At 47.6% G+C, this 135396-nt stretch overlaps 1 protein-coding gene across 2 annotated transcripts; it reads right to left on the bottom strand.

Annotated features, from left to right (window-relative positions):
* Positions 1-21146: 21146 nt before the first annotated feature.
* On the bottom strand, positions 21147-130153 carry LOC147117420 (D-ribitol-5-phosphate cytidylyltransferase-like). 2 transcript variants are annotated; one of them, XR_015078448.1, is made up of 5 exons: positions 129940-130153; positions 52345-52449; positions 38132-38177; positions 36325-36474; positions 21156-21274 (listed from the first exon to the last, which is right to left on the bottom strand). XR_015078448.1 is itself a non-coding variant. In XM_085988396.1 (4 exons), the coding sequence occupies exons 1-4, from the start codon at positions 129985-129987 to the stop codon at positions 21162-21164; spliced, it is 312 nt and encodes a 103-aa protein (XP_085844522.1). In that variant the 5' UTR covers positions 129988-130110; the 3' UTR covers positions 21147-21161. The 2 variants fall into 2 exon arrangements, 1 of the variants encoding a protein (XP_085844522.1); XM_085988396.1 differs by lacking the exon at positions 36325-36474 and having other exon boundaries at positions 21147-21274; positions 129940-130110.
* Between the last annotated feature and the right edge of the window lie 5243 nt (positions 130154-135396).

Raw genomic sequence — 135396 nt, 5'->3', positions numbered from 1 at the left:
GGGAGAGCGAGCGACTGGGGGGGAGAGAGAGAGACCGAGCGACTGGGGGGGAGAGAGAGAGAGCAAGCGACTGGGGGGCAGAGAGAGAGAGAGAGCGACTGGGGGAAGAGAGAGAGCGACTGGGGAAGAGAGAGAGCGACTGGGGGGAGGGGGTGGGGGAGGGGGTGGCGGAGGGGGAGGGGGTGGGGGAGGGGGGGAATGGGGGGAGGGGAGGGGGCGGGGGGAATGGGGGGGAGGGGGAGGGGGAGGGGGGAATGGGGGGAGGGGAGGGGAGGGGGGTGTGGGGAGGGAGGGGGGTGTGGGGGGTGTGGGTGGAGAGGGGGGAGGGGAGGGGGGAGAGGGGGAGGGGAGGGGGAGGGGAGGGGGGAGGAAGGGGAGAGGGGAGGGGAGGGGGGCTGTGGGGGGAGAAAAGGAGGGGGGGAGCTAGCAGGCCCGATGGCTACGCGGAGCTCCGTGCCGCCCCACGCACTGACATGGCTCAGCCCGAGCCCCACCCGCCCCTCCCGAGCACCGGCCTCCCGAACCCCGTCCTCCCACACTCCGGAGCCCCGCCCTCCCGCTCTCCGGAGCCCCGCCCTCCCGCTCTCCGGAGCCCCGCCATCCTGCTCTCCCGAGCCACGCCCTCCCGAGCCCACACTGACGCTCTCCCGAGCCCCGCCCCCCCAAGCCCCGCGCTCGGGCTCTCCCGAGCCCCGAGCGCGCCCTCCCGATCTCCGCCTTCCTGAGCCCCGCCCCCCGCCCGAGCCGGCTTCAAGACCAGAGAGACACCGCCGCGCAACCTGCCGCGTGAGGCCCGGCCGGACTCAAGTCGCGCTCCGGGCAGAAGATGACGCGGACGCTGACTCCCGCCCCGCCCGCCTTTACTAAGATGGCGGCGGTGGCGACGCTCGGCTCAGGCCCGCCCCCTCCAGCCTTCACAAAGATGGCGGCGATCGCTGGCCTTTTGTCGATCGCGACGGGAGGCACTTAGCTCGGGCGTGGCTGGTCAACAAATGCCCAGGCTTTGAGGCATGGAAAAACGGTGAAAGGTAGGAAAATTATAGAGGTTAGACAAAATATTTACAAATTAATTAACTTTTTTTAAAAACAATTTGTCTTTTAAAAGCAACTTCTTGCTGGAAATGTAGATTTGAAAAGAAACACGCAGAAAGCGGGAAAAAGAAATGAAAAGTTTGGAATCAAGATGGCAGCGACTCACCTCGGTTCAGAACGATAAGGCCCGCCCACACACGCACCGATTGGTGGACCGTCAGGTCACCGAAGCGTAGCATTCGTCAATCGTCCCGTCACTCGACTCTAGGAAAGCCCGCCCGCACGCGCCAGGAACCCGCCCCCGCCACGCAGCGATTGGTCGACCGTTGGGTCGCTCGACCGTACGATTGGTCGACCTCAACGTCACTCGATGCTAATGAGCGGATAATGAGCGGAATGTTGAACGTTTTTTGGATACCGCGGGCGCAATTTTTGTCTTGCCGAAACGTAAATACGCTTATGAAGGTTCTGGAATCGTAAGCTTTCTTTCGATGTAACACACGTGTAGGTACGCTCTATAACTTTTGAGTTTATACAATACAGACAGACAGAATGACAGACAGATGTATCCTTTTATATATATACTAGCTGAAGTGCCCGGCGGTGCCGAGGCTTTTTTGAGGGAATGTTGTTGTTGGAAGAGAGAGAGAGAGCGACTGGGGGGAAGAGAGAGAGCGACTGGGGGGAAGAGAGAGAGCGACTGGGGGGAAGAGAGAGAGCGACTGGGGGGAAGAGAGGGAGGGGAGGGGAGGGGGGAGGGCGGGGAAGGGAGGGCGGGGGGGAGGGGAGGGCAGGGCGGGGGGGAAGGGAGGGCGGGGGGGAAGGGAGGGCGGGGGAAGGGGGGGAAGGGAGGGGAGAAGGGAGGGGGGAGGGCGGGGGGGGAAAGGGAGGGCGGGGGCCCCCCCCGCCCGAGGGTTGCGCCCCCCCTCCGAGGGTCGCGCCCCCCCCCCGAGGTGAAGACCGCAGATTGCGCGCGCAGCAGGAGCTGAGACGCGGCGTCTCTCTCTGGCTCGGCCGGCGGGCCCGGTTGCCAGGGTAACCGTGACGCTGACCAAGCCCCGCCCCCCGGCCGAGCCAGAGAGAGAGACGCCGTGTCTCAGCTGCTCCTGCTGCGCGCGCGGCCCCCCCCCGAGGGTCGCGGCCCCCCCCGAGGGTCGCGGCCCCCCCCCCCCGAGGGTCGCGGCCCCCCCCCGAGGTGAAGACCGCCGATTGCGGCTGTGCGAGACGTCCGGCGGGCCCGGTTGCCAGGGTAACGCTGGACGCTCAGCAAGCCCCGCCCCCCGGCCGAGCCAGAGAGAGACGCCGCGTCTCAGCTCCTGCTGCGCGCGCACCCTAGCGACGCTGGGCTGAGGCTCGGCCCTCCAGCCTTCGAGTGGGGCTGGGAGGTGCCTAGCTCGGGCGTGGGTGCAGAGGAGACGGCGAGGCTTCTAGGCCTACCTGGAAAAACAGGGAAAGGTAGGAAAATTAATGAGATTAGATAAGTTAATTACTTTCTAAATCATTTTTTTTTAAAACAATATGTGTTTTAAAAGCAACGTTTTTTTTAAAGACGCAGACAGCGGGAAAAAGAAAGGAAAAGTTTGGAATCAAGTTGGCGGCGACTCACCTCGGTTCAGAAGGATAAGGCCCAGCCACACACGCACCGATTGGCCCGGCGGCACACGCGAGCAACCCGGCGTACGATTGGTCAAGCTCGAGGTCACTCTGTCGCTAATGAGCGGATAATGAGATGCTAATGAGCGGAATGTTAAGGTTTTTGGGATACCGCGGGCGCGATTTTAGCCCGGCCGAAACGTAAATACGCTTAAAACCGTCTCGGAAGCGTAAGCTTTTTTTGGAGGTAACGCGCGCGTAGGTACGCCCTGTAACTTTCGAGCGCATACCCGACAGACGCACACGCGATGACAGACAGACAGACAGACAGAAGTACCGACTTATATATATAGATACTAGCTGGGGGAGCCCGGCTTTGCCAGGGCTGTTTTGGGCCGGGCGCTTTAAATCGAGTCCCAGGCTTTGGGGCCTGTCTGTCTGTCCCTGTGTGAATCTGCTGCCGGGCAACATTTTAAATCGAATCCCAGGCTTTCGGGCCTGTCTGTGTCCCTCTGTGAATCGGCTGCCGGGCAACATTTCTACTTTTCAATAGCTTCAAAGATGGAAGTGAAAGTACTTATAAAACGTTTTTGATAAATGTTATGTAATTTTTAAAAGAGATACTAACTTTCTCGAAGCTGGATTAGCAGATTTTGAGCTGGAAGTAGTGAAGCAATGGCTGCCCGATGCCTGAGTTGAGAAGCATTAGTGCCGCCCACAGACGCAGCGATTGGCCAACCATCAGGCGACTGAACTGTAGGATTGGTCAATCGTGCCGGCACAGGATTGGTCGACCTTGACGTCAGTCAATCAATGCTACTAGCAGATAATGAGTTCAATTTTGAAGGTATTTTTGCATAACGCGCAAACAATTTTTGTCCGACCGATAAGTAAATACGCTTATGACAGTTCTGGAATCGTAAGCTTTCTTTCGATGTAACACACGTGTAGGTACGCTCTATAACCTTCGAGTTTATTGAAGACAGACAGACAGATGGAATGACAGACAGAAGTATCCTTTTATATATATAGATAGATAGATACTAGCTGGAGTGCCCAGTGGTGCCGAGGCTTTTTTGAGGGCATGTTGTTGTTGGAAGAGAGAGAGAGAGAGCAACTGGGGGGAAGAGAGAGAGCGACTGGGGGAAGAGAGAGAGCGACTGGGGGGAAGAGAGAGAGCGACTGGGGGGAAGAGAGAGAGCGACTGGGGGAAGAGAGAGAGCGACTGGGGGGAAGAGAGAGAGCAACTGGGGGGGAAGAGAGAGCGACTGGGGGGGAAGAGAGAGAGCGACTGGGGGGAAGAGAGAGAGCGACTGGGGGGAAGAGAGAGAGCGACTGGGGGGAAGAGAGAGAGCGACTGGGGGAAAGAGAGAGAGCGACTGGGGGGACAGAGAGAGAGCGACTGGGGGGAAGAGAGAGCGCGACTGGGGGGAAGAGAGAGAGCGACGGGGGAAGAGAGACAGCGACTGGGGGGAAGAGAGAGAGCGACTGGGGGGAAGAGAGAGAGCGACTGGGGGAAGAGAGAGAGCGACTGGGGGAAGAGAGAGAGCGACTGGGGGAAGAGAGAGAGCGACTGGGGGGAAGAGAGAGAGCGACTGGGGGGAAGAGAGAGAGCGACTGGGGGGAAGAGAGAGAGCGACGGGGGGAAGAGAGAGAGCGACTGGGGAAGAGAGGGAGCGACTGGGGGGAAGAGAGAGCGCGACTGGGGGGAAGAGAGAGAGCGACTGGGGGGAAGAGAGAGAGCGACTGGGGGGAAGAGAGAGAGTGACTGGGGGGAAGAGAGAGAGCGACTGGGGGGAGGGGGAGGGGAGGGGGAGGGAGGGGAAGGGGGGAGGGAGGGGAAGGGGGGAGGGGGTGTGGGGAAGGGGTTTGGGTGGGGGTGGGGGGGTGGGGAAGGGGGAGTGGAGGGGGGTGGGGAAGGGGGAGTGGAGGGGGAGGGGTTGGAGCGAGGGAGGGGGGGTTGGAGGGGAGGGGCGCGATGGGAGGGAGGGGGTGTGTGGGGGGGAAAGGGGGGGTGGGAAGGGTGTGGGGGGAAGGGTGGGGGGAGGGGGGGAAGGGAGAAAGGGGGGGGGGAGAAAGGGAGTGGGGGAGCCAGCAGACCCTCTCCCCTCTGCCGGCGATGGCTCCGCGGAGCTCCGTGCTGCCCCACGCACTGACATGGCCCAGCCGAGCGCAGCGCCCCGGTCAGCCCGAGCCCCGCCTCCCAAACCCCGCCCCACGCCCTCCCGAGCCCCGTTGCCGGGGTTACCCTTCCCCCCCCTTCCTGCTCTCCCGAGCACCGGCCTCCCGAGCCCCGCCCTCCCGAGCACGGCCCCCCGCCCGAGCCACGGGGGCGAAGGAGAGAGAGAGCCGCTGCTGCTCCGGTCGATGTGTTGCGGGCCAATCCCTGATGAGCGCCCGATCAGCTGAGCCTGAGCCCCGTGGTGACCGCAACTCACCTCCCGCTAGGCTCCCTCCCGCCCCGCCAGCCTTTACCAAAATGGCGACGATGGCTACACTCGGCCCAGTCCCGCGCCGCCAGCCTTTACCAAGATGGCGGCAACCGCGGGGCGGGCCCAGCGGGAGGGGCGGTGCCTAGCTCAGGCGTGGCTGGGCAACAGAGGCCCAGGCTTCCAGGCCTGCAAAAACGGTGAAAGGTAGGAAAATTATAGAGGTTAGAGAAAAGATGTACAAATTAATTAACTTTTTTTAAAAACAATGTGTGTTTTAAAAGCAACTTTTTTTTTGCTGGAAATTTAGATTTGAAAAGAAACACGCAGAAAGCGTGAAAAAGAAACGAAGAGTTTGGAATCAAGATGGCGGCCACTCGCCTCGGTTCAGAATGATTAGGCCCGCCCACACACGCACCGATTGGTCAACCGTCAGATAACTGAAGTGTAGGATTGGCCAATCGTCCTGTCGCTCGACTCTAGGACGGCCCGCACGCACGTGCGACGAACCCGCCCCCCGCGACGCAGCGATTGGTCGACTGTCGGGTCGCTCGCCTGTACGATTGGTCGACCTTCACGTCACTCGATGCTAATGAGCGGAATTTTGAATAATGAGCGGATAATGAGCGGAATTTTGAACGTTTTTTGGATACCGTGGGGGGGGAGGGGGGAGAGAAGGGGGGGAGAGAAGGTGGGGAGGGAGGAGGAGAGAGAGACACAGAGGGAAGGAGAGAGAGAGGGCGAGTGGCCCGCGGGCGGAAATGGAGCCAAGCCTCGGGAACAGGCGTGAGCCGGCTTGAGGCTGTGACAGATGGCCAGGCCCGGTTGCCGGGGTAACCCTTCCCCCACTTCCGAGCCCCCGCCCTCCCGAGCCCCGGCCGCCCCGCCCCGCACTCCCGAGCCCCCCCGCCCCGCACTCCCGAGCCCCGCCCCCCGCTCTCCCAAGAGCCCCGCCCCCCCGCCCGAACCGGCTTCAAGACCGCTGAGCGGGGAAGAGAGAGAGACGCCGCATCTCACCTGCTGGCTTCCCGCGCTCTGTGCCTCGGACTTGTGTGTGTCGCCTGCTGCGCGCGCACCCTGTGCCTGTCCCGTGTCCCTCGCGGCCGACGCCGTTGCCCCGGGTAACGTGACGGGGGAGACTGTGGGGGGGGAAGAGGAGCTTACCACAAGCCGTGGGACAATTACCTAGCTCGGGCGTGGCTGGGCAGGAGAGGCCCAGGCTTTGAGGCCTTACAAAAACGGAGAAAGGTAAGAAAAAGAATCAGGTTAGAGAAAATATTTACAAATGAATTAACTTTTTTTTAAAACAATTTAATAAAAGCAATTTTTTTTTGCTGGAAATGTAGATTTGAAAAGAAACACGCAGAAAGTGGGAAAAAGAAATGAACAGTTTGGAATCAAGATGGCGGCCACGCACCTCGGTTCAGAAGGATAAGGCCCGCCCACACACGCACCGATTGGTCAACCGTCATGTCACTGAAGCGTAGGATTGGTCAATCGTCCTGTCAATCGACTGTAGGAGGGCCCGCCCGCACCCGCGACGCAGCGATTGGTCGACCGTCGGGTCGCGCGACCATACGATTGGTCGACCTCAACGTCACTCGATGCTAATGAGCGGGTAATGAGCGGAATTTTGAACGTTTTTTGGATACCACGGGCGCAATTTTTGTCTCACCGAAACGTAAATACGCTTATGACCGTTCTGGAATCGTAAGCTTTCTTTTGATATGACGCACGTGTAGGTACGCTCTATAACTTGAGAGTGTATAGCCAGACAGACAGACAGACAGACAGACAGACGGACAGAAGTACCGCTTTATTTATAGATATATAGAGATATAGCTGGGGGGAGCCCGGCTTTGCCAGGGCTGTTTTGGGCCGGGCGGTTTAAATCGAGTGCCAGGCTTTGGGGTAAGCTTTCTTCGGAGGTAACGCGCGCATAGGTACGCTCTATAACTTTCGAGCGCATAGCCGGACAGACGCACACGTGAGGACAGACAGACAGAAGGACAGACAGAAGGACAGACAGATAGACAGACAGATCGATTCCTTTATATATATAGATATAGATAGATGCATCCAATATTATGTCAAGAAATCAACTAATCATTCTTGTGCATTCCCTTAGTGACTGTCTTGCATGTGCCTATCCTATTCTAGTGATGTCACAGAGTGCTGCCCCAGTGGCTACAGCAGAGCTGGTGGAAGGCTGCTGACTTTCAGTTGGGGACACTGCAAATGACCTTGCAGGGCGACCTTGAGGAACTGGTGGCTGGGAATGTCAAATCGAGTAACTGTGTTTGTTCTTCTTCTTCACTCTCCTGTCTCCCTTCTTGGTTAACCACTGGCTGGGCAGGTTAGGAATATGAGATGTGCCTCATGTTTGGTAGAGATTGGTGGTAGGTGAGTAAAGCAGGGGTGAGGTCTTGCATTGAGCAGCGTGTGGGGTTAGTGGTGCAGTTGGTAGGAGATGGCTTTTGAAGATGCATTCACTGACCTTGACCACTGGTCTGAGGTCGTGAAACTTCTTTGGGCATTGGAGCCAGGTCCTGAGGGCGACACTGCTGGCATTGACAGCCTCGGCTATCTGGTCCCACATCGTTCTTTCTGGAGGGCTTCTTGGGCCCCTGTGGGTAGAGGACCTCTCTTCCAGTGTTGACCCCCTGCACAAAGCTGGAGTGCTGCATGCGAGACCCTGGGTACCCTATCCCTGGCCTGTTGAGTCATTTGTGTCAGTGCTGGAGCATTTTTACCATTTTTTATGTGCAGAAGGCAGTTCAGCTTTAAGAGCTGCAGACTGCCTGGTTTGGAATGACTTTTAAAGTGTTTTTTTCAGAAAGCAGTTGAGCTTTAAGGGCTAGAGACCAATGTTCCCATTTAGCTGCATGGCCGCACAGCGACCTGCAGATCCCGTGCAGCCGACTCCATGGCGTTCTAATGTCAAAAACAGCGCCTGCACAGTAATTTGAATGGGCCGCACAACCCCTTAAAGGGGGATGCAAAAAAAATTACAGGGAACATTGCTATAGACTGCCTATTTTGAATGATGTTTTTTTCCAGAAGGCAGTGCACCTTTAAGGACTCAAGACTGCTTTCAACAATGACAACCTTGCTTTAAGAGAATGCAGCCTCACTCCAGGGGCTCTACAGCAACACAACATTGGACCTCCTGCTGAGCGCACAGCCTGAAGCAGCGCGTTCCTCACTGGGCTGTGTGTTAAAATCGTTAAAACCAGCAGGCAGCACCAAAATAACGTGCTGGCTGCGCTTTCTAAATGGGTGCAAGCAAATCTCGCCCAGCGGTGAAACCGCCCGTTTTCAGCCATATTGTAGGAATGGCTAGATTCCTAACTAAAGGACTGAGGTCGAGTCAGTCTATCAAACAAACAATGTTTAATACTAATCAACAGAGTTTAAAACGAAAACACAGGAGAACTACATTACAGGTCTGTACTCTTTGCTGGCTCCACGATGACTGACTAGGGCAGCTCCCCAGCCTGACGTCATGACGTCATCACATTTTCCCGCCGCTGGAGGATCACGTGATCAACGTGATGACGTCATCGCGTTTGGTCTCATTCTTAAAGGGACCGCGCTATGTACATGCAATGATATGAACAAAGATACAGATTCATTCTGTAGCTAATAATTTGTTAAAGATAATTATGTACATAGATCAGAGTCCCCCTCATGGCTCCGCCACATGCGCCCCCCCAGAATTGTCTTTAACAGTAAAAGTCAATCGACTAGGAGGTCTGACAAGCCTGTCAGAGCGACTCCTGTATTCTTGGAGTGGACGTTGTTGAACAGCGGGCGGGCTGGCGGATGGAAGCCTTCGGTCTGGTGTGGATGCAGCGGGAGGTCGACCACGTCGTGGTGGCTGTGCAGTCTCTACTGGCCGGTCGATGTCCAGGTGTGCCGGTTTGAGATGTTCATTGGATATGTGGTCGGGTTTACCACCGATGTCTACAGAGAAACTCTTGTCGCCTGTCTCCAGTACGTGAAAAGGGCCTGTGTAAGGGGCCTTGAGCGGATCCCTATGAGCATCATGACGAATGAATACAAATTCAGCATTCTTTAGCTCCGCTGGTACGTGTGAAGATGGAAGGCCGTGATGCGAAGTTGGGATAGGCGCAAAAGCCCTAGCTGTTTCCTGGTGACTGCTGAGTTGTTCGGCTGCGGACCATGGCTCAGTTGGAAGCGGCAGGGAATCTCCCGGTACGCGGAGTGGCTGGCCATACACGAGCTCCGCGGCGGACGATTGCAGGTCCTCTTTGGGTGCCGTGCGGAGACCCAACATGACCCACGGAAGCTTATCCACCCATCTGGCGCCTTGGGCTGGCCCTCAGCGATGCCTTTAACGATCTGTGGAAAAGTTCGCACAAACCGTTTGCTTGCGGGTGATAGGCCGTGGTGCAGTGAAGCTTGGTGCCGAGACCCTGGGCCACAGCGTTCCAGAGCTCGGAAGAGAACTGTGGACCGCGGTCTGAAGAAATGTCCACCAGAACGCCGAAACATGCGACCCACGAGGAGAGGAATGCTCTGGCGACATCAGCGGATGTAGTAGACGCCAGAGGAACTGCCTCTGGCCATCTAGTAGTACGATCGACCATGGTGAGGATGTGTGTGAACCTCTGCGACAGTGGAAGCGGCCCGACGAGGTCCACGCTGACATGGTCGAATCGACGTTCTGGTACTGCGAGCGTGGCCAATGGGGCCTTAACGTGACGTTGCACCTTAGACGTTTGACAGACGACGCAGGTGTTAGCCCAGTCGCGGATATCCTTACACATTCCTCTCCAGACGAACTTAGCCGACATTAATTTTTGAGATGCCTTCACGCCAGGATGCGAAAGCCCATGTATGGCGTCGAAAACTTTGCGGCGCCAGGCGACTGGAACGATCGGGCGGGGATCTCCCATGGAGACATCGCAGAGTAACGAGGTGCCTGCTGCGTGGAATTGTACATCGGTCGGTTGGAGGCTAGAGGTGTCGGTGCGATACGCCTGCGTTTCAGGGTCAGATGCCTGATCGGTAACCATGAGGGCATAATCGATGCTCAGCTGGACCGCCCGTACGGTCGCACGAGAAAGGCAATCAGCTACCAAGTTGTCCTTGCCAGCTACATGTTGGACGTCTGTCGTGAATTCTGAAATGAAAGTTAGCTGTCGCTGCTGTCGAGCCGACCACGGTTCGGCGGTCTTGGCCATGGCAAAGGTCAGTGGTTTGTGATCTACAAACGCAGTGAAGGGACGTCCTTCTAACAAAAAATGGAAATGGTGGATAGCCAGGAACAGCGCCAGCAACTCCCGGTCGAAAGTGCTATATTTGCATTTGTTGCGCCGGAGTTGGTGGCTGAAAAATGCCAGTGGTTGCCACGTCCCATTGACCCACTGTTCCTGCACAGCGCCTATGGCATAGTTGGAAGCGTCGGTGGTAAGGGCGATGGTGGCACCTGGCAGAGGGTGCGCCAACATAGCTGCATTAGCTAGAGCGGTTTTTGTGTTGTCGAAAGCGTTGTCCATTTCGACCGTCCAGGCTATTGTATCCTTTCCGGCCTTGCCTTTGAGGGCCTCATAGAGGGGCTGCATGAGTCGTGCTGCCTTGGGCACAAAGTGGTGGTAGAAATTCACCATGCCCAGGAATTCTTGAAGAGCCTTGGTGGACTGCGGCCTTGGGAATGCCGTAATTGCTTCGACCTTTGACTGCAGCGGAATTGCGCCCTCCGAAGTAATGCGGTCGCCCAAAAAGTCACTCTGTTGTAGGCCGAACTGACACTTGGCCGGGTTGATTATGAGGCCATGTTGGCTGAGGCGCCGAAAGAGGGTGCAGAGATGGCAGACGTGTTCCTCTTTGGTAGAGCTGGCTATCAGGATGTCGTCAAGGTAGACAAATAAAAAGGGAAGATCCCGCAGGACCGAGTCCATTAGTCGTTGAAAAGCCTGTGCGGCGTTCTTGAGCCCAAATGGCATCCGTAGAAACTCGAACAGTCCAAAGGGAGCGATGACAGCCATTTTCAGGATGTCCTGCGGGTGTACAAGAACTTGGTGGTAGCCACGGACGAGGTCGACCTTAGAGAAGATTGAGTTTCCCGCCAAATGGGCGGAGAAATCCTGTATATGCGGGATCGGGTACCGATCGGGAGTAGTGGCGTCATTAAGGCGTCGGTAGTCCCCGCATGGCCGCCAGCCACCGCCGGGCTTCGGGACGATGTGGAGAGGTGAGGACTAGGGACTATTCGACCGGCGAATAATCCCCAGCCGTTACATCGTGGCAAACTCTGCCTTCGCAGCCGCGAGCTTGCCGGGTTCCACGCGCCGAGCTCACGCGTAAACCGGAGAGCCAGTCGTAGTAATGTGGTGTTCGACACCATGCTTAGTGGCCGAGGAGGAGAAAGTGGGCTTGGTCAGCTCCGGGAATTCACCTAATAGGTGAGTGAACTCGTCCGGCGAGGACAACGCGCAGGAGACAGTGTGCGACGTTGCGGAACTGCGGAAGCAAGGGATGGAGTGGAAGGTGGCCGTGTTGACCAATCGACGATTTCTTATATCCAACAAGAAGCTGTTGGCGCATAAGAAATCCGCGCCGAGGATGGCTTGCGAAACCTTGGCTGTAATAAATTCCCACTGAAACCGTTGCCCGCCGAAGCACACCTGGACCCGCCGTTTGCCAAAGGAACGAATGGCCCCGCCATTAGCTGCCACGAGGGAGAGGCCGTGCATCCCAGACTGAATATCGAGTGCTGAGGCAGGAAGGATGCTACACTGCGCCCCGGTGTCGCTTAAAAAGCGCCGGCCTGAGAAGGAATCTGTAATGTAGAGGAGCTTCCCGGTATTTCCAATTGCCATCGCGGCCACGGAACGTCCCTCAGACTCGGTCCTCCTTTTCTGGAGTTGCTGCTGGTGTTGATGTCGGTTTTTTTTTAGGCACGAAACTGCAGTGAGGGCGGCAGCCTCTGGCTTTCGCGCCGAAACGGGCGTGGTAAAAACACAAGCCGGGGGATGGAGGCGTCGGGGCGGCGTTCGCGGGGGAGGGGTGCCTCGTGGCAGCGCAGGATTGCTGCGTGACCGCATAAATCGTATCTGCTTCTGCAGCAAGTGACGCGCAATCTGTGGCTTCCGATCTGGCGAGGGCAGCCTGAACCTGCTCGGGTAGTTGACTCAGGAATAACTCCTGAAAGAGGAAACATTGTGGTTCTGAGCCAAGGAGCGTGAGCATCTGGCTCATTAACTCAGATGGCTTGGAATTGCCAAGCCCGGGCAAAGCGAGTAGCCGGCGAGCACGCTCCGCCTTCGTGAGCCCGAAGACCTCTATTAACCGCGCTTTGAGAGTATTGTACTTGCTGTCAACCGGGGGGTTTTCGAGCAGGCTGATGATCCGTGAGGCCGTGGAGCTGTCGAGTGCGGAGACCACATAAAGGTAATGGGTCTGGTCCACAACGATGTTTCGGAGATCGAATTGTGCTTCTGCTTGGACGAACCAGGAGGCCGCCTGTTGTTCCCAAAACTGTGGGAGCTTCAAAGCCACGGAGTTCGCTTCCATGTTTCATCGCGCTTCGCTTCTTCCGCAAAAACTGTTCACGATAATTCGGGGTCACCACTGTAGGAATGGCTAGATTCCTAACTAAAGGACTGAGGTCGAGTCAGTGTGTCAAACAAACGATGTTTAATACTAATCAACAGAGTTTAAAACGAAAACACAGGAGAACTACATTACAGGTCTGTACTCTTTGCTGGCTCCACGAGGACTGACTAGGGCAGCTCCCCAGCCTGACGTCATGACGTCATCACGTTTTCCCGCCGCTGGAGGATCACGTGATCAACGTGATGACGTCATCGTGTTTGGTCTCATTCTTAAAGGGACCGCGCTATGTACATGCAATGATATGAACAAAGATACAGATTCATTCTGTAGCTAATAATTTGTTAAAGATAATTATGTATATTAGATCAGAGTCTCCCTGGTGGCTCCGCCACAATATCAAATTTCTAGGCCAATATTTTTTAAATGGTGAGAAACTATTAAATGTTGTTGTTCAGAGAAATTTAGGTGTACTCTTGCAGGAAACACAGAGGCCTAGAAATTCGGTATAGCCGCGTTTGGGGCGCTAGTGCTGGCGATGCGCAAAGTTTAGCACTAGGCGCAATTTAGCGCCACCTAGCGCGATATTGGGTTGCAGCGCCCCTAAAGGCTAAATCAGGCGCTGCACGCTACTCTCAAGGCGCTAACCCGGCGGCGCAACCCAATTTCGCGGCGGCGGGGCGCAGCGAGGGTGCTGTCAATAATCACTTTCCCTCAGACACAGTGGCGCCGGCCAGCTCTTAAAGGGGCAGGTCAATTGGCATCACCAGACACACTCACTGCCTTGTAGGCCTTCAAAGTGGTGGGAGCCTACCTGTGGCACACCAGCCTAGCAAGACATGGAAAGGGTGAGGCAGAGGGCGGAACGCCTCACTGATGGGGCATTGGATGCTTTGGTTGGCGCAGTGGAATCAAGGCCAAGGAAGATGGTCGGAATGTGATTTATGTTTTGGACAGTCTCCCGGGTGTGAGAAACAGTTATGTGTCAGTGTATTAGTTTTGCTTTCTGTTGCCATAGCTTTCTCATGTTTGAAGGAACCACATTTTGTGTAATGAAACACTTTCTTCATTTACAATGGCCATGCCTGCTATTTACATGCATCTTGCCCTTCACAGGCTTGGGGGTATCAGACCGGTTCCATTCCTGTTCTTGGAATGGCAGCAAGCATTCCGTGAGAGGGGCCTAGAAGCTACTTCTGATCAGCCTCTGACATGCAGCCTGAGAAGAGCCGCTCGCATAGAAGTTCAGGCCAGCAGCCATCTTCTCAGCCGCCGACAGAGATGTCCTGCACCTTATCTGAGGCTGCAGATCTGGCTGAAGCAGCTGGCACAGCTCAGTCACCACCTCCTTTCTAAATCGCAGCCTTCTGACACGCTGCTCCTCCGGCATGTTCATGTAGGAAAACTGCTGTCGGATAACCCTGCCAGCGTAAGGTCTGCTGTGGCGACATCCGTTGGCCCTCCTCCGTCTGGCCATGCCCGTCCCCCCTCTCCCTGTGTCTCAGTGCCCTTTCCAAATGATTCAGCAGCAGGACGTTCCCCTCCAATGCAGCCCCCATAATAAGTGCCCACAGGAAGGTTCCCCGTTGTCAAGGCTCACCAACAGCAAGGTGATGGTCAGAAGGCTGAAGATCGTCTGCCTGCGCTGGCTCAGTGGTCAAATGGCTCTCAGTGTGCAGCTCAGCAACTCTTTGTAGCTCTCGAAGAAGTTGTGATCCAAAAATGGCTGCCGCTTTTAAACCACACCAGTCCCCTTTAAATAACGCTCCTCCAGCCCGAGAGCGACTTGGTAAGGCCCAGGTAAGCTGTCACTATTAGCGCCAGGCGCTACGGAGGGGGGCGCCACTGAATTTCCGGTCCGGGGCGCCCAAAAGGCGTTGCACACTCAAATGGCGTCATAATCAGCCTGCGCCCATGAGCGGGCGCTAAGATTTAGCGCTGGCGCTAAATGCATGCTCAATATGGGGCGAGGCGCTAGGCGTCTTGCGCCCGCCCGGAAATTGGCTAGCACCCCACTTCTCAGCCTCTTTAGGCGTTAATCGGTGGCGCTATCAACCGAATTTCTCCCCCAGAGAGTTAGCATGCAGGTACAGCAAGCAGTTCGGAAGGCAAACAGCATGTTGGCCTCCATTGCAAGGAGGTTGGACTACAAGAGTAAGGAGATATTTCTACAATTGTATAGGGCTTTGGTGAGACCACACCTGTAGTACTGTGCACAATTTTGGTCTCCTTATCTGAGGAAGGATATACTTGCCTTAGAGATAGTGCAAAGAAGGTTCACTAGATTGATTCCTGGGATGAGAGGGTTGTGCTATGAGGAGAGATTGAGTAGATTGGGCCTATGTTCTCTGGAGTTTAGAAGAATGAGAGGTGATCTCATTGAAACATATAAGATCCTTAAGGGGATTGACAGGGTAGATGCTGAGATGTTGTTTCCCCTGCTGGAGATTCTGGAACTAGGGGGCATAGAATCAGGATAAGGGGGCGGCCATTTAAGACTGAGATAAGGAGGAATTTCTTCATGCAGAAGGTTGTGAATCTTTGGAATTCTCTACCCCAAAGGGCTGTGGATGCTCAGTCGTTGAGTACATTCAAGGCTGAGATAGATAGATTTTTGGACTCTAGGGGAATCCTGGGATATGGAGATAGGGTGGGAAAAGTGCAGTTGAGGTCAAAGGTCAGCCATGATCTTATTGAATGGCGGAGCAGGCTCGAGGGGCCGTATGGCCAACTCCTGCTCCTAATTCTTACAATCATATGTAACACAAAAAGTATAAATATAGCAAAATGAAGCATAAAGTCTATATCCAAAATTCAAGTTGAAACTCAAACAACTGATTATATGAAAATCACCCTTAATGGATCTCATGGGGGCCCCCTCAAAACAATGCTCAGTATTTTTGCCTTCAAGTGTTTTGTCCTAGTAAAACTAAATTATACATTATTATTCAATATAAAATGTTACCAAAGCAAATGCAAACTATGTGGCTTCAAAGATGTTGAATAATGGATGCTCAGGGGTGAATTTGTCAGACGTGCCTGCAGTCCCAGTCGGATTTGAAGACAAGTATGTGCATGAGTGATGTAGTCACTCAAGCACACCAGCCCTAGAACCAATTAGAGGGCCTCCATATATGCCTGTAATTCACTTCCTGACCATCCATTATTTTTTCCAATGTTTCGTGCATTGCTACATTGATCTATGCACAAATGAGCATGATTTGAGTCAGGGCTGCGAAGCGATTTGCCAAGATGCAAAACAAGTACAGAAATGTGGTCCAGATCAGTCAATAGTTGTGTCAAACTGTCAAAGCTTCATCAGCAATGACTGAGTGGTTTTTACATTTTGCTTCCACTTACATTCTTCTTTTTCCAGATGTTGACAGTTTTAACTCTACATTTCAAGATGATTTATTGGAAAAATGCATGTGTAACTTGGGGATTCGGTGGCTTTTTTTGGAATTTAAAAATAATGTTAAAGTCAGGGGAAAGCCTTCAATTCCTCCAACATAAAGCTGTCAAATTGGCTTTAATCTCAAGGATACCCACCCTTTCCCTGGCTACACTGAATGGCATTCAACCTGTCTCCCTGCCAAAGTCTTCTGCCAATTCTTCTCTCTATTTCTACCTCTCAGAATAATTTTAAATATAATGATTGCATTTTGAGCTGAAAGGCATATGCAAACGACATTATTGTCTATCAGAAATATTTTTACTGGCAGATGCTTTATGATGTTGCTCACTTTCCCTCACTTCCCATCCGACTAATTTCTCCTTCAAAAGGAAGATACCAACGATTAAGCCAAATGCCTTTTGCAGGGTTTACCAAATTACGCAGTTTGTTTATGCCAGCTCTGAAATCAACTTATAGCTAATGTGGGCAGGCCGTTTTACTGTTTGAAAGCTGCAACAGGATTATAATTAATTAGATACAACCACCTATTAGAATTAATTGATATTTTCAGAAAACCACTGCTTCTGTCATAAATTCACTTATGGAAACTAAGAACCACCACACCATAAGAACATAAGAAATAGGAGCAGGAGTAGGTCATTCAGCCCTTCAAGCAATAAGATCATGGCTGATCTTCTACTTCAACTCCACTTTCCTGCATTATCCCCATATCCCAGGATTCCCTTAATATTCAAAAATCTATCGATCTCTGTCTTGAATATACTCAACCACTGAGCATCCATAGCCCTCTGGGGTAGAGAATTCCCAAGATTCACGACCCTCTGAATGAAGAAATTTCTCCTCATCTCAGTCCTAAATGGCCGACCCCTTATTCTGAGACTGCGAACCCTGGTTCTAGACTCCTCAGCCAGGGGTAACATCCTCCCTGCATCTACCTGTCAAGCCCTGTAAGAATTTTGTATTTTTCAATGAGATCACCTCTCATTTTTCTAAACTCTAGAGACTATGGGGGAAATATTCAGTATCGCCCCGTTTGGGGCGCCATTATTGGCCGTGTGCAAAGTTTAGCGCCTGGCGCTAATTATCGTCTCCGACAGCAAACTTGGCTTTTATCGCCACTGGAGGTGATTGGAGCGCTAAATCAGGCACTTCACACCTGTCTTAAGGCGCAAAGGCCGAGGAGCGAGGTGCTACCTCAGAGCACTGGCGAAGCAAGGAAGGGCAAATCAAAATAAACCTGCAAAGTGCTGCTCAGCATTCAAAACTCCTCCACACAGCGTTGAATCTCTCCAGAAGTCTCTCTCTCTCTCTCTCAGAATGTGTGGTGCAAAAATGTCACCGATAAAAAAAGGCAGGAAGCGGTCGCCTTTAAATAGGGCTCCCCTAGTCCCTTTCTGACAGCATAACGCTCCCCTGAACCTGTCGTTGCTAGCGGCAGGCGGTAAGGGAGGGGGCGCCACTCAATGTCCGGTCCGGGGCGCTAACGGGGCGTTGCGCGCTCAACTGACGTCACGATCTGCCGGCGCAGGAGATCGTGGTGGTAGTGTTTAACGCCGCCGCAAAGTGTCTAGTTAATTTCCCGCCCGGGCGCTAGTTGCTTTGCGCCCCAATTGGCGCCCTCTTAAGGCGCTAACGGGAGGCGCAAACAACTGAATTCTTCCCCTTATAGGCCTAGTCTACTCAATCTCTCCTCATAAGACAATCCCCCCATCCCAGGAACCAGTCTGGTGAACCTTTGTTGCACTCCCTCTATAGCAAGTATATCCTTCCTTAGGTAAGGAGACCAAAACTGAACACAATACTCCAGGTGTGGTCTCACCAAGGCCCTGTATAATTGCAGTAAGACGTCTTTACTCTTATGCTCAAATCCTTTTGTAATAAAGGCCAACATGCCATTTGCTTTCCTAATTGCTTGCTGTACCTGCATATTAGCTTCCAGGTCCCTCTGAACACCAACATTTCCAAATCTCTAACCATTTAAAAAACTCTGCTTTTCTATTTTTCCTACCAAAACTTCACATTTCTCCAAATTATATTCCATTTGCCATCTTCTTGCCCACTTGCTTAACCTGTCTAGATCCCCTTGTAGCCTCTTTGCATCCTCCTCACAACTTACATTCCCACCTAGCTTTGTATCATCAGCAAACTTGGATATATTACATTTGGTCCCCTCATCCAAGTCATTGATATAGATTGTGAATAACTGTGGCCCAAGCACTGATCCTTGCGGTACCAATCCTCTATCCATGTTAGTATATTATCCCCAATCCCATAAGCCCTAATTTTGTTTAACAACCTCTTGTGTGGCACCTTATCGAATGTCCATTTTACATCTCTCAATTTTTGTTTGCATCTGACTTCAATGGAAATAAAAATCGTGAGAGATATAAAATGAGCTGCCAACTCACTTTTATCTGTTTTACACTATCGCACAATATCAAGATCTACCCCCATGATGTTTAACGCAATATATATCGGACATGGTGGGCGCCAACAATATAATCTACATACTCAGATTCAATTCTGTCGATAAGTGTATTACAAAATGCAGATTCACAGAAAATTATGACAAACTGAGAGAATTAATCTTACATCTGCTTTTGCAAGTAATTTCTCAGACAAGGATGGCATGCAGTTTGCAAAATCAACATAATTCATCCTAAATGAAGGAATGTGTGGTTTGGTAGCAAGTGAATTTATTTGCTATTAAATAGCTTCTGGATTTAAGCACAATTTAAATGAAACTACAAAAACTGATCGCAAATGAGCCATCTAAATTCCCGGATGCAAACTAAACTCCAGGCTACTAGGAACTTATTCTCCAGAACGCACTTATAAGTATAATGTACAGTCCTTCGAAACTGACAGCATATGGAAACAATTACCAGGAAGTTCTTCAGGATGTCTGCCGCTTCGCATCAGGGTTTACTGCTGAATTTCTGCCAAAGTTATGGTGGCAGAGCGGGAGAAGATCCGAAGAAATTCCTGGCGAATGTGTGGTTCTAAACTCAGCGCACACTGGCTAGGTTGCTGATGCAGAAAACATAATATATATATCTATTTAAAAAAAAAAAAATATTGAAGCTATATTGCTTTCCGGAAGCTGAAATGTAAACTACGGCTAAGCGTGACAATTTCTGTCGTGCTGTCAACCATGACTATCAATGGTCACTACTGAAGTGAGCATTCTTAGTCAAGCCTCAGTAAGTATTAGCCCACGGGACAAAGAGCTCCTAGAATACAGCTCAAATAGTCAACTAGTGAACCTTAGTCATTAGCAAAAAGAGACTGTTAATATTGTCTTGAAATTACAAATATTAACATAGGACTGTTAACCTGCCTAGTAAAAATGGATTAGCATCTCCATCAAAATAAGAAACAAGGAATGCCATAAGAACGCATTAAATGTCTGCTCAATGGAGTACTGCATTCAGTTCTGGGCACCAAACTTCAGGAAAGATATACTGGCCTTGGAAGGGATGCAGCGCAGATTCACCAAAATTATAACAGGGCTTAAAGGATTAAATTATGACAATCGGTTGCATAAATTTGGCTTATATTGCCTTGAGGTTAGACGGTTGAGGGGCGATCTAATCAAAGTATTTTAAATGATAAATAGATTCAATAGGGTATACAGAAAAACTATTTTCTCCGGTGGGGGAAATCCAGAACAAGGGGGCAAAATCGTAAAATTAGAGCTAGATCATTTTGGAATGAAGTAAGGAAGCACTTTTTCACACAAAGGGTAGTAGAAATCTGGATTTCTCGCCCCAAAAGGCTAAGGGTTATGCGTCAATTTAAATTTCAAAACTGAGATCAACAGAGTTTTGTTGGGTAAGTGTATCGGGGGATGTGGATCAAAGGTGGGTCAATGGAGCTGAGGTACAGGTACGCCATGATCTAATTGAATGTCGGAATAGGCATGAGGGGCTGAATGTCCTACTCCTGTTCCTATGTCCCACTAGTATTCACAGAATATAATTTCAGTCTCTATGTGTAGTTTTAATGGTGTGTTTAAATATTAAATTATATGTTCTGCTTTATTAACAGCACTAATGCAAATTGATAACTGTGAGCTAATCTTTGAAAATTCAAGCAAAAAATTGGAGGGATGTGCATAAAGCTGGCTATTTTTGCTCTGAAACTATATGTATATTATAAAAAGTTGGTGTCTTTTCATAAATCAGTTTCTTTACCAATATGATTTTGGCATAATAATTAGGCAATTAGCACTGCGAATATATCCCACTACATGAAGATGTACTTTCAAAATGTCCAAAACTTGTCATGGCCAACTATAACACTGCCCGCCTGACAGGAATGAGTGGTTAAAATGGCAGTGCCATGCTTCCCTCTCCGTTACCAGTGTGATCCCGCCTGCTGCCATTTTAACTGCTGGGCCTACGAGGAAGCGACGAAGAAGAATATTTGCCTACTTTTTCCTCTTCAGCCAGACCAACCTGTGGCTCTCTCTGTCTCTCAAAGTGACAAGGTGCCGTTCTGAGATTCTGGCACTTATGCTGGGTGGATGCCTCTGTAGCGCCACTACAGGCGCAGGTGCCAACGCGCAGAATGGCAATAGCCCCGCCCCCAGGATTTAGGACAGGATCATAGTAGGATCAAAGCAGCAGGACCTCCTGCAGCACAATGGCGTCACCAGGCTTTCTACCCTCGTATGTGTAACAATGTGGTACTCGATGCACAACATTTAACAAGTGACCAGTCAACAATAAGAGCATAGTCATCAAAGAGTTACAACTGTCAACTCACAAACTAGATACATCTTAATTAAATACTCTGCCGTCACATATATTCCATTTATACACTAGGCATGCGTTTATTATTATTTAGCAGTGTTTTGACAAAGAAGAAACTTGCTTTCATGCTACAATGTATTTCTACAATGGTGGAGCAATACAAGACTATGCTTAATGATGTACATACAGCTGGCCCATTCATGTGAAATAGGGTGAGATTCAGTGGCTCATGGTGTGGCTGTGACATTCAATGGATCATGGGACCATTTTGATGCTATAAGCCGTACTACAGTGTGACAAGCAATTCAGTATGTAAAGAATGAATACATAACATGTCACAATGTTTCACAAACACTAAATTTGACTGACCTTCATCACCAGTTGCAAAGCCTCTTGTAGTAAGTAGCCCAATTGAATTAGTTCTTCCTGCATTCCAGTGATGATACAAACATTCTTAGAAAGACTTTCTATGGGGAAAAAGACAAATTAATATAAGTTTTTTTTTACTACTTTCTCAGTGAAAAATGTTTTATTCTCCTCCTTTTAATGAACATTTCCCCTTCATTTTCTCCTAGATACCCCCTATGCCCAAGAAAGTATGTAGGCCAGAAACATGCTCCCAGGAATGTGTTTTTGGTCATCTTTTCTCCCTTCTTCTCTTGAAGGCAGTGATTCTTGCTGCAGTACAGTTCCACAGTTGTCCGCACCCCTCTGGTACCTCACCCTAGTGGCCATGTGTGACTGATGCGATGGAATTACGAGACTCCACTCCCCATACAGTCTTATTTGAACGGAGTGTAAATTGGGGAATCTAACAGAGCTGTCAAAATTTACTGCACCTGCTGATACTGAACCTGTATGACATAATTGAACTAGACTTTTTCATACAATGCATGTATTCAAATTGGGAACTCAAAAAGGAATAACAACAGAAAATGCTGGAGAAACTCAGCAGGCCAGGCAACATCCGTGGAGAGAAAAATAGAGTCAACGTTTCAGGTCGAAACCCTTCGTCAGGACTGAAAAAACACAAGAAATGAAACAGATTAAAAGGCCAGTTTGGGGGCTGGGAAATGGGGATGAAAGAACAAAAGAGAAGTGAAGAGACATTAAGAGGTATTCAAAACAAGACGAGATGGTGATAGGACTAGTGGAGAGACAAAAGACGGCTCTAGATGAGGTGTGAAATTGCCTGGCAGAATGAGAGACAGCTGCCATGTGGGAGAGGAAAAAAGGGGGCAGGGCACAAAACAAAGGTGTGGATAAAAAATTTCCATAAAAATGTAATAGGGGCTGAGGTTATGATCTGAAATTGTTGAACTCGATATTGAGTCCGGAAGGCTGTAAAGTGCCTAATCGGAAGATGAGATGCTGTTCCTCGAGCTTACGCTGGGTTTCCATGGAACAATGCAAGAGCCCGAGGACGGTGAGGTCTGAATGGGAATGGGGCGGTGAATTAAAATGACAGGCGACCGGAAGCTCAGGGTCACCCTTACGGACTGAACGGAGGTGTTCCGCAAAGCGGTCACCCAATCTGCGTTTGGTCTCCCCAATGTAGAGGCGACCACATCGTGAGCAGCGAATACAGTATACTAGATTGCAAGAAGTACAAGTAAATCGCTGTTTCACCTGGAAGGGGTGTTTGGGGCCCTGGACAGTGGGGAGGGGGGAGGTATAAGGGCAGGTGTTGCATCTCCTGCACTTGCATGGGAAGGTGCCGGGCAAAGGGGAAGGGGTGCTGGGGGTGATAGAGGAGTGGACTAGGGTGTCGGAGGGAACGGTCCCTACGGAATGCTGAAAGGGGAGGGGAGGGGAAGTTGCGTTTGGTGGTTGGATCATGTTGGAGGTGGCGGAAATGGTGAAGAATGATCCGTTGAATGTGGAGGCTGGTGGGGTGAAAGGTGGTGACAAGGGGAACCCTATCGTGGTTCCGGGAGTGAGGGGCAGGGGTGAGGGCAGAAGTGCGGGAGATAGAACGGACACGGTCGAGGGCCGTGTCAACCACGGTAGAGGGGAATCCTCGGTTGAGGAAAAAGGAAGACATGTCGTTAGCACTGGTGTGTAAGGTGGCATCGTCAGAGCAGATGCAGCGGAGACGGAGAAACTGCAAGAATGGAATAGAGTCCTTACAGGAGGCGGGGTGGGAGGAAGTGTAGTCCAGGTAGCTGTGGGAGTCAATGGGGTTGTACTGAATGTTGGTCAATAACCTATCCCCAGAGATGGAGATGGAGAAGTCAAGGAAGGGAAGGGAAGAGTTGGAGATGGACCATGTGAAGGTGAGGGAAGGGTGGAAATTGGAGGCAAAGTGAATGAAATTGTCTAGTTCAGGGCGAGAGCAGGAAACGGCACCAATACAATCATCAATGTACTGGAAAAAGAGGTGAGGGAGGGGGCCCGAGTAGGACTGGAACAAAGAATGTTCCACATATCCCACAAAAAGGCAGGCATAGCTAGGACCCATGCGGGTACCAATAGCAACACCTTTGATTTGGAGGAAATGAGTGGAGTCAAAGGAGAAGTTGTTCAATGTGAGAACAAGTTCAGCCAGGCGGAGGAGGGTGGTGGTGGATGGGGACTGGTTGGGCCTCTGTTCAACAAAGAAGCGGAACGCCCTCAGGCCATCCTGGTGGGGGATGGAGGTGTAGAGGGATTGTACGTCCATGGTGAAAAGGAGGCGGTTGGGGCCAGGAAACTGGAAACTGTTAAAGTGGCGGAGGGCATCGGAAGAGTCAAAAAGGAAGCCTGAGCATGAGATGTATTAATAAATTATTATGTGTCGAAGAGCCTTTTCCCAACTGAGCACTGGAATTGGTTAATGTTGTTAGTTCAGGAATACTTCCATACTTTGTTACTTTTTATTTATTTCCAGTACAACATAGTAATAAGTCTATAAATATCATGAAACTATGTACCCAAACTTGTAAGACAGCTTCCATATGATAAGCCCTATTTAATTCCAGTGAAAATAAATGCAGAAAATGTTGGAAACACAACAGGTCAAACAGCAACTGAAAAGACTCTTTACTACTTCAGCGAGGCCCATCATCAACAACCCATTTTCTTTATTTCAGATGCTGTGTATTTCCATTTTTTATTTCAGATGGCTATCATTTGCAGATTTTTCCTTTTAAACATTTCATTACATTTCCTATGTAAGATGGGGTAAATATTTGGGGCGCTAACTTTTAACTTTTTGAAAAGTTAGCGCCTGTCAAAATCCATTGAAAAATGTTGCAAAATTGGGCGTTTTCACCCCAGGAATGGAGCGGGGCGGTAATGGTCTGAGTGGAGCGCTGCAGGGGCGCTATTGTCAGAGCACTACCCAATTTCAGATGACTTGCGTTCAGCAATCAGCCTTCAAGCCTTGACTCGAGCTTATTCCAGCTCTTAATGGGGAGGTAATTTCAAGCTGCAGCTAACGGGGTGCTGCACACGTTGACAACATCATCATCGCCGGGCACGGCTGAGCGAGGCATTACCTACAGGAGCGGGGTGCTAACTCTTAGCGCCGTCGCAAAAACCCAGCCCAATTTAGCAAGGGACGCTAATATCACCGCGCCTGGGCGAAAACCCATTTGCACCCCATGGAGGCACTAACGGCAGTCGCAAAGCAGCCGAATTTTGCGCCCTTTCACTCCTAACATGCACATTTTATTGAGGTGCTCCCTCATGCTCAGCATGGAGGCATGCATAAGGCTACCTTACCGCTGACCTGTCCTCCATTCAAGCCTGCACTTGGGGGAAAAATAAATGAGAAAAAAATAAATTTTCATTTCATGCACTCTCAGTGCAGTAAGAGGAAATTAACTCCCCTGTCCTTCTGCTATCTTACAATTACACAACTGCAGTGCATCTTTGTAATTTTACCCTCCTTGTATTGCTTATTTCTGCTGAGGCTGAAATCTCAATAATCTTGTTGATGTTGAATGATTTTCTGATGGTTTGGAACATTTCCCCAAGTTGTACATAACCTGTGTATGCTGTTACCCACTCATTTGTTGGTGGACAATGTCTTTTGTTGAATCTTTATTGTAAGACAGGTGAGGAGGGTTCAATTTACTGGCCTTTTACCACAACTGAAGGACCAGATTGTGTCTTGTTTGTCTCTACGTATGTAATTTAAAACTGTATATTAGCTGGTGTATTGCCTGAAGCTATAGAGATTGCAGTGGCAGACTGAGATTGAAGAGCTGGTGCTCTTTCATCATGAGAGGCGAGAGGCCATCCTATCCTCGACAGTAATAGAACATAGCTGTTATTCTCGGATCCAACTACAGTGCTGTTTCTTGTGAAAAAGTGTAACATCTTTCTCTGTCTCACTTAAAAAATAAATAACCCTGCTTTATGATGATAGATTTGTAATGGGTAATCATGGTTTTCTTAAAAGAACCAACCCGTTCCAATGGCTCAATTGGTAAATGCACTACCAAGTGTGCAACTGAGCCACACAACAGCATGTTTCTGTTTTTATAACAGCATGAAGATTCCTGGTTCAATTCTAGATTTGTTAGGAACTAGCTGATTTCAGATGCAGGAGCAGTGGAGTTGCTACAACTGGCCCCTGGTCTGGGAAGGGAAAAATAAACAGCAAAGGCTCCTAGTCCTGATCACTATGCAATTGCTCCAGATTTCACATGTGGACACTGAGTGAAGGTGGATGCCCCACTCCTGATGAATAACCTGATGACACGTACCAGAAGAATTGGTTCAGTCATGAAAAATGAGCACTTGGACTAGAGTAGTCAACGCTCACGGAATCAAATATGTGCTCCTGCCACACTATACAATGAGTGAGGAGAGTTGACCCCACCTGAAATTGCAAGTTCAACTCATTAAAAGAAACTAGATTTGCTCCCTGTGCACATCAGCCCAGATGCAAGGAACACGACTGATGCGTGGGTTGGAATATCCAGAGTGATCCACCAACTTCATTCATTGCTGCACTGCTGCTTGTGAAATTTGGCAGATATCTCCTACTGCTGCTTGGAAGGAACTAGTTGTATAGTCAAGGCAGTGTTCACATAGACTGCTACTGGCAGAACTCTATCTTATCCTTGAACTTGTCTGAAGACCTGGTTCCAGGAGACAGCATACTTCTGTGACTGCCTTCACAGTGAATCAAAGACAGCAAAGACAGATCTCCTCAGACGTGAAAGGTGGCTGCTTTGTTGCTTGGAAAGATGCTCAAGAGTGAGATGGTTGGGTTAGTTACATGTCGTAGTATACTTTTCATGTGGTGCCATCCATTAAGTCCTTCAAAAATCTGTTAAGGACTGGCTGTGAAAATCATTTTCCATTGAAGTCAAGGAAAAATTTAGTAGGACGTTTTCAATGAAAGGATTGGACCACAGTCTCATCTTTAAACCTATATGTGGTCAATGTCCTTGTACAAGGAACAGAGGTTTTTATTGCATAAAGGGCAAAGAAAACTTAATGACTCCTCTGTATTTGTATATAGATTATAGTTATTGCTAATATTAAATATGATAGAAGAAAGATATGAGGCACCTTTAGGTCAATGACAGTGTATAGTAGCCTAGTGATTATGGTACTGGTCTAGCAACCCAGAGGCTATTAGTTCAAAATCCTAACATGACAGCTTGTGAAATTGAATTCACTACATCTGTTGATCCGTGGGCTAGTACAAGGAAAAGATAACCAAGAAAGTGGTCCAATTGTCAAACCAAACTGGTATGTCCTCAGGGAAGGGAACCTGCCACCTCGACCCAATCTGACCTGCATGTGACTCCAGTTGCACACTATGTGGTTGACTCCAAATGCCCTCAGGGTTACTAGGGATGGGCACTAAATGCTTCCTTTCCCGTGTTGCTTACGTTCCAAGAACAAATTATTAAAATTATTTTGTCCTGAAAGAACGATGCTAAAATGGAGATCTGTGACATCCACACACTGTTTTCCCCATTTTGTATTGTAAGCACTGCTCCTCTAAGGTGCGCGGCTGCGCACACGCCCCTCAGCTGCCACGCAGTTCAACTGAAATGCAGCGCAGAGCTGGAAAACCAGACAGCTAGAGAGCGGGGGAAGGGCCCAATACACAATCGCCCGGAATGCAGTCAGAGTAGTTTGCGCGTTATGCGACCTCAGAGCCAATTGGAAATTAACAAAAGAGTTGGAGCAGCGGCCACATGATAAGGGAGACGGGTGATGTGTTGGTCGTGTCGCCCTGTGAGAAGTTCCACGTGCTGCAGGCAGAAGCTGTAGAGGAGCCACACTCAGCCGGTTGTCATGGTGATGAGGACAGCATGTCCCTCCTTCTCCTTTGGCGCAATGGTTCCGGGGGCCTGTGTTACAGAAACTCTGCGGTCCCGGTGGGGCAAGTCTGAGCGGGGCCATTTCGGAGTGGGGTTATTTCGGAGTGGGGCAAGTCTCAGTACACCAGCCACCGCTATGGGGCCGGACAAAGCTTTAAAAATCGGTGGGAGAGATCGGTAGACAACCACATGTACGTCATCTTATTAAACCTGTTACAAGTGAATGAGTCGCCGAGTTTTACCTGCAACAGGTGAGCAAGAAAGTACTTTGTTGCTGTCAGATGGCAGTGACATATTTCAGGAGAGGAAATGAGAAATTAGGTTGTGTGAATTTTGAGCTGTACGTGAATCCGCTTTTTAAAATAAAATGACCCGACTGCAGATGGGCTGTAAGATCAGGCTTTCAATCATTAGGTGAAGCAAGGAAGCATTTCAGCAGAGGGAAGAAGAGTATTTAACACAAGTTTAACTTACTTTTATTAGCAAATACAATGTTGCACCAGGGGTGGATTTATGGTTTTAGTCTTGTTGCTGATGAAAGTTAATAAAAACCTTAATAATATAAAAAGTGGGGAAAATTGGAGCTTACTTTTGAAAATCAGAATTCTGGCGTCAGTTTTATATTTTTAGAAATGTTGAGGCACCTCTCTTTCTACAGGCCAATGCCAATTAGCACATCTGTCTGCTGAAGAATTCAAACCGCCTGGGGCAACAAAGGTTGCCTCTTGTATTGGATGGTGGAGTGAGTGTGGCTAGCTGGAGGCACGGCTGTCAATGGTGGAGCAGTACAGGGATCGCAGTGCGCGATTAACCCATGGCTGTTGCTTCCGATGCAGGCTGCCCGTCAACTTCGCGCTTCCTGCTAATTTTCATGATTGCTACGTGCAGCCAGGGCTAACCGTGCTGTTGAGTGGCTGTGCGCCTCAGCAGGGGGCCCAAGATTGTGAGAGGCAAGTACCACTTAAAGCCAGCCTGCACCTCTTAAAGGGAAATGCATTCTGGGTAGAGCAGGTGCTGGAACTGTCTGAGCAGGGAGAAGAGTGAATTATGGCGCAACAGGGGACAGCGCATTCTCCAAGGTTTCTGATGCTGCACTGGAGGCACACACAGCCAGCTATTCAACCATGACAGGCACATCACCCAAACAGATTGCAGCACACACACTTACACACTTCACTCTCTCGCAGGACATGTTGGCACATAACTGGAGGCAGCAGGAGCTAACCGGCAGGGGGCAGGCACGGCTGCATGTCCTTACCCTGATGGTGGAGACGGTGCAGGCCATTATCGCAAGGGCCATCGCTGAGGCTGTGGGCAGTGGCGGGGCTCAAACCATTGAAGATGATGATATCCTCTTACCTAATTCTTCTTCTCACATCCCACTTCCCCCTCATCCCATAATGCCTTTGATTTAAAAGCTGCAGATAGTGTAAGCATGCACATCTTACTTTACCCACTCCCTGCACCACAACCCTACCCTGTGCCTTTCTCCTTTCAGATACCAAAGAACTGCAACCTGGCCAGGCAGTGGTGGAAGAGCAACACGTGGAAGAGAAAAATGACAGTGATGATGAAGAAACAACATCACTCAATTTCACACTTGCAGCCACCAGCTCAGATCCTGACACTCTGTGTAATTAAGAGGATAGCTTAGAGGTGGGATCTGCATGTGGTGAGACACCGGGCACAAATGGCATGCAGCCAGGGCAGCAGGCAAGGGTAGCACAGGTGTCAGCTCACGAGTTCTGCTGCAGAGGACTCAGATGAGCACTTTGACCGGGCAGGCTACAGAAGAACACTGATGGATATGTACAATGAAATGCTTGGTGCATTGGCAGGCCTGCCAGAAAGTCTGAGTGCAATGTCAAGGAGCACGGAGGAGTCCAGCACCAACTTGGTACAGGCTTTGCGCAGAGTTTTGAGCCTATCCTTTCCGCATGGAAGTGGTGGCCAACTCCATTCGCACACTTCTGGCCCCAACTATGATGCAGCATCTGATGGCCGATGTTTCAGCTTCTTTTGTAGCACAAGCCAACATCTGAGTGCTGCAGTAGAAGCTCAGACTTCTGTCATACAAAGTCAGCTTGCTGCCATGCAAGCTCAGACTGCTGCCATCATGGCTGCAGATACCAGGGTGTCCTCTAACAGATTGCTGAGGCTCCACCCCGGGCAGTGGCAGTGGCTCCGTGGAGCACGAACCTGCTGTCCTCTCTCAGGATGACAGCATTCGTCCTCCCACCACTGCCACTTCGCCAGTGCCCTTGTTGTTGCCCGTCAGCCAGCCAGCCCAGACTGCTGCCGCCCATACCGAGATGGTGCAGTCCAAAGCCAGGCCTTCTAGGCCCAGAGCTGCTCGAGGGAGTCCTCCAAGGCCATCTGCAGTCTCCCCCAGTGAAAGTCAGCAGCCTTACATCAGCCATGCTATAGCCATTGGGTTAGCATTGCATAGGATCACCAGGACATGCAAAGGCACAAGAAGACGGGCAATAAGGGAATGCACTAGGGTGATTAGTTGACGTTTTGTATGCAATATGGCATGCGTTGATTTATAAATTTAGTTTGGAATATTTATTTTGTGTTGCCTTTTATTTTTGCATTGTGGCCAATTGGACACTGTGATGGTCATAACAGAGTGAAGGTAAGGTGTGCGACTGTTGGTGAATGTGGAATTGGGGTTGCATTTACTGGTATTGCAGTCGGATGAGTCTTTCACGGACAGCCCGGGCAGAAAGGGGCTGTCTAGTTGCTTCCTCTTCCTCCTCCTTAGCTGCTCACAAGAGCTGTGCCCTCATGCTGGCAAGGTTGTGCAGCTTGCAGCAGGCCACCACGAATCTTGATGCTCGCTCTGCTGAGAACTGCAGGGCTCCTCCACAGCAGTCCATGCAGCGCAAGTATTGTTTCAGCACGCCAATCGTGCTATCTTATGACATTTCATGTGGCAGCATGGCTTTCGTTGTATGCATGCTGCCCATGTGCATGGATTATGCACCGGAGTCATGAGCCATGTCGTCAGCGGATAGCCCTTGTCGTCCAGTAGCCACCCTTTGGTTTGTCGTGGTGGCTCAAATGCAGATGGCAGAGCGGACTGCCGCAGAATGAAGGCATCATGACTGCTGCCAGGATATCGGGCATTGACCTATACGATATGCTTTGTATGGTCGTACACCAGCTGGATGTTGAGGGAGTGGAATTTCTGTCGGTTGCGGTACATCTCTGAGTTGACATGTGGCGCCTGCAAAGCAAGGTGTGTGCAATCAATGGCACCCTGTTGCATGGAAGCCTGCAATTCTTGTGAAGCCGCGTGCTCACTCCGCCTGTTGCTCTCTGGCCAGAATAAATGAAATGTAGGCAGCACTCTTGGAATAGAGTCTCAGTGACCTCCCTTATCCAACAGTAGATGGCAAACTCCGAGATATTACCAATATCTCCAGCTCCAGCCTGGAAGGAGCCAAACACATAAAAGTTCATGGCCACGGTCACCTTCACAGCCACCGGCAATATGGTCCTCGCATGAGTTTGCAGTTGTGGCTGCAGCAACAACGCCCCGGCTGTCGTGCTGAAGATTTGTGCTCCAGAACTAGCCGCGCCTCTAGCCAAGCTGTTCCAGTACAGCTACAACACTGGCATCTATCAGACAATGTGGAAAACTGCCCAGGTATGTCCTGTCCACAAAAAGCAGGACAAATCCAATCCGGCCAATTACCATCCCATCAGTCTACTCTCAATCATCAAACATCAAGGTGTCATTGACAGTGCTATCAAGCAGCACTTACTCACCAATAACCTGTTCACTGTTGCCCAGTTTGGGTTCCGCCAGGACCACTAGGCTCCCGATCTCATTACAGCCTTGGTCCAAATATGGACAAAAGAGCTGAATTCCAAAGGTGAGGTGAGAGTGACTGCCCTTGACATTAAGGTAGCATTTGACCGAGTGTGGCATCAAGGAGCCCTTCAGTAAAACTGAAGTCAATGGGAATCGGGGGGAAAATTCTCCACTGGCTGGAGTCATACCTAGCACAAAGGAACATGGTTGTGGTGGTTGGAGGTCAATAATTACAGCCCCAGGGCATCGCTGTAGGAGTTCCTCAGGGCAGTGTCCTAGGACCAACTATCTTCATCAGCTTCATCAATGACCTTCCCTCCATTATAAGGTCAGAAGTGGGGATGTTCACTGATGACTGCACAGTGTTCAGTGCCACTCGCAACTCCTCAGATAATGAAGCAGTCCATGCCCGCATGCAGCAGACCTGTGCGACTTTCAGGCTTGGGCTGATAAGTGGCAGGTAACATTTGCGCCACACAAGTGCCAGGCAATGACTATCTCCACCAAGCGAGCGTCTAACCACTGCCCGTTGACATTCAACGGCATTGCCATCATCAAATCCCCCACCATCAATATCCTGGGAGTCACCATTGACCAGAAACCTAACTGGACCAGCCACATAAATACTGTGGCAACAAGAGCAGGTCAGAGGCTGGGTATTCTGCGGCGAGTGTCTCACCTCCTGACTCCCCAAAGTCTTTCCACCATCTACAAGCAACAAGTCAGGAGTGTGATGGAATACTCTCCACTTGCCTGGTTGAGCACAGCTCCAACAACACTCAAGAAGCTCGACACCATCCAGGGCAAAGCAGCCCGCTTGATTGGCACCCCATCCACCACCTTAAACATTCACTCCCTCCACCACCGGCGTACCGTGGCTGCAGTGTGTACCATCTACAAGATGCACTGCAGCAACTCGCCAAGGCATCTTCGGCAGCACCTCCCAAGCCTGCAACCTCTACCACCTAGAAGGACAAGGGCAGCAGGCACATGGGAACACCACCACCTCCAAGTTCCCCTTCAAGTCATGCACCATCCTGACTTAGAAGTATATCGCCGATCCTTCATCGTCGCTGGGTCAAAATCCTGGAACTCCCTACCTAACAGCACTGTGGGAGTACTTTCACCACACAGACTGCAGTGGTTCCAGAAGACAACGCACCACCATCTTCTTAATGGCAACTAGAGATGGGCAATAAATGCTGGCCTTGCCAGCGATGCCCACATCCCATGAACGAATATGAAAAAAGCAAATGGCAGATTTCAGTGAGGACGTCCTTACTGAAGTGCAGACGTCTCACACACTTCCTCGCTGAGATTCAGGGCAGGTGAATTGCTGTGAACACCCTGGGCGGATATGGCCTCCTGCGGAGAGCCCACCTCCCCCTCCCCCCTCTACCAGCAGCTTGTCCTAATCTGCCTGCCCTCTGTTCATTCTCCAGATCATGCTGTATTCCAAGGGGAATTCCTACTAGTACACCCATGTGTGGGAGCAACTGGTTTCTGCAGAAGTCTTGACGTCAGGACAAAGTCTTTCAGCACCTCCCACATCACTCCCTGTGGACTTTAGCAACTTTAAAAGAACTTGAGAAAGCAGCAAACACTTGTTCATTTATAGCAACAGCCAGTAGAAATCAATTAGCAATCAGAAAGTAGTTGATGATCCCTTTAAATAGTGCTAGTGGGGTTGGGGGGGGGGAAGGGGGAAAGCGGGGGTGGTGGACGGTCCTGCTACTCAATGTGTGTTCAGCTGTGCGAGTTTAAGAGAGAGCATTAGCTGGAGGGTTGAGCTCCAAAATGGCAGCGCGGAGTTAAATCAGCGTTGCACGCTGATTGACATCACGATCTGCCTTCTCTGCGTACTTCCAGCAGACACTCCCTGTGTGCTCACTATCACACTCACCGAGGTGGCATCCGACGCGGCTCACACCAGAAGTGTGCACATGCCGCGGATGCCATTTTGGAACCTAAACAGCACTTATAAAGCCCAAATAACGGGCACTATGGAGCCAATTATGTGGCCATAATAGTTTAGGGTTTCAATAGTATAGGACTTTTGTTTACTTATAATCTATCACACCTGTTGCTGTCTTTATCACCCATTGTCTTTTTGTTCCCCTCTTTTTAGTAATTCTATAACCAGCAGTAAGTATTCCATTTTGATGAGCGTTTCCCTTTGGAATACAGCATGATCTGGAGAATGAACAGAGGGCAGGCAGAGCAGGACAAGCTGCTGGTAGAGGAAGGAGGGGGAGGTGGGCTCTCCACAGGAGGCCCTATCCGCCCAGGGTGTTCACTGAGCAATTCACCTGCCCTGAATCTCAGCGCAGAACAGTGTGTGAGACGTCTGCACTTCAGTAAGGATGTCCTCACTGAAATCTGCCACTTGCTTTTTTTATATTCGTTCATGGAATGTGGGCATCGCTGGCAGGGATCAATAGACCATGTGGTATTGTACCACATGATATGAACGGCAGTGATACTAGGATTTATTTCACTAAAAATTAAGAAAATATTATTGCTTGTATATAGTATTGTACAATGTATCTAATGAGTATAATGCTAGCAAGTTGCTTTGAAACTCATAAAAGACACTTCTATTTTTTCTGAAGAAAATTTAGTTGTACTGTTAAAGTATGTACTACCTGTAGCAGTACATTGTATATATTATATGTATATTGCACTGTTGAGGGATTAAAAACAAATAAGGCTGTCATTATCTGATAATGGAATTGAAAATAATTAAAGTAAACAAAGAACTGCTGTGCTTGCACTGCAAAGACCTAAGGCCACCTAAAAGCATGCCCAGACGTCTACAGAAATTGCTGACTGCCAAAAGTTGTACAACCATATGTAATTTACATATATGGTTCTGATGAAACATATATGGCCCAGAAATTCCGATCGCAGGTCTCCCGCGGGCGGAGGGCTGCGTATTGGAAAAATCTGCGCTTGGACCGGAAGGCTCCCGGGAGGCGCAGAGTTCCGTTGCTGGGCCTCTCCAAACTGCCGGTGCGCAGGGCCCACGTATCCCAGAGACGCAGGTAGTTCGCAGCGTCCCTGGGATCACGTGGGCCATGGGGAGCCAATCAGAGAAGGGAATCTTCCTTCATACATTTGACTGGAAGACCTGTCAAATATATGAATAGAGATCACCCCCAAAACATAGTAAAACTTTAAATAAATTTTTATTTAAAAAATCACATTTTTAAAATGACTTTAAATTACAATAAATTAAGTATTTTAAACAAAAATTTTATTTTTTGAAAAAAATAATTAAAGTTTTTAATGGAGCCAAAAATAAACTTACCTTTCTTTAAAATATTTTTAAATGATAAATCAGTGGAAAAGATTTTTTTTTACTTTTTTTCAACTCTTATCCTGGTAAAAGCAGGCCTTACCAGGTGCAAGAATTGTAAGTGTTTTCTGCGGGTGGAGGGTCTCCAAAAAGCGGAAACCTCCACCCGCAGAGGCCCTGTTCCAGGGCAGCCGGAGGATCTGTCAAGAGTTTTCTTGACAGATCGGAAATGCCAGTTTCCAGCGCGTACACACCCGTAGGCATCGGAATTTCGTTAACTTTGTTTCTTTTTCCACAGATACTGTCTGACTTGCTGAGTTATTCCAGCATTTTCTGTTTTTATTTGTGATTTACACAAGTTGTGCAGACAATCTAAAACTGCAGCTCTCCCTGTTGTACAGGTCTGCACACCAAACGAAAATTCAAGCCCAGCCTTAATTTTAATTCATTGAAAACAGGGACATTTTATTTATTTAATTGTCATTAAACCTGCTGACAAGGGTGGCGCTGTTGTTGTTTGGCGCACCGACCTCTACCTCTCCGCCACTTTAACAGTTTTCAGTTTCCTGGCCCCAACCGCCTCCTTTTCACCATGGACGTCCAATCCCTCTACAATTCCATCCCCCACCAGGATGGCCTGAGGGTGCTCCGCTTGTACTTGAACAGAGGCCCAACCAGTCCCCATCCACCACCACCCTCCTCCGCCTGGCTGAACTTGTTCTCACATTGAACAACTTCTCCTTTGACTCCACTCACTTCCTCCAAATTAAAGGTGTTGCTATGGGAATCCGCATGGGTCCTATCTATGCCTGACTTTTCGTGGGATATGTGGAACATTCTTTGTTCCAGTCCTACTCGGGTCCCCTCCCTCACCTCTTTTTCCGGTACATTGATGACTGTATTGATGCCGTTTCCTGCTCTCACCCTGAACTGGAAAATTTCATTCACTTTGATTCCAATTTCCACCTTTCCCTCACCTTCACATGGTCCATCTCCGACTCTTCTCTTCCCTTCCTTGACTTCTCCATCTCCATTTCTGACGATAGGCTATCGACAAACATCCACTACAAGCCTACTAACTCCCACAGCTACCTGGACTACACTTCCTCCCACCATGCTTCCTGTAATGACTCTATTCCATTCTCCCAGTTTCTCAGTCTCCGTCGCATCTGTTCTGACGATGCCACCTTCCATACCAGTGCTTCCGATATGTCTTCCTTTTTCCTCAACCGAGGATTCCCCTATACCATGGTTGACACGGCCCTCGACCGTGTCCGTTCCATTTCCTGCACTTCTGCTCTCACCCCTTCTCTCTCCCCGAACCACGATAAGGTTCCCCTTGTCGTCACCTTTCACCCGTCCAGCCGCCACATTCAACGGATCATCCTCCGCCATTTCCAACGTGATCCCACCACCAAACGCATCTTTTCCTCACCTCCCCTTTCAGCATTCCGAAGGGACCGCTCCCTCCACAACACCCTGGTCCACTCCTCAATCACCCCCAACAGCCCCATCCCTCCCCACGGCACCCTCCCGTGCAAGAGCAGGAGATGCAACACCTGCCCTTTTACCTCCTCCCTTCCCACTGTCCAGGGCCCCAAATACCCCTTCCAGGTGAAACAGCGATTTACTTGTACTTCTTGCAATTTAGCATACTGTATTCGCTGCTTATGATGCGGTCTCCTCTACATTGGGGAAGATGAAATGCAGATTGGGTGACCACTTTGCGGAACACCTCTGTTCAGTCTGTAAGGGTGACCCCGAGCTTCCGGTCGCTTGTCACTTTAATTCTCCCCTCCACTCCCACTCTGACCTCGGCCTCTTACACTGTTCCAATGAAGCTCAACGTAAGCTCGAGGAACGCACCTCATCTTTCGATTAGGCACTTTACAGCCTTCTGGACTCAACATTAAGTTCAATAATTTCAGACTATAACCCCCCATTTTTTCAGGCGGCAGCTGTTGGTGATTCTACTATCCCCGTTTGCAACATTTTATCTCTCCTGAGTTCAATCCTAGCGCAGTCTGTGCCTTCAGTTCCTTCCTCCCCTCCCCAACGGCGCCCCCCACACCCCCTTCCCTGCCTCTGCACCTGCTTAAAACCTGTTACATCTCCAACTTTTACCAGTTCTGACGAAGGGTCACAGATCTGAAACGTTAACTCTGTTTCTCTCTCCTCGATGCTGCCTGGCCTGCTGGTGATTTCAGATTTCCAGCATCCGCGGTATTTTGCTATTGTACATTTTCTTAGAGTCTTGGTTAGAAGGTCTCAATGCTAAATATATATTTTTAAGAGAAGAAAAGAGAAATGATTCTTCTAGTTTGAATGAAAGAATGAAAAAGACCAATTTATATCGCGAGTTTCACAACCACCGGACATCCCAAAGTGCTTTACAGCCAATGCAGTACTTTTTGAAGTGTCGTCACTGTTGTAATGTGGGAAATGCAGCAGCCAATTTGCGCACAGCAAGGTCCCACAAACAGCAATGTGATAATGACCAGATAATCTGCTTTAGATGTTGATTGAGGGATAAATATTGGCTAGGACACCAGGGATAACTCCCCTGCTCTTCTTCAAAATAGTGCCATGGGATATTTTATGTCCACCTGAGAGGGCCCTTGGTTTAACATCTCATCCGAAAGACAGCACCTCCGACAGTGCAGCACTCTCTCAGTACTGCACTGAAGGGGGCGATTTTCCCAGCCCTGGGGAGGCGGGACTGCCGGAAAAATGGCAGAATCTGGGAGCGGGTACCTAACCCGCAACTTCCCAGGAGGCGGGTACCCGACCCACGCCAGGTCCCGTCTCCTCGAGGCGGGAAGGGGATTAGTGCCAATTAACTGACTGTTAACAGGTAGTTAACAGGCAGTTTTTTGGCTAATCCCTATTTTGAGCCCTAAAGTGTGGGCTTCCTGACGGTTCCGAACCTCGCCAGGGTCAGCGAGGCGAGCCGTGGGTCAGCGGGGCCGAAATGTCCGGTGTGCAGGTGAGTGATGAGTGCAAGTGTGGAGAGGTAAGTGTGTGAGGTGAGTCTGAAGTGTTTTAACAAGATTACTTACCTTTGCTTCTTCCTCCAGGCTTTATCCCTTTAGGCTGCGGAGCTGCCTCATCTCCACGGCAGAGATGACAGAATGGCTGCTGCATTCTCCAATGCAACAGCCATCTGATTTCTGCTCAGGAAAGAGGTTTGGTGAGTCTTGAGTACATTTTTGACAGATGAAACATCATTCGCTGATGATCTCTGTCACCAGCTTTCCCTTAATTGGCCTGCTAAGCCCGCTGGGCGGTCTTAACAAGGTCAATCAAGGTAAACTAGCGTGGGTTGGCCAGATGTCGATGGAGGCGGGACTAAAACCCGACAAGCAGCTGTCCCGCCTCCATCACGTCCCCATTGATAAAATCACCCCCGAAGTGTCAGCCTAGATTTTTGTGCTCAATGTCTCTGGAGTGGGACTTGAACCCACAACCTTCTGACTCAGAGGCGAGAGTGCTACCCACTGAGCCACAGCTGACCAAAATGTCAATGCATTTCTTTGACAAGGAAACACTGTAGTAATTGATGTTCTGTTAGAATTCAATTAACATTGTTTGCTTTTTAAATAGTCTCCATCAAGTTCAATAAAGTTAGGAAAACTAGGCTAAAAAATGCATACACTTCTGTTTACCAGGACTTCAAAATTCCTGTTCTCAGACCAATGTTTTAAATAACTGCTCTCAAGTTACCCAATTGCATCTGTGGACAGTTTATCACAGTGACTGCTGCCAGACTGATATTTAATAATGTTCCTAGTTTTACAAAACCTCTCAGCGCAATTTGCCACCACAGACTGAGCACGTCCAACATTCAGTGACGCTAGGAACAGAGTTAAAGCATATTTAATTCAGTAAAGCAGTTCAAACAACTTAATTTGACATATACTTGAGCACTTACCCTTGACGATCGATTCAGCTGCATAGAGGTCCCGCTTGTATGTCACCTAAAGGGCAGACAAATTTCATTATGTTTATCTCAGAAAGAAAATCTATATCTAATGTAATCATAGCCTGAAGCGGTTTCTTTAAATCATCAAATAAACAAATGGAAAAAAAAACACATGGTATTCTGGGTATCTGATTTTGTTGTTAAGCACAAACATCAAAGCTGAAGTATGTTATACTGTGTTTACTTTTTTGAATACATCAGTGTTTCCTCAGTTAGCATATCTTTACTATATGTAAACATTCCATGTTGACTTTTCTTTTTTCTGCCACCAATTTTCCTTCTTATTTTCTCCTCTTACACGCTTTCTTCTAAAAGCAGTAGATATCAATGGAATGAGAGCAGGGTCAGGAGCCTAAGCAGATTCTTCCCCTCAGTGCCCAGGGACACCGAGGCCAATAATGGCACTCCTACTTCAGCACAGACCAGAGATTCAACCTGGGACCTTCTTGGTCATTATGGTTATAAATGATTGTAGGGCAATGTTTCATAATGAAGTGGGAGAGTAGGGTTAGGGTTGCACTTTTTCCAATTCTAAAACTAAACAAAGATGATCATGGCTTGGGTTCCCAATTTTGCTTTGCTAAAGATGAAAATTCAGTGAAAGCTTCAACAACTAATGCCTCCAACATCAAAAGGCATAGAAGTAAATGGGGGGAAAAATTACTTTTATTTTTTTTTTAAATCAGGATGAGGGGGTGATACGAGTACAACGTAAAACAAGGTGCCAATTCGCTATCGCCTATTTCACACTTTTGCCAACAACCAATTTTACCCTTTAGTACAATAGCAAAATACTGTGGATGATGGAAATCTGAAATAACAACAGAAAAAGCTGGAAAAACTCAGCAGGCCAGATAACATCCGTGGAGAGAGAAACAGAGTTAACGTTTCAGGTCGAAACACTTCTTCAGAACCCTTAGTATCCAGTTCACATTGTAGAAATTTGCAGCTAGCCCCCTTAAGTGTAGGTGGGAGCAATGTCCTGGAACTGTTGTGGTGCAATTGACTACTTCTAGGGGTAATATCTCCAAGGTTACATTAATGTAAGCTGTACGCCATCAAATATATCTAAAACAAGAACCTCTGTCAATGAACAATTTTCTTCAGGTTGAAAAGTATAGTTATACATAGGTTACGTTTACCATAGAAATATATACACTGGGTGGAATGATCCTTCTACAATGTCATTATTTGTCTTTTTGTTTTTCTAGACCTGACATTGCTGAGCAGCAACTGACATAGCAACGGAGTTACATTGCTGTTCAAATTGTAACACTCAATATTTTACGATACCAATCAGCATTGAAAAAAAAAACTATATTTATAGGTAAGGGATAAATCAGAAAAAAACAAAGACAAGCCAACACTATTTTTGCACGTAATTTAATTTCAGGTATTATACACTTACAGGTGTGAAACTACTTTTATCTGTATTTATTCACAATCATAAAATAATTGTGGATAAGGCAGTGTTTTGTGTCACACATAAAAGTAATAAGTTTAATTCTAGTAAAAGAGTATTACTTATTATGTACAGGGTACATTATGAAGATTTATGGAAATTATTATACCCATGAGTGGGCTGGCCTGATAACTCACAAGTGATGGAATTGTCTGCATCACAAACCACAAGTAGGGTACAAAAGAGATCCAACAGATCTTAATAATGTATTTTGTTTATACCATATGGAAGAAATTAAACAAGGCACTATGAAGTAAATGTTTTGATCAGGCACTCACAGGGAGTGCAGGTTGGAGATACAGGACAACACTGCGGCTTTGATTCTCTGTCCTTTGCTCCCAGCGACCATGGCTCTCCACTGGAATTGCAGGATCAATGAATTTACCCTTATTTTCCTTTATGAATTTCAGATTGGTTACCATGATGCATGCCACTGTTAAATGTTGTTTTCCATCAATGAACACATTCAGTTTGCATGCTGCAATTGGTGATAAGTTAATGAATATGCCAGTCATCAATGTTTTTACTTGGTATTGTCCAGTTGGATAACTGTGTAGAAGATTTGACATTTTCTGAGACAAAGCTTTTCGCAAGCAGGAACTGCTAAATGTTTACTTGTGTGAAACTTCATTGCTTAAAGAAGAAATTTTGCTGTAAGAACACAAAGTGAAAGTGCTGCAAAAAGGTAACATTATATACAGTATATTTGATGGCATAGTCCCTCTTTTTGTCACCTGATGTTGCTTTTTAATTACATTTTGTAAAGTTTACATGCACATAGGGAACATTAGCACATTAGATTTGTTGCCAATGCTCTATACACTGGGAAAATGGATGTTTAAGAGTTGAAGAAATTTGATTGGCTTTAGAACCTCCTCCAAAGAGATGGTTTGGGTATCAACCTGGCTCGACATTATAAGGGACTTGCAAGACTTAGCTTCACATTAACACTTTCCAACGTGATGCTATTTTCCCCAAACATCTGTGACTGCTTTGCAATCATATAATGGAATACAATATTAAAGAAGGTAAGCTACAAAAGTCAATAGCTAGAAACAATTCCAGCTACCAGGCAATCACTGATTTCTCAAAATATTGCCTGCCAGTGAGGATCCCAGAACTCTTGTAGAACTGATTATTTTGGATTATATAGAAGCTAGAATGTTGTTTTAACCGATACCACTGATGGAGGAAAGATTTCCTTGAAGCGCTTGCTGTGTTTATCAAAATCATCAACCAGTTCTTTAGAAATGTTCTTTGTAATCGTATAGCTCACAGAGGCAAACTAACTATGAATATAGTAAAAATCTTATGTCTGCATGCACCTCTGTTAGCGTCCATTATAAATTTCTATATCATATTTAAAATGAAACAGCCTATGTAAACTAGTCATGTTGTAATTACATTTCCCCACAGTTGGAAGGGCGTATCTACAGCATGACAAGTTTATACAGGCTGTTTCCATTTTAAATGCGGACGTAGGAATTGATCATGGAAATATAAAAATAAGGACAAAATTATGACTTTAAAATGGCAACTTAATTACTACATGTCCTGTTCTAATTCTTTCACGGCCTCTAACCTCAGTTCTCCTGAAGACTACACTTAGTCTCAACTCCATAACATGGTTGAATTCCAAATTCAGTTGGAGGGTGAGAGAGTTGGATCTCAAACCAGCGTACTAAGCTTAAATAAAGGAGACTATGAAGGTATGAGAGCAGAGTTGACTAAAGTGGACTGGGAAAATAGATTAAGGTGTAAGACGGTACAGGAGCAGTGGTGTACATTCAAGGAGATATTTCACAACTTTCAAGAAAAATATATTCCACTGAGGAAAAAGGGGCGTAAAAGAAAAGACAGCCATCCGTGGCTAAGTAAAGTAATAAAGGATAGTATCCGACTGAAAACAAGGACATATAAAGTAGCCAAATCTAGTGGGAGGATAGAAGATTGGGAAGCATTTAAAAGCCAGCAAAGAATAACTAAAAGATTCATTAAGAAAGGGAAGATAGATTATGAAAGTAAACTAGCAAAAAATATAAAAACAGATAGCAAGAGTTTCTACAGTTATATAAAAAGAAAAAGGGTGGCTAAAGTGAATGTTGGTCCCTTAGAGGACGAGACCGGGAAATTAGTAGTGGGGAACATGGAGATGGCAAATACGTTGAACAAATATTTTGTATCAGTCTTTACAGTAGAGGACACTAAAAATATCCCAACACTGGACAAACAGGGGGCTATGGGGGGGAGGAGCTAAACACGATTAAAATCACTAAGGAGATGGTGCTCGGTAAGATAATGGGACTTAAGGCGGATAAATCCGCTGGACCTGATGGCTTACATCCTAGGGTCTTGAGAGAAGTAGTGGTAGGGATTGCGGATGCATTGGTGGTCATTTTCCAAAACTCCCTGGATTCAGGAAAGGTCCCAGCAGGTTGGAAAACTGCTAATGTAACGCCCTTATTTAAAAAGGGAGGTAGACAAAAGGCTGGAAACTATAGACCAGTTAGCCTAACATCTGTGGTTGGTAAAATGTTGGTGTCCATTATTAAGGAAGCAGTAACAGGACATTTGGATAAGCATAATTTAATCGGACAGAGTCAGCATGGTTTTAGGAAGGGGAAGTCATGTTTGACAAATTTGCTCGAATTCTTTGAGGACGTAACAAACAGGGTGGATAAAGGGGAACCAGTGGGTGTGGTGTATTTGGACTTCCAAAAGGCATTTGACAAGGTGCCACACAAAAGATTACTGCACAAGATAAAAAATCACGGGATTGGGGGTAATATACTGGCATGGGTGGAAGATTGGCTATCTAACAGAAAACAGAGAGTTGGGATAAATGGTTCATTCTCGGGTTGGCAATCAGTAACTAGTGGTGTTCCGCAGGGGTCAGTGCTGGGACCCCAACTCTTTACAATCTATATTAATGATTTGGAGAAGGGGACCAAGTGCAAAGTATCCAAGTTTGTCGACGATACAAAGATGGGAGGGAAAGCAGTGAGTGAGGAGGACATAAATAACCTGCAAAAGGACATAGACAGGCTACGTGAGTGGGCAGAAATTTGGCATATGGAATATAATGTTGGAAAGTGTGAGGTTATGCACTTTGGCAGAAAAAATCAAAGAGCAAGTTATTATCTAAATGGAAAGAAACTGCAAAGTGTTACAGTACAAAGGGATCTGGGGGTCCTGGTGCATGAAACACAGAAGGTTAGTATGCAGGTACAGCAGGTGATCAGGAAGGCCAATGGAATCTTGGCTTTTATTGCAAGGGGGATGGAGTATAAAAGCAGGGAAGTCTTGCTTCAGTTATACAGGGTACTGGTGAGGCCACACCTGGAATACTGCATACAGTTTTGGTTTCCATATTTAAGAAAAGATATACTTGCTCTCGAGGCAGTTCAGAGAAGGTTCACTCGGTTGATTCCGGAGATGAGGGGGTTGACTTATGAGGAAAGGTTGAGTAGGTTGGGCCTCTACTTATTGGAATTCAGAAGAATGAGAGGCGATCTTATTGAAACATATAAGATTGTGAGGGGGCTTGATCGGGTGGATGCGGGGAGGATGTTTCCACTGATGGGTGAGACTAGAACTAGGGGGCATAATCTTAGAATAAGGGGCTGCCATTTCAAAACTGAGATGAGGAGAAACTTCTTCACTCAGAGGGTAGTAAATCTATGGAATTTGCTACCTCAGAGAGCTGTGGAAGCTGCAACATTAAATAAATTTAAAACGGAGATAGACAGTTTCCTAGCTGATAAGGGAATTAAGGGTTATGGGGAGCGGGCAGGGATGTGGACGTGAGTCTAGGTTCGGATCAGCCATGATCCTATTGAATGGCGGAGCAGGCCCGAGTGGCCGTATGGGCTACTCCTGCTCCTACTTCTTATGTTCTTATGTTATGTTCTTATGTTCCTCATGTGCAACGCCATAGGAAATCAACCAGTAATGAATAAAATTGCTGTTGGAGGGGAAGTTGTCCAGAAAAAAGTACCTTCTATACCGTTTGAAGAAAAATTGTTAGTTCTCCTACCTCTTACATAAATCTCCATTTTGATCGACTCATGGGTAGCCTGCTTAAAAAGTTGCATCAAAAAGACAGTATCTCAGGTAAGGGTAGAGTGGGTATAGAGGAAATCGGCAAATTTCCCAAGTGGCCCCATGAATGGCTCCTGATTTTACTGTACTGAACACTAATAGCTGCAAAGATCTTCAGAAGTTTAAAAAGGATCAATTTGCACCTATTTGAAACCAGAATAAATTAAATATTCAACATATTAACTGACGGACTGCAGAAAAAACACTATAAGGTAGAAATTCCGGTGGGGGTGGCAGAACTGTTGTGCGATCCCGATGTGGTTGGTGCAATCTACCAATTTCCCCTTTCAGCTCCCCGAGCAATGCATCTTTCAGATTTTCAAAGTAAATTGTACAGCTGCACATTTAACCGATGGATAATTGTCACATCATCTGCTCTATTTCTACGTCTCAATAATTTTGTAAGCACAGGCGCAGTATTGGGGACTAGGCTTGTGCAGCAATGGCATTTCACTGTCTGGTTCACTGTCTGGAGTGGAGAGGGAGTTGCAATCAGCACCATTGGGCTTGTCCTGTTGCGGCTGGCACTGAGTGGCAATTCCTGGGTCACAGAGGACTTGCACTTGCCACCAAGCCCTCTCTCAGACTGGACCTCACGACAACAGCTGGGTAAGTCTTAGCAGGAATTGTACGAAACCACCCCCCCATCCCCAACACAAGAACAAAGATAGATAGACAGATGAATGAATTTCCTGAAAATTGCTTGTGAATGTTTCTCTTTTTAAGAAATTCTATAGTGAAATGAAGAGCAAGTTTTATGTTTTTGGCACCAGTCCACCGCCCCCCGCCCCCTCCCCCCACCCCCGCAATGAATCAGCAGCCCCATTTCACATGATAATTCCCGAGCCCTTTCGGAGAGCTAGTCCATAGCTGCACATCACTAAACAGATCTTTCCCTCCCCTCCCCCCTTTCAAAAATATTGTTCCCTCTGCAACACAATGGTTCACTCTTCCATCACCCCGGCGAGCTGCTCTCCTTCCCCTGGCATCTTCCCAAGCAAGCGCAGGAGATGCAACACCTGCCCACACCACTGGCCAAGGCCCCAAACAGCCCTGCTAGGTGAGTCAGCCATTTATATGTACTTTCTCAAATCTAATATACTGTATTTGCTGCTCATACTGTAGACACCTCTACATTGGGGAGATCAAATGCAGATTAGGGGACCACTTTGCCGAACGCGACTGTTTTGTCTGCAAGCGTGACTCAAAGATCTCTGCCTCTTGCCAATGTCCCACTCCCATTCTGTCCTGTCTTTGACCTTTTACATTGTTCCAATGAAGAATAATGCAAGATCAGGGAACAGCATCTCCTCTCTCTATTGCATAGAATTTTTACCAACCAGTCCATGTTGGTGTTTATCTTCCACACAAGCATTAGTCCTAATCCCATGTGCCTGCCTTGTTTGCAGTAGTATTAGGTACTTTTCAGCCCTCTGGCATTAATACTGACTTTAATTACTTCAAACCATAAATGCAGTTCCCACTTTCTCTTTGTCAGAGGTACTGGCAGTGTGGGATGGATGTGTCGCCATTTCAAGGGTTCGGGGGGTGGGGGTGAGAGACAGGGTGGTGCTTGGGTTGGGGGCCCTCCATCAGAACCCTGCTGGCAGAGCAGAGCAGTCTGCTGCTTTGATGTCGACCTGCTATTTTCTTCTTCCAGGCTCTTGGGCTGTTGGACCTGCTCCAAAAGCAGTTAATGAAGTTTATGGGATTCCAGCCTTTATAAATAGAGCCATAGAGTACAAAAGCCAGGAAGTTATGCTAAATCTATATAAAACACTAGTTCCGGCCCAGCTGGAGTATTGTGTCCAATTCTGGGCACCACACTTTAGGAAGGATGTCAAGGCTTTGGAGAGGGTACAGAAGAGATTTATTATAATGGTTCCAGGGATGAAGGATTACAGTTATGTGGATAGATTGGAGAAGCTAGGATTATTCTCCTTAGAGCAGAGAAGGCTAAGAGGAGATTTGATAGAGGTGTCTAAAATCATGAAGGGTTTAGATAGAGTAAATAAAGAGAAACTGTTTCCAATGGCTGAAGGGTCGATAACCAGAGGACACAGATGTAAGATGATTGGCAAAAGAACCAGAGGCGACAAGAGGAAAATCCTTTTACGCAACAAGTGGTTAGGATTTGGAATGCACTGCCTGATAGGGCGGTGGATACAGATTCAATAGTAAAGTTTAAAAGGGAATTGATTAAATATTTGAAGCAGAAAAATATTGCAGGGATATTGGGAAAGGATTACATAGGATATACAGCACAGAAACAGGCCATTCGGTCCAAGCAGTCCATGCCGGCGTTTATGCTCCACTCGAGCCTCCGCCTGTCTTTCCTCATCTAAATCTATCAGCGTAACCCTCTATTCCCTTCTCCCTCATAGGCTTATCTATCCACCCCTTAAATGCATCTATACTATTCGCTTCAACCACTCCCTGTGGTAGCGAGTTCCACATTCTCAGCAGTCTCTGGGTAAAGACGTTTCTTCTGAATTTCCTATTGGATTTCTTGGTGACTATCTTATATTGATGGCCTCGAGTTATGCTCTTCCCCACAAATGGAAACACTCTTTCTCTGTCTACTCTATCAAAACCTTTCATAATTTTAAAGACCTCTATTAGGTTACCCCTCAGCCTTCTCTTTTCAAGAGAAAAGAGACCCAGCTTGTTCATCCTTTCCTGATATGTATACCCTTGCATTCCTGGTATCATCCTTGTAAATCTTCTCTGCACCCTCTCCAGTGCCTCTATATCCTTTTGATAATATGGTGACCAGAATTGCACGCAGTGCTCCAAGTGTGGTCTAACCAAGGTTTGATACAAGTTTAGCATAACTTCACTACTTTTCAATTCTATCCCTCTAGAAATAAACCCGTGCTTGGTTTGCTATTTTTATAGCCTTGCTAACCTGTGTCGCTACTTTTAGTGATTTGTGTATTTGTACTCCGAGATCCCTTTGCTCCTCTACCCCAGCCAGACTTGCACCCTCCAAATAATATGTGACCTCCCTATTCTTCCGACCAAAATGTAATACCTCACATTTATCTGTGTTGAAATTCATTTGCCAATTATATGCCCATTCTGCATGTTTATTAATTTCTACTTGTAATTTGTTGCAGTCCTCCTCAGTATTGACTATCCCCCCACCCCCCCCCGAATTTGGTGTCATCTGCAAATTTAGAAATAGTGTTTTTGATTCCAAAGTCTAAATCATTAATATAAATTGTGAACAACAGTGGTCCCAGCACTAATCCTTGTGGAACACCACTTCATACCTTCTGCCACTCTGAATAGCTACCTTTTACAACTACTCTCTGCTTTCTGTCTTGAAGCCAGCTAGCTATCCATTCTGCTACTTGTCCCCTGACTCCGCATGCTCTGATCTTATTCATGAGTCTATGATGTGGTACCTTATTGAAGGCCTTGTGCAAATCTAGGTAAGTTACATCTACTATATTACCCTTGTCTACTCTCTCTGTTACCTCTTCAAAAAACTCAATGAGGTTGGTCAAGCAAGACTTTCTCTTTTGATATCTATGCTGGCTATTCATTATTATAATTTTGGCTTCTAGATGTTCTTCTATTTTCTGCTTTAGTAGGGATTCCATTATTTTTGCTGCCACCGATGTTAAGCTGACTGGTCTACCGTTCCCTGGACATGTTCTATCTCCCTTCCTAAATATAGGTATTACGTTAGCTACCCGCCAGTCCTCTGGCACTACACCTTTTTCTAACGAATTTTTAAATATGTGTAGTATTGCCTCTGCTATCCCTTCCCTAGATTCTTTTAAAATGCATGGATGTAATCTGTCCAGACCAGGGGGTTTATTTGAGTTTGATTAGTTTATTTAATATATCTCCTCTATTTATTTTAAATGCACTTATCTCATTACTAATCTCAGCATCCAATGTCATGTCTACCTGTTCTATCTCTCTGGTAAATACTGAAGCAAAGTAATTATTTAATATTTCTGCCATCTCTCTATTGCTGCCTGTGGTATTATCCTGTCTATCCCTTAGTGGCCCTATTCCCATCCCAACCTTCCTTTTTTTAAATTTATGTGCCTGTAAAATATTTTACTATTTTGTTTTATGTTCCTTGATAATTTAATTTCATAGTTCCTCTTTGCCTTCCCAATTTTTTTTGACTTCTCTCCTAATCTCTTTGAATTCTCCCTTATCATGCTCTCTCCCCTGCTGTCCATATACTTAATGTGTGCCTCTTTCCTTACCCCCAATTTATCCCCTTATGGCTTTATTCATCCATGGTGTCTCATTAGTGTTTAGCTTGTTCTTGTTTTTTAGCAGAATATATTTTTCCTGGACTCTGGTGAACACTGTTTTAAATGTTTCCCATTGCTGTTTTACATCGTTGTTTGCCAATATTGTTGTCCATTTTATTTTCCCAAGTTCTATTCTCAGCCCCTCAAAATCAGCTTTTCTCCAATCTATTATCCTGGTCTTCGTCATACTTATGTCCTTCTCAATTATCATTTTAAAGCGTATTATATTATGGTCACTATTGTTTAGATGTTCCCCTACTTTTACTTCTCTTCTCTGCTCTGGTTCATTCCCCATTACTAGATCCAATAGTGAATCCTCCCTTGTTGGGCTTTTTACATATTTGGTTAAAAAGGAGTCCTGTACACATTGTAGGAACTCCATTCCCTTATCCCCTTTACCAACCTTACCTAAAGAGCAGGGGAGCGGGACTAACTGGACTGCTTTTCAAAAGAGCCTGTGCAGACTTGATGGGCCGAAATGCCTCCTTCTGTGCTGTACTATTCGATCATTCTATGAATTTGCCAATTTTCCTGCTTCTATTTCTACCTGCCTTACCCCCACCACCTCAACTATTCACACATTCTCTGTGTCTCATAAATGTCTTTAATTTATTTCAGCCTGACTCCTATTGTCTCATGTTAGTATCACTTCAGCCACGTCCTGTGTTCCACTTAAGTGCTTTACATACCATTCTATGGGGGAGAAATTCAGCTGGGGCATAGCGCGTTGGCAGCCCTTTTTACACCTCGCCCGGTTTTCTTTTTCATTAAAGCCAATGAAGAAGAGAATCGGACGGAGTATGAAATGGGCTGCCAACATGCTGTCTGTGCGACTGCCCAAGATGAATTTCACCACCAATTTCTTTTTGTGGTGTGCGTATATGTGTATTTTCCCTCCCCCTTCCCTTTGCTCTATTACTTTTCAAATGCATTTATCTGTAATATCTTCCCAATCTGAAAATTGGTCCACATTGGTTCTCTCCACAGAGGTGAAGTAATGTTGGCTCCATACTGCAATCTTCATGCAACATTTACAACCACAGCCTCATGTTCAAGGATAATAGGGCATAAATTGACAGGTCCAGCTGGAACTATATTCCATTTAAACTCAAGCTGATCTTTAGAATAAAAACATAACAAGCTTCATCATACCATAATAGTATGTCTTAAGTGCAAACAGGCCATACTATACGTTCATATACTTATATCACCCTAACACAAACAAAATCCATGTCACAATTAGGATGACTGCCCACGAATGAATTTTATTGAAGTCTGCCTGACATTCACATGCAATACTCTGACTCTTCCCATTTATAATCGATAAAAAAGGTTCAATTGCAGCACTTGATCTCAGTATCCTATATATAGATTTTATGCATTGACACACATTACATCACTTCATTTAAAATTATGTTTTAATTCTCAAATACAACTATGTGACAATAGACATTTACAGCACAGAAGGAGGTCATTTGTCTTATTGGGTGGAATTTTAACATGGGTGAGCGGGTGGGACTGGGTCCTGGTGGGGGGTTAAATGGGCAAAAACAACAAGCATGTCGGGAAGCTGGCTCAAACCTGCTGACCTCTGGGTTTTACTGAGACGGGACAAGGGGCAGGCAGCCAACCCGCTCCCAGGAGGCAGGCTGACATTTTAAATGTTATTGAGGCTGGAAACCTTGGATTTAACCTGTTTTGCAGGGTTTCTTATATTCATTCAGGCGATGTGGGCATCGCTGGCAAGGCCAGCATTTATTGCCCATCTCTAATTGCTCTTGAGAAGGTGGTGGTGAGCTGCTTTCTTGAACCACTGCAGTCCGTGAGGTGAAGATATGCCCACAGGTGTGATATTAGGGAGAGGGTGCCAGGATTTTGACCCAACAATGATGAAGGGACGGTGGTATAGTTCCAAATCAGGATGGTGTGTGACTTGGAGGGGAACTTGCAGGTGATGGTATTCCCATGCGCCTGCTGCCCCTATCCTTCTAGGTGTTAGAGGTCAGGGTTTGGGAGGTGCTGTTGAAGAAGCCTTGGCAAGTTGCTGTAGTCTTGTAGATGGTACACACTGCAGCCACGTTGCGCCGGTGGTGGAGGGAGTGAATGTTTACTGTGGCCAGCCTCAGGGAGAACTCCTCGTGGGCCAGGACGAGCAGAAGAGCTTCCTCCTGGCCCCCCAGGCTTCCCCACCTTCAGACCACCCCTCCACGAGATCAGATCCCACTCCCCAACCCCCCCACCCCCGGGATCAGACACTCACCCCGGGATTGGAGATTGGACCCTTCCCGGGGTTGGACCCATGCCCCACCGGTGATCGGACCCTCTCAAGGACCTGACCCCCCCTCCCAGGGTTGGAGATCGGACCTACCTGGTCCTGCAGCCTCCACCGGAGTGTTTCCCGCCCAACTGGAAGCCAAGCCCGTCAATCAGGCTCACTTCCAGGAGGGGAACCGGTCAGGGCCAAGAGTGGTATGCTGTGGAGTTAAATCTCCACAGCATGTGGGAAAACCCAGACGTCCGGGTTTCCCATCCGAAACTCCACACCCTACCCCACCCCACCCCCCCAGCCTACGCAATGCGTCCCAGTAAATATCTAACCCAATGTGTCTGAGCTGGTTCTTTGCTAGAGCATTCCAAAACTAATCCCACTGCCCTGCTTTCTTCCTTACAGCCATGTATTTCCCTCTGCTTCAAATGTGTATTGATTCTTCCCTTACAAAATGCAATGGTCTGTGTCTCAATCACTCCCTGTAGCATAGTATTCCGTGTTCCAATAACATCTGTGTAAAGGAATTTCTCCTAACTTCTTATCCTCTTAATAGTTTTAAATAGTAGTTGTTGTTGTTTAGTATGACGGGAAAAGCTTATAATGGGATGCCTAGTTTGGCTATCCATTCGATGGCCTCCTGAGATGCCAAGTGGAGAAATTAGGTGCCTCCTGATCTTAGTGGACAGGTTGATGTGGTGTGTTCCATGTTCTGAGACTCATGGCCACAGTCGCACTTCGGATCATCCCTCATCTTCCACTTGTGGAGCAGGTGGCCACATCGTCCATGTCCTGTGCGGATTCGGTTGAGCGCCGTCCACTGTCTTTGAGGGAGGTCGAAGCCAGGGACCTCTGTTGTTGGGTCAGTGATGAGGTGTTTGTTCCTTATGTTGCATGTGTCCCACGATTCTGTACATCTGGATAATTAGTCGATACCAGCTGCGTGAATATTGGCTGCAGTTTCCCAGCATGGCCGCCACGATTTTAAGCGCTATCGTGGTGGGTTTTTCAAGTCTTCATGAATGGGAAGGTCGATGTTGCTCATGATTTTTTCCATCTCTCAGAGCACGGTGGCGAATGGAAGTCGGGGCAATGTGGGACAGCACTGGGAGCCACTCAGTTGGAGTGGCTTTGAGTGTTCCTGACACCGTCCTCATGGTGACATTCAGCTGCATGTCCACGATCTTTGTGTGGCGGCTGCAGGACCATGAGGCAGAGCAGTATTCTGCAGCAGAGCAGACTAGGGCCACTGTTGCGGGGCAAAGTGTTTGGCTGTGCTCCTCCATGACGTTCCAGCGAGTTTCAGGACCAGGTTCACCCTGGTTTTTACTTTTTGGCTGGTGTTGGTGAAATGAGGCGGATAGGTGAGAGTCCTGTCCAGGGTGACGCCCAGTTTTAAATTGGTGAGTTTTCAACACTAATTCCCCAACCACAAGAAATGGTCTTTCCTCATTCATTCTATCAATCCTGTTCATAATTTTGAAAACCTCGATTAAATCTGCTCTTAGCCTTCTTTGCTCCAGCAAAAATAGTCCCAGTACCTCAGGTTTCTCCTCATAACTACAGTTTCCCATCCCTGGCATCATCCTGGTGAATCTATGTTGTATGTTCCAGGGCTTTGATAGCCTTTCTATAATGGGGTGCCCAACATTTTACATAGTAAATGTGGCTTAACCAATGTTTTGTACAAATTTTACATTACTCCTTTACTCTTGTACTCGATGCCCCTATTTATAAAACATATCTTTCTGAACAGTCTTGGTGGCCTATAATGCACAACAAGAATAGTTTAATTTCCCTTTTTATCCCTTAACTATCCATAAGGATTTTGTTCTAACACAACCCTCTAGGACACCAATGCAGTGATAGAATCTTTGATTAATATTGCCAATTTGCAACACTTTTTCCCCTCCCAACCTCTCCTGAGCATGTTATTGGAATTTTAAGTTCTGAGCCCTGTCCAAAATCTACACCATGGTTACAATCTTATGTTTACAACTATAATGTTTTCGGTAAAGCATGATATTTAAAATAAACAGTTCGCTCTTACCTTCCACAGATCAGACGGCCCATCAATGAGCTTGGCTGAGGTGCCACAATACTGCAGAACTAAATGAAGACACTCTGTCCCATACTCAAAATCATAATCTGTGCACTGTAATAGAAAATATAAATATGAATTACACCTTATGAATCTTTAAGGGAAATCAAAAAATCATTAATTGTAGATGAAAATAATTTTGTAAGCAGCCATGAGGCACTGTGATTCTACAATTTTTGAAGTTTTAATTTACAATTTTTTTACCTTCCACATGACTATAATAATTAATGGTATTTATAATCTGCTGTGTCAGAAACAGAGACAGAAATTATAATGGCCCAGAATTTGTAGTTGGGATGACAGCGAACTGGCAGCGTTTGCAGTCATTCCGCCTTTGAAATTGACCGCAATTTGGGGATTTGGTGCATGCAGATATCCTGAAGGTGCGGTCTGTCAATAACAGCTCCAAACAGACTGCACTGTGCCGGCAATCAGTGAAATCTCGTAAATCATTGAAACTGACGAAAACTTCAGCTCTTCCGCAGTAAGTACGCTGTTACATTCCCCATTAAAAGTTAGACCCAAGAGGATTGGGTGTAACTGGGGTATTAACAGCGTTATTACTGCTAAACAAATGTTAAGGGCCTGGAAAACTAAATTAAATTTTGTGCTGTGTGAAATTTGTCCATTTTAATGAAAAGTAAAATCTTTAAGAAACTTTTCAAAAAATGTTTTTTTTAATTTTATAAGTTTGTCGATTTTTATTTCAGGTTTGCCTTTTCCCCATGTGAGAGCCCCAATCTTTCTGTTGCTCACTCTAACCATTTTAAAAAGTTAGAATTTTAAGAGCTTATTCACTTCCTTGTTCGCTGTCTGTGAGAATTCTGCCCTTTGAGTGGCTGCTTAGACAGCCTGTTGACATCAGAGCATTTCGAAAGAGGGAATCCCCATTACAATCCATTGAATTGAATTGAAAGTAGGAAAATCCAAACTTCGCGACACAGGGATTGCGAGATCCTTATGCAGAGCGTACTTCGGGTCCAGTAGCAAACTCCTTCGCTTCGCTGCTCACCCACAAATTCCAAGCCATTAAATTACTAGTAGATCTCTATATCTCCCATTGTGCATGATAAGTTAGAAGATTCGCCGTTTTATAATAACAGAGGTGCTTATGTCATGGAGGAGGTAACACCAGGGTCATTAATTTATAGAGACTATAAGAGGTAAAAATTCATGGCCGCCACCAGGGTCACCAGTAACTCGGGTTAACGGCCGCTGAAAATGGACGCAGCACTACCCGAGAAAAATTTGCGCTGGGGGCGAAAGGTTTTTAGCCCAGCACTAACTTACTGTGTAACACCCTCCTGGTGGCATTAGTGCAGGCATGGAAGTCAAACATCCCATCCTGAAGGGGCATTCCAGCTTCTAACAGCCTCTGAGCTGTGGAGTTCACAAGGAATTGTGGGCAATTAAAAGGGGTATGAATTAAAGGGGCAATGCGTTCAGAACTAATAAAAATTAAAATGAAGTGGAAAAAATGCAGTTTTCAGCCCTTATTGCTTTAAAAAAAATTAACGTTAAAAAAGGTCCAAATGGGAGTCTTCAGCACTTAAAGCTGAATTCCCTTCCGAACATCAAAAAAATACAAATGGCTCAACAAGCCAGGGAAGGGACACCCAGGGTCTCGCACACAGCACTCCAGCTTTGTGCAAGGGGTCAACACTGCAAGACAGGTCCTCTACCCACAGTAGCCAGGAGACCCTCTAGAAAGAACGATGTGGGACCAGATCACTGAGGCTGTCACTGCCAGCAGTGTCATCCCCACCACCTGGCTCCAGTGCCCAAAGAATTTTCATGACCTCAGACCAGTGGTCAAGGTCAGTGAATGCATCTTCAAAAGCCGTCTCTTACTAACTGAATCACTAGCCTCACACACTGCTCATTGCACAACTCCCCCCCACAATCACTCACCTGCCAACAATCTGTACCAATCACGAGGCACGACTCCCATTCCGAGCCTCACCTCACCCCCTTGGAGGAGACGTCATTCTTGGCATGGGCATGGCTGAGCCCTTGGCCAGAGCGGAGCAGAAAGGATATAAGAGGTTGGTATCCTCATACGTTAGCCTCCTTCTGACATATACCTCTTGCTTTCCCGTCCTCCCATCACCACAACTGCACCCTTGGGCCTTCCTCATTTCACACACACAAGAAATACAGCCTGCCCAGACACTGGTTGGCCAAGAATAGGGCGAGGAGAGTGAAGAAGAAGAAACACCGTCACTTGATTTGACACTCGCGGCCACCAGCTCTTCAAGGTTGACCAACAAGGCCACTTGCAGTGTCCCTCACTGAAAGTCAGCAGCCATGCTGCAGCCACTGGGGTAGCACTGCGTGACATCAGTAGGATAGGCAAAAGCACACACAAGACAGTCACTAAGGGAATGCATAAGGGTGATGAGTTAATTTCATGATGTCATATTGGATGGATAGATGTATAAAGTTGGATTGGAAAGTTTGCTTTGTGGTGGCTTTTATTTCAGCATTGGGGCCAAGAAGACGCTGTGATGGTCAGTAACAGAGGGAAGTTAAGGTGTGGGACTAATGCTGAAAGGGGATTTGGGGTTGTGATCACTGGGAGCGCAGGCAGGTGATTTCATCCTGAATATCCCGGCCAGAAAGGGCTGTCCAGGATGCAACCTTCCTTCTGCTTCTTCCCGTTCACTCTGCAAGCAGATGCTGTAAATCTGAAATGACAGCATAAAATGCTAGAAATACTCAGCATCTTGACCTGAGACATGAACTCTGTTTCTCTCTCCACGGATCTTGCCTGACCTGCAAAGTATTTACTGCATTTGCTGTCTTCTCAGAGGCCTTCCTTTAGCCTCACATCAGTAGTTGGGAAAATGCTGGAATCTATTATAAAGGATGCAATAACTGGGCACTTAGAAACTTATAGTAAGATTGAGCAGAGTCAACATGGATTTATGAAAGGGAAATCCTGTTTGACAAACCTATTGGAGTTCTTTGAGGATGTAACTAGTGGAGTAGACAAAGGGAAACCGGTAGATGTGGTGTATCTGGATTTTCAGAAGGCCTTCGATAAGGTCCCACACAAGAGGTTGGTGAACAAAATTAGGGCACTTGAAATTGGGGGTAATATACTAGCATGGATTGAGAATTGGTTAACAGGCAGAAAACAAAGAGTAGGGATAAATGGGTCTTCTTCAGGATGGCAGGCTGTGACTAGTGGGGTACCGCAAGGATCGGTGCTTGGGCCCCAGCTATTCACAATCTATATCAATGATTTGGATGAGGGGACTAAATGTAACATTTCCAAATTTGCTGATGATACAAAGCTAGGTGGCAGTGTCAGTTGCGAAGAGGGTGTGAAGAGGCTTCATGGGGATCTCGACAGGCTCAGTGAGTGGGCGAGAATATGGCAGATGGCATATAATGTGGATAAATGTGAAGTTATCCACTTTGGAAGAAAAAACAGAAAGGCAGAGTATTTCCTAAATGGTGAAAGATTGGGGAATGCAGATGCTCAAAGGAACCTGGGTGTCCTTGTACATGAGTCACTGAAAGTGAATGTGCAGGTGCAGTAAGCCATTAGGAAGGCAAATGGTATGCTGGCCTTCATAACAAGAGGATTTGAGTACAGGCATAAAGAAGTCTTACTCCAATTATAATGGGCCTTGGTGAGACCACACCTGGAGTACTGTGTACAATTTTGGTCTCCTTAACTAAGGAAGGATATAGTTGCCATAGAGGGAGTGCAACGAAGGTTCACGAGATTGATTCCTGGGATGGCAGGACTGTCGTATGAGAAAAGATTGAGTAAAGTAAGCCTGTATTCTCTTGAATTCAGAAGAATGAGAGGGGATCTCATTGAAGCATACAAAATTATTACAGGGCTTGATAGGATGGATGCTGGGAGAATGTTTCCCTTGGCTGGGGAGTCTAGAACCAGGGGCCACAGCCTCAAGATAAAGGGTAGGTCATTCAGGACTGAGATGAGAAGAAATGTCTTCACATAGAGGGTGGTGAATCTTTGGAATTCTCTACCCCAAAGGCTGTGGAGGCTCAGTCATTGGGTATATTCAAAACAGAGGTTGATAGATTTCTGACTAGTAAGGGCATCAAGGGATGTGGCGATAGGGCCGGTGAATGGAGTTGAGGCAGAAGATCAGCCATGATCTCATTGAATGGCGGAGCAGGCTCGAAGGGCCGAATGACCTACTCCTGCTCCTATTTCTTATGTTCTTATCTGAGGCCTTGCAAGCATCCAGAAGCACTCCCTACACACTTAAAAAACTCTTAACATCTATTGCAGCAAGCCACTACATCAGTAAAATCAAAAACACCCAGTTCAAAAGCTTAAGTGCAAACTTAATGAAAGATATGTGTGTCCCTTTAAGACAACACCTCTGTCAGTTTGCTGAATGCTGGGTTTTCATGGTGAGCTTAGGACCCAGCACTGAACTCAGCGCTAGGTTCAAAGTTCAATGTGGTGATGTTAAGTCAGCGCTGCGTACCGACTGCATGAGGCAGTTAATTGAAGGTAGATGAAGTCAAAGGAACCGAATATCGGGACGGGTATATAATGGGTGACCGATGCCATACCACCCGTTTTGCATTACCTCACAAGACAAATTTCTATCCCACTGTGTCTGTCATTCTCTCTCTCTCTCCCGCCTCCACCCCACCCATGTCCAACAGCTTAGAATGTTTACATCGCTGCAGGAGTTCCTCAAGACAGTGTCCTAGGCCCAACTATCTTCAGGTGCTTCATCAACGACCTTCCCTCCATCATAACGTCAGAAGTGGGGATGTTCGCCGACGATTGCACAGTGTTCAGTTCCATTCGCAACTCCCCAGATAATGAAGCAGTCCATGCCTTCATGGAGCAAGACCGGGACAATATTCAGGCTTGAGCTGATGTGTGGTGTGAATGTGACTTGCCACCTCCAACAAGAGAAGGTCTACCCACGGCCCCTTGACATTCAATGGCATTACCATCTTTGAATCCCCCACCATCAATATCCCGGGAGTTACCATTGACTAGAAACTTAACTGGACCAGCCACATAAACACTGTAGCTACAAGAGCAGGTCAGAGGCTGGGTATTCTGCGGTGATTGACTCACCTCCTGACTTCCCAAAGCCTTTCCACCACCTACAAGGCACAAGTAAGGAGTGTGATGGAATATTTTCCACTTGCCTGGATGAGTGCAGCTCCAACAACACTCAAGAAGCTCAACACCATCCAGGATAAAGCAGCCCACGTGATCGGCACCCCATCCACCGCCTTAAATATTCACTCCCTCCACCACCAGTGTACTATCTACAAGATGCACTGCAGCAACTCACCAAGACTTCATCAACAGCCCATCCCAAACCTGCAACCTCTTCCACCTAGAAGGACAAGGCCACCACCTCCAAGTTTCCCTCCAAGTCACACACCATCCTGACTTAGAAGTATATCGGTGTTCCTTCATCGTCGCTGGGTCAAAATCCTGGAACTCCCTACTTAACATCACTGTGGGAGTACCTTCACCACACAGACTGCAGCAGTTCAAGAATGGGCAATAAATGCTGGCCTTGCCAGTGACACCCACATCCCATGAATGAATAAATAAAAGCATTTTAAAATTTGCTATCAACAAAATCCAATTCGGTGAAAGATATAGGTTTGCTTCAAAATTCAACTTTTACTTTATAAAATGAAGTGAAATTACAATGAAGACACTCTGGACTCGATTTTGCCAGGCTCAAGGAGGCGTGTGAGGTGTTAAAATCGCAAAAAATGGCAGGCGGCTCCAATCCCACCTCCAGCCTACCTCCGAACAATTTTCTCAGAATCGGGGTTTCACACCCGTTTTCCACCCCACCTCCAAGAGGCGTGATAGACCCTTAAAGCCCTTAACAACCACTTAATTGCCTCTATAATCCCATTTTGAGAGGCCTTTCTGATTTTAACACATTTCCCCCTTCCTGCATGTCTCCTCTGGAACACGCCAGTAAATCCTGGCGGCCTCACAAGTGGATTGCTTACTAACAGCTGCAGCTCCACCATTAAAAAGGAGTTTTCACCAATGATCATTTGCAGGTGGCAGAACTTTGTTGTCTCAGGTCTGGGGGAACATTTAGCAGGCATATTCATTGTTGTGGAAGTTTGGAGCCTGACACCCATCTCCAGTGTGACGTCCTGGGATACCCCTCTCGTCACCTTGACTGAGCGCTTCCTCAACTGAGGCATATACCAGAAGCATGGGAACCATTTATTTCCTTTCCTCCTGGACATCAGATTCGGATGAAGACCAGCCACTGCAGCAGCAGAACTATGAACAACAGCAGCACCAACAGCAGCAGCAACAACAGGAGCGCCAAGCTGCTGCTCACCCACCTGAAGCTGCACAGGCCAGAAGGCGCCAGCGTGCAACCACATTGCTGCCCGGGATGCAAGGGACACATTCATGTTGGCCAGATTTGCTTAGCCTGCACAATCAAACAGTTTTGCCTCGCACCTTCTTACCAGAGCATCGACAATGGACAAGAACCTGCGAATTCCTATCACTCCGACCACCATACCGACAATTGCAAAGCACCCTAAGCCCTCAATGTGGAAGTCCCATTTGTGAGATGACACAGGCCACAACTTCAACAGTTTGTCATCAAATCTGTTTATCATAACATTACAAGGATGGCTTGTCAAAAAACAATACAACAGAACACCCAAGTGACTACCCTTGTGATCACTTGTGCTTTATCTTCTTCTTACGCGTGCTCCTACATGGTGCTTCCCCTGTGGCTTCAGTAGATGTGGAGGGCCCTTGCTCATTCTCTTGCTGTTCCTGTCTCGGCACCTTTGGCGGGCATCCTCTGGGGTTGCAAGCCTGTGAGGGCTCGGCAACAGTCTGCTGCTCCTGTGCAGGGGCTGAGATGCCCATCTAAGTTGGGTGAGGACTCAGCTGGGGCTCTCACCGAGGGCTTTGAAGTAGCATGGTCATGTGAGCGCTTGGAGAGGAGCCCCTACTTCCTTGTCTACCACCAACATCCCTCTCATGGGTCAGCCCCACTTCAGAGTTATAGCAAGTGGCTTGACAGCACCTTGCTGCACTTCAGGGGGGCCATGAGGACCTGTTTCTGCACTGGAAGTCCTACTCCAGAGGACTTCTATGAAGGTCTGGTTTCTATGCTCAATAGCTGACCATTGCTCCTCAAGAGATGTTAGTCTATTCTGAACAATGACCAAGTTTTCAACACTCTGGCGACTTAGCTCCTCCATGGCCGTAGCCATCCTCTCCTCTACCGTAGCCATCCTTTCCACGGAGGTTGCCATCCTTTCCATGGTGATGCGTTCATGCGCCAATGCCTCCACAAAGGCTCTGCTCATGTTCGCGATGGACTCCTCCATTCACTCCACACTCGAAGCGAACCTGGAGACAAAACCTGCCAGAGACTCCTGCACCTGTTCCTGGAGTTCCAGCACCGTTCTCCTTCTGGATGGACCCGGAGGCACAGGGTCGACATGCAGCTGAGCCGAGCTGGCAGAGTTCTGTGCCCTCCGACAAGGACTCTCCACTGCTGTCCCTGTCTCCACCATCTGCTGATGCTCACTTGTGAGCTGTGATACACCAGGTAGCAACACTACTCTATCTCGCGAAGGTCCCACCAAGGTGTGAGTGTCTGCGCTGGTGCTGGGTGCACTGAATTCTGCTGACGCTGCAACCTCAGAGGTTGCCGTTTCCTCTGAGGAGTCTTGAGGCTCATGCTGTTCCTCCTGGACAGTGGGGACGGGGGCTGTCGATGGTCCTGTGGAGGAGTAAAGGAAAGTTAGAGATGTGAGGTAAAGGTTGCACTTGCATCCACACAGCTTTAGTCTACTGGGGAGGCTTTTTCCTTCCCGAGGAAGGGAAGAGCACCTCCTTATTTGATCTTGCTCCCTCCACCAGAGCTTGGAGGGAGGCCTCATCGAACCTTGGAGCACACTTTGGCCTACTGCTGGACATAGTTCAATGTGTTAGAGCAGCAGAATCATTATCATTCACTCACGCAATGTCAATGAGAGAGATGCCAAACTATTCTGTCACCAGCTTGCTGTGATGCGCCCGTCTGTCCGTCCCCCGCTAGCGAATCGTCCTCGACACCGGCGATTTCCAGGGCCGCCTCCTCCGAGGTGGGGAGCTGGGCTACTGAGGGTGGCCCTCCTCCTGTCCTCGCTCTTTCCCGCTTATTGTGGGCTCTCTTTTCCTGCAATGAGGGACACAAGTGGAGTTTGAGTGAGAATGAAGGAGTGAGTGTAGAGAATCCATAGCATAGATGCTTAGAAGGAGACAAAGGACCCTCCCTGTGTGTTGTAAGTTGTTGTCATTGCATCACAGTGATAGGGAGTGTGAGGGCTGCATGGTCGAATAGTTAAGTGAATGTGACCATACAGAGATAGGGGGAATGGGTCAAGGTATAGGGATGTAAGTGTCAAGTGGAATGTGGAGGAAGAGGTTGGCAAAGCAGAGCGCTGGTGAGGAGAGGCGATGGGGATCAGATTGAGGGTGATGGGAAAGTCATACTCACTTTTCCTGTGCGGAGAAGGTCATGAAACCTCTTCTTGCACTGCAGCCAGGTTCTGCGGCACATAGAGATAGAGTTGACCTCCTGGGCCACTTGCATCCACACAGCTTTAGTCTACTGGGGAGGCTTTTTCCTTCCCGAGGAAGGGAAGAGCACCTCCTTATTTGATCTTGCTCCCTCCACCAGAGCTTGGAGGGAGGCCTCATCGAACCTTGGAGCACACTTTGGCCTACTGCTGGACATAGTTGCTGAATGAAGCGATCACAACAATGGGCATAAAGTTTAAAATCTCCAGAAGAAGCAAGGCTGCTTGCAGGCCTTAAATCCGGCAGCATTGATGATGTCATCGGAGGCGACTTTCTGTATGAAAAGACTCATTGGGCCAGGGGTTTCCACACGCTGGAAATCAAGTGCCCAATTAGGGCAAAATCACACTTTTTTCCTACTTCACATCGGAATCGGGGTCCTGACACGAAAACCACCTGACATGCCCCCAGCCCACCCACAATGGCAAAATCGAGCTCTCTATCTCTCTCTCTCTCTATTTATCTATCTCTCTCAGGTTAAGGCATTTTGCAAAGTTCATGGAACTTAAAGCAAAAGTTACATGAGATGTAGTCTCATTTTTTCTCTCAAACACACCCACTCTCTGTCAAAAAAAGTTACCTCAATAAAGCTTTTCAAATTCGTCCTCTAGCTTTTCTTGAAATCATTTTGAAAAATAACTCAGAACAACCTGCTGAAGCTAAAGAAAAATATTCCACCAATTTTGCTACTGAATGGTACTGATGCACCCTGGGAAATTAAATATGCTGCACAGGATGAGACAGCACAATATAAATTCAGCTCACACCATCACAGCTCAGAAACCGCCCCTCGATTGGGAACCCACCTGCAGTCGGGAACCCACTCGCAGTCGGGACCCCCCCCACCCCGCAGATGATCTGTCCCACTAGACCTACCTGTTCTCCGTGGCTGCGGCCCTGTGCCTCAGGCTGCCTGTGGTTGGGAAGCCACCAGAAAAAAAATTAAAATATATGAGTCCTGCAGTTCAAAACCCGTTCTTCCAGGTTTTCTGACCACAAAACAGCCCCCAAGCACGGAATGCATCTCTGGCCTAAAATTCAGGCCAGTAATTAGCTCATCAATAATTTAAATTCTTTCACATCATGCCATGGAACTGTTCTTGTTTCCAAACACCAAATATATACTTTAACTCCGGTCACTGGGCCCAGCTAGGATTTTGACAGTTATTTTCCTCTCATTTTTGCCTTCCCAACATACTATCCTTATTGATCAAGAAGACAGGATAGTCCAGCCCAGCTGATGGATATTTTCGCGGATCCATTATTGTGATTCTTTGGTTACCACACCAGGCGGTATGCTTGACCACGTTGGATAGGGAAGGAAAGGATAAGGAGTCAATCAGTTTTCCCTCCCTCTCCACCCGAGAGGAATCAGAGTGTAAATGTCAGTCAAGACTGGAATTCAGACACAGGAGCCCATCGCTCTTGTGCTATAGATTGTGTTTTAGGGGGTTAAAAAACAACACTTTGTTCTACAAGGTATGTAAATGTTTCTTAGTCTTAGATTAAATTATTCAAAGCCAACCTTGTTCTTTAGCTTATAAAAAAAGAAAATGGATATAGGATTAATGATTAATCGTGTTAGCAAGAGTGGTTCCTATCTGAAATTAGATCTATAAATTACACACTCTCGCTCATCAAAAGGCAGCTCTGTTTCCAGCAGTTTTTTTTGTTTTCTTTCCACACCCACCGACTTTTCTTTAAGTCGCTGCTACACATCACAGCCATCATTCAAGAGAATGACAGTTACATTTTATGCTCTGTGAAGGCTTCAGTTACTTGAAATAATAGAGTCGCCACCTTTACAATAAAAGGCATATTATTTAAACTAATCTGAAAATCTTATCTGTCCCTTTCCGTCTTGCCAAACAAAAGTACCTTCCTCTTTTGCAAAATTCACAGGAAGGCATAAAATAAATGCAGTTGCTTTCACCTTTTTCTAAACCCGTGTTTGGTCTCAGAAGAGTACACCATTGATAGCCTGATTCACAATCCTCTTCAATTCAAGTATGATATGTCAAGCTACAGCAGACTGACCATTACTGCTGAGGGACACTACTTTATACAACACAACTTCATGTAAATCTATAGCTAAATTGCCTGGAGGATTAACACACAGCAATTGTGTTATTAGATATTAAAACCAGTGTTTTATATGTTCCCAGCTTCAGTCACCTTTAACATTTTCAGGCATGTAACTTTAGAAGGTTAACTAACATAACATTTATAAAAGAAAATTAATTTTCACGTTTCAAAATGAATAAACAACAACAACTTGTATTCATAGAGCGCCTTTAATGTAGTAAAACATCCCAAGGCACTTCACAGGAGTGTTATAAAACAAAATTTGACACTGAGCCACATAAGAAGAAATTAGGGCAGCTTGGTCAAAGAGGTAGGTTTTAAGGAGCATCTTAAAGGAGGAAAGAGAGGTAGCAAGGCAGAGAGGTTTAGTAGGTAATTCCTGAGCTTAGGGCCTTAGCAGCTGAAGGACGGCCATCAATGGTAAAGCGAATGAAATTGGGGATGCTCAAGAGGCTAAAATTAGAGAGCGCAGATATCTCTGGGGGCTGTGGGGCTGGAGGAGATTACAGTGATAGGGAGGGGCGAGGCCATGAAGGGATTTGAAAACAAGGATAAGAATTTTTAAATTGAGGCGTTGCTTAAACGGGAGCCAATGTAGGTCAGCGAGCACAGGGGTGATGGGTGAACGAGACTTGGTGCGAGTTAAAACAGCAGCTGCAGAGTTTTGGATGACCTCAGCTTTACATAGGATAGAAGGTGGGAGGCCAGTCAGGAGTGCATTGGAATAGTCAGATCTAGAAGATAAGAAAAGAACATAAGAATTGGAAGCAGGAGTAGGCCATACGGCCCCTCAAGCCCGCTCCTCCATTCAATAAGATCATGGCTGATCTTCGACCTCAACTCCACTTGCCCGCCCGATCCCCATATCCCTTGATTCCCCTAGAGTCCAAAAATCTTTTCTCAGATAAGGAGACCAAAACTGTGCACTGTACTCCAGGTGTGGTCTCACTAAAGCTTTGTGCAATTGTAATAAGACTTGCTTACTCTTGTATTACAACCCCCTTGCAATAAAGGCCAACATGCTATTTGCCTTCCTAGTTGCTTGCTGTACCTGCATGCTAAATTTCTGTGTTTCCTGTACGGGGACACCTAAATCTCTCTGAATACCAACATTTAATAGCTTCTCACCATTTAAAAAATATTCTGTTTTACTATTCTTCCTACCGAAGTGAATAACCTCACATTTCCCTACATTATACTCCAACTGCCACCTTATTGCCCGCTCACTTAACATGCCTGTAGTGTCCATGTATCAATAATACACGGACTGCAGGAGAACAATAATAACAGGTATTTACTGAACAGAGGGTAAGCTTAAACTGAAAGTACAGAAGACTGCTATGGCTTTATATACAGGTGTGGTCACTGCCGGTACTACAGTATAAAATCAGTTCTCTCTTAAAGGTACATACACAACAATTCCTCCCCTTTTAGATAAACAGTACATAACATTCAGTTAACAACTAAATAATAACTAATTACAATTACAATTTTCTCTGTACTATATACATCAACTGAAATAATCATTTATAAGTTCAGTCTTTGAGGAGGCTTCCTGATCCTGACTGGATAGCACCTTTCTCGAATATCCTGTTCTTGCGGCGGAGTCGATTCTGGCTCATTGTCATTGGTTGGTTCATCAGCTTCCAATACCACTGATTCTGAGGTACACGCAATCTGTACTTCGGGTTCATTACCAGGTGCACATGCTCGTGGTATGGGTTTGGCTTGTTCCTGTGACTCTAGAGTCTGGTCAGCATGGCGTCTCACGATGCTCTCTCCAACGTCCACTGTGTACATTAGTGGTCCCTGCTGTGTGCATATCATTCCTGGCTGCCATTTTTCTGTTCGGTAGTCGCGGGCCAAGACTGGTTGCCCTATCTTGAAGCTCCTGGTTGGCTTCTCATTGATGTGCTGGAATTGCTTATCCTCAACATCTCGTCTTATGTTTGGTTTGAGCAAATCCAGGCGACATCTTAGCCTTCGGTTGAAGAACATTATGGCTGGAGCTTGGTTGGTGACTGCATGTGTCGCATTCCGGTAAGCAAACAAGATTTTATCCAACTTGTGTTGTAGTGGTATGTCGTCGTTATACATCGCCTTTATTGCCTTTTTAAAGGTCTGAACAAACCTCTCAGCCAATCCATTTGTGGCTGGATGATATGGGGCAGATGTGTAATGTTTCACCCCATTATTCCTCAGAAACGTCCGGAAATCCTCGGACACAAACTGTGGTCCATTGTCGGAGCAAATCTGTTCTGGCAAGCCATTCCTGGCGAAGATGGTCCATAGGACTGCAATAGTTTTCTCCGTGGTGGTGGAGGACATTTTGATGACCTCTGGCCATTTCGAATGGGCATCCACGGCGATTAAAAACATTGAGTCCATAAATGGACCAGCAAAATCAATGTGTACCCATTGCCATGGAGATGAGGGCCACTCCCATGGGTGTAGCGGGGCCTGTGGTGGAGCGTTTTGGACCTTCTGGCATCCTGTGCATCTCTTGGTCATATCCTCGATTTCTTTATCGATTCCCGGCCACCACACAAACGCCCTGGCTAGGCTCTTCATTTTTACCCCTCCCAGATGACCCTCATGAAGCTCATTGCGCACTCTATCTCTCAACTTGGGTGGAATTACCACTCGGGATCCACACATCAAGGTCCCCCAGCACACTGACAGCTGTTCTCTCCTTGGCGAGAATGCTGGCAACAGTGAGTCGCCATGTGCTGGCCATCCCTTCACTGTCAAATCATAGACCCGAGAGAGTGTCGGGTCATTTCGGGCTTCCTTCTCTATACTTGAGTTTGTAACAGGTAGACATTCGACTATGTTCGCATGGAATATCTCAACAGGGTCCACTGCAGGTGCTTCCTCCACCGTAGGCAACGGTAGGCGCGACAGCCCATCAGCGTTTCCATGCTGTTTCGTACCCTTGTACTCTATGTCGTACTGATGTGCCCCTAGAAAAAGTGACCATCTTTGCAGCCGTTGCGCCGTCATCACCGGAACGCCCTTCTTTGGGTTAAAAATGGAGACCAGAGGCTGATGATCAGTCAGTAGGGTGAATTTCTGCCCGTGCAGATAGTGATTGAACTTCTTCACCCCCCACACCAGGCTGAGGGCCTCCCTGTCAATCTGGGCGTAGTTACGCTCGGCTGAGGTTAACGAGCGCGACACAAAGGCTATTGGCCTCTCTGAACCGTCAAGGAATTTGTGTGACAGCACCACTCCAATGCCGTAGGGAGGCGCATCACATGCCAACCGAATTGGTAGTGTTGGATTGTAGTGGGCCAATACTTCTTTTGAAGTGATTAGGCATTTACATTTCTGAAAGGCACGCTTACACTCATCACTCCATTTCCATGTTACTCCAGTTTGCAGCAGGGCATTCAGTGGGTGCAGAATTGAAGATAAATTCGGCAAGAACTTATGGTAGTAGTTCACCAACCCGAGGAACGACCTCAGTTGCGACAGGTTTTCCGGTGCTGGAGCCTTGACTACTGCCTCAGTCTTGTCTGGGGACTTATGCAACCCTTCCTCATCAATCATGTGGCCACAATACGAGATTAGTCTCCTGAAGAACTCGCATTTGGGGCGGTTGGCTCGTAACCCATATTCTTGTAATCTAGTGAGCACCTGCTCCAGGTTGGCAAGGTGTTCAATGTCATTTTCGCCCGTAACCAGGATGTCGTCCAAATAACACTGGGTCCCCGGGATCCCTTGCAGGACTTGTTCCATCGCCCTCTGCCAAATAGCCGGGGCTGATGCTACCCCGAATACCAGTCGGTTGTACTGGTAAAGACCATTGTGAGTGTTTATCGTGAGGTATTTCCTAGATGCTTCTTCCACCTCCATTTGTAGATACGCTTGGGCCAGATCAATCTTCGTAAAGCGTTTCCCTCCAGATAGTGAGGCGAAAATATCTTCTATCTGTGGAAGTGGATATTGTACTGTGTGCAGGACTGGGTTCACAGTTACCTTGAAGCCCCCACAGATGCGAACCTTCTTCGTCTCCCCAGGAGTGCTGCTCAATGATTTCTTCATTACAGGAATGATGGGTGTGGCCCACTCGCTCCAGTCCACCTTGGACAGCACACCCGAACGCTCCAGAGTCTCCAGCTCTGCTGCAATGGCTGGGCGGATCGCGTACGGTACCAGTCTGGCCTTAAAAAATTTTGGGTTTGCGTTATCTTCGATTTTTATCGTTGCCGTTACTCCTTTTAGAGTCCCAAGTCCTTGTTGGAACACCTCTTTCGCGTCAGTTAGAATTTTTGACAGTCGTCCAGGTGTGACGTCGTCATCCTTTTTGTCAGTCACAGTTAGCGCCTGAATGGAATGCCAATCCAATTGTATTTTTCGGATCCATTCACGTCCCAATAATGGTGGTCCTCCATCTTGTAGTATATATAGATACAGTTTCTGTGTTTCCTTGCCGTTGTATTTAACTGGCACCCTTATTTTTCCTCTGGGGTAGACTTTTTGCCCCGTGTATGTCTTCAATACAATGGACGTGTCCTTCAAGGGTATGTGTGAGAATAGCCGCTCATAGTCTTGTCGATTCATGACAGTTAGGGCTGATCCTGTGTCCAATTCCATCTTTACTTGGGACCCTGCTATCATGAGGGTGACCCAAATGGTTTGGTGATCCTCCTTTGCGATCACGTTGTGTAACTTTAGACAACTTAGTCTCCTGTTCCCGGAGTCATTATCACTCTCCTGATCTTCTGAACTACTGTCTGTCATTTTTTTTACTTTCTTGTACTTTTCCTTAGTAGTTCTTTTAGTGTTGGTTTTCTTTCCCGACCTGCAGACTCTTGCTATGTGTCCCATTTTCCCACATTTCCTGCATACTTTGTCCTTAAACCAGCAGTCCTTCTGATCATGGGTTGTTCTGCCGCAGCGATAGCACTTTTCTGCTCCATATGCCATTTCGTTAGCGCTGTATTCTTGTGGTTTCTGTTGTATTTCCGCAGCTCCCCGTGCTGCTGCTTCGTAGGATACTGCCACGCTGAAAGCCTGTCCTAGCTTCAGGTACTTTTCCAAAAGTAGTCGCTTCTGGGTTCCTTCACTCTGGAGCCCGCAGACAAACTTATCCCTTAAGGTGTCTGCCAGTCCTGCTCCGAACTGGCAGTGCTTCGATAACTTGCGTAGTTCCGTAAGATAGTCAGCATTGCTCTCATCTTTGTGCTGGTATCTTTTATGGAACTTGAATCTTTCTGCTATCAGCAGCGGTGTAGGGTTTAGGTGTTCCTGTAAGATATTAACAATCTCTTCAAAACATTTCTCCATTGGTTTAGCTGGGGTAATTAAATTCCGCAATAGGCCGTACATTCTCGCGCCCATCAAATTTAATAATTCCGACGCCTTCTGTCCATCGGCCACCTCATTTGCCTTGCAGTACACTTCAATTCTTTCCACATACGTGGTCCAGTCTTCTACCTCGTTGTCGAAAGCAGTGATACTGCCACTCTTCGGCATCTTGGGTGGTTTAAAATGGCGCCTCCCGCGCCTTTTCTTCTTCTCCAATGGATTAAAATGGCGCCTCCCGCGCTTTTCCTTCTTCCCCAATGGAATAAAATGGCGCCTCCCGCGCTTTTCCTTCTTCCCCTTGCTGCCACGCTGCTCCTAGCGTTCTACAGGGTAATGGCGGTGACCCGCGGCTTCGGCGCGTCTCACTTTCCTTCCCCTCGTTTTATTTTCTCTACGCTGTCCGGTTCTTGAGCACCGACCGCGCCCTGTGCGCTCCACCCTCTCTCTTTCTCTCTTTTCCTCCCGATGACGCTGCACGGCCCCTTTGCAGAGCCGCTCGATCGAGCTCGAGCCCGCCGCAGTCCGGAAGGGTCAGCGCACTACCTGCTACCAGCACGATTTGCTGGATCACCTTGACTGGGGAGCCAAGCCCAGCTCTCCACAGCCTCCCCTGCAATTCTCCGAACTCCGATGGATCCCTGGGCGGTTGCCCGCGGTCGACGCCCGTTACTCTGACTTCGACCTCCAAGAAGCTTCTTCTCAGGGAAAGATCCCCGTGAGGTGATGCAGTACTGCAGGTGAGTTCGAACCTGCTCGTCGCCAGTGTAGTGTCCGCGTATCAATAATACACGGACTGCAGGAGAACAATAATAACAGGTATTTACTGAACAGAGGGTAAGCTTAAACTGAAAGTACAGAAGACTGCTATGGCTTTATATACAGGTGTGGTCACTGCCGGTACTACAGTATAAAATCAGTTCTCTCTTAAAGGTACATACACAACAGTGCCTATATCCCTTTGCAGGCTCTTTGTGTCCTCCTCACAGCTTACTTTCCCACCTAGCTTTGTATTGTCAGCAAACTTGGAAACATTACATTCGGTCCCTTCATCTAAGTCATTAATATAGATTGTAAACAGCTGAGGCCCAAGCACTGATCCTTGCGGCACCCCACGAGTTACAGCCTGCCAACTGGAAAATGACCCATTTATTCCTACTCTCTGTTTTCTGTCTGTTAACCAATCCTATATCCATGCATATATATATCTCACCCCCAACCCCATGAGCCCTTATCTTGCGTAGCAACCTTTTCTTTGGAACCTTATCTAATGCCTTTACAAAACCCAAATATACTACATCCACCGGTTCCCCTTTATCTACACTGCTAGCTACATCCTCAAAAAACTCTAATAAATTTGTTAAACATAATTTCCCTTTCATTAAACCATATTGACTCTGCCTAATCATATTATGATTTTTTAAGTGCCCTGTTACCACTTCCTTAATAATGGATTCCAGCATTTTCCCAACGACTGATGTCAGGTTAACTGGCCTGTAGTTCCCTGTTTTCTCTCTCCCTCCTTTCTTGAATAGTAACAAAGGCATGGATGAGGGTTTCAGGAGCAGATGAGCTTAGGTAGGGGCAGAAAATAGGCAGTCTTAGTTACTGCACGTATATGTGGTCGGAACCTCATTTCAGAGTCAAATATGACACCAAGGTTGCGAACAGTCTGGTTCAACTTCAAACAGATGTTAGGGAGAGGGATGGAGTCATTGGCTAGGGAACGGAGTTTGTGGCGGGGACCAAAGACAATGGCTTCACTCTTCCCAATATTTAATTGGAGGTAACTTCTGCTCATCCAGTACTCGATGTCGGACAAGCAGTCTGACAATTTAGAGACAGCGGAAGGGTTGAGAGAGGTGATGGTGAGGTAGAGCTGGGTGTCATCAGCATATATGTGGAAACTGACGCTGTGTTTTCGGATGATGTCGCCGAGAGGCAACATGTAGATGAGAAATAGGGGGGGCCATGGATAGATCCTTGGGGGACACCAGAGGTAACGATGCGGGAGCGGGAAGAGAAGCCATTGCAGGTGATTCTCTGGCTATGATTAGACAGATAAGAATAGAACCAGACGAGTGCAGTCCCACCCAGCTGGACGACGGTGGAGAAGTGTTGGAGGAGGATGGAGTGATCAACCATATCAAAAGCTGCAGACAGGTCGAGAAGGACGAAGGACAATATTGTAATAAACCTATCATTTTCATCTTCATATTCTAATTAGTGACTCAAATTGCTCCACCTTTGCATTGAAGTCTTGAGGTTATGAAAGTCTTGTGGCATTGTAACATTATACCTCATAACATAACAGCAAAAAGACTACTTTGCCATTTTTTTATTTTATGGTTTAACCAAATGCAACAGAGATTGGTGGGAAATAAATGCTCTCTCTGCAAGAGGTTTTACGTGAAATGACTTTAGGCATTCTCAATTCAGCTACAAATTCATGTGCAGCCACAGCATTAAACTTCCCCTAAGGACTGGCATTCTCACTCAGGGAGAATGACTGGCAAAGGAAATGGAAAAATTCACACTGGTTTAGTAGGAAGTGTTCTTCTGAGGTTTAGGCTATTTTTAAGACAGAAGACATTGTCAGGTGCTATAAAAATCCAAGTTCTTTCTTTTCTGTGTAATAAATTTATTTCCCTTGTTGCACAAAAAAATTAGAGTTTTAGAAAAGTCCACTTATAGGAGAGTTTACAAAATTCATGGGATCAAGCCCCACTCCATGACTTCAGCACACAATTTAGGCTGACACTCCACGGCGGTACTGAGGGAGCTCTGCATTGTCAGAGGCTCCGTCTTTCGGATAAAACATTCTTGATGAGTCCCCGTCTTCCTGTTTAGGTGGATGTAAAAGATCCAACGGCAGTATTTAAAGAAAAACAGGGACGTTCTCTCAGGTTGGAATCAGGTTCCATAGGAACTTTCAAAAGGCGACATGTACTTGAAGAGCACTAATTTGCAGGGTTATGGGGAAAAAGCGGAGGTGTGGGACTAACTTGGACAGCTCTTTCAAAGAGCCGGCACAGGCACGACGGATTGAATGGCCTCCTTCTGTGCTGTGAGATTCTATGAGGGTCCTGGTCAACATTATGCCCTCAAAATGGACTGCGGTGGTTCAAAAAGGCGGCCCAATACCATCTTCCCAGAGCAACTAGAGAGGGACAATAATGCCAGCCCTGCCAGGGACACCCACAGCCTGATAATGATTTAAAAAACACACCAAAAGCAGATTAACTTGTCATTTATCTCACTTACTATTTTTGGAACTTGACAGTGTGTAAATTGGCTGCCATATTTGCCTACAATAACAGTGACAAATGTAATTCATTGGCTGTGAAGCGCTTTGATAAGTCCTAAGGAAGTGAAATACACGATACAAGTCCTTTCTTTCTTTACTTCTATATCAATTTAACTTTCTTCTATAATATATATTCCTACATTTCCTAAAATAAGTTACAGACCGTGTCCGTTCTATCTCCCGCACTTCTGCCCTCACCCCTGCCCCTCCCTCAACTACGATAGGGTTCCCCTTGTCCTCACCTTTCACCCCACCAGCCTCCACATGCAACGGATCATCCTCCGCCATTTCCGCTACCTCCAAAGTGATCTCACCACCAAACACATCTTCCCCTCCCCTCCCCTTTCAGCATTCCGTAGGGACCGCTCCCTCCAAGACACCCTAGTCCACTCCTCTATCACCCCAAACAGCCCTTCCCCTTCGCCTGGCACCTTCCCGTGCAAGCGCAGGATATGTAACACCTGCCCCTATACCTCCCCCCTTCCCACTGTCCAGGGCCCCAAACACCCCTTCCAGGTGAAACAGCGATTTACTTGTATTTCTTGCAATCTAGTATACTGTATTCGCTGCTCACGATGCGGTCTCCTCTACATTGGGGAGACCAAACGCAGATTGGGTGAGTGCTTTGCGGAACACCTCCGTTCAGTCCGTAAGGGTGACCCCGAGCTTCCGGTCGCCTGTCATTTTAATTCACCGCTCCATTCCCACTCGGACCTCACCGTCCTTGGCCTCTTGTATTGTTCCACGGAAGCTCAACGTAAACTCGAGGAACAGCAACTCATCTTCCGACTAGGCACTTTGCAGCCTTCCGGACTCAATAGCGTTCAACAATTTCAGATCATAACCTCGGCCCCTATTACTTTTTTACTTATAATTTTTTCCACCCCTTTGTTTTGGGTCCTCCTTTCCCCCCCCCCCACCCCCTCCTTCCCTCCTTTCCTTTTGTTTCTCTCTCTCACCTGGCAGCTGTCTCTTACCTGCCAGTACACTTCACACCTAATCTCAGCTGCCTTTTGTCTCCACGGGCCTATTACCATCTCGTCTGGCTTCGAATACCTTTTATTGTCTCTTTTGTTCGATCGCAGCCTTGCCTTAGATCTATTTTATTTTCTTTCCAGTTTTGAAGAAGGGTTTCGACCCGAAACGTCAACTCAAATTTCTCTCCACAGATGTTGCCTGACCTGCTGAATTTTTCCAGCATTTTCTGTTGTTATATTAAAAATATGCATCCTCTATATCATTTAAAGCTATTTTCTAATGTAATGCATACAAGATGTAATTTTTCTGGAATATCTAGTACACAAGAGGTTAAATATGCCAACATACATGATCTCATGAACTACAGTAAAAGATATTAAGCAATCAGCATTTCCACAACCCAGTTAAAGCTAGCCAACATTAAAAGCACCTTATCAGCTCACTGTAATTCCATCTGACTGATTAAAACCGTAATAAATTATACACAACACTGCACTTAGTATTAGCGTTCAATCTAAGCCATTTGGAATCAGTATATTATGGTTAATTGGGACCATTGTTATGTCAAAGCAGCTTCCAGGCACACACGGAAAATAAATGAAAAGCTGAAGGGGAGGGTTTGGACCATCAATTGGGAGGGAGGGGCGGAGGGAGTCGTGGGTTTAAGGTGGGGTTTCGACTGGCAATCAGGAAGGAAGGAGGGTCAGCAGGTTAAGGGGGGGGATTTGGAGCAGCAATCAGGAGGGAGGTAAAGATCGCGAGCAGAAGGGCGCAGTCAGCAGATCGCCAATAGAAAGGCCGAAGTGGGGGGGTTGGCAGGTCACCAATAGAAAGGGCGAGGTGGGGGGTTTGGCAGGTCACCAATAGAAAGGGCGAGGTGGGGGGGTTGGCAGGTCGCCAATAGAAAGGGTGAGGTGGGGGGGTTGGCAGGTCGCAGGGCAGAAGGCTCAGGATCACGGATTTGGAGAGTCAGCTGATCGGGGCAGCGAGGAGAGGTCGCAATCGGCAGGAGGTTTGCTTGATGGGCTGGGCAGAGCGCTCCTGCTCTTCCTGGCTCACAAGCAGTGCTACCAAAAGCATGATCTGGCTGCTCCCACCTCCTTTTAGCTGTCAGGTTTCCCGAGCCCTGGGAAACCCACCCAGCCAGAGTTAAATTTAAATCAGGCTCCTAATTGTACTGTGGGAGCCGGATTTAAATATTATAATGAAGTGTCCCATCTCTCCAAGCTGGGACACAGACACGCCTTGCAACCCACCGCCGTAGAAATGGCAACAGGTGCGACAGGTTGGGGTCACGTTTCGCAATTTTTAACTTTAACCCCTCCCCCCCGCACTCTGACTCTCTGCTACCCATCGTCGGGGGGAGGGGGGGTATTATCGATCCCATGGTGTTTAATTTCTGTTAAGGTGATCGTGCTTGTATAAATTCTACTTAATGTAAGGTAATGTACACAACTGGAAATCGTATACTGTAAGGAAATTGTATTCAGCATTTTAATAATTTGCCCCATTATGAATTTAAACGATACACCATCCACCTGCCATTTTGCTCTGCAACTTACCACACAAATGTAAGCAGTGGTGACTCTTCCTCTGATTTTCTCCAACTTCCAGATGTTTAATCCTAGTCCCATTTAGTGGGCTGGATTTTATCAGTGGGGGCACGTTGGGGGCGGGACTGCTGGTTTTCGGGTTTCAGTCCTGCCCCCAACAACGTCTGGCCAACCCACGCTATTTTCCCTTGATTGACCTTTCAAGCCCGCCCTGTGGGCTTACTGGCCAATTAAGGGAAAGCCGGTGACAGAGGACATCAGCGTATGACGTTTCATCTGTTGAAAAATTTTTGACAGATGAATTGCCAGCATTTGACAGCTTTGAGAAGCTGTCAAACACTGACAATCACTGTTCGAAGGTGAGCTCTTGCACAAAGGCTCACCAAAACCTCTGTCCTCAGCAGAAAGCTGCTGCTGCATCTGAGAATGCAGCAGCCATTCTGTCATCTCTGCCGTTGAGATGAGGCACCTCCGGATCCCCAAGGGATGAAGCCTGCAGAAAGAAGCAAAGGTAAGTAAACTTTTTCCAACACTTTACACTCACCTCTCATACTTACCTGTCCACACTTGTAAGATTCGCAAAATTAATATTGTCAGATAAGGGTCCTGTGGCAGAAGAGGCCTTTACTTTTAAAAGACTGTTTTAAAAGAAGCCCAGAAAAGGGACACATAAAATGGCTGCCAGACCCCGTGACTAGCTTTCTGGACACTTTAAAATGGTTCCTGCAGTCCCCAGACAGCCTTTGTGGATTCAGCCCACAGTAAGTTCTGGAAAGCCGTTTCGGAGAAAACGAAACCAGACACAGCCACATACATATGGATTGGATGCAGATCCAGTCAGATCGGCCTGTAGATAAAGGCCATCTAAATGTTTACCCAGACAAAGGGAAACAGTTTTATATTCATAAGGGGAGCATCAAAGACCCATTAAAGACATCAAGAAGACATTCAAAACAATACGAGGTCATTCCAGACCAGAGATGGCCATCACCGGCCATCCCGAAAGCAGTTTAAATATAATGACTACCCCGTTGTGATACAAGTCCGCCAAAAGTTAAACAAAGACTAACCTTGATTTGGCGGGAGATAAAGGCTTCTTTGAGAAGTATAACTGGAGTCCCGGGTAGCCATCAAGGAGGCAGCCAGACGCACTTTTGAGCTTGTCCTTTTGAGAACCGTGGAGGAACGTCGATCCAGAGACCAAGAAGGTGATTCGAGTCTGCGTCCCGCCCCGGGGTAACCATCGGGAGATCATCGACAAACCCCGGGCCATTGACAAGACAAAGGACAGCAGCCCTACAGAAGAAATCTAGCTGAAAATGGTAATCAGCAAGACTCCACGAAGAGACCTCTTCAACCATGGTCAAACAGGTGGTCGCCGTCCCTGCCGACGTCCAGGCCTGCCAGTGTCCAGCCTGTCTGTGACCTTCACCTCAAGGAAGAAGAGAGAGTGTCGCAGCCCGCAGCGCTGACCACGTGGAGACAGGACGCCTGAAAGGATCAAAACGCAGACCTGTTCCAAAACTCTATACTTTCCAACTGGATTGGTTAGCATGTATCTGGCCCCTCACAATCTGATCTAGATAGGCTTAGGGGGTGGGCACTTTAGGGGTAATGAATTGTTGTCCCTCGATGTTCCGTGTGTTTCCCCATTTCATGATGACTGTTGTAAAGTATAAAATGCCTGTATCTATCTCAGTTAGTAATGTATTATGAATTTGTTTTTCCCTCCCATGTACCCTTTTATTGACTTACATTTGATTTGTTTTACTCTATGCAATAAAATTTCATTTTGTTTCCATTAAACCTGGCCTATTGAGTATTCTCTACATTGTAGTTCCTGCATCCAAGTCCAGTGTCTAGAACCTAAGGGGCGAGTGGGTCGAACCACTCAAGGTTTCACTGTGCAAGAGAGAGAGGCCTCTGGAAAGAGAAACCTCTGCGATCTGAAAACCCCTTACACACTTGCACGTATCACTCACCTCTACAGCTGACATTTTGACCGCTCTCACCCCCGCAGACCCACTGCTCGCCTCGCTGACCCTAGCGAGGTTCGCAGCCATCGGGAACCCCACACTTGCAGGGGTAAAATGGGGAAAAGCCTCAAAACTGCCTGTTAACTACCTGCTAACAGGAAGTTAATTGGCCGTAATCCCCTTCCTGCCTCGAGGAGACAGGTCTCTGCGCGAGTCAGGAACCCACCTCCCGGGAAGATGGCACAGAGGCGGGTTGGAAGCTGGTTCGGTACCCGCTCCCAGTTTCTGCCATTTTCCCGGCAATCCCGCCTCCATACCCACCTCCCCAGGGCTGAGAAAATTCCCCCCTTTGTGTCTCCACCAGATGGCACAGCCAAGGGCATGCATTTTTTATGATGAGAATTTAAAGGCACAAACCTGTATCTTCCAACGCATAGCGTATTGGTACACTGTGTATCACTGCACTAACTAGATTTAATATAGAGTATTCTCATTTTATTATTAAAGTTTCCCCACCGCTTATAGTGGGCGCTTCTGTGTGAATACGATCTGCCCGCCATGTGCGATATCTGGTATAACTGCCATCGCATACACATGCTACAGCTGAAACATCAATAAAAACAAACGTGATGAGAAAACACAGCAGGTAAAGATTTTATTATTCAAGGGAAATGGGCTTCCAGATCTACATTACTTGCTGTGATTGCTTCTGACCTCAGCTGTGGCGTTTTGACCATTTTTTAAGCAGCTGATTTTTTTTTAAATGGGACATAATATAACAAAATATATTTCCCAGCAACCCTTGCAAACTCCCTGGAAAACAGCAGAGAGGTGGGAGACAAAGCTCTTCATTTTCATACATATTCTGCAGTAGTCACAAAGAACTCTTGCAACGGGTCAGAAAGTCTTAGATTTACCCGCGAGCAAAACATACCCTGCTGTCATCACACTGCTTTAAGGATGACTTTAATAAAACTTGTGAACAGGGTGATTAGAAAAGGTAAAACTGGAAAGGTAAAAAAGTTCTCTCTTTGCTTTGGTCATTCCTTAAATGAGGGAAATCTCTTACACAGCCATGCAGGTATTGGTGAAGGATTCTCATCCAAAAATATAAAATTTTAGAATGAAGTCTGCTTCAATAAGGCTCTTTTATTACATTCAGTGCATGAGGTGTTACTTACTTGTGTTTGTTCTTGCATTCCGTGCACCTTAATGAGGTACAAACTAGTGTGTAAACACAGCAGTGTTATGTATTGGGTGTTCTCCTCCCACCTGCGGTGGCGCTGTCACAGCAGATAAATGGTTGGGGTTGTTCTCTTGGTTAAGCTTTAGCTCTCTTTCTCCAGTACTCTCTCCAGAACCTTCTTTTTTGAATAAAGCACTTCATGTTTGAATCTCTGAGTTCTGAGTTCCAATTGTGTCTCGGTAGAAAGGTACAGACACAACAAAGTGGCGACGAGGATCGGATGAATCTGCGTTGTGGGAACTTCCCTATTTTCGACTACAAAACACTCGGAACAGAGATTGCAGCATCACATTAACGTTGCGGGTGCAGTGAGTAAACAGAAATTAAATTTTGAAACGTGAGATGGCTACTATATTAGGAAACAGCGGTGATTTTGATGAAAATGTGGAGCAATGGAGCGCTTATACGGAACGTTTTGACTATTTTGTTTTGGCGAATGCGGTGGCAAATGAAAAGGTCGTGCCTACCTTTTTGAGTAGAATGGGGGCAAAGACATTCAATTTACTTCGCAGCCTTGTACAGCCAGATAAGCCAGGAACTAAAACATATAAACAACTAGTGGAAATTCTTGGAGCACATTTTTCACCAAAACCTCTGGTTATTGCTGAGAGATTTAGATTTCACAAACGGAATCAAGAGGGGGAATCAGTGACAATGTTTATTGCTGCTTTAAAAAGGTTGTCAGAACACTGCGAGTTCAAGGAGCTGCTGAATGACACCATTAGAGACAGACTTGTGTGTGGTCTGCTAAGTGCAGCCACACAGAAGCGCCTTCTTACTGAGGACAACCTTACTCTTGAAAAGGCCATTGAAGTTAGTGTCTCCATGGAGATGGCGGAAAAGGAGGCTCACCAGTTGAGTTCAACAGGGAGAGTTCACAAGGTGTCGTCTGAGCCTAAAGGTGCGTGGAACGGCACATGTTACAGTTGTGGGAAAACTGGCCATCACGCTAATGACTGCTGGTGTACGGAGCTGGAATGCCGAAATTGTGGCAAAAGGTCACATTGAACGTGCCTGTAGAGGTAAAAAAAGAACAGACACAGCTGGGAAGCATGAAAGCAAAATGTCTGTATTTAGACAAGAGAAGAAAAAGAGTGTTCATTCAGTGCAGTATGATGGAACAAACAAAACAGAGGGGAGCGACACCTCTGAGGAGGAAGAGGTGCACATACTGACGGTTGCAGGTGGTCCAAATGGCTACTGGGTGTCGCCACTGGTGGAGGGACAATCAGTGCGGATGGAGGTGGACACAGGCGCGGCTGTGTCCCTTGTTTCAGACACTGTCTACAACAAAATGCTAAAGCATCTTAACCTTCAGCCAACAAACATTGTGCTAAAGACGTACACCGGCGAACCTGTGGCCATGAGAGGCGCCATTGAGGTGACAGTTAAATTGAACGGACAGACTGCGAAACTGCCACTATATGTGGTAAAGGGAAATTACCCATCTCTACTGGGACGTGTGTGGCTAGAGAAAATCACGCTGGACTGGCCTGCAGTCCGCATGATGTCAAAAGGGGAGTCAGGTCTGACTGCAGTTTTAAACAAACATGCAGAACTCTTCAATGGTGAACTTGGGAGCATGAAAAAGATTAGCGTGAGACTGGACATTAAACCTGACAGCAAGCCAAAGTTTCACAAAGCCCGACCTGTGCCCTATGCAATTAGGCCAAAAGTTGAGGCTAACTTGGAGGCCTTAGTCGAGAATGGAGTCCTGGAGCCTGTGAGCGTGAGCAAATAGGCCCACCCATTGTTCCTGTCCTGAAAAAGGATGGATCTGTTTGACTCTGCGGGGATTTTAAAGTGACTATTAACCCGGTGCTGTCTGCGGAACAGTACCCTCTTCCCCTCATTGGTGATCTTTTTACGGGCCTGGCCGGAGGGCAAAAGTTCAGCAAAATAGACTTGTGCCAGGCTTATCTACAAATGCATGTTGATGACAAATCAAAGGAGCTACTGACAATTGTGACACACAAGGGGCTATACAAGTACTGCCGCCTTCCGTTTGGAATTACGTTGGCCCCTGCTCTATTCCAAAGGGCAATGGATCAGATTTTGAGTGGACTGCCAGGAGTCCACTGCTACCTGGACGACATCCTTGTCACTGGGACAAATGAGGAGGATCATCTTCTGAACTTGGATGCGACACTACAACAACTGAAAGAGTACGGACTCAGAGTTCGTAAGGACAAATGTGAATTCTTTCAGTCTTCAGTTGAGTACCCGGGGCATGTGATTGACGCTACTGGCCTGCATAAGGCGCCGTCAAAGGTCAAGGCAATCGTGGAGGCCCCAGCACCCCAGAATGTGAGCCAGTTACGTTCATTTCTGGGGCTACTTAACTACTATGGGAAGTTTATTCCAGACTTAGCAACATTGCTGAAGCCGTTACATCAGTTGCTATGTCAAGGCAAAACATGGAAATGAACTGAACTGTGCAACGAAGCTTTCGCCCAAGCAAAGAAAGCATTGCTGAAGTCGGAGGTCCTGACACACTTCGACCCAAAGCTACCCGTGCAGCTAGCATGTGATGCATCACCATATGGTGTGGGAGCAGTCATATCCCACATCATGCCTTCTGGGGAAGAGAAACTTATCGCCTTCGCATCACGCACCTTGAACAAGGCCGAGAGTAACTATGCGCAGACTGAGCACGAGGCCTTGGGAATCATTTTTGGAATTCGAAAATTTCATCAGTACCTGTTTGGGAGGAGGTTCACACTCCTGACGGACCACCGTCCATTGACTTCAATCTTCGGGCCCCACACCGGAATTCCGTCTCTTGCTGCAAGCAGGATGCAAAGGTGGGCTTTACTGTTGTCAGGACACACATACGACATCAAATATCGCAAATCAGACTTGCACGGCAATGCAGACGGTCTCTCGAGGCTGCCCTTGCCTGTTACTCCCCCAGAGCCTCGTCAGGTAGACATCTTCTACTTTAGACAAGTGGAGGGAGCACCTGTCACTGCAGTTCAGGTGCGAAGGTACACCCGCAACGATCCAGTCCTGTCTAAGGTAATGGACAATGTCATTCGAGGGTGAGCTATAGGAGAGTCTCCTAGTTTGAAACCTTACGTTTCAAAAAGAAATGAGCTCTCCGTCCAGGCAGGTTGTCTTCTTTGGGGACGCCGTGTCATCATTCCGCCACCTCTGAGGGAACCTATACTGCAACAACTTCATACAGGCCACAGTGGGATGGTTCGGATGAAGGAAATGGCAAGAAGCTACTTCTGGTGGCCAGGTCTCGATGGAAATATTGAGGAGAAAGCCAAAACATGTTCCCCATGTCAAAGGGTCCGGAATGTTCCACAGCTGGCAACCTACACCCCTGGGATTGGCCTGAAGAAGTGTGGCAGCGAGTACATGTGGACTTCGCCGGTCCTTTCGAAGAGAAGATGTGTATGGTGGTTGTGGACGCTCGTAGCAAGGGGCCGGAGGTCGCTGTGATGAGGTCTACCACGGCAGAGAAAACAATTGAGAAACTTGGTGAGATGTTCAGCCGTTATGGCTCACCGGAACAACTTGTAAGTGACAACGGTCCACAATTTGTATCACAGGAGTTTGCAACCTTCCTGCATGTGAATGGTGTCCAACACATCAGGTCTGCGCCCTATCATCCCTCTATTAACGGCCTGGCAGAAAGGTTCGTGCAAACTTTGAAGCACGCCTTGAAGGCATCGCAAGGTCAGGGCTCAATCCACCAACGTCTGAACAGCTTCCTGTTGTCCTACAGGAACGAGCCGCATGCCACAACCAAAACTTCCCCCGCTTCGCTCATGATGAAGAGGCAGTTGCGGACAAGTTTCGACTTACTCAAACCTCCAAGGGCAGAGCAGGTTGTCCATCGTCAACAACAAGCTCAAGTTGAAAGAAGAGAGAAAAGAGCCAAGGAGAGACGGTTTCATCCTGGAGAGCACGTCCTAGCTCAAAACTACAACACTGGACCAAAATGGGTTCCTGCTACGGTGATCGCGCAGACGGGCCCTGTGTCTTACACGGTTGAGACTGCTGAGGACGTTGTCTGGAGAAGACACACAGATCAACTGTTGCTAGGAGCAGAGACCGCCACAGAGGCTCCAACGGCTGGTTGGCCTGAACTGTTTCCGGATGATACCGCAAACCAGCATCCTTTGCCACAGTGCTCTTCTCCAACACAGGAAGTCAAAGAGACTGTTCCACCTGTGCAAACTCCTGACTTTCGACTGACACAGGCACCTTCTCTATCTCGGCCTGTGTCAATGCTTACTGCTGTGGAAGCCAGCGATGACCGCCGGTATCCTGTCAGAGAGCGGCAGCCTCCAAGACGCTTGGATCTGTAGGCTTAGTGACTTAACCACAAGACTGGGGCAGAATAAATCCCAGGGTAAAGTCAGGGTTTGAGGCAGTCTACCTCTACCCTTGGTTAGTTGAGTGCATTGAAAGTAACTTACCTGTTGAGGAATAATGTGGACCTTTCATTTAAGAGGGGAGGAATATGTTATGTATTGGGTGTTGTTACGTCCGTTTAATAATAAGAAAAGGACTGCAGAGAATGGTACAACAGGTGTTTACTCAGCGTGGTTCAAACTGCAACTGAAACAACAGATTACTACTCAGCGTTATATACAGGTGTGGTCACTGCCGGTACTACAGTATACATGAGCTGTAGAAAGTAGTTCCCCCCTTAAATTGTACATACATTCCAGGTGTTCTCCTCCCACCTGCGGTGGCGCTGTCACAGCAGATAAATGGTTGGGGTTGTTCTCTTGGTTAAGCTTTAGCTCTCTTTGTTCGGTACTCTCTCCAGAACCTTCTTTTTTGAATAAAGCACTTCATGTTTGAATCTCTGAGTTCTGAGTTCTAATTGTGTCTAGGTAGAAAGGTACAGGCACAACAAGCAGTTTCTGCCGAAAATAAACAGAGCATTAAAGACGCTATAACCGTCAACTTCAAAACTGACGTTAATGCAAATGGTGAATGGTTTTCAATTTTTGGCTGATTTAAGCGACTGACCATTTTAAGTGTGGATGTTTTAAGTGGTGGGGACCTGACCAACAGACTCTATTGAATTAAGTTTTCGTCAAATTTGGTAAAGTATGTTTTAGGATGTTTACTCATATGAATGGCCTAGTAACTTGAACACGGGTGCAATGTTGTATCATCCAGGAACTGTGGCCTAGAAAATCGACCGCACTGGGGATGGAACACGCTGCACATGCCTGTTCATATGGTCCCAGGCAGCAAATTCAAATTGTGCTGAGATCTCATTAAAATGGTTCAGGCATGCAGCCAGCAGCACTTGTCCTATTCATTGACTGCACGCCTGTTTGAAGAGGTGCCAAATCAGGCATCTCCGACGCCACTAAAGGCAGCCAGCACCTCTTAAAGGGATTGTGCACACAGGCTGCAGACAACAAGGAAACCTCCCAGATTGAAGAAGATGGGTGGATGAAGTCCAGACTGGGCACCCAGATTCTCCGATGCCACTTTGGGAGCCCTGGTCCTGGTGGTATAAAGGAGGAGGGAGATCCTATTCCCCCCTCCACCCCACCCCGAGGGCAAAATGGCCTCCAGCCAACACCTCCAACTCCAGTAGGAAGAGGTTTCAGAGGAAGTTAATGCCAGGAGCTAAGCTCCCAGGAAATGGCTGCAATGCCAAAAGAAATTCAACGAACTTGCCAGATTTGTCAAGGTAACAATACTGCTCTCTTACTCTCTGCTCACACCTCTAGCCTCACTGTGCACAATACTCGACTCCCCTACTTGCCTTCACTTTCTTACAATCACTGAGCAACATTTCACTCCACCTCCTTCTCCTCATACTCACACTCTCGCCATTATTGCAATCTTCACTTCCCCACACCTCACATTTGACATACTGCATCTACATGACAGGCACATTCTCTAAACACCATGTAAGCCTGTCACTAACACACTCCCTTCTTTCTTGCAGTAAAAGATCACGCACGACCTATGCTAAGTGTCTGCCACCATAGCAGGCCAGCCTACCTGCACACCTTCTCCCCTGTGGAAGAAAGCAGGTTGGCCATCACGGGCATAGCCATACTGAGTGGCAATGCTGGAGGAGATGTCGCGCAGTGTTCCTTCACACCTTATCCACTTTTTCCTTCCTTACTTCCATCTCGCCCTTCACACTCTGCATGACAAACGGCAATTATTTTCACCAGCCACTTCTTTCTCTGCTCTGTCTTCACACTAAAAGCTAACCCTTGGCTCTCTCCTTCATTTCAGATGCTGAAGATGGGGAAATACATTTGCCACTTCAGGAAGAGCAGGCCAGCCTTCCTGAACATGCACCGTCACTCGACCTCACCCTAGCAAGCATCAGCTCAGAGACTGGCCATACGTGTACTTTGGAGGCTAGGGTAGAGGAGGGATCTTCATGTGGTGAATCACTTGATACAAGTATGCAGGAGCCAGGGCAGGAAAATTGGATGCCACAGGTGCCAACTCACCAATAGGGCAAGATTGCACACTAGCTCTGCTGCAGAGGGCTCAGATGTTAATTTCGAGAGCCCAGGCTACCAAGAAGGCATACACCAGGAAATGCTAGGTGCACTGGCCAGCCTGCCAGAGAGCTTCCACACAATTGCACAGAGCATAAAGGAGTCGCGCTCCAACTTGACTCAAAGCTTTGTGCAGGGCATGGAGACCATTCTGTCTAACATGGATCAAGTGGTCAGCTCCATTGACATGACAGTGGTGCCCACTATGATGCAGCTAACATGTGTTGACAAGGGCTTCCAGACGTCACATCACTCCTGCATTCTGTTCTCGTGCCGGCCTGTAGAAGTGATGAGGCACAATCCAGGAGTGGTCTTGGCTCCATGGGGGAGGCATCTGCTGTCCTCTCTCAGAATGACAGCATGCCTGCTCACCACTCTGCCAGTGCCCTTGTCAGTGTCACACAACCAGCTGAGTCAAACTACCTTGGCCCATGCCCAGATGCTACATTCTACATTCTACAGCCGGGCCCTCAAGGCCCAGAGCTGCTCAAAGTCGCCCACCATGGCCATCTGAAGTGTGCTCAACGGAAGCTCAGCAACTTTCCACCTCCCAAGCTGTAGCCACTGGGGAAACACTTCATAGCAGCACAAGGATAAGTAACTGCGACAGAAAACACACATTAAGAGCTTGCACAAGGGTTTTTTAAATTATTTCTGTTAACTATAAGGTAGGGTCAGCTGTGGCTCAGTAGGTAGCACACTCGCCTCTGAGTCAGAATGGCTCTAGGTTCAACTCCCTCGCCAGAGGCTGGAGCACAAAAATCCAGGCTGACACTCCAGTGCAGTACTGAGGGAGTGCTGCATTGTCAGAGGTGCCGTCTTTCGGATGAGACGTTAAACCGAGGCCCCGTCTGCTCTCTCAGGTAGCACTATTTTGAATAAGAGCAGGGGAGTTATCCCCGGTATCCTGGCCAATATTTATCTCTCAATCAACATAACAAAACAGATTATCTGGTCATTATCACATTGCTGTTTGTTGGAGCTTGCTGTGCGCAGATTGGCTGCCGCGTTTCCCACATGACAACAGTGACTACACTCCAAAAGTATTTAATTGGCTGTAAAGCACTTTGAGACGTCCGGTGGTCGTGAAAGGCGCTATATAAATGCAAGTCTTTCTTTTTACAGATGCAATTGAATTGTTCAATAAATTTGTTTTTTCTTCTGGGTTTGGTGTTGGTGTTTATATTTGTAATGAAGTGAGGACATCACCCATAAAGCTGTACTGAAGGAAGGCAATCAGATGGTGGTAGTAAGGACAGTGGTGATAAGGATTGCGGGACTGTTGGTGTATTGGGGATGGGAGCAATGGTGATATGCTTATGGATCAGCTGCTCTCTAAGCTCTGGCAGCTAGAGGCACTGGCTGTGAGCAATGTTCCCTGTAATTTTTCTTGGTGTTGCACAGCCCCTTAAAAGGGCCGCATGGGCAATTCAAAATACTGCACATGAGCATTTTTATCATTGAAAAGCTGGCTATGTGGGTTCCATGGAGTGCTGCGTGGCCGTCCAGCTTAAAGGGAACATTGGTTGCGAGCCTTCCCTCCTCACTGGATGCTGCAAGATCCTAGTTTCTCCAAAAACTCTCAGGCCCCAGACTGCTGTGTCACACCTCATCTCTCACAACTACTCCCAGTACAGCCCTCCCCCAGGTTCTCCCAGGCCCCATTCAGCCCCTACCCCTAAATTCCTCCTAGCCATAGCAATGCCTCCCCGGTCCTTCCTGGCCTGCCATTCAACTTCCCTTTGCCCCTCTGATACCTTCTCCCAACCCCCACTTCCAACTTGGTATAAATTGTCTCTAATCTTGCTGTTTACCCTAAACCAATATAGAGTTCATCAATAAATTAACATGTGCAAGAGCCACAAAGAAATATTGGAAGCAACAAAACAGACAAGGGACCGAGGAGAGACTGAGAGAAAAAAAACATAAAACAATGAGAGTCAGACATTGTGAAATTGAAGCGCAATGAGAAAAGTGTGTGACCTGTAGTGTATGTGCTTTAAGTCAGAACTACTTTTTACAGCTCCTGTATACTGTAGTACCGGCAGTAACCACACCGGTATATAAGCTGTGCGCATGCCTCTGTACTCCAGTCTAGAGATTGCCCTCCTCCAGTAAAGACCTGTTATTTGTTTATGTACGGCATCCGTGTAATTATTTATCCACTGAACCGCGGATCTAACAGTGGCGACGAGTGTTGATGCGAATCTACCTGCAACATTAAACAAAAAAAAACAAAAAAAAATAGTCGAGTCCAGGAACACGGCTGTCGACCGCGAGCAACCGCCCAGCAGTCAGGCAGAGATCCTACTTCACTAGGGAGGCTGTGGAGAGCTGGGCTTGGTTCCCCAGCCACAACGAGCAGTAAGAGACCGACGACAGGTCCAGAGCAGACCCTTCCCGAGCAGCGGCGGCTGGAGCCGACCGACGGCAGAGAGAGAGAGCCGGGCAGCGTCGACGGGGTAAGAAAAAGGGTGAAGAGAGCAGGGCGCAGCCGGGGGTTGATCACCGAGCGGCGTCGAGGAAAAATACTGCAAAACCGGAGAGAGAGGGTAAGAAACAGCCGGGTTCTAGACTGAGCGGCGTCGACAAATATCAAGAGAACGCGCAGAGCACAGCCAGGGATCACGGGCTCATCAGGATCCGCGGGGCGAAGCAAGGGGAGATGCCATTGAGCCGCGGAGAAGCAGGGAGAGCGCGGGAGACGCCATTGAGCCGCGGAGAAGCAGGGAGAGCGCGGGAGGCGCCATTGAGCCGCGGAGAAGGAAGAGTGCGGGAGACGCCATTTTGTGAAGCCGCAGCGGAGAAGACGGGCGAGCGCGGGAAGGAAGGAAAGCGCGGGAGACGCCATTTTGTGCCAGCGGAGAAGAAGGGGAAGCGCGGGAGGCGCCATTGGTGATAGTTAACGCACAACCAAGGATGCCGAAGAGTGGCAGTATCTCTACGTTCGACAATGAAGTCGAAGATTGGGCGACATATGTGGAACGTATTGAGGTGTACTGCAGGGCGAATGAAGTGCCAGATGCTAATAAAGCACTGGTTCTGTTAAATTCCATGGGTGCAAAAACTTATGGGTTACTGCGAAATCTAATAACCCCAGAGAAGCCGGTAAACAAGAATTTTGAAAGCATAATAGAAATCCTACAGGACCACTTAAACCCCACACCGCTGCTGATAGCAGAACGATTTAAGTTCCATAAAAGGAACCAACACAAAGACGAAAGCAATGCTGAGTACCTAACAGAACTGCGCAAGCTATCGAAATACTGCCAGTTTGGAGCGGGACTAGCAGACACGTTAAGGGACAAGTTTGTGTGTGGGCTACAAAGTGAAGGAACCCAGAAACGGCTTCTATCAGAAAAGGACCTTGCGCTGGACAAAGCTTTCAGTCTGGCAGTATCACACGAAGCAGCCGCAAGGGGCGCTGCAGAGATACAACGGAGACCGCAAGAATATGGCACCAACAAAATGACCTATGGAACAGGGAAGTGCTATCGCTGCGGCAGAACAACACATGACCAGAAAGATTGTTGGTTCAAGGACCAAGTGTGCAGACAGTGTGGGAAAGCAGGACACATAGCAAGAGTCTGCAGGTCTGGGAAGAAAACCAACAGTAAGAAATCTCCACAGGAGAAGTACAAAAAGGTACACCAGGTGATGGACAGTGGTTCAGACGAACAGAAAAGTGACACAGACTCCGGAAGCAAGGAGCTGGGTTGTCTGAAACTACATAATGTAACCGAAATGGAGGATCACCAGACTATCTGGGTTACACTCAAGATAGACGGAGTCCAAGTGGAAATGGAATTGGACACAGGGTCAGCTCTAACAGTCATAAATCAAAGAGACTACAAGCGGCTATTTTCACACATACCCTTGAAAGCTACAGAGATTGTCTTGAAGATGTATACGGGGCAAAAAGTCTACCCCAAAGGAAAAATAAGGGTGAAAGTGACATATAAAGGTCAGGAAATACCTAAAATGGATATATATGTATTGCCAAATGGAGGACCACCACTGCTAGGACATGAATGGATCCGGAAGATACATTTAGATTGGCATTCCATACAGGCACTGAAGGTGGAGGCCAAAAAGGATGACGACGTCACACCTGGACGACTGTCAAAAATGCTAACTGACGCAAAAGAAGTGTTCCAGGAGGGACTAGGAACACTAAAAGGAATAACAGCAACAATTAAAATAGAGGATAATGCAAGCCCAAAGTTTCTGAAGGCCAGACCAGTGCCTTATGCGATCAGACCAGCGGTTGAAGCAGAGCTGGAAGGGTTGGAATGTTCAGGAGTACTGTCCAAAGTAGACTGGAGCGAGTGGGCTACACCCATCATTCCTGTAATGAAGAGGTCGTTGAGTAATACGCCTGGGGAACCAAAGAAGGTCCGTATCTGTGGGAATTTTAAGGTGACAGTGAACCCAGTCCTTCACACGGTGCAATATCCGCTTCCACGAATTGAGGATATTTTCGCCTCGCTATCTGGTGGTAAACGCTTCACAAAAATTGATCTAGCCCAGGCGTACTTGCAAATGGAGGTAGAAGAAGCTTCGAAACATTACCTTACGATCAACACCCATAAAGGTCTCTATCAATACAACCGGCTGGTGTTTGGAGTAGCCTCGGCTCCGGCTATCTGGCAAAGGGCTATGGATCAGGTCCTGCAAGGGATTCCAGGGACCCAGTGTTATTTGGACAACATCTTGGTCACGGGCGAAAATGATGGTGATCACCTCGCTAACTTGGAGAAGGTGCTCGCCAGATTAAAGGAATATGGGCTACGAGCTAATCGGCACAAGTGCGAGTTTTTCCAGAAACAGATCTCGTATTGCGGCCACGTCATCGATGAAGAGGGGTTACATAAGTCCCCTGACAAGATAGAGGCAGTAGTCAAGGCTCCAGCACCGGAAAATGTGTCACAACTGAGGTCGTTCCGCGGGCTGGTAAACTATTACTGATATACCTATCAATTCATCCAATGAAAAGCGACGAGTTAAGAAAGTAACTATAGGTTTTTATTGGCTAAATAACAGAGCCCACCCTCGTGGGTGATCGGATCCAACAAGGAGGAATACCAGCCAGTCGACCACCTTTATACCTGGGCAGGTAGGTGGAGCCATGGGCGGAGTCAGCAGTGGTCAGCCCAGGTATAACAGTGTGACAAGAGGCGACCTCATATAGTGATACAACAGTGTGAACAGTGATAACCATAGAGTAACGATATAACAGTGATAACTATAGTGTAACGATAGTGAACGATAAAAGTGGTTTACCACATTCACCCCTTGTTTAGATTTGAGTCCGGCGGGGTGAAGTGTACTACCAATTCTGGTATGTCAGTCTGTCCGGAGGCCTCCTAAGCCTTTCTGATCGTCGCAGCGGCGGTGTTGCATTATCCGGTGTTAATGCTGGTGTCTGCGTGGTCGGCGAAGGCTCGTGGGGTTCCGGCATGCCGTCTACCTGGGCTGGAATTGGGGGGGTGGTGGGGGGGGGTGAAGGTGGTGTCTCCGGAGTGCCCGAGGGTGCGAGGTCTCGTAAGGAGACTGTGTCCTCCCGCCCGTCTGGGTATGCCACATAGGCGTACTGGGGGTTGGCGTGCAGGAAGTCCACCCTCTCGACCAGGGGGTCCGTTTTATGGGCCCTCACGTGCTTTCGCAGCAAGACTGGCCCCGGAGAGGTCAGCCAGGTTGGTAGAGTGGTTCCCGTAGTCGACTTCCTGGGGAAAACAAACATTCGTTCATGGGGGGTGGCGTTAATGGCAGTGCAAAGTAGTGACCGGATGGAATGCAGCGCTGCCGGGAGGACTTCCTGCCAGCGGGAGGTTGGGAGGCCCTTAGACTTTAAGGCTAAGAGGACGGCCTTCCATACCGTCGCATTCTCTCTTTCCACCTGGCCGTTCCCTCGGGGGTTGTAGCTGGTGGTCCTGCTTGCGGCAATACCTCTCGCTAGTAGGAACTGACGGAGTTCCTCGCTCATGAAGGAGGAGCCCTGGTCACTATGTATATAGTATGGGAACCCGAACAAGGCGAAGAGGTCGTTCAGGCATTTAATGACCGTGGTACTGGTCATGTCTGGGCAGGGGAAGGCAAAAGGGAAACGGGAGTACTCATCAACAATGTTGAGGAAGTACACATTACGGTCAGAGGATGGGAGGGGCCCCTTAAAGTCGATGCTCAGGCGCTCGAAGGGGCGGGTGGCCTTGATCAGGCTTGCTCTGTCCGGCCTAAAGAAGTGCGGTTTGCACTCGGCACAGGTCTGGCAGTTCCTGGTCATGGTCCTGACCTCCTCGATGGAGTAGGGCAGGTTGCGGGCCTTAATGAAGTGGTAAAGTCTGGTGACCCCGGGGTGGCAGAGGTCGTTGTGGAGGGTCTGAAGTCTATCACTTTGCGCGGTGGCGCATGTAATTCGTGACAGAGCATCAGGGGGTTCGTTCAGCTTACCTGGCCGGTACAAGATATCATAATCATAGGTGGAGAGCTCGATTCTCCACCTCAAGATCTTGTCATTCTTGATTTTGCCCCTCAGCTTGTTATTAAACATAAAAGCGACCGAACGCTGGTCGGTGAGGAGGGTAAATCGTTTGCCTGCCAGGTAATGCCTCCAGCGTCGTACCGCCTCCACAATCGCCTGGGCCTCCTTCTCGACCGACGAGTGTCGGATCTCAGGGCCCTGTAGGGTCCTTGAGAAGAAGGCCACTGGTCTCCCCTCCTGGTTAAGGGTAGCGGCTAGGGCGAAGTCGGATGCATCGCTCTCCACTTGGAAGGGGATGGACTCATCCACTGCGTGCATTGTGGCCTTGGCAATGTCTCCCTTAATGAGGGAGAAGGCTGCGCATGCTTCCTCCGTAAGGGGGAAGGATGTGGACTTCATGAGGGGTCTGGCTTTGTCTGCATAATTGGGCACCCATTGGGCATAGTAGGCGAAGAGCCCCAGGGTTCTCTTCAGAGCATTTGGACAGTGGGGGAGGGGTAGCTCCATGAGGGGACGCATTCTTTCGGGGTCGGGGCCGATGACTCCGTTCTCTACTACACAGCCGAGGATGGCAAGGCGCGAGGTGTTAAACACACATTTCTCCTTATTGTAGGTGAGGTTCAGCCGTTGGGCCATACGGAGGAATCTCTCCAGATTAACGTCATGGTCCTGCCGGTCGCGGCCGCAGGTGGTGACGTTATCTAGGTAGGGGAACGTGGCGTGCAGCCCGTTCTGGTCAACCATCCGGTCCATCTCCCTTTGGAAGACCGAAACCCCGTTGGTGACGCCGAAGGGAACCCTAAGGAAGTGGTAGAGGCAGCCATTCGCCTCGAAGGCGGTATACTGGCGGTCCTCAGGGCGGATAGGGAGTTGGTGGTAGGCCGACTTAAGGTCGATGGTAGAGAATACTCGGTATTGTGCGATCTGATTGACCATATCAGATATGCGGGGAAGGGGGTATGCGTCCAGCTGGGTGTACCTGTTTATGGTCTGGCTGTAGTCGATGACCAGGCGGTTTTTATTGCCGGTCTTAACAACCATGACCTGGGCACGCCAGGGGCTGGTGCTCCCTTCGATGATGCCCTCCTTCAGGAGACGCTGCACCTCAGAGCTAATGAAAGCTGTCCCCGGCGCTGTACCGCCTGCTCTTGGTAGCGACGGGTTTGCAGTCGGGGGTGAGGTTAGCGAACAGGGAAGGTGGCGGGACCTTGAGGGTGGATAGGCCGCAGGTGTTACGCGGTGGGCGGTTTAAAATCTGCTGGTTGTCGACTGTGAGTGGGGGGAGGGGTCCGCCATATGCTAGCGTGACGCTTTGGAGGTGGGATTGGAAGTCTAGCCCTAGTAGGACGGCAGCGCATAGCTGGGGCAGGACGAGGAGTTTAAAATTTTTATACTCCGTACCCTTAACCGACAGGGTCACAACACAGTAGCCGCTGATGTATGTGGCGTGTGACCTCGATGCCATCGAGATCCGGTTGCGCGTTGGCTGGACAGGGAGGGAGTAGTGGCTCACCGTGTCTGGGTGGATGAAACTCTCCGTGCTTCCGCTGTCGAACAGGCAGGTCGTGGCGTGGCCGTTTACTTTGATGTCCATCATGGACTTGGACAGGTGATGCGGGCGGGCTTGGTCCAGTGTGACGGAGGCTAGTGTATAGCTGAGCGAGTTGCTGTAGTCTGCGGGTGAGGCGGTAGTCGGGTCTAGAGGCACGGTGGCGGTCGAGCGTGGTGGGTAAAATGGCGTCTCCCACGAGGTTGGACAAAATGACGGAGAAGATGGCTGCCCCCGTAACTCACATGAGGCACTGCTGGTGTCGGTTGCCAGGATCAAAGATGGCCGCCCCCATGACTCACATGTGGGGATGCTGGCCTCTGTTGCCTTGATGGAAGATGGCCGCCCCCACAGCTCGCATGAGGCACTGCTGGCCTCTGTCGATCCCCCTCTGCAGGCCTTTGCGAAGTGGCCTTTCTTCAAGCAGGTCGAGCAGGTCGCGTTCTTGGCAGGGCAGCGCGACCTCGGGTGTTTCGCCTGGCCGCAGAAGCAGCCGGCGGCCCGATCGCGGGGGTCCGATGTCGTAGCCGGTACCGGGGGTGGCAGTCTCGATCGGGTCCGGGATGCCGACGCTGAGGTAGGTCCCGGGGGGTTGCTGCGGGGGGTATTGCGGTCGGGGTCAGTCCCATGTCCGAGGGTCGCGAGTTACAGTACCTTGAGTATGCCTCGAGGTCCCGATGGGCCACTTCAAGAGAGCGAGCGAGGGCTGCAGCTTTGTCCAGGTCGAGGTCCTTTGCTTCCAGTAGTCTTTGCCGTGAGTAGTCGGACCGCAGGCCTTTCACGAAGGCATCGCGGACATTGTCTTCAGTATTTTCTGCCGCCGTTACCGCTTTAAAGTTACAGTCTCTGCCGAGTGCTTGAAGCACCCGTAAAAATTCATCCACGGGCTCTCCTGGCTGTTGCGGGCGGGATCTTAGGAGGTGTCTGGCATACATGGAAATTACCGGGCTCTGGTACTGTCTTTTCAGCCGGTTGATGGCGTCATCGTATGTTTCAAAGTCCCGGATGAGTGCGAATACTTTAGGGCTCACTTCGGCGGTCAGAACTCTTAGCTTGGATCTCTGAGGCACGCCGGATTCTCCCAGGTAGGACTCGAAACAGCTCAGCCAGTGTTCGAAGTTGAGGGCTGAGTTTGCAGCCAGTGGGTTTAGATCCAGGTATGGTGGTCTGAGGGCTCGCAGCCAAGCTGGCTGCTGTGGCTGTTGTAGCTCGGCGTCTGGCTGGTCGTTTGACTGCTCGCTTTGCTGCTCGCTTTGCTGCTCAGGGAACAACATTTTAAAATTTAGCCAATAAAATTGATATACCTATCAATTCATCCAATGAAAAGCGACGAGTTAAGAAAGTAACTATAGGTTTTTATTGGCTAAATAACAGAGCCCACCCTCGTGGGTGATCGGATCCAACAAGGAGGAATACCAGCCAGTCGACCACCTTTATACCTGGGCAGGTAGGTGGAGCCATGGGCGGAGTCAGCAGTGGTCAGCCCAGGTATAACAGTGTGACAAGAGGCGACCTCATATAGTGATACAACAGTGTGAACAGTGATAACCATAGAGTAACGATATAACAGTGATAACTATAGTGTAACGATAGTGAACGATAAAAGTGGTTTACCACAATTACCACAAGTTCTTACCAAATTTGTCTACGGTATTACACCCGCTGAACACCCTACTGCAAACAGGGGTACCATGGAAGTGGGATGACGAACGTAGACGAGCTTTCCAGAAGTGTAAAGAATTGATCACATCAAAAGAGGTGTTGGCCCATTTCAACCCAGCACGACCAATTCGTTTGGCATGTGATGCATCACCCTACGGCATTGGAGCGGTGCTGTCGCACAAATTCCCGGACGGTTTGGAGAGGCCAGAAGCCTTTGCGTCTCGGTCACTAACCTCAGCCGAACGCAACTACGCCCAGATTGACAGGGAGGCCCTCAGCCTAGTATGGGGATCATGGGCCTTCAATAACCACAAAACTAGAAGTTATAGACTTAAACAAGTTGGCTTTTAATCACTAAGATCAGAGCTAACATCTCAACACGCTGACTGGTTCACAGGAATGAGTCATGCAGATCCTGGGATCTTTATGTAAGAGAAGTCAGGGGTGGAGCCAAGAGCCAAGACCTGGAACCTCCCAGGTTAGTCGGGAAAGAGGAAGTGAAACTATACACAGTGGGGGAGGGTAATATACATGAGTGCAAAACGAATACAGGGTCAAGACAAACAGATTTCATTACATTCACCCCTTCTGTAGATTTAGTCCATCGGGGTGATGTTTCTTAAAAGTTGGTACAAGCGAGTCTGTCAGGAGGTTTTGCAGTTCTCAGTGATCGTCGCAAAGCCGGTTGGGGTGCCTCTAGGGGAGTGGATTCTGGTTCCTCCGCTGTCCGGGCCTCCGCAGTGTCTTCCAGGTTAGCTGCAGTGTGCTCCAGGTTAAAGTTGGGTATTGATACCTCTGGGCGTCCTGTCTCTTTGTAGTGTAGGTCTTCATCGGGTAGTCTCCCATCGTTCTCTCCGCTCCCCGAGGGAGCGAGGTCTTTTATGGAAACAGTGTCCTCTCGCCCGTCAGAGTATTCGATATAGGCGTACTGAGGGTTTGCATGGAGGAGCTGTACCTTTTCCACAAGGGGGTCCGTTTTATGGCCTCTCACGTGCTTCCGCAATAGTACTGTCCCCGGAGACGTCAGCCATGCGGGTAGAGATATGCCCGAGGTGGATTTCCGGGGGAAAACGAACATCTTTTCGTGAGGGGTAGCGTTAGTGGCAGTACATAACAAAGACCGTATTGAGTGGAGCACGTCTGGGAGGACTTCCTGCCAGCGGGAGGTCGGAAGGCCTTTTGACTTTAAGGCTAACGTGACAGCCTTCCAAACAGTAGCATTCTCCCTTTCCACTTGCCCATTACCCCGGGGGTTGTAGCTAATGGTTCTGCTAGTGGCTATCCCCTTCGAGAGCAAGAACTGGCGCAGCTCGTCACTCATGAATGACGTCCCCCTATCGCTGTGTATGTAGTTCGGCATGCCAAACATGCAGAATAGATTACAGAGACACTTGATGACCGTGGCACTGGTCATGTCTGGGCAGGGAATGGCGAAGGGGAAGCGGGAATATTCATCAATGATATTGAGGAAGTATACGTTACGGTCGGCAGAGGGAAGGGGTCCCTTGAAGTCCAGACTTAGGCGCTCGAATGGCCGTGTGGCTTTGATAAGGTGTGCACGGTCAGGCCTGTAGAAACGAGGCTTGCATTCCGCACAGATGCGGCAGGCTCTGGTCATTGCCCTGACCTCCTCGATGGAGTGGGGCAGATTGCGGGACTTTATAAAATGGTATAGTCGGGTGACCCCTGGGTGACAGAGGTCGTTGTGGAGACCCTGTAATTTGTCCGTATGAATGCTGGCACACATTCCCCGCGATAGGGCGTCTGGGGGTTCATTAAGGGCTCCCAGCCTGTACATAATATCATAGTCGAACGTGGATAGTTCGATCCTCCACCTGAGTATTTTGTCATTCTTGATTTTCATCCTTTGTTTGTTATTAAACATGAAAGCCACCGACCGCTGGTCGGTGAGCAGGGTGAAACGTTTGCCGGCTAGGTAGTGTCTCCAGTGCCGCACTGCCTCCACTATAACCTGTGCCTCCTTCTCGACAGAAGAGTGCCTGATTTCAGGTCCCTGAAGGGTTCGGGAGAAGAAGGCCACAGGTCTCCCAGCCTGATTGAGGGTCGCAGCTAAGGCAAAGTCTGACGCATCGCTTTCGACTTGAAAGGGAATGCATTCGTCCACTGCACACACTGCAGCCCTTTCAATGTCCTGTTTAATACTGGTGAAAGCCTCCCGAGCTTCAGCTGATAGTGGGAAGGACGTCGATTTAATGAGGGGTCGGGCCTTATCAGAGTAATTGGGCACCCATTGGGCATAATACGAAAAAAATCCCAGGCACCTTTTTAAAGCTTTGGGATTGTGTGGCAGGGGCAGTTCCTTTAGGGGGCGTAATCGGTCAGGGTCCGGTCCAATTACCCCATCTTCCGCCACACAGCCGAGGATACAGAGATGGGTTGTGTTGAAGACACATTTGTCTTCGTTGTAGGTTAGATTCAGCTTTAGGGCAGTTTTTAAAAATCTCCCAAGATTTAGATCATGGTCTTGCTGGTTGTGCCCGCAGATAGTGACATTGTCCAGATAGGGGTAGGTAGCTTGTAGTTTATTCTCGGCAACCATGCGGTCCATCTCACATTGGAAGACCGAGACCCCATTTGTTACTCCGAAGGGCACTCTGAGAAAATGGTAGAGGCGCCCGTTTGCCTCGAAGGCGGTGTATGGGCGGTCCTCCGTTCTAATGAGGAGCTGGTGATACGCGGATTTGAGGTCGATAGTCGAGAAGACTCGGTATTGCGCAATCTGGTTGACCATTTCTGATATGCGGGGTAAAGGGTAGGCGTCCAGCTGGGTATAAATATTAACAGTCTGGCTGTAGTCAATTACCATGCATTTCTTTTCGCTATTTTTAACTATGACTACTTGGGCATGCCACGGGCTGGTACTGCATTCAATAATGCCTTCCCGCAGGAGTCTGTCCACTTCCGCCTTGATAAAGTGTCTGTCTTCCAGACTGTACCGTCTACTTTTGGTCGCTATGGGCCTACAGTTCGGAGCGAGATTAGCGAATAAAGAGGGCGGGCTGATTTTTAAGTGTAACCCCTTCACGGTTCTCTAGATATATGTGAGATGTGGTCAATGTTGTGGACAGTATTCTATAGTCCAGTAAGGAGATCACTACTACAATGGCTTAATTCTAATTATCTTACTTTATAGTTTTAACGTCAGACAGTATAAGAAGATTACGGGTCAATGACCTAAATTAGACATATGCATACATTAGAATGAATCTAGACATAATAAACATACATTCTCCATTTATATGGATTCAAAGGAGAATCTGTCCCTGTGTCCAAATTCGAGTGCACTCTTTCGTTGGCGCGCTTAAGTTGGAGCTCATGGTATGTATAATGTCTGCAAGACTTACGACTCCGAACCCCTTCGTTGAATTCTCTTCACGATCACTGAATCCCACTTTGAGTTCTGGATGCAGAGCTACTAATATGAAGGGCGGCGGCCGAGTTTGGAAGCCCGGGACGGGATGCGGCAGCCATTTGCCTCCTGAGCCCTCTTTTCAGAGCTCCTGCCCTCTTTTCTTCCAGTCGCTCCCGCTCTCGGGCTTCGCTCTTTTAAACTGGCGGGCTCTGCTCCCACTCTCGGGCCTCTCGGGCTTCGCTCTTTTAAACTGGCGGGCTCTGCTCGCGCTCTCGGGCCTCGCTCTTTTAAACTGGCGGGCTCTGCTCGCGCTCTCGGGCCTCGCTCTTTTAAACTGCCGACTCCACCCCTTCCTCCTGGGGTTTCTGCCTGGAGACTGCGCAGCCTCACTGTCTGCAACAGTTGATACTGGTGCAGAATTATGGAAAGTCTGCTCTTAGTCACATTGTGTCCTTAAAAGTTCTTGCCGTACCTTCACATGGGCAACTTTAACCCAGGGATTTATAACAATGATAATACAGTGTCTAAGTTAAAGATTGATAACCATACTTAACGTACATAACATTTCCAGTGGGTATTACACTCCCCCCCTACCAAATATAGGCATGTCCCCATGACTAATGAACTTTACACATAAGTGGTTGCATGCTTCCCAACCATGTATAAAGGGAGGTAACATATCGAACCGTAGGGGCTATCATTACACTTGGCACTCCTAGTGTACTGTATGTCAATCTTTCAGGAACCTTCTTAACTCGCTGTGAGCTCCTTATTTCAGATACCCGGTCTTCGGTTCCTTCAACTACGTTGGAGGCGTTGGTTCCTTTGTTATCATGCCTTTCAGTCTCTTTTATCTCCTTCTCGGAAGCATCTGGTTCTTCTCAGACCATGTCCAAGTCTGAGCTAAATGGTTCAGACAATTCATCCAGATTCTATCTTATGCGTCTTTCTGGGAGGTCGTACCATAGATCCCAGTCTTCATCTTCCGACTCATCAGGTTCCTCATGATCCACACACTGTGTCATGGGTTTTCTGTCTTCTGGAACAAAGTTTTCCTGGTTTCTCGTTTTTTTTCTTCTTCTTCTCTGCAGGGTTCTCCTACTAGGTGTCAGCTCATTATCCGCTGGCGGATCCAGACGCACTTGCTGTCCCAATGGCAGGATATGATTCCGGTGCAGTATTTTTATGGGTCCATTCCCACCTGCAGGTTTTAGCCAAAACACAGGTAGTTGTGACATTTGACTTTCAACAATGTAAGGTGTAGAAGCCCAGTGGTCTGCTAACTTATGTTTCCCTTGAAGTCCTAGGTTCCGTATGAGAACTCGGTCACCAGGCATGAGTTGGGAAAAACGGATCTTCTGGTCATACCTCTGCTTATTTCCTTTATTCTGTTTGGCAGAAACAGACTCAGCAAGTTCATAAGCAGCTTGCAATTCCTTTCTCATGTCAGATACATACTTGAGGTAAGTTCTCTGTGATGTGCCATCACTGGATACTCCGAAACACAAATCCACCGGCATCCTCGCTTCACGTCCAAACATGAGGTAGTACGGTGAAAAACCAGTAGCGTCATTTCGGGTACAATTATTAGAATGAACAAGATGTCCAATGTGCCGACTCCACTTGTTCTTTCGCTTTGAATCCAGCGTTCCAAGCATGTCTAACAAAGTACGGTTAAACCGCTCAGGTTGAGGATCTCCCTGAGGATGGTATGGAGTTGTTCTTGACTTCTCAATCCCGAGCATGGACAACAACTCATGTATAAGTCTACTTTCAAAGTCTCTACCTTGATCACTGTGTATTCGCTTTGGCAGTCCATAGTGGATGAAGTATTTCTCCCACAACACTTTGGCAACGGTGGATGCTTTCTGATCCTTTGTGGGAAAAGCTTGGGCGTAGCGAGTATAATGATCTGTAATGACCAAGACATTTGCGGTATTGCTGGAATCGGGTTCGATGGACAGAAAATCCATACAGACAAGGTCTAGTGGTCCATCACTTTGCATGTGAAACAGAGGAGCAACTCGTTTAGGTAAAGTCTTTCTCTGGACACAACGTGCACAAGACTTGCAGAACTCCTCAACCGCAGACTTCATACACGGCCAATAGAATCTGTCCTTGACCAACCCATAGGTCTTATCTACTCCCAGGTGACCTGCGTCATCATGCAAAGACTTCATCACTATTTCCCTGTACTTTTCAGGCAGGACCAACTGTGAATGACATGGTTTAGTGGGTGGGTGAGTGATTCTACACAACACTCCCTCTTTAATTTCCAAGTGGTCCCATTCTCTTAGGAGCAGACGACAGTCAGGATGTTTTGATTTGTCGATCTGTGTAATATCACCCAGACAGAGAGCTGAAAACACCTCATGAATACAGGGATCCTCCTGTTGTGCTTTGGACATTTCAGATGAACACAACATGGGTAAGTTTTGTACATCCAAACTGGAAAGGTTGCAAAATGCCTGGGGAACAGCATGCATTGACGCTCCCAAGTGGTCAATCTCTCGGGCATGAAATGAATTCTTTGGTCCAGATACCACGGACATCTGACACATTACTTTCACACCTGCGGAAGCAACATCTTTCCACTCTGGTTTCTGGTAGTGTGGGCGACGAGACAGAGCATCTGCGTCAATGTTCTGGTTCCCAGGTCTGTACCTGAGACTAAAGTCGTAAGCAGATAGTGCAGCAAGCCAGCAGTGGCCGGTGGCATCAAGTTTTGCCGAAGTCAACACATAGGTTAATGGATTATTGTCTGTCCTCACTTCAAACTTCGCTCCATACAGATAATCCTGCAGCTTATCCACCACCCCCCACTTCAACGCCAAGAATTCTAGCTTATGAACTGGGTAGTTACGCTCTGATGGCGTAAGACTGTGACTGATGAACGCTACAGGTCTCAGCCCTGCTCCTTGGTCCTGATACAACACACCACCCAACCCTTCTTGACTGGCATCCACGTGTAGCACATATGGCAGCTGTGGGTTTGCAAAAGCCAACACGGGGGCTTGAGTAAGACTTTGCTTTAAGGTGTGGAAGGCCTCTTCGCATTTCTCATCCCATCTAACACCAAAAGGCTCAGAGGGTTTGAAGTAGTCCTTGTTCTCTTTACCTTTAGCCTTTTTCTTCCTCTCGGCTGGTGGGAGGTAACCAGCCAGCAGCTGATTCAGAGGATGGGCCACTTTGGAGTAATCCTGCACAAAGCGCCTGTAATATCCGCAGAACCCAAGAAATGACCGCAAGGCAGTCACTGTGTTCGGTTTGGGCCATGTGGTAACAGCTTCGATCTTGGATGGATCTGTGGCTACTCCATCCTGTGATACAATATGCCCCACATAGGACACGGATGTTTGGCAAAACTGACACTTGTCCAATGATAGCTTGAGACCTTCATCCTCCAGGCGACCAAGCACTTTCAGCAACCGAGCTTCGTGTTCTTCAAGGGTTGCCCCAAACACAATGATATCATCCAAGTACACCAATACTTCGAGCAAGTTCATGTCCCCAACTGTTTGTTCCATTATTCTTTGAAAAGTTGCTGGAGCGCCTGAAACTCCCTGTGGCATCCTTTCAAATTGCTAGAACCCAACTGGACATATAAAGGCTGTCTTTTCTTTGTCCGATTCACTCATCGGTATTTGGTAGTATCCACTTCTGAGATCCAACACACTGAACCACTTGCTTCCATTAAGACAAGCCAGTGCATCCTCAATTCTTGGAACGGTGTATTGGTCGGGAATAGTACGTCTGTTAAGCATCCTAAAGTCCACACACACCCGAATCTTTCCGTTCTTTTTCCTCACCACCACTATAGGAGATGCATAAGGACTCCTGGACTCGGTAATGATCTCAGCTTCTTTTAACTGCGACAGGTGCTGTCTCACTGCTTCGATGTCAGCTGGTGCCAGCCGTCGAGACCTCTCCCGAAAGGGTTTATCCTCGGTAATTCTGATAGAATGGCGAGTACTCTTACTACAACCAACATCAAACTCATGAGTAGAGAAAACTCCTCTCCGCTCCATCATCTTCCTCACTAATCGGTCCTTCCATTCTTTAGGAACGAATGAATCTCCAAAGTTGAAGGAGGAGGGTGTCAGATCTCCGGTTGAGTTAACTTTGGACTCTTCCTTCACATGTGACGACAGTACATTTACAGGAAACAGATGCGCAATCGGCATTCCTTTCCTCAATGTGAATCCTTTGCCTGACATATTCCTCACGGTCACTGTAACTCTCCTTGACATCACAGCTGTCGGGGTCTGCAACTCTGGTCTCACCAGAAGCTCATTTGGAAACCGTGACTCTTCTGCAGGATCATCAGGTGACTCTATCAGAATGGCTTCAGTACCTGGCGTTCCAGGGAATTTTGGTATCCCAGGGATTCTAGCTACTCCTCCAGGACGCAGTGTGATAGGTTTGGCTCGAACGTACCACACAGTTCCTCTTTTGCTATCATCTACGTCGGAAGAAAGTTCAGGCAGTTTCTCAAAAGCCTTTTTGAAAACAGGGTGAATGTGTCTGGTGCTCAAGAAGTTTTCACCTCCCTGCTCTTTGCAGCTTGTCAGGAGTCGTCTCACTATGGGTGTATTACTGCCAACCAGTATGGAAACCTCACCTTTCACCATGGGGTCAGGGCAAACCAACACAAGTGCATCAATGGTCTCAGTGGTCCCTACATCAGCTTCCAAGAACTCCAACCTCAGCGACAAATAGCCATCATATGGGTAATCAGCAGGACTAAGGCCCCAGATCTGCAGAAGACTGATTGGGGTTAACGGCAAATGCGTCAGGTATCGGTCATAGAAGGATCTGTACAGTATGGTAACCTGAGAACCCGTGTCGAGGATAGCTTTAGTATAAATGCCTTCAATCTGTATTGATACAGCAGAACTCGGCCCTACTAAACCTTCAGGTATGATGTCTTTCATATCCCCTCGTCTACTATTGCACTTAGCGGAACGTGTCTTAACTACAGGGACAGCAGGCCGTTCCGTTACTCTGCCCCTTTGTAGTTTCCCGACTTCTTGGTAAGTTTTATGAGACGGTCATTTACTTTTTTTTAGATTTTCCTCACCTCTACATTCTCACTTGAAATGTCCATCCTTTCCACAGTTATAACAAAAGACTCCAGGTCTATTTCCTTCATGGGGATATCCTTTAGAGGAATCATTCATTTTGCTGTTAGACTTCGCAGGGTGTTCAACCTTTGTCACCCGTGCGTCATCCCTTTCTGTGTTGGGCTTAGACTGAAAATATGCCATCTCGGCTCTCATGACATTTATTTCCTTCTTCAGCTGTTCCATCTCAGGGTTGACATCACCCTTAGGAGTAGGAACTGTAACAGGAGTCACAAGCTTGGACATCACAGCACTCTTTGCTACATTCCGGGCCTGAAGCATATCCTCCTCCTCTCTGACTTCCCTTAGCAGCTCAGTGAAGGTAGGTGGATCTCGCAACTTATGGGTCATGCGTATGCGAAGAGCAGTCACGTCTTCGAGCAATGCACCTCGCACAACCTGTTCAATGCGGAACCGATTCATTTCAGGCAACTCAATCCCTCTTTTCCGTAACATACAATGCAGCAGTTTGTCTATTCTCAGCAGATAACTGGACAGCTTCTCTCCCTCACACTGGAATGTGCTTCTGAATCTGACCATCAAATCTGAAATGGTTTCAGTAGTTCCAAAGGCAGTTTCTAGAGCCTGCATGTAGTCAAAGGAAGTAGCAGAGGTGTTCTGCGCCTTTAAGAATCTTACAATGTCAGCAGCAGGACCCTTAAGGCTTTCTACTATTCTCTGCCTCTTCACATTGTCACTGCACTGCCATTCCTCTAGCAGAGGCAGGGTCTGCTCAGCCCAGGCGTCGCACTCCTCTTCCCCACTGGGAGTTGGTCTCACTCCTGAGAACATACGGAGCTTACGGTATCCCTGAGCCTCGAAGGGCAGATTGTTGCATTTATCCACCAGAGAACTAATGGCACTGACCAACTGAGTGTTCATATCCAGGGCCGAAGGACCTATCAGACCTTTGACATCAGCAACAGTCTTTCCTTCTTGTCTCAAGAATGACAACAACTTGGTCTGAAACCCTTCTTCTTCCTTAGTAGTAATAGGGACAAACTGAACTGGCCAGGGACCAGCCTCTTCAGAAAGCCCAACTGCCTCAGGTAAACCATGACCTCTCAGGTTCTCTGATGTCTGGATCAACACAAACTGCTTCTTGGTAGCTGTATCCAAGCAGCGCTCAACTATCCTAACCTTTCCAAAGGCTTTGACACAATTCAGAGCCCTTAGCAAGACATCATCAGGGTCATCGTTAGCAACACCATTCAGCACAATGGCATGGGTAGTAGCTATCTGCTTCCGTTTGCACCAAGCTTCAACCTCAATAACATCCATCTTTTATGCTCAAACAGCCCAGTAGAAACCACAAACCACTCTCTTAGCAATGAGCATTCAATACTGTTAGTTTACTGACATAAATAGACCACAATCCCGGACGAGCCCCCAAAATGTAATCCCTTCACGGTTCTCTAGATATATGTGAGATGTGGTCTCTGTTGTAGACAGTATTCTAATTCTAATTATCTTACTTTATAGTTTTAACGTCAGACAGTATAAGAAGATTACGGGTCAATGACCTAAATTAGACATTTGCATACATTGGAATGAATCTAGACATAATAAACATACATTCTCCATCGATATGGATTCAAAGGAGAATCTGTCCCTGTGTCCAAATTCGAGTGCACTCTTTCGTTGGCACGCTTAAGTTGGAGCTCATGGTATGTATAATGTCTGCAAGACTTACGACTCCGAACCCCTTCGTTGAATTCTCTTCACGATCACTGAATCCCACTTTGAGTTCTGGATGCAGAGCTACTAATACGAAGGGCGGCTGCCGAGTTTGGAAGCCCGGGACGGGATGCGGCAGCCATTTGCCTCCTGAGCCCTCTTTTCTTCCAGTCGCTCGCGTTTCCCGCTCGAAAAACCTGACTCCACCCCTTCCGCCTGGGGTTTCTGCCTGGAGACTGCGCAGCCTCACTGTCTGCAACAGTTGATACTGGTGCAGAATTATGGAAAGTCTGCTCTTAGTCACATTGTGTCCTTAAAAGTTCTTGCCGTACCTTCACATGGGCAACTTTAACCCAGGGATTTATAACAATGATAATACAGTGTCTAAGTTAAAGATTGATAACCATACTTAGCGTACATAACATTTCCAGTGGGTATTACATAAGGTTGATAGGCCACAGACTGTGAGTGGCGGCTGGGACCCGCCATATGCTAGCGTGACACTTTCGTGGTGGCACTGGAAGTCCAGGCCCAAGATTACATTAAGACAGAGTTCTGGCATCACGAGGAGTTTAAAATCCTTGTAGTCCGTGCCTTTTACAGTCAGTGTTACCACACAGTAGCCCAAAATGTCCGAAGTGTGGGGCTTAGCAGCCATAGCAATTCTGCTCCGTGTAGGGGTTACCGTTAATGAGTGCCACCGTACCAGGCTAGGGTGGATAAAACTCTCGGTACTCCCACAGTCAATTAAACATTTCGTTAAATTCCCGTTTACCTGTATGTCCATCATGGATTTTGTCAACGGGTGTGACCTGGATTGATCCACCGTGATCGAAGCCACTGTTGGGCCCTGGGCGGCCGTTGAATCGGGAAAAGATGGCGGATCCCAAGATGGCGGCCCGCACGGCACGCACGAGGCGGTGACGGAGTTGGAAATTGGATTCCCCCTGCAGACTTTGTTAAAATGCCCCTTTTTCTTACATTTGAAGCATGTAGCATCCTTCGCTGGGCATCGTTGTCTGGGGTGCTTGGCCTGGCCGCAGAAGTAGCATTTCGGCCCTCGAGACATTGCCGCTGTAGTAGGACTCCTGGGTGAACTTCTGTGTGGGGACTCCGGCGGCGTAGAGCTGGTCTGAGACCTGGATGGGGAAGATGGCTGATTCCAAGATGGCGGCCCCCTCGGCGCGCACGAGGCGGTGAGGGCCGCATGGCCGGAAGAATAAGAGTCAGAGTTTTTCTGGGCCACGTCCAACGATTGGGCAGTGGCCACTGCCTTTTTTAAGTCCAGGACCTCCTTCTCCAGCAGTCTCTGCCGGATATAATTCGATTTGAGGCCCGTGATGAAGGAATCGCGGACCAATTCGTCAGAGTACGCGTTGGCCATCACGGCCTTGCAGTTACAGTCCCGGACCAGGTCCTTTAGGCCCTGTAAGAAATCGTCCATTGATTCCTCTGGTCGCTGCCTGCGTGTAGCCAGCAGATGTCTGGCGTACACTTCGTTTACCGGCCTCTGGTATTGGGCCTTCAGGATAGTGATGGCCTCCGTGTAAGAGGTGGCATCCCGGATGAACGAATAAATCCGATGACTTACGCGAGTAGTCAGTAGACTCAGTTTATCTACCTCGCTAGCGGATGAGGCCCCCGCGAAGAGTTCGAAGCATTTGAGCCAGTGTCCAAATTGATTTGATGCTTCAGCAGAATGTGGATCCGAGTCCAGACGCTCTGGTTTTAGGAGTCGATCCATCCTAGTATTCTTTAGTGATTAAAATTGATGGGCCTTCAATAACCACAAAACTAGAAGTTATAGACTTAAACAAGTTGGCTTTTAATCACTAAGATCAGAGCTAACATCTCAACACGCCGACTGGTTCACAGGAATGAGTCATACAGATCCTGGGATCTTTATGTAAGAGGAGTCAGGGGCGGAGCCAAGAGCCAAGACCTGGAACCTCCCAGGTTAGTCGGGAAAGAGGAAGTGAAACTATACACAGTGGGGGAGGGTAATATACATGAGTGCAAAACGAATACAGGATCAAGACAAACAGATTTCATTACGGGGAGTAAAAAAATTCAACCACTATCTGCATGGACAGAAGTTCACCTTGCTGACTGACCACCAACCACTTGTCTCCATCTTTAATCCTAAGAAGGGCGTGCCAGTAATGACTGCACAGCAGTTACAAAGATGGTCCCTGTTCCTAGGAGCGAATCAATATGAAATAGAATATAAAGGCACGAGACAGCATGGGAACGCTGATGGGCTATCGCGCCTGCCACTGCCTACTGTGGAGGAAGCACCAGCAGTGGACCCGATCGAGATATTTTATTCGTCGATAATTGAACGATTGCCAGTAACAAACGCGGATATAGAGAAGGAGACCCGCAATGATCCGACGCTGTCACGGGTATATGAATTGACGGTGAGGGGATGGCCAACACATGGCGGCTCACTGTTGCCAGCATTTTCATCCAGAAGAGAACAGCTGTCAGTATGCCAGGGGACAGTGATGTGTGGATCCAGAGTGGTGATTCCACCCAAGTTAAGGGAGAGAGTGCTAAATGAGCTACATGAAGGTCATCTGGGGGGAGTGAAAATGAAAAGCCTAGCTAAGGCTTATGTGTGGTGGCTGGGAATCGATCAACAAATCGAAGACCTAACTAAGAGCTGCTTAGGATGTCAGAATATCCAAAATGCACCACCACATGCCCCTCTACACCCATGGGAGTGGCCCTCCTCTCCATGGCAATGGGTGCACATTGATTTCGCTGGTCCATTCATGGACTCAATGTTCTTAATAGCAGTGGATGCTCATTCAAAGTGGCCTGAGGTAATAAAGATGTCTTCAACCACTACAGAGAAAACGATTGCAGTCCTACGGACCATATTTGCCAGAAACGGGTTGCCAGAGCAGATCTGCTCTGATATGGACCACAGTTTGTGTCCGATGAGTTCCGAAAATTCATGAAAAGGAATGGGGTATGGCATTACACGTCTGCCCCGTATCATCCAGCCACCAATGGATTGGCTGAGAGGTTCGTACAAACCTTTAAGGCGGCGATAAAGGCCATGTGCGACGAGGAAATTCCACTACAGCATAAGATGGACAATTTCTTATTAGCCGACCGAAACGCGACACATGCAGTTACCAACCAGACCCCGGCCATGATGTTCTTTAACAGAAGGTTGAGATCTCGTCTGGATTTGCTCAGGCCAAATATGCGAAGAAATGTTGAGGACAAACAATTCCAGCACATCAACGAGAAGCCGACAAGGAGCTTCAATGTAGGGCAACCAGTCTTGGCCCGGGACTATCGAACAGAGAAGTGGCAACCCGGAACATTATGTACAAGGCAGGGGCCATTAATGTACACAGTGGATGTCGGGGAGAACATTGTGAGACGCCACGTCGATCAGGTCTTAGCATCACAGGAATGTGTCAACCCCATGTCTCGAGTACCTGGGGATGAACCCGACATACCAGTAGTATCTACTTCAGACCCAGTAGCAGTGGAACCCGATGAACTACCCGATGAAAAGGGGGACAGAATCGCCTCTGCACCAAGAACAAGAACCTCCGGAAAGGCGCTATCCCGAAAGGGTCAGGAAGCCGCCCCAAAGACTGAATCTATAAATGGACTTTTGTTATTGAATGTACATGTAAAAATGTAGGCTTAGAAATTCAGTATAGCCAGTTTTGGGGCGCTAACGTTAGCGCCCGCTCGACTTTAGCGCCCACCCCAAAGTTGCGCCCCCTTCGCCGAAATTCAGTTGCTTCGCCCTAAGAGGTTGCTGGAGCGCTAAAAGAGGCGTTACACGACTATCTTTAGGCGCTAAGCCCGCGGTGCAGAGGGATAGCGCCGAGGCGGGGCGCAGCGCGGGTGCGGTCATTTTTTGATTGACAGCAGACCCCGTGGCGCCGGCCAGCTCTTAAAGGGGGAAGGGACGATTTGGTCTGCTGCCACGCCCTGCACACTGCAGCTTTCAAACTAGGCCTCAACACTGCTGCTGAGGCCAAGGAGCCATGGCAACGCATGATAAGGCCCATGAGCGTGCCCTGCGCTTCTCAGAGCGTGATCTGGATATCATGCTGACAGCATTGGAGAAGAGGCGCAGGATCTTGTTCCCAGACAATGGCAGGAATCCCACCCACCGCGTCTACACCAAAGCCTGGAGGGAGATCGCCACCAGGGTGTCATCCTACGGCGATGCCCCCAGGGACAAGGTGCAATGTCGGAAGAAATACAATGACCTGACCAGGATTGTCAGGGTGAGTACCCTTTCCACTCTCCTCCTCATTCCTGCATGTACACCTGACATGATGGGCAAAGGGACCTGAAAGGCCTAATGGGCAGCCCTCAGCCAGCAGCTTTGGGACAGTCATGAGCATCAATTGCACATTCTGCACTTTACACACTGGCCAAGCTATTCCACCATGGGAGGCAGTGCACACTAGATCAGGGCTACACTCTGGCCAAGCTATTCCACCATGAGAGGCAGTGCACACTAGATCAGGGCTACACTCTGGCCAAGCTATTCCACCATGGGAGGCAGTGCACACTACGTCACGGCTACACACCATACTTAGAGCCCGTCCTTTCTCTTGCAGGCTAAACTTGCGAATAATCGCAAGCGCCGCGACATCACCGGGGGAGGCCGCGCCAAGTTCCAGAAGCTCACTCCCCTGGAGGAGCGCGTGAGTGGCCTCATGGGAGGCCGCGTGATTGTGCCCAGAGCGTGCAGAGAAGCCGACCCTCCGCTGCCCGGCAATGGTAAGGACCTCGCCTTTTGGCCCTCTCTCATCACACTTGCGCATCCGAGCTACCTCCTTTGCCACTGTGCCACCAATGCGCTGAATGCCACCAGTCATGACTCCCTCGCTGACGCCCTCTCCTCACTCTGAAGCTACTCTTGTGCCTTCCTGCTTTCAGCTGGTGACTAAGAGCTCCCTGAAGCTGCCGGTGACAGCCCCTCCGAATAGGAGGAGGAGGAGGAGGAGGAGGAGGAAGAGCAACCCGGACCATCAGGGGAGGACTCAGGTCCCGCAGCAGAGGGCGAAGTGTTGGACACGTCTTCCCTGGACGAGAGCCTGGAGCAACTTTCGGAGGGGAGTGCAGCTGCTGGGACCAGTGGCGTCCAGCCACCCAGGAGGGCTGCGGGTGGGCCGCGGCCTTCCCCCAGGGGGGAAGGATCGGAGGGGAGTGCAGTTGCTGCGAACATTCGGCGCCAGCAACGTGCCAAGGGTCGCCTAGCTCGGACCCCTGCTCCCCAGCGGGAGAGTCCCGCCTCCAGTCCGGCCACCTTCACCTCGGAGGAGGTGCGCCAGCTGGACCAAATGGCCGAGGATTCGGACCGCCGCCACACAGAGCTCATGCAGGTGGTGGGACGGATGCCTGAGGCCATCGAGTCGCTGGCGACCAGTGTGCGGGAGTTTGGGGCATCAAATGCCGAGAGTGGCCGGATGATGATGGAGGTAGTGGAACGGATGCCTCCGGCGATGGAGTCGCTGGCTGATGCCGTCAAGTCAGTGGCGGATGTGATGCGGGCGCAGACCAGGGCAACAGGGGCACTCACTGCTGCCACACGCGCTGCCTCAGCCAGGCATCGCCAGGACACCCGCCGCGCTGCAGCAGCACAGCGATCCGCCCTTCGGCTGATTGGTACGGATTGTGCAGTGCGTGCCCGGGCGAGTGTCAGCGTGCGACATCACCAGCCAGCGCCTCCAATACGCCAGCTTGCCCACATTGCGCCATCCGTCGCCGCCACTCCCCCAGTGGAGCGTCAACGGCAAGCGGCTGGAGCTGATGGTGGCCATGCACATGTGCGCCAATCAACAGCCGGCCCCTCGAGGCCCAAAGCCCGTGTAGGCCGCCCCCCAAGGCCATCTGGCGGAAGGACATCTGACCCTCAGGCGCCGTCCCCCAGCCTCGCAGCAGCCACTGGGCAGAGCTTGCGGAGGAGCAGCAGGCCGGGCAGGGGCGCCAAAAGGCTGGACAAGGTCTCGCCCTCGTGGGCCACTAAGTAGAGGGTGTGGCCAGCTTTCATTTTATATGGCGGTGGACATCTTTATTTTGCCCATGGTTGTTTTGTTTATGGGTATGTTTTTTGCGTTAAGGCCGAGGTTGAGGCCTGGCTTGTTCAAATGTGGAGTTACTCCTCCCCAGGTTGTGGGAGTGAGTCGTTTGTTGCACTTTTTGTGGGGGCCGTTGATTGTTTTTGGGATTCATGTGGGAAGGGGTTTCATTTTTGTCAAATATAAATTTATCTTTATTCAGACAGTGTCCATGGTTGTTCTTGTTAGTCTTTGTTGCCTTCGCCGGCTGAGGGCTTGCGGAGCGGCTGCATTCATCTTGCATCATGGCCACAAGGCATTCCCTGACAGGGGGCTTAGAAGTTACGTTCAATAAGCTGGCGACGGACGGCCCTTGGACCTTGTCGCTCCCTCCTGCGAACGTGCTCCTCCTCCTCCTCCTCCTCCTCCTCCTGCTCCTCCTCCTGAGGTGGTGGTCCAACGTCAGGTGGCAGTGCCTGAATCCTGCGGAGAGCCAGGTTGTGTAGCATGCAGCAAACTATGACAAATTGGGAGACCCATTGCGGCGAATACTGCAGAGATCTGCTGGAACGATCAAGGCAGCGGAACTGCTGCTTGAGGACCCCAATAGTTTGCTCGATGATGTTTCTGCTCCTTTGATGGCTCTCGTTGTATGCCTCTTCAGCAGCGGTCCTGGGCGCGCGGAGCGGGGTCATGAGCCAGGTACACAAAGGATAGCCTTTGTCCCCGAGTAGCCATCCTCTTGGGGGAGGCTGTGCCTCGAACATGTCATGCACAGTACTCTGCCGCAGGATAAAGGCATCGTGGCAGCTGCCTGGAAAGCAGGCATTGACAGCCAGGATGCGCTGCTTGTGGTCACACACCAGCTGCACATTGAGAGAATGGTAGCCCTTCCGGTTGCGATACTGCTCGCCATGCTCCAGAGGTGCCCGCAAAGCCACATGCGTACAGTCAATGGCGCCCTGCACCAAGGGGAAGGCCGCGAGTCTAGCAAATCCCACTGCACGCTGATGCTGGCTCTCCAGGGCCATGGGGAAGGAGATGAATTGGCGTCTCCTTCTGAAAAGGGCATCGGTCACCTGGCGGATGCAGCGATGCACGCCGAACTGGGATATGTTCGCTATGTCCCCAACAGCGGATTGGAAGGAGCCGGTGGCATAGTTCAATGCCACCGTCACCTTCACTTCCACCGACAGAGACGTCCTGCACCTGAGCTTTGGACGCAGATCTCTGCGAAGCAGGTGGCAGATCTCTGCAACCACCTCCTTTCGGAATCTCAGCCTTCTTACACATCGCGCGCCACTCATGGTGAGGTAGGAGCGCTGCTGGCGGTATACCCTGACTGGGTAAGGCCTATGTTGCCGACGCCTGTTGCCCCCTCTGCCTCTAGCCAGGGCTGCCCCTCTGACCCCGCGTCTGCGAGCCCTACGCACATGGCGCTGAAACTCCGCGTTGGCACCCCATGCAGCCCCCATCAAATGCTGGCAAACAGTCAAATTTCCAACAGGGCACTTGCAGTGCTTTGGCCTGAGTCCAAAAATACTTGAGCTATTGCTGCACGAAACCAGTTAGCTCTCCTCCTTGTTGTGTGTCCAGAAATCCGTTGCACAAGAGTGTTTGCTGCAAAATGGCTGCCCTTTATACTGCAGGGTACGTGCCCTTTAATTTGCGCTCCCCGGGGCCCGCGTCGGCTGTGTTGCGTTCCATTTTACAAACGCTCTGGCCGCCAGCCGCACAATGGGGCGGTCCGACTGAAGTTTGGAATCGGGGCGCGCAAAGGGCATTGCACGAGGATGTGACGTCATTTTCTGCGCGCGCAGCCGGGCGGGCGCTAAACTTTACGCCGGCGCTAAGGGTCCACTTAATTTGGGGTGAGGCACAAACTGCGCTGCGCCCGGGCGCTACACGCATAGCGCCCGAAATTCACTTCTCTTAAGGCGCTAACTGCTGGCGCAACCAACTGAATTTCTAGGCCGTAATTGTTATTTGAATATTAAGGGGGTATTATTAATCTAAAAAGGGAGGAATTGTAGTGTATGTGCTTTGAGTCAGAACTACTTTTTACAGCTCCTGTATACTGTAGTACCGGCAGTAACCACACCAGTATATAAGCTGTGCACATGCCTCTGTACTCCAGTCTAGAGATTGCCCTCCTCCAGTAAAGACCTGTTATTTGTTTATGTACAGCATCCGTGTGATTATTTATCCACTGAACCACGGATCTAACATGACCGACCTGCCTGCTGTAATCAGGGGCTGTAAAGTGCTGCAGCATCTCAAGGCCAATTTCCATGGCAAACACATAGCAATAACAACACAGAAACAAGCCATTCAGCCCAACCAGTCCTTGTTGGCATTTACCATTCACGCGAGCAAATAGTTCTAATCACATTTACCCACCCTGTTCCCATTCCCCTTCAATCTCTTTTCCTTCATCCACCTATCCAATCTAATCTTTAAGGCTGACATAGTTTCTGCCTCAGAAACCTTGGCACTAAATTCAACATCCAAATTCTATGTATTCTGTGTCAGACCTATCCCGCACTCATGATAAACACTGGGACTAGTGTGGTCTGTATTGGGGCAGTTGGGATTGGGTCTTTGTGATGTGTTGAGATTGTAACTGCACCCACCAGCCTGCAATTTCCGCCCATTAGCCTAAGTTTGTGAAAAATCATGGGCTGAAGAGCGTAGCGGTAGAAATTCCTGGGCCTACTTTGTATCAGTGCGATACATGAAGTCAGCATTGTAACAAAGATCAATGATTCCTAAACCTGTGACATCCACCACCTCGAAGGACAAGGGCAGAGGTGCATGGGAGCACTATCACCTGCAAGTTCCCCTAAAAATCACACATCAACCCGACTTGGACATGTATCGCTGGTCCTCCATCGTCACTGGGCCAAAATCCTGGAACTCCCTACCTAACAGCATTGTGGAAGTACATTTACCACGCAGATTGCAGCGGTTCAAGAAGGCGGCTCATCACTACCTTCTTAAGGGTAATTAGGGATGGGCAATAAATGCTGGCCTTACCAGCAACGCCCACATCCCAAGAATGAATTTTTTTTAAATCTTAATATATTTTAATGGCTACAAATGGAAGTAGATATTCACTGGCATTGTGGTTAAAAACTGGATATGAACCAGTCAGTACAACTGTAAACTCGGACTCTAGAATTGCAGCAGTGTCTTGACTCCTGTTCCATTCTAAGTCGAGGAAGATGTTATTAAGGTCAAAAAGTTATGGGAGTGAAATAAAGAATAGATTTGCCTTTCTAATCTAGGCTTTATTAACTTAAAAATCCTGTCGCACATCTTCAACACCCAGTCCCAACTAAAAGCTGGAAAGAACTGAATTTAAGATGGCCACCACAAATCACATGACATCAACTACCAATGAGATTACAGCATATATCCCAAGGCAGGAAACAAACAACCAATCACAATACTTCTTACTAAACATAGAGAATAATCACCACATTCACCCCTCCTTTTAAAATATACTCCAACCTAAATAACCTTTACAATTTATAATTAATTATTTACAACTAAAACTATGCACAGACAAAATAAAACTATTCAGCATGACACAATACTAAGTGAGCAACAACAAATAGTAACATTGCACATAAGTATTAAGTATCTCTCAACTAAAACAATATAATATAATATTTCAACAATTTTAAAACATTACTATCAATTTAAAAGTCCATTTTCAATCGGTCGACCGGATATCTTGTTCGTGTCGACCTTCTTAACCTTGGTGAAATTCCTTGCCCTCCCACACCAGGAGACACAGAAGTATCTTCTGCAGGAAGGCTATCCATATCCCGATTTTCAACGGTTTCCGGATTAGAAATCCCATCAGGAGGTAAACTGGGACGGTCATGAACATCCATCGAGGGCTGACTAATAGAAGTATAATTATCTACAGTCGGATTGGAAATATTCGTAGTATCTGTAACAGCATCCACATTATCTGAATCATGACTATTGTTAATATCCTCAGAAGAGGGCTGGCCACCACAAGGAGCCAAGTCTTTAATTGAAACTGTACTTTCTTTCCCATCTTGGAATCGAATATGAGCATATTGGGAATTTGCCTCCAACAGCTCCACCTCCTCCACTAAAGGATCATATTTTGACAATCTAACATGGCGTCGAAGCAGCACAGGTCCCTGCATAGTAAGCCATGAAGGTACCGAATATCCCGTAGTAGATCTCCGCGGATAGTTAAAGAGCCTTTCATGGGGGGTCACATTAGTAGCCGTTGAAAGCAATGATCTAATGGAATGCAGGGCATCAGGCAGTACCATTTCCCACTGTGTATTCTTAAGGTTCCGGGATGTCAAAGCCAACATAACTGCCTTCCAGATCACCCCATTGTATCGTTCGCACTGTCCGTTACCCTGGGGATTATACGGGGTAGTTCTGCTAGTAGAAATTCCCCGACTCTGAAGGTATTCCATCAACTGGGAAGACATAAAAGAACTTCCCTGATCTGAATGGATACACGCAGGCATCCCAAAGATGACAAAAAGTTGAGTCAGACATTTGATAACTGTAGCAGCTGATACATCTGCGCAAGGAAAAGCAAAAGGGAACCTTGAAAACTCATCCACAACAGTAAATATATATCGGTTTTGAGTAGTTGAAGGAAGAGGCCCCTTGAAATCGACGCTCAAACGTTCAAAAGGAGAAGTAGCCTTTATAAGATGAGCTCGTTGAGGCTTAAAGAAATTCGGTTTACACCAAGCACAGATAGAACATGATGAAGTCATCCGCTTGACGTCTTCAACAGAAAAGGGCAAATTCTTACTGCGTACGAAGTGTATCATCCTCGTAACCCCAGGATGGCATAAGGCATTGTGAAGATTAATAAGCGTATCTCCGTGAATCACAGAACAATAAGCCCTCGACAGCGCATCAGCAGCAACGTTATCCTTCCCCGGACGATAAACTATATCAAAATGGTAACATGCCAACTCAATCCTCCACCTCATTATTTTATCATTCTTAATCTTTCCAAAATGTTTGACATCAAACATAAAGGACACAAACTTTTGATCAGTTACCAACGTAAAATGTCGCCCCGATAAATAATGTCTCCATTTACGCAGTGCTTCTACTATTGCATACGCCTCTTTCTCTATTGAAGAATGCCTTTTTTCACTATTGTTCAAGGTACGTGAGAAAAAGGCCACAGGTCTTCCATTTTGGTTCAGAGTAGCCCCAATTGCAAAATCAGAAGCGTCCGTCTCAATCACAAAAGGAACCTGCTCATCAATAGAATGCACAACTGCTCCAAGGATATCCTTTTTAAAATTATCAAAACACGTCCTGGCCTCCCATGATAGAGGATATGTCGTAACCCGAATAAGAGGCCGGATCTTCTGTGAAAAATTTGCAATCCAATTAGAATAGTAAGAAAACAGTCCAACAACTCGTTGCAAAGCCTTAGAATTAGTAGGACAAGGTAAATCAATCAATGGTCGCAGACGTTCTGGGTCTGGTTTAATCTTGTTTCCCGAGATAATATACCCCAGTAGATTTACCTCAGTGGTCGAAAAGGTACACTTCTCTTTATTGAAAGTTAAACCAACTTTTTCCGCAGCTTGAAGGAATCTTTCTAAATTAGAATCGTGCTCCACCCTTGATTTGCCACACACCGTGATGTCATCTAAGTATGAAAAGGTGTCAGAGAGAGAGTTATCACTTATAAAAGCATCCATTGCCCGTTGAAAACAAGCAACACCATTAGTAACACCAAATGGTATTCGGCAAAACTGATACAGCTTTCCACCAGCCTCAAAGGCCGTATATGGTTGATCCTTCTTAACAATAGGAATCTGATGATAAGCACTCTTTAGGTCAATAGTGCTAAAAACCTTATACTGAGATACTTTATTGATAAGCTCATCAATCTTAGGCAAAGGGTACACATCTAATTGAGTATACCTATTAATAGTTTGGGAATAGTCTATCACCATTCGTTTCCTATGTCTCTCGTTAGTCGTGACAACTACCTGTGCCCGCCAAGGCGAACAACTAGGTTCAATGATTCCTTCCAATAAGAGACGTTGAACTTCAGAATTAATAAATTCTCTATCCTGACTGCTATACCTTCTTGACTTGGTAACAATTGGCTTACAATCCGGCATCAAATTGGAAAAAATGATAATGGAGAAATGGATAAAGAGGTTAATCCACAAATAGATAAAGGTGGCTTAGTCCCTCCAAATGAAAGACTAAGAGACTCGTGTAACTGAAGCACATCATGACCAATCAAAATATCCGCACAGAGATTAGGCAAAACAGATAGGCGTATATCAGTATACGTATTACCTAGAAGAATCAATTTCACACGGCAACAACCAGCTACTTGTGAAGTGAGAGTCGTCTGAGCCATACACACCTGATAGGAAACAGGCGAAATTTTCAAATGCTTCTCCTTTGCAAACTGAAGACTTATAAAACTCTCGGTACTGCCCGTATCTATAAGGGCCTTCACTTCCAACCCATTAACTTGGGCCGTAACTATAGCTTTGTTTAGGCCATGAGCAAATGCAGCAGAAATTGATGCAATAAACGCCCTATCTAAAGGCTGAATAGTCACAGAGGAGGTAATTGCACCTGATGATTTACACACACGTGCGTAATGACCTCTCTTGCCGCATTTACTACACACAGCCTCCCGAGCAGGACACTTCAGACGAGGGTGCCGGACGTTCCCACAAAAATAACACTTCTGAATCCTAGAGGCAACAGCCGCTGAAGTAGAAACTGTTTCAGAATCTAGTAAACCACTCCTATTAATTCCACATAATTCCTATTCATCCGGAACTGCCGAAACCACAGTCACAGGCCGATTAAAAAGCGCATAAGAATCCGAACTTCTCTGAGCCACATCCAATGTAGAAGCTTGCTCAAAAGCACTCTTAAGATCCAAAGTCTTATTTTCTAACAACCGCTGACGAATTGATCCAGACAGTAATCCATTAATAAAAGCATCCCGTACCGATTCTTCCTTATATTCTTCAGCCGTCACGGCCTTATAATTACAGTTAACACTAAGGCACCGAAGTGCTTGTAAATAAGTATCCAAAGATTCTCCCACCTGCTGCCTACGGGCAGATAGAAGGTGACGTGCAAATACCTCATTCTTTGGTTTAACAAAAATCTTTTCCAATGTAGAAATAGCCACTTCGTAAGTTTTACAGTCCAAAATATACTTATACACATCCGGAGCAATGTAATTGATCAGCATATTCAGCTTATTTAGAGACTCTTGATCCAACACGCCCAAAAAGTTTTTAAATGTACAATACCAATGTTTCCATTTATCATCCACTCCTGCAGAATTAGGGTCAGCATTGAATCGTTCTGGTTGAAGATATCGCTCCATTCTGACATAAATTGAAATAAAGAATAGATTTGCCTTTCTAATCTAGGCTTTATTAACTTAAAAATCCTGTAGCACATCTTCAACACCCAGTCCCAACTAAAGGCTGGAAAGAACTGAATTTAAGATGGCCACCACAAATCACATGACATCAACTACCAATGAGATTACAGCATATATCCCAAGGCAGGAAACAAAGAACCAATCACAATACTTCTTACTAAACATAGAGAATAATCACCACAGGGAGTAGTGGATCTCCTGTGGCGTTATGACATGTAACGTAATAGTTGATCTACCATGGCATTGCTCATAAACAAAAAAAGTTTCCTGTAGCTGTCTCTTTGCTATTCTCCAATTCTTATTGTGTTGCTCTCTCTGTGCTGCTTGTCTTATTCTTTCTGTCTCTCTGTCGAGGTTGTTTTTTAATACTCTGTTCTTTAACACCCTGTTTTTTCTGCCCTCGCAGCGCGTTCCTATGCAGAGCTAGACAGGTAGCTAACAACTTGATATCTTCCCATAAAAATCACAAGGCTTGACTTTTCTTGTAAAGCTTTACTGAAAGATTCTTATTGTAAAACTGAAATACAACACAGAAATGGAAGCACACATTAGTATACAAGCGCATAACTGATATGCATACACAAATTTAGGTGCGCCTGAGCAACACAGTACATTTGGCATGTAAATTACCAAACACGTGGAAACACAGCTTACTGTGAATATACATTTAGCAAACTGGAAGGCATTCTCTTTAAATTAGCCCTGTACATAGTGCATCAAAATACAGCTACTAGTTAACCAGCTAGGCAGAGAGCGAGCACTTCACGGCTAGCTGTGTAAGTTTGCTTACAGAGAAAAGTTACAAACTAAGCATTTTCTGCAACATACAGTGTACACTAATCATCTATAACATTCTCAAGTACTTACAGACAAATAATATCCAAGACTCAGGCGTGGGAACAATATACTTTCCAGAGCATGTGCCACTGTAGGTCTGTAATATACAGTAGTTTACTTTACTGCACTAACTGTGCTTTACTGCACTTTACTGCGCTTTTACTGCAGTTGCTAGGTACCAAATAGCCACTAGGTGGCGGCACACAATGGGAATCGACCCAATTTACTCAAACCCCTGAATTAACTGGAAAACTAACATAAATTGCTACAGAGAGACAGCACACTCCCCGCTTGGTACAATTCCATTGTACCACTACAGATACAAAATAAACCTAAAAAAAACGTCCTTTGGCTGCAAACATATTCAGAATCCGTTCTCTAGGTTTCTTCAGAAAGGAGGACTACAATCTCTGAGACTGGCCTCAGAAACACTTTGACAGTACCCTCCTTGACAATCTTCACCTCCACCTTGCGGACCCTCTTGTCCCTGCTCGGCAGAGTTTTGACAACCAGTCCCACTGGCCATTCATTTCTGTGTGCTTGGCTGTCTTTCAGCAAGACAACATCTCTCACTTTGACATTTGGCTTGTCTTCTGTCCATTTCCTACGGCTCTGTAGGGTGGACAAATACTCTCCTCTCCATCTCTTCCAAAAAGTGTCTGCAAGACACTGGACTTGCTTCCACTGCTTCCTGTGCAGCTCAGCCATGTCAAAGTTTCCAGAGGGGGCTGAAATAGCACTCATCTTTTGAGTCAGGAGCATCGCTGGGGTGAGGACTGCAGGCATGTCTGGGTCGGTGGACACCGGCACCAGGGGTCTTGCATTCATGATCGCCATGACTTCAGCCATGAGAGTGCTTAAGACGTCGTGTGTGAGACGAGTAGGTCCCGTCCGAAGCAGCGTAGCATCCAGAATACGCCTGGCAACACTGATGAGCCTCTCCCATGAACCACCCATGTGGGATGAATGCGGGGGGTTAAACACCCACGTGCATCCTTTCTTTTGGAGGTAGCTTCCTACCGCTGCATCGTCCGTGTGGATGTCCAACTCCTTACAGGCACCCACGAAGTTAGTCCCTCTGTCAGAGCGGAGAAGTTTGGCTGGACCATGGATTGAGAAAAACCTCCTCAGGGCATTGATAAAGCTGTCTGTTGACATGGATTCGATCAGCTCAATGTGCACAGCTCTGGTAGACATGCACATAAAGAGCACCGCCCAGCGCTTGCTGCCTGCACTACCTCCTCTTGTGCGACGCGTCATGATGGTCCATGGCCCAAAGACGTCAAGGCAGAGTGTTCTCCAGCTTGAGAATCGCTCGAAGCGTTGTGAGCCCAACTGAGATTCTGAGGCTTTGGTGACCAGGGTCGTAACTTCAGGCCGAATCTCAGTATCAGCTTCAGGCTCCACAAGGGTGAAGGGATTGGACTCAGGAGTCTCCTCTGTGTTGACATTAGACAGGAAAGAGGGGCCCGAGAACCAACTGCTTTGCTGTAGGTGTGCTGCTGGTATAGACCTGGTAGCATGGTCTGCAGGGTTCAGGTCTGTGGAGACATAGCACCACTGGTCAGGGTGAGTGGATCGTCTGATACGAGTCACCCGGTTGGAAACATACACATAAAACCTTCTTGTGGAGTTGTGGATGTAACTAAGTACAATCTTGCTGTCCGTGAAGAACTTGACGGCGCCCACATCGATGTCAATCTCGTCTCTGATCAACTCGCACAGTTGAACAGCCAACACAGCTGCACAAAGCTCGAGACGTGGAATGGTATGGGCAGGCCGAGGGGCCAACTTGGACTTCCCCATAACGAATCCCACATGGTATTTCCCATCGGTGCCAGCTGCTCTCAAGTAGGCCACAGCTCCTATTGCTACTGTGGAAGCGTCTGAGAAGATGCACAGCTCTCTTCTCTGTGTTGAAGACAGCGAGCCTGGAATGTAGCACCTCTCTATGTGCAGGTCTTCGAGAGCCTTCAAGGACTCCTTCCATAGGTTCCATTTTGCTTCTTTTTCTGGGAGGAGTGGAGCATCCCACTCACTCTGATCCGATGAGAGTTCCCGTACTAATGCTTTTCCTTGCATTGTTATGGGAGCTACGAACCCCAAAGGGTCGTACAAACTGTTGACTGTGGACAGGACGCCTCTCCGTGTGAATGGCCCTTCTTCACGGGACGCCAGGAATGTGAAGCTGTCTGTTTCCAGGTTCCAGGAGAGCCCCAGGCTCCGTTGAAGGGGGAGAGGATCCACTCCAAGGTGCAAATCCTTCAGATCCTTAGCACGGTCCTCTGCAGGGAAGGCTTCCATCACCTGTCCACTGTTCGATGCTACCTTGTGTAGTCTCAGGTTGGACTCTGCCAACATCGCTCTGGTTCTTGTCAGGAGATCTATTGCTTCTTCAGGTGTGGTAACCGAGGTAAGACCATCGTCAACATAGAACTGTCTCTCAACAAAATGCTTCGCATCGGAGCCATATTCTTGCTCACCTTTCTGAGCAGCTCGCCTCATGCAGTAGATAGCCACAGCAGGTGAAGGGCTGTTTCCAAACACGTGGACCTTCATCCTGTACTCCACCACATTCTTGTTGATGTCGTTGTCCTCATGCCACAGGTAGCGGAGATAGTCCCTGTGGTCTTCTCGGACGACGAAGCAATAAAACATTTGCTGCACATCTGCTGTCAGGGCTACAGGTTCTTTCCTGAACCGCAGAAGAACTCCCAACAAGGTGTTGTTCAAGTCTGGGCCGCTGAGGAGTACATCGTTCAGAGACACTCCTTTACATTCAGCACTTGAATCGAACACAACTCGTAACTGGTCTGGCTTTTGTGGGTGATACACACCGAATGTTGGCAGGTACCAGTGTTCTTTACCTTCCTCCAGAGGTGGAGCAGGCTCGGCTTGGTCGTTGTCCAGCATCTTCTGCATGAACTCTATGTAATGGCCCTTCATTTCTAGCCTTTTCTCCAGTGTTCTCCTGAGTGAGCAGAGGCGCTTCATAGCTTGTTCCCTGTTACTCGGAAGACGGCGTCTGGGAGAGTGAAATGGTAAGGGTGCCACCCAGCTGTGTCCATCGTCCTGGTAAACCTCCTCATCCATGATGGTTAGGAAAGCTTTGTCGTCCATGGATAGTGCTGGCTTGTCATCATCCTTGGACCTTTCAAACACTGAGCATCCTAGGCTGTCTGTGCTCACAGTGAGGCCTGCCTCTTCCTCACAGGCAGAGGAGGTTGACCTATGATGCTGCGTCATGCCATCGTAGTCTTCCTTTACCTGGATCCTGTTTGGGCATGGGCTGAGAAAGGATGTGCGACCGTTGTGCAACACGTTTGCTTTATAGAAGTTGACACCCGCTGGTTTGTGCACTGTTCCCAGGCAAACTCCACCCACGAGGACCCATCCCAGGTCAAGCCGCTGCGCATAAGGAGCATTGTGGGGCCCGTTGATTTGCTCACGCACCTTGTGCACCCTTAAGATGCCTCTTCCCAAGAGCAGGAGGATTGGAGCGTCTGGGTCCACAGCTGGAATCTTGTTGGCAACTGGCTGTAGGTGGGGCTGATGGCGTGCGACCTCTGGGGAGGGAATTTCCATCCTATCATCTGGCATCATGTCACACTCAATTAAGGTGGGGAGGGGAAGCTGTAGTTTCCCATCCATGGACTCGATCATGAAGTTCCCAACTCTCCTACTCGTAGTCTCTGTTGTCCCTGAACAGGTTTTTAGCGTGTACGGAGCTGCGCTGGCCTTGACTTCAAAGAGATTGAAGAATTCTGTCTTCGCTAGAGACTTGTTACTTTGCTCATCAAGCACTGCATACATTTTGATTGCCTTCTCCTTTCTCCCTGAAGGATATGCTTTAACCAAGCAGATTTTGGAGCATGAGCGTGGGCTGCTTGCATTTCCACAAACCTCTGTACACTTGGAGGTGACTGAAGAAGATGTGCTTTCGCTTTGCTCCCCGCTATCCTCTTTGTCAACTGCAGCACTCTCGGTGGTTGAAGGAGGAGGACCTGGATGCAGGGCTGCGATGTGTTTTTCACTGTTGCACTCAAAGCACTTGATTGTCGCCTTGCAGTCTTTCGCCATGTGCACAGTCGACCCACAACACCTGAAGCAGATGCGATTCTCTTTCAGGTATGATTTGCGCTCATCAATAGGCTTGTCTCTAAAGCTTCGACACTTTTTGAGTGGGTGGGGCTTCTTGTGTATTGGACACTGACGATCTGGGTCATCCACTTTATTCCCAGCAGAACTGGATTGGTTGACTGAGGGTTCGGCTGGAACATCTGTTTTGTGCACGCTCACAGAGGCTTTGTTGCTGTACTTTGTGGGTTTCTCTGTTCTCGAAGGAGCGTAACTGCTGGAGGTGGAGAAAGTGAAACTTGGATCATTCCTCACCTTTGCCTGTTGTTGGACGAACCTGGAGCAGAGAGAGAAGGGGGGAAATGCCACTCCATTGTCCTCCTTGTACTTGGATCCGTTAGCTATCCATTTCTCTTGAAGGTTGTAGGGGAGCTTTTCCACTATTGGGTTTACCCCACGAGCTGTATCCAAATACGAGAGGCCGGCCAGGTAACCTTCTCCCTTGGCACACTCCAGTTCGAGGAGAATGTCGCCCAGTTCTCGGAGCTCGACATTATCTTTGTTGGTTAGCTTCGGAAAGTCCTCAATCTTCTTGAGCACTGCGTGTTCAATGACTTCTGGTGTCCCATAACAGTCTTCGAGACGTTGCCAAACCAGGTTGAGGCCTGCTGTGGGATTGCGGACGTGCGCTGAGCGAATTCTCTTCACCTGTTCTGACGACTCAGCTCCGAGCCACTTTGTCATCAAATCTAGTTCTTCTCTGGCTGACAGATTCAAGTCCTTGGTGGTACTCAGGAAGGACGCTTTCCATGACCAATAATTTTCAGGACGGTCATCAAATTCTAGAAGGCCTGAACTTAACAATTCTCGGCGGATAAGGTACCTAGCGAGGTCTTGTGCACCTTGTGGCTCGGGTGAGGACTGCTTGGCTGGATTGGCCGAGTGCTGTGGAGGTCTCTGCAGGTAAGTCTTACTTGTTTCTTCTCCTTTAAGCTCAGTGTCTCCAAAAACAGGCTGTTTGCTACTGTGGTGAGTAGCTGGTTCTGCATCGAGATACCTGGATGTTTCCTTGAAGAACAATTTGGAGTGTTGTTGGACATACTCACTTGTACGTTGCACTGGACTGAGGGGCTGTTCTAGAACATATGCTTCATGGCTGGGCTCCCCGCCTTCGTTCTCCTCACCTTCTTCATAAGCTTCAGCTTCAGCGGCAGCGGCAGCTCTCTGGCTTTGGAGAATGTGGAGACTGGCGTCGAGCTCAGCTCTCTGCTTCATCGCACTAGCATCGAGGTCAGCTCTCTGCTTCATCACACTAGTGTCGAGGTCAGCTCTCTGCTTCATCACACTAGCTTCATTTTCAGCGAAGGACAATTGAGCCTGGGCAGCTTGCTTTGGCGGCTGCAGAAGCTGTCGATGACGATGGTCTGCTGGACCGCCGAGATGATCTAGAGGATGCTTTAGAGGACTGTGACTTGACATCATTTGCTCGGAGAGGCTCATGCTTCTCGATTGGCTGGTCGACGTCCTCTATGGTATATTGTCTTCCTGAGCGTAGACTCATGGTAGCTGAATGGTATCTTCTTGTGCTTGAGCCCGCTGTGCTGTTGTCTTTTTACTTTTCTGCCCTCGCAGCGCGTTCCTATGCAGAGCTAGACAGGTAGCTAACAACTTGATATCTTCCCATAAAAATCACAAGGCTTGACTTTTCTTGTAAAGCTTTACTGAAAGATTCTTATTGTAAAACTGAAATACAACACAGAAATGGAAGCACACATTAGTATACAAGCGCATAACTGATATGCATACACAAATTTAGGTACGCCTGAGCAACACAGTACATTTGGCATGTAAATTACCAAACACGTGGAAACACAGCTTACTGTGAATATACATTTAGCAAACTGGAAGGCATTCTCTTTAAATTAGCCCTGTACATAGTGCATCAAAATACAGCTACTAGTTAACCAGCTAGACAGAGAGCGAGCACTTCACGGCTAGCTGTGTAAGTTTGCTTACAGAGAAAAGTTACAAACTAAGCATTTTCTGCAACATACAGTGTACACTAATCATCTATAACATTCTCAAGTACTTACAGACAAATAATATCCAAGACTCAGGCGTGGGAACAATATACTTTCCAGAGCATGTGCCACTGTAGGTCTGTAATATACAGTAGTTTACTTTACTGCACTAACTGTGCTTTACTGCACTTTACTGCGCTTTTACTGCAGTTGCTAGGTACCAAATAGCCACTAGGTGGCGGCACACAATGGGACTCGACCCAACTTACTCAAACCCCTGAATTAACTGGAAAACTAACATAAATTGCTACAGAGAGACAGCACACTGTTGTTGTCAAGTAAACATAAATCCAAATATTACATTGCAGTATTTTTAATGCATTCTGTTATGTGCATTAGTGTTTTGTTTTTAAAAGCAGAAGCATTTCCACAATTGCAGACAGGGGGTTATTTTAGCCTAATCTGCCTGGTGGGAAACGGACAGGATCAGCTCGGCTGCGTGTAAAGTTAAGGCACACAGGATTGGGGGCAAGGTACTGACTTGGATAGAGAACTGGTTGACAGACAGGAAGCAAAGAGTTGGAATAAACTGGTCTTTTTCCGAGTGGCGGGCAGTGACTAGTGGGGTACCGCAGGGATCAGTCCTAGTACCCCAGCTACTCACAATATATATTAATGATCTTAGACGAGGGAACTAGATGTAATATCTCCAAGTTTGCAGACGACACAAAGCTGGGTGGGCGTGTGTGCTGCGAGGAGGATGCCGAGAAACTCCAGTATGATTTGGACAGGTTGGATGATTGGGCAGATGCATGGCAGATGCAGTATAATGTGGATAAATGCGAGGTTATCCACTTTGGTGGCAAAAACAGGAAGGCAGATTATTATCTGAACGGCAATAGATTGGGAGAAGGGGAAGTGCAACGAGACCTAGGTGTCCTTGTGCACCAGTCACTGAAAGTAAGCATGCAGGTGCAGTAGGCGGTTAAGAAGGCAAATGGCATGTTGGCCTTCGTAGCGAGAGGGTTCGAGTACAGGAACAAGGATGTCTTGCTGCAGTTGTACAGGGCCTTGGTGAGACCACATCTTGAGTATTGTGTGCAGTTTTGGTCGCCTTATCTGAGGAAGGATGTTCTTGCCATGGAAGGAGTGCAGCGAAGATTCACCAGGCTGATACCTGGGATGACAGGAATGACGTATGAGGAGAGATTGGGTCGATTGGGCTTATACTCGCTGGAGTTTAGAAGAATGAGAGGGGATCTCATTGAAACGTATAAAATTCTAACAGGACTAGACAGACTAGATGCAGGAAGGATGTTCCCAATGGCGGGGGAATCCAGAACCAGGGGTCACAGGCTAAGGATAAGGGGTAAGCCATTTAGGACTGAGATGAGGAGGAATTTCTTCACCCAATGAGTGGTGAACCTGTGGAATTCTCTACCACAGAAGGCAGTTGAGGCCAATTCATTAAATATATTCAAGAAGGAGTTAGATATATTTCTTAAGGCTAAAGGGATCAAGGGATATGGGGAGAAGGCAGGAACAGGGTACTGAGTTTGGATGATCAGCCATGATCTCATTGAATGGCGGAGCAGGCTCGAGGGGCCGAATGGCCTACTCCTGCTCCTATCTTCTATGTTTCTATACCCACAAACAGCCCTGGCTGTTACTGCCTTACACTGAAGTACCTCGACCTGTCATTTGCATTTGTATATTTGTGGCTGCCTCATGAATTAAACTAGCCATTACTTTATTTTCTCAGTCTTGATCAATCTCCACACTAACATATAATTTCAAAGCCTCTCAAATTGCTCACTAAATCTTATGATTTTATTATACTGGTAATATTTAAAGTAAATCTTTCCAATTTGCTGTAAGGCTTTGCTGCACAAAAGCTGAGTAACCATTCAAGCTCAGCATTAACTCCATCTGCTACAGGCATTCTGCCTTCGTGCTAGCCTTTTGAAGAGGAAGACCAGTTAACTACTGGGAAGCCCCAAGGATCCAGAACTGATATTTACCATTTTCATTCCACAAATGTGGAAATACAGTTGAATAAAATATTTTGCTTAGTGTTTTTGTACACTTTCTGCCTGTCTCCATAGAAGGTGCGACATGCAAGCTGTTACTCTCTTCTCCATCAGGAATACAGGATAAGAACAACATGCATTCTTCCCCCAGCATTCCTACATACAATAAAAGGTGCAGGGCACATTTGGAGTGACATGCTAACACCTTTCATTTAACACTTGCAAGTTCTGCTCCAACTCAGTATTGTCACCACAAATACCAGAAGTGTTGTACCTCTAATATTCTTCACCGGTTAAGGTTTTGCATAACCATCAGGAGAAGACCATGACAGGCAGAGGCCCTACAACCACCAAGACCCTGAGTCTGCAGGAGGAGAAAGTATTGGAAAGATTTGGCAAGACTGAGCTTGGAAGCATGGTACTCAGCTTTTGCATCTTTCCGACACTCCTGATTTCCTCCTCCTTGAATCCACACTCATTAAGCAGCAGTATAACAAAATAAAATGTCTTACGCTCTTGACTCTCTTTGAAGGTATTGTCTTGGGGGTGCATTATAACTAGCTGTCTTTTTCTCTTTCTGTAGGTTCTTTCCAAGATGAGGACTGAGTGCAAATTGGCAACACTGTATCTTGCACATAGAATCATAGAATGATATAGCACAGAAGGAGGCCATTCGGCCCATTGTGCCTGTGTCGGCTCTTTGGGAGAGCCATCCAATTAGTCGCACTACCCTGCTCTTTCCCCATAGCCCTGTAAATATTTTCCCTTCAAGTATTTATCCAATTGCTTTTTGAAAGTAACTACTGAATCTGCTTCCACCGCCCCTTCAGGCAGTACATTCCAGATCACAACAACTTGCTGTGCAACAATATGTTTCCTCATGTCGCTTCTGATTCTTTTGCCAATCACCTTAAATCTGTGTCCTATGGTTACCGACCAATCTGCCACTGGAAACAGTTTCTCTTTATTTACTCTCTCAAAACCCTCCATGATTTTGAACACCTCTATCAAATCTCCTCTTAACCTAATCTGCTCTAAGGAGAACAACCCTAGCTACTCCAGTCTTTCCACATAACTGAAGTCCCTCATCCCTGGTACAATTCTAGTAAGGATGCGACTGCTGCCAACAAACCAGAAGTAGTTGCGCATGCGCAGTCTGTGATTTTTTGGAATCCGATTTTTTAAAACAAACTGTTGGGTGATAATATGCTGTGAAGCCATTTGCAGCGACTCTTCATTGCTCCGTGAACAGGCTATCACGGTCATATTTTGTATAGATTCTGTTTACTTTTAAATTGGGATGAAACTTTATAAAATTAACGTGGACACCATGTCGTCTGGAGAAAGTTTGGAGGCTCAGTTTGAGTTTAATGCATTTCTGGCGAACAGAGAAATGTCGGGATCAGGGAGCGGGTCTGAAATGTCAGGAAAACAGAGCGGGTCTGAAATGTCGGGAGCAGGGAGCAGGCCTGAAATGTCGGGAAAACGGAGCGGGGCTAAAATGTCGGGAACAGGGAGCAGGCCTGAAATGTCAGAAACAGGGAGCGGGCCAAGCAGAAACATCATTGAAATTTCCAGATTAATGCACAGAACGCTTCTGCGCAGCTTCCGGTGCGTTGGCAGGAGTCACTCCGTTCTAGTAAATCTCTTCTGCACCCTAAGGCCTTGACATCCTTCCTAAAGTGTGATGCCCAGAATTTAACACAACTGAGGCCTAACCAGTGTTTCATAAAGGTTTAGCATGACTTCCTTGCTTTTGTACTCTACGCCTCTATTGATAAAGCCAAGGATCCCATATGCTGTTTAACAGCATTCTTAACTTGACCTGCCACCTTCAAAGAGTTGTGCACAGAGACTCCCAAGGTATCTCTGTTCCTGCATCCCTTTTAAAATTGTACCTTTTATTTTATTGCCTCTTCTCATTCTTCCTACCAAAATGTATCACTTCACACTTCTCTGCGTTAAATTTTATCTGCCATGTGTCTGCCCATTTCACCAGTCTGTCTATGTCCTCCTGAACTCTGTTACTATCTGCCTCATTGTTTACTGCATTTCCGAGTTTTGTTTCATCTGCAAACTTTGAAATTATGCCTTGTATACCCAAGTCCAGGTCATTAATACATTTCAAAAGAATGTTGTGTCAAGCAGTCCCGCCTCCATCCAGCATCAGCCCAGCAACTGGCATTCCAGAGGAGGCAATTAGTGCCTTGAGGCAATCAGGTCTCCAGCTGCTGTGCCCAGCACCAGTAACGTGGCTGCAGAAAGAGCCCATGAAGTGGTTCCCCTCAAGGTGGATACACATTCTCCCACTGAGGCCAGGCCAGGATTGAGCAAGTGCCCGAGGACAGGCAGACACTGGCAGCCACTGCATGGTCACACGTGGTCCTAGCTGTTTCAGGGCAATCTGGGGCCTCTGTACCCAGAGTATCGGACACCACGACCACCTCAGCAAATTCACAGCACCCACTTCCTCTTGCCACCGTAGTTAGTCCAACCAATCAGGAAGCATATATCACAGTTTAAGATCAAATAGTAGATCTCATACACCTTACACAGTTGTCAAGGGAAAGCACAGATGTAGAGAATAGATCAGAGCACTTTGTGTGGGCACATGAATAAATTATTAAACTTTATTCCCTTTTCTTCGGTGTTTCAATACTTTTATGTGGGAATGGGATAAAAGCTACCAGCTTGAAGAGCAGTAGCCTTACCCCTGCTATACCATCCAAAATAGAGCATTATACTGGCAGTGGAGCTGGTAAAATGGGTTTGGAAGGCCTTCCTTTGGATCCCTGCCTCTAAATCAGCCTGTGGAAATTTTCCTTTTCTACACAGCAGGGATCTTACCACCCATCATCTTGCTGCATTTAGACAATGATAGAGGGCAAAACTAGGCAAATTAGCCCAATTCCAACCTTCTGACCACAGTACCACTGACCCCAAGGAACAGAAGACGGGTGGCCGCACACTGTCGCAATAGTGGGAAGAAGCATGCCACTAAAGGAGGCAGAGAACCTGGTTGTTCCATCTCTGCAGTGATATGAGATTTGTGCTCATTCAGAGCCCTTGCTTACAAAATCTATAGGTATTCTTCAGGAAGCTTCTGCTCCCTTTAACCATCACTCCTTCCCCCTCTAATGCTGCAGCAAGTGTCCCACTGCAGCATCGCTAGGATTCCCTCCTGTGCAGGCTCCCTGTGCACAGAAGAGCTACTGCCTGAAGCCCAGCCTGTATGCATAGAATATACAGCACAGAAACAGGGTATTCAGCCCAACTAATCTGTGCAGGTGTTTGTACTCCACACAAGTCTTCTCCCATTCCATCTATCTCATTTCAGCATAGCTTTTTACATCTGGTGGCAAACTGAAAAAGACAGGCACAAAGAAATCACGAGAGCAATGAGAAGCTTTACCAATGTATCAATACCATTGCACGAAAAGCCAGAGTTACTATAAGCCAATGGCCACAACTTGCAATTATACAGCATCTTTAACGTAGAATAAAGTAGAATACACACACAAACAAAAAATTATACACACACAGTAACTGATAGATAACAATCATTCACTCCATAACGTATTCTCACAGAATATCAGAAACATTGGATGGCAAGATGAGCTGTAAGAATCCTACCTGCTGATAAGCTCTGTAAATGACATCAAAAGTGAAGGCTTGGGGCATTTCACTAGCCCTGTATTTGGTACGTTCCAGTGAGTGATCAAGATAGCCTTCTGGGTTGGTTGCAACGACAGTGGAAACAAGTGGTCTGATAACCCCCGCTGCCTAAAAACAAAGACACAACTTTATAATGCATTTTCTTAAATGAATGAAAGGAATGGACAGACAGGCAAATGAACCTCAAAGTGCCACCAATCGTTCAATTTTATAGTTTGAAATAAAACATGCATCAAAAAATTAAAAATTTTCTGATATATTGCACACATTGGTTATGGGAAATATGAATTTAAATGGGACATCAGGCACTGATTTTATCTGTATACATTTTATAAATTGCTTGAACAGTTGAATAGTTGGACAAAAGGATTGTTTTGTTCACTGCAGGATGTTGCTATTCAAAATCTTCCATTGCTGTATATATATGACATCATAAAAAAATTAAAGAGTTAATAGAGTGCAGTTGAAATTGGAACCCAATACATGTTAGATAACAATTGGCTGAAGAGTATGTACAAAGCTGTAATGCACACTCAGGGTTCAGATGACATCACAAATCAGAAAAGTGAAACATTAATGCTTTATAAATCACCAGTATTATTGTCTTGAATACTTTCTTAGTCATTTAAAACTTTTATTGTACTTTATATCTACATTTTGTGACACCAATTTCTTTCTTACGGTTGATAACCTGGTCACCACTTTTGCCATGTGGCTCCAATACACATGACAGGAAAAGAGGGAATGTATTTTACAAGGCTTATCGAAGGGAATAAAAACTGAAGATGGCTGTGTAGGCCACCATACTAATATCTTCCATAGATTGTGTATAACCCACTTGATTAACTCTTCCCTTGCTCAAGAAGAGATCTGTGACATTTCTCCCAGTCCACCCCCCACAGACAATTAAATCAAAACTTCAGAATATCTAAAACAAAAGCAAAAAACTACAGATACTGTTTTATTCACTCTTGACTACGTATGCCTTTCTTTGCATGATTTTTATTATTGGCTATCCAGACAGGAAGAGAAGATTTATTGAACAAATAATATATGTTTAACACTCGTATGAGATAAATGCCCCGATAATCTGTTTATTTTAAGCCTGTTGTGTGAGGGATAAATGTTGTCCATGAAGTTCTTTTTATTCGTTCATGGGATGTAGGCATCGCTGGCAAGGCCAGCATTTGTTGCCCATCCCTAATTGCCCTTGAGAAGTCGGAAGAACTCCCCTGCTCTTCTTCAAACGGGATCGTTTCTGTCCACCTGTGTGGGCAGATGGGGTCTTGGTTTAACATCCCATCTAAAAGACAGCACCCCTGACAGTGCAGCGCTCCCTCAATATTGCACTGAAGTGTCAGCCTAGATTATATGCTCAAATCTCTGGAGTGCGGCTTGAACCCGTGATCTTCTATGCAGAGGCGAGAGTGCCATCACTGAGCCAACGCTGACACGTGCATGATGTTTACATCACATTGTATTAACCACCACACACTGTAGCAAGACATAAAGTGACCAACAAAGATTAACTTGGATTAATAGTTTGGCTGATCTGCAAACTTGAGGACAAAACTAATAAATGAAAGCCAGCAGGGACTTGTTAAAGGCAAATCGTGTTTGACTAACTTGATTGAGCTCTTTGATGAGGGTAGTGTGGCTGATGTTGTCTCTATGGACTTTCCAAAGGCGTTTGATAAACTACCGCATAATAAACTTGTTAGCAAAATTGAAGTCCATGGGGTTAAAGGGGCAGTAGTTGGGTGGATATGATATTGGTAATGGGACAGAATGCAGAGAGTAGAGGTGAACAGTTGTTTTTCAGGCTGGAGGGAAGTGTGCAGTGGTGTCCCCCAGGGGTCAGTGTAGGGTCCACTGCTCTTTTGATATATATTAATGACCTGGACTTTGGTATACAGGGCATAATTTTGAAGTTTGGAGATGATACGAAACTCGGAAATGTAGTAAACAGTGAGGAGGATAGTAATAGACTTCAGGAGGACATAGACAGACTGGTGAAATGGGTAGATACATGGCAGATGAAAGTTAAAGCGCATAAGTATGAAGTGATGCATTTTTGTAGGAAGAATGAGGAGTGGCAATATAAACTAAATGGTACAATTTTAAAAGGGGTGCAAGAACAGAGAGACATAAAAACATAGAAACATAGAGATAGGAACAGGAGTAGGCCATTCGGCCCTTCGAGCCTGCTCCGCCATTCAATGAGATCATGGCTGATCTTCATCTGAGATCTTAGCTGATCTTACCAGTTCAGTACCCCGTCCCCGCCTTTTCTCCGTAACCCTTAATCCCCTTAGCCTTCAGAAATATATCCAATTCTCTCTTGAAAATATTTATTGAATTAGCCTTCACAGCCCTCTGTGGCAGGGAATTCCACAGGCTCACCACTCTTTGAGTGAAGAAATTCTTCCTCATCTCTGTTTTAAATGATTTGCCCGCTATTTTTAGACTGTGGCCCCTGGTTCTGTGCTCCCCTGCCATTGGAAACATTCTCTCTGAATTCAGCCTGTCCAGGCCTGCCATAATTTTATATGTTTCGATGAGATCCCCTCTCAATCTTCTAAACTCCAGTGAGTACAAGCCCAAACTATTCAATCTCTCCTCGTAGGTCATTCCCGCCATTCCAGGTATCAGCCTGGTGAATCGCCGCTGCACTCTTTCCATGGCAAGAACATCCTTCCGCAGATGGGGCGACCAAAACTGTACACAATACTCCAGATGCGGTCTCACCAGCACCTTGTACAGCTGTAGTAAGGTATCCCTATTCCTATACTCGAACCCCCTTGATATGAAGGCCAACATACCATTTGCCTTCTTAATCGCCTGTTGCACCTGCATGCTCTCCTTCAGTGACTGGTGCACAAGAACACCCAGGTCCCTCTGCACTTCCCCATCTCCCAATCTATTGCCATTTAGATAATAATCTACCCTCCTGTTTTTACCCCCAAAGTGGATAACCTCGCATTTATCCACATTATAGTGCATCTGCCACGTATCCGCCCATTCCCCCAACCTGTCCAAATCGCACTGTAGCCTCCTGACATCCTCATCAGAGCCCACCCCTCCTCCTAGTTTAGTGTCGTCAGCGAATTTGGAAATATTGCATCCAATTCCCTGATCCAGATCATTTATATATATTGTGAACAGCTGGGGTCCCAGGACAGATCCTTGCGGCACCCCGCTGGTCACTGCCTGCCACTCCGAAAACGAGCCGTTTATTCCAACTCTCTGTTTTCTATCCGCCAGCCAGTTCTCTATCCACGTTAATACTTTGCCCCCAATCCCATGAGCCTTAATTTTGCATGATAATCTTTTGTGTGGAACCTTATCGAAGGCTTTCTGGAAGTCAAGGTACACCACATCCACTGGCTCTCCCCCATCTATTTTACCAGTTACTTCCTCAAAAAATTCCAGCAGATTAGTCAAACACGATTTACCCTTTGTAAATCCATGTTGACTCTGTCCGATCCTTTCCCCATTTGTCAAGTGCTCCGCTATTTTATCCTTAATAATGGACTCTAGCATTCTGCCCACAACCGATGTAAGGCTTACTGGTCTATAATTCCCTGCTTTCTCTCTACCCCCCTTTTTAAATATTGGGGTAACATTAGCTACCCTCCAATCCACGGGTACTGTTCCCGAGTCAATGGAGTTCCGGAAGATGATCCTTAGAGCATCTGCTATCTCCAGGGCCACCTCCTTAAGTACCCTAGGATGTAGTTTATCAGGCCCCGGGGATTTGTCGGCCTTCAGTCCCCTCAACTTACCCAACACCATATCCCTAGAGATACTAATTTCTGTCAGCTCCTCCCTCTCATTAGTCCCTATGTTTGCCGATATTCCTGGGAGGTTATTTGTGTCCTCCTTTGTGAATACAGAACCAAAGTATGAGTTTAATTGGTCTGCCATTTCCTTATTCTCCATTATATATTCTCCCGAATCGGACTGCAAGGGACCGACTTGGGATTTTACCAGTCTTTTCCTCCTGATATACCGATAAAAGCTTTTGCAGTCTGTCTTTATGTTTGCTGCAAGTTTACTTTCGTATTCTATTTTCCCCTTCCTGATTAATCCCTTTGTCCTCTTTTGCTGTATCCTGTACTGCCCCCAATCTTCCGGTCTGGTGCTTTTTTTTGCCAGTTGATATGCCCTTTTTTTTGATTTTATGCTGTCCCTAATTTCCCTCGTTATCCACGGTTGAGCCACCTTTTTAGGTTTATTTTTATGCCAAACCGGTATAAACATGTTCTGGAATTCTTCCATTCTATCTTTGAATGCTTGCCATTGTCTATCCACTGTCAATCCCCCCAGAAACACCACCCAATCAATCTTACCCAATTCCCGTCTCATACCCTCGTAATTCCCTTTATTTAAGTTCTGGACCTTAGTCTCTGATTCAATTTCCTCACTCTCCATCTCGACTGAGAGCTCGATCATATTATGATCGCTCTGACCCAAGGGGCCTCGTACAAGAAGATTGTTGATAAGTCCCTTCTCATTGCACAATACCCAGTCTAAAATGGCCTGATCTCGAGTCGGCTCCTCGACATATTGGTCCAGATAACCGTCCTGAAAACATTCCAGGAATTCCTCCTCCTCAGAATTTTTACTAATTTGGGTAGTCCAATCAATATGTAAATTAAAGTCACCCATGATGACAGCTGTGCTCTTATCGCACGCTTCTCTAATTTCCCTTTTTATGCCTTCCCTCACCTCCATATTACTATTTGGAGGCCTATATATCACACCCACTAACGTTTTCCTCCCCTTGCTATTTCTCATTTCTACCCATACAGATTCCGTTTCATCCGAGTTAATATCCTTCCTTTCCATTGCATTAATCCCCTCCTTTACCAGCAATGCTACCCCACCTCCCCTACCTTTTTGCCGATCCTTCCTAAATATTGTATATCCCTGGATGTTAAGTTCCCAGCCTTGCCCACCCTGCAGCCACGTTTCTGTAATCCCAATCAAATCATACTTGTTTACCTCTATTTCCACAACTAATTCATCCACCTTGTTCCTAATGCTTCTAGCATTAAGATACAAAGCCTTCAGGCTTGCTTTTTTCACACTCTCATTATGAATTAGTTTGGCCCTTTGTGTTTCTCTCCTTTGCTTATTGCTTCTCACCTTTCTACCATCTATTTCTGACTTCATATGACTTCCCTCTTTTCCACTATCTAGGTTCCCATCCCCCTGCCAAATTAGTTTAAATCCTCCCGAACTGCCCTAGAAAATATTACCCCGAGGACATCGGCTCCCTCACAGCTCAGGTGTAGACCGTCCCCTTGGTACAGGTCACTCCTCCCCAAGAACTGGTTCCAATGCCTCAAGAATTTAAATCCCTCTCCCTTGCACCACTGCTCAAGCCACGTATTTAGCTTATCTATCTTA

This window comes from Somniosus microcephalus, chromosome 5 (assembly GCF_052327205.1).
Source record: "Somniosus microcephalus isolate GS21.2 chromosome 5, FLI_Smic_1.0, whole genome shotgun sequence".
NCBI lineage: Eukaryota > Metazoa > Chordata > Chondrichthyes > Squaliformes > Somniosidae > Somniosus > Somniosus microcephalus.
The sequence above is the reverse complement of the archived record's forward strand: the minus strand, read 5'-3'. Positions and strand labels throughout refer to the sequence as shown.

Bases quoted from the DNA above. Each gene is read 5' to 3' on its own strand.
- LOC147117420 (XM_085988396.1), bottom strand. From the start codon at position 129,987: ATGCCCCAAGCCTTCACTTTTGATGTCATTTACAGAGCTTATCAGCAG. The intron at 52,450-129,939 runs GTAGGATTCTTA...TTTCTATTACAG, and splicing joins TTTACAGAGCTTATCAGCAG to TGCACAGATTATGATTTTGA. The intron at 38,178-52,344 runs GTAAGAGCGAAC...TCTGCCCTTTAG, and splicing joins GGCCGTCTGATCTGTGGAAG to GTGACATACAAGCGGGACCT.